The sequence below is a fragment of the Pithys albifrons genome, chromosome Z (genome assembly GCF_047495875.1).
Source record: "Pithys albifrons albifrons isolate INPA30051 chromosome Z, PitAlb_v1, whole genome shotgun sequence".
Classification (NCBI taxonomy): Eukaryota; Metazoa; Chordata; class Aves; order Passeriformes; family Thamnophilidae; genus Pithys; species Pithys albifrons.
The window spans coordinates 15,080,464-15,224,642 of NC_092497.1; the positions used below are offsets into that span (position 1 = coordinate 15,080,464).

General features: G+C 40.0%; 3 protein-coding genes across 4 annotated transcripts; 2 read left to right on the forward strand and 1 right to left on the reverse strand.

Annotated features, from left to right (window-relative positions):
• Positions 1-402: 402 nt before the first annotated feature.
• On the reverse strand, positions 403-86,368 carry OXCT1 (3-oxoacid CoA-transferase 1). The gene is made up of 17 exons (XM_071580397.1): positions 86,090-86,368; positions 81,910-82,018; positions 80,486-80,576; positions 69,186-69,321; positions 64,574-64,723; positions 63,439-63,545; positions 56,308-56,368; positions 38,985-39,092; positions 36,353-36,464; positions 35,793-35,887; positions 35,107-35,155; positions 31,760-31,832; positions 30,920-30,995; positions 16,752-16,841; positions 12,362-12,442; positions 10,558-10,659; positions 403-4,353 (listed from the first exon to the last, which is right to left on the reverse strand). Exons 1-17 carry the CDS (start codon positions 86,159-86,161, stop codon positions 4,318-4,320), a joined length of 1,548 nt encoding a protein of 515 aa, XP_071436498.1. The 5' UTR covers positions 86,162-86,368; the 3' UTR covers positions 403-4,317.
• Positions 86,369-107,096: 20,728 nt separating this feature from the next.
• Positions 107,097-110,331, forward strand: RIMOC1 (RAB7A interacting MON1-CCZ1 complex subunit 1). The gene is made up of 6 exons (XM_071580951.1): positions 107,097-107,172; positions 107,469-107,569; positions 107,964-108,110; positions 108,517-108,648; positions 108,833-108,947; positions 109,884-110,331. The coding sequence occupies exons 1-6, from the start codon at positions 107,103-107,105 to the stop codon at positions 110,171-110,173; spliced, it is 855 nt and encodes a 284-aa protein (XP_071437052.1). The 5' UTR covers positions 107,097-107,102; the 3' UTR covers positions 110,174-110,331.
• Positions 110,332-110,419: 88 nt separating this feature from the next.
• On the forward strand, positions 110,420-117,622 carry FBXO4 (F-box protein 4). 2 transcript variants are annotated; one of them, XM_071580949.1, is made up of 7 exons: positions 110,420-110,686; positions 110,787-111,022; positions 112,618-112,838; positions 113,831-113,906; positions 114,377-114,555; positions 115,445-115,620; positions 116,621-117,622. In XM_071580949.1, the coding sequence occupies exons 1-7, from the start codon at positions 110,498-110,500 to the stop codon at positions 116,708-116,710; spliced, it is 1,167 nt and encodes a 388-aa protein (XP_071437050.1). In that variant the 5' UTR covers positions 110,420-110,497; the 3' UTR covers positions 116,711-117,622. The 2 variants fall into 2 exon arrangements, with proteins under 2 accessions (XP_071437050.1, XP_071437051.1); XM_071580950.1 differs by lacking the exon at positions 115,445-115,620.
• Positions 117,623-144,179: the final 26,557 nt, after the last annotated feature.

Sequence of the window (144,179 nt, forward strand, 5' to 3'; positions counted from 1 at the left end):
CTCTGATGATACTGAAAATAATTCTATGACATACTTACACATAACCTTATGACAGGTATGGAAGGGTAACACCACTACCCACAGACAAGTATTTTCATCCCTTTGCAATTATCTACTTTATCATGCACTAGGTGGTTAATGGAATTTGTCTTCATGTGTCATCTAGTACTATTTTCAGAGTGCAGCCACATGCTAAGATCAATGATTAACATCTCAAATGTGATCAGTTCTACAGCAGTTTTAATCAAAACATAAAAAATCACTTCTCTAAGGACTACATATTCAGTCCATTATTTAACTTGATTGAAAAACAAGTAATTTTGAAAATGAATGTGATAATTATGTTTCAGTTTGACCCACCAGAGATACCACTGCGAACAGAGAACACGGAGGAGCCAGCTGTTAGCTGAGTTTCTAGCTTTATTATTTGTGTTTATCAAACTCATCCACACTGAGCCAAGACCTTGAGGTTTTGGTGTGTGCTGAGGTGTGACATGCTGGTGTGAACACAATCTAATCTCTTACTGCTCCTGATGACAGAACAGAACACCATGAAAAATGGTAACATTAGACAAAACCATTGATTGCTTTGCAAATACATAGAAGGACTTTAATGTTTAACTTGCAGAGTTTACAGTACAACTACATTTTCTATAATATTTTCTTTTTTTTTTCTTTTTTACTTTTTCAGGGACAAAAATCAATAAAATATAAAGTGAAATAAGTCCAATGTGATAATACAGTAGAATCATCATCTTCTTCAGGACAAAGAGTATCAGCTGTCCTTGTTTTGTGAAGTGCTGTCAAGCAGCAAATGGTTTCAATGATGTCCCAATAAACTTTCATCCCTGCAACAGCAATTATTGTAACTACTGCTCAGAGTATACCTTACCTATGAACCACACTTGTATCCACAGAGAGGGAAATACATAGGAGTGCTTTAAGTTCTAACCTGGCTTAACAAGTGAATTAAAAAAGTGGATGCAGAGCTTGTTGCAATTAGCTTGTGCGGACATGTGACATTTCCATAACAGTACAAATATTCTACCACATTCTATTGTCCTCAAGAAAAAAACATTCCTGTGTGACGTACATATCTTGTCTCCTGCTGCTACAGCATCACTGCTATGTATGGAGAGAGCCTGTTCTCCTTTTATCCCCAATTTTCAGCACCATATACTTTTTGCTGTCTTGCATTAACACTGATACAAATAAGACACAGAGCTCAAATGCACAGTCTTCAAGTACTCTTCCACACTCTTGATAAGTGTGATACCCAACCTGAAGAGCAAAAAATAATCTCTTGGACAGACTTTAGCTTCATATTCCTCACAACATCCCTGTGAGGTAGGCAGAAAAACATCCCCTTTTCCAGCAACAGGAGACAAGGCAGAGAACACAGCTGATATTCCACAAGGCAGTAAGTGGAGAACCAGAAAAGCAGAAAATCAGTTCTTGGCTCCTAATTCTTTGACTCAGAAACCAAGGTATTAAACTCCCAGATATTACCAGGTCATTAGTCTTTTTATAGCCATGTATTAATGACAATTATGGCTTCTGTGCGTGTGCCAGCAAAGCATAGTTCCATGGCAGAAGCAGAGTACAGCTGCACATGCCTTCAGACACTTCTCCTGTACTTTATAAATGTCAGTACATGTTCACTGTGATTAACTAATCAGTCCTACAACTAACATGGCATAGGTAGTTGCAGTAGATTAACATTTCATTTACATATTTCTTTAAGACTTGTCCATACTTTTAAATGTTTTGTTAATTGTTGTTTTTTTTGTTTTAGTTTCCCTGACCACCCCCCAACCCCCATCCCCCCGCTCTGGACAAGGAACTAACTCCCTTCCCCTGTATAACAGTTTTTATACACCTTCCCTAAAGCCAGAACCCAATTCTGAGTACTCTCTGCAAAAGCTTTGGGTGAAGATGAAAACACCTACAGGGATTACAACCATTCCTTCAGAGTAGCTCTTCACCCATCTCTAGCCTTGAAGGCAAGGATAGGCACCTTTCACTGTGTACAGCACAGCAAGGGTCAGAATTGCCATTGAAGTGTCTTCACAGATCAGGAAAGAGGCCTTTGAGCTGTCTATCCAGAAGCAAAACTGTTCCTACTGAGTCAAAATAGTCAGGTTTTGTTATATACAGATTTTTAATCTGCAGGACCTCTGTGAGAACTTCAGTCCACCTCCCAGGCAATAGAAATGGCCAAACATTTAAGAAAACAACTTGTTTGGAATAAGTGAGTAACACAGAGAATACACCTAAATAGAGAAAATGTGAAAATTAACATGATGGGTTAAGATATACTAAAGCATGCTGATAAATGTAGTTTCAAGTCTTCAATGCAAATTACCTATCAACCAAATCCCCTGTATGTATTAACCATGAAATTACCACTACTCTTTGTACACCACATTTCTTGCCCATGGGTTCACTATCAGGTCTTTCCTACAGGTTCAGGCCATGTAACAGCCTACCACCCAATAGCAGCCATGAGTTCAAGTCATACAGCTTTGTACTATGTGAGTACTTTTGTACTGGCATAACAAAAGCATTTTGTTTATTTCTTTCTGGGATGAAGGATAACCTGTTATGGTATTGATAAGAGATTATCCAAGAATTGTTTAGGGTAAGTGCAACTATATGAAATAGTATCTCCAATTGAAACAGTTTTACCACTATAAAACCTGTGTGTGGATCAAGACAAATTGTGTAACTGTTCCATGAAAAAGAAGCATATCTTATTTTAGAACGGAAAATGCAATACAAAGGCTAGTACAGGAGCTAAATATGCCAGGTTTTCCTATCTGGTTCCCAATAAATGTTTTACATTCCTTCCATAACAAGCATGGATTATAATGAATTAATTTCTCGTTCACCTAGTATTAGAATGCCCTTCCATACCATGTTCCAATACTGCTTATTACATATATGATAGACATTATGTACACTTTTTTTCCATGCATCTATCTTTTACAGGCTTTTAAATCACTTAATATGCTCCAGTTCTGATGCCAAACATTATGTCTGAAATTATTTTAACTGAAGCATTTTAAGCGCTCCTATTTATACGAATGACAGAAATGACAGAAACCATTATACTTGGAGAGAACACTGTATTTTAGTAAATGTTCATTTCCAGGCAGTTCATGCTCTGTATAGTAAGGACATATTGTGCTGATTTGGGATGTGAGATTCAATGCTGTCATATCACCTACTTGCAAAAATAACAAAATATAAAAATAATTTTGTAAATGACAACAGGGAGAAGAAGATCATAAAATAGCAGAACCAGTCTGAGATAATGTCTTTTGATTTGAGTTGTCGCATAGGGTTGTTCTTGTTATCATGAGTTTGGTCTCCAAACTCTTCAGGTTTTGCTGATGCCTTGATTGGGAAGTGGTGCAAAAATTTCTGCTTTTACTCTTAAGTACTTGTATTCCCTTCAGAAGAATCTTCCAAGGAGTCCACAACCTTCTCTCTGCCTGTTTCTCTATTTAACATTGGAAAAGAGACTCCACTCTAGAAACAATATTTCTTTACCTTTGACTGAGAGCAAGTGAGAAGGATTTTATCTGGAGTATAAAAGCAGTTCACGTGGGAAATTGTGCAGCTACCGGTTGTCTGCACTGGGACAGAGACTTTCTAATCTTCCTTCTTCATGAAACTACCCCCATTCTAATTCACATGATTGAAATATAAAGGGTCACAGTTGGACTTTGGGAAGTGTAGGCTTCTTAATACCAAGATTCATACATCATGGAAACAGCAGATACATTTAGGTCCCAGTTATTTCCACCAGTATAGTTTTGTCACAGACTGATTAAAAGGTTCAGGAAAAGAAAAGTCCACATTCCTAATGTTATAGACCACACCAGAAAAAACCCCAAACCATACCTCTACAGGAGAATGGACATAGTAAGTGCTGTAGTTCCAGAGTATTAGACATCACGAAATGCAGAGGCAATCATAAGTTTTGCATGGTTGTTTTCTAATTTTGTATAAAAACATTATATTGGCAGACAGACTACAAGGCTTTTTTTTTTTTTTTTACAATTATCATTAACATTTGAGTATAGTATCATAGGGAATATATTCACCCTTCCATTAAAACTGATAATGTTATGAAAGCAGAATACAATTTAGGCTTATAGTCAAAGCCTGAGCTTAACTATGTGGAAACTACTTACAAAGCCCTTAAAAAAAAAGAAAAGGAAAAAAAAAGTAAAACTGCAAAACAGTCATCAGTTTCTCCCATTTGGAAACAAGCCTTCTGGCAAGTTAGGCCCAGTCTGTATTTCACATTCAAATCTGCCTCATTGGTATTAGTTTCGGCGAAACCTGGCAAAAAGGAGGGAAAAAATACAACAGTTGTTATACAGATAAGACATAGCAGTACAACCCAGCTTTCCCTTCCACCTCTATCAGCTGTGAACCTCTGAAGACTAGAGACACTGTTATTTATTTAAATTGATGTATTTGCAATATTTCAGGAATAAACACTCCCACAACTAAATTTTCTGATGCAAGAATGCAACCTATGTGAGGTGCCAGCATCCAGCTTCCCAGTTTCATTTATTTTGAGATGGGTTACTGATGTAAGAATGCAAGCAGATTAAACCTGAGCAGCTGAACCTGCACTTGTCTTCTGCAGGATCTTCTCAGGTGGCTTCCAATGCCATTAACAGCAGCAGGAGAGTTCGCTGCAGATGAGCAATGGCTTCAGCCTTTCCCTTCTAACCCACCTGCATTCACACATCAATGCACAGAATGATCCAGAGGCAACAAAACAGATTGTATATGATTGCATTGCCACTGTGATATTAAAACACACAAGTAAAAGAACCCTAAACTGATTATTTCCCTTCTTTGCTCAATAGCCAAGTTCATTATGATTTTTCTTCCCACCTACCAGGAGACGGGATGCTGTCAGCCAATGCTGTGTCTGTGCGGGAGTAGTCAACTCAGTTTTGAGACAAGGATATCAGCAGAAGATTTACAATCAAAGGGACACATACATGATAAACCTACTGTAAGTATAGTAGATGTATACATCTGATGTGATTTGATGATGATATATTGCAATACTTCTAATTGTTCCTATTTTTTTTAATTTTCCTTCTTACATTCACATTCATTTTTGTGTGAGGACACATTTATGTATTGTACTGTTTTAATTCCATATCCTCAGAAAAGTCAATTAGTTATATTCTAAGATGTATGTCAAACCAAGAATAAAATACAGTAAACCTAACAGAAAGCTAGAGGGGGAAAGATAGTGTAAATACGAACAATACAGGGAAGACTTTGTAGACTAGCAGTGGTTAACATTTGGTTGAACTCTGACTGCAGGTCTGCAGAAATACCCTGAGAGATAGGTCTCTGCAGAATATACAAGCCCCTTTAATTATCTCCTGTTCCAAGCCCTATTTAAATAGGTGCTCCAAGGATGAAGATCAAAAATAACTCATGTGATCTCACTTGTTCAGGATAAAAAACAGTTCCACGGACAATCTGTCTCCTAGTTGATTAATGTGTCTCATGGAAATGTCACCTACTGCATCCTTCTGCTTCCTTAACCTACCTTTTCCATTTAAAAGTACTGAAGAAGCTAACTCATGAAAGGATGATATATAAGAGACTTTCCAAGCATTAAAGCCTCTTTCTTTTACAGGTACATGGCTGTATTTTCTGTACCAGTTAGATTTCTATGCTATCTTTCCTCCAGCCAGTATGTATCATCATTTATTACCTTTTGAGAATAGCCACTGAGGAAAGCTTAAAGCTTAGTTCATGAAGAATTTGTTTACTGTATCAAATGCTAATGAAATGTTTTCAGTGGATGGCAACCATTCATTGATTTTTTTCAAAGTTGTGTGTGAACTAGGATAATAAATAGATGTAATAGGCACAAGTGTAGAGGAGAAACTCCCTGAGTGCATCAGCATTCCTGGTTTAGTTCCAGAAATGTTTCAGCATTTCAGAGTGCAAGTTTGCAGGTGCCTTGCTTAATTTGGGCCTGAACAAGAGATAGTTCCATTGAGGTAAAGATAAAAGCCGGAGGATGAAGGTAGAACCATTAAGATCTGTATTCTGCAAATAATGATCAAAGGTATTGGAGGAGATTACTGTTTTTCTAATGTTGTAGATTTTGGTGCCATCATAATAACAAGTGTTTCACATTTGATGAGCATATTACATTAATTGTAATGTCTTCACATCTGACACTAACATTTGTGTGCACCACACTCTGCTTCAGAAAGGGTCTGATGCCCATGAGTGTGATGTACCACAACCCCTGCTGAAGATAACAGAAGTGGTGAGAGCCCACCAGCACTCAGAACTGAACCCAAATAAAACTGTTTGCTCTAAATAAAATGTGAATAAATAAGTAAAAATATACCAATATAACGAAAAGGAGTTTGTGCTTGGAAAAAAAGGAGTGATCAAGTCTAAAATGCAGAAAGCACCCTGAGTCCACTGCTTTAAATACAGGTACAGACAGTCAATTTGTTACTGCCCTGTGCTAAGAGCACAGCATTTGGTGAGGACTGAAGGTCCTCAGTGAAGGTATTTCACAGTGCACAGCCTCAGAGTCGCTACTTTCTCACAATACTTCCTAAGCAACTTAACTCTTAATATTATTTCACTTATGGGAAGAACATCTTATCTTGTAAGCTTCATGATACTTTGTTACTGTTTACTTTGTTACCAGGTGTACTGGGAGGAGTTTGTCTAGGCAGCTGAGTAGGTGTGGCCTTTGAACTGGTAAGAAGCAGCAGCCCCAGGGATTCCCTGCAATCTGATCCTGTTCACTCTCTGATTTCCAAACACAAAGCATTCTTTTCAGCTACACAAACAGCCCTATGTTTTTTCTGTTGTAATTCTATACAGCAGTGTTCTTTCAGGGCCTAAATATGAATAATGCTATGTCCTAATAAGTTGGTGACCTCAACTCATGTATAAAAGCAAGTTATTGTTCAAAATGTAAAAAGAGACCCTAAAAAAGAAGTCAGCATATTTGTTAAATTAATAAAAGTTGCTTCTCTTATTAACTCCTATGTATTTTTAAAAAAATTTCAGGTAAAAGCAAACAACAATTCCAACATCATACAAATATATATGTATATATGATATAAAAATCACAAAAAACAACATCCATTTAAAAAGCAACTCAGTCTTGCAACAGCCTCAAAGGACAAAATTTCTCAAAAGGAAATGTATATGCAGAAAATAAAACCAATATCCTGTATCATTTTGTACTCAATAGCTTGAACTTGGACAGTCAGCTTCTTTTTAAACATAAAGAGGTTATTTTCAAGAATTCTTTTTCAACATTTTTTTCAGCATCTTGCCTTTTCTATACTCCATGTTATCTTTTAAGAACATTTTGTAAAACTGAGCTTTTACATTAAGAGAAAAAAAAAAGGGGGGGGCAGATTTTACACTTTTCCTGATTATTTTTATAATGAAATACATCTGCAAATACATGTTCTGTCATGGTCTCATCAATGGTATGAGCTAGTACAAGCCCAAACAGATTGCCTGCCTGCCAAGATGATCAGTATGCTAGGCTACAGCAAATCTGATTTAAGCATGCAAGATAAACCAACATTTTGTCTCCACAGCACAGTAAAATCGAGGGCAAATTGTTTGTTTTATATGATGCCACTCTATAATGAAGATTGTTGACTCTCATTCATGCTTCCTTTGACATTTTGATGTTGCAAATGTTTTTTAGGAGATGTTTTTCCAAGTCATTAAGTAGGGTTTGAAAATAGGACTGTATAGTCAAATATGACTGAAATAAGGCCATATAGACTATGAGGTTCCCCTCTCCAAATGAGAGTAGTCTGTAATGGGTGAGATAGTTATATACAAAGCTCCAGCCATCCCTTAAAATCTAATTTCTAGAACCTACAGAGACATTTTTTTGGCTCAGATTATTCACTGCATCCACTGAAAAAAGCTGCTAGAAAAAGTGGTCCACTCCTCGTTTATCCCCAGTTAGTTCTGTTTCAAACTAGGAAAACATGATACTGCTTTTACTGTGGCAGTACAGTATCACTAAAGCTCCTGTCACCAATATAAACAAAATCAAGATGTCTCATTCAGTGAACATAAATAATCACAAGCACAACTGCTATTCTTGCAAGAAAGCCTGAGGCATAGTCTTGATGTGAAATAAAGGACCAATGATGCTACTTTCTGAATAAAAGCCTACCAAATCTCTCTTTTCTGAACTCCAAAACTAAGTGAAGGACATACAGTTGTTTGTTATATATGAAACTCAGGCCATCAAGTGTTCAATATTACACAACAGTAACCCAGTCTTGCTATCAAAGATTTCAAGAGATTTGTAAGGATTTCAGTGAGAGGAGGACTGGGAAAGAAGGGAAGGAGGCAGAAAGGAAGGAAAGCAGGGAGGAAGGCAGGCAGGGAGGTAGGAAGACAGGAAAGAAGGAAGGCAGACAGGCAGGAAGTAAGGCAGGAAGGAGGGGTGAGCTAGTGTACTTCCATGCCCCTGCTTTAATAAACAAATCATTGTGGTTCATGCTTTCCATCTGCAGTGCTGTATTGATATTGATTTCAAGCACTTTGCATTGCCCCATCAGTATGTCATAGACACACTTTGCAAACAAGCATTGCTTTGCAAGAAGTAAGCAAGCTGCTTGCTTTCAAGGTAACTACATGTAAATGAATAAGCAAAGCAGCACCTGCATTTTTCATGCCCACGGGCACTTTAGTGCAGCTCATGATTTCATGTGTGACTATGGCAACTGCACAGAGCAGAGTGTGCTCTCTGGTCAGCAAGGAAATGGTGCCTGGGGATTGTCCCTTCCTGATCCTAGCAAGACATATCCCAAGGACTGAGTGGATTGCTCCAACACCTCTCATCAGCTGTTAACTTCAGGCTATATTAAAGATTTGAAAATTATACCACCCCTTTGCAATATTTCCAGGAAATCAGCAAGGAACAGTGGGTGTTGTTACTCTTTTCTTTAGACCTAATAGTCTTGCCCTATCACATCTGCTGCAAAGCTTTATTTTAAGCTTATTTCTTCTCTCTCTCAATTTTCCAGTTGCTTCTGCTTTCGTTGCCTTGAGCACAAGCTGCTGGCCTTTACTCTGGGAAACACACACTTAATTGAATACATACATATTGGTCATCTGAACCAAAAAACTACCCCAAAACCTTCCAAACAAGCAGGTTTTGAACAACGATTGGTGTCTTCTGAAAATGGAAGTCTTTTCCTATAGTTTACATCTATTTAAATGCTTACTAAACGTTGCACCTTCAAATCCACTATGAAGTCACTTCCCAAATTAAATACAAAACAAAACAAAATGACTGACTGCAGTAGATACAAACCTACGAAGTTCATTTTTAGGTTTAGATGCCAGCTGTTTGACCAGCTGATCAGCCCAAGAAAAAGAAGTCCTGACACTATCAAATTTTTTTTAAAACAGTAATTTTTCCTAGGTCAAAGTCAGAAGCTGAATGAATAATTTCTTTGCACACACAATTGCTGAATATGGAAGTTTGCTTCCATTTTAAATTAAAAAATAATAATGACTTTCCTAAAATATTACTTGGAAACTTAGTAATTTACTAAAGTGATTCTGTAGCAGTCACTTGCCTTTAATAGAAAGCTTTAGTTACCACCAATAGTAAGCTCAAAGTCTTAATAACAAACCCTTTCACATACTAAATGCTCTGCAGTCTTTCAGTTATCTCCTATCGCCCTGCCACAAAACTCTGCTAAAAGGAAGAGTATTTTGGTTCACTACTAAATTTTCCTCAATTATTTTTACAGTACAATTTTTACACTGTCATACTTGCTGTTCCTTGCCAAAGTAGGGTTGAATTGCCACAAAAGACTTCACAACACAGAAGAAAAAATTTCATAATGTTCATGTAGGAGAAGGCCACGAAGAAACTATATTATCAACCATACATGTACTCAGTTACACTCTAGTGTGCTACAGCTTTCCATTAACAATTCAGTTTTGTGTTTGCAAGTGAGACTTAAGAATGAATGTGAATGTCAAAAGGCAGGGGCTTTCTGGATTAATGCAGACCATAAGTTCCTTTCATAAAAGGCAAAGGGAGAGACAAAGGAAAGATTCCAACAGTAGGACAATTCATTGATTGGCACTATTAACACTAAGTGAACACACATAGTCACTCCAACTCCATCTAAAGATGGCATGGAAACTTAGCAACAGAGGGTTAGGTAAACTAATTTACACAGTGGAAAAGTAAATAGAAATAAATCAGCTCCCCTCTTCAAAGCACAAAAGTGCTATTACTCTTAGGCATTTCTCTGCCTCTCCCGGTTTTACTAGCTTCTAATGCTTCTGATATAATCACACTAGATTAGCCTTAAATAACCTTTTCATTGTAAATCCCATAGGTAATCTGTTCACTCCCCACCTATAAAGACTAAACTTACTTCATCTCCAAGTCTTCATGTGATGAGCATTTGTGGAGAATACTTGTTCTGACTTCAGATAATGATATTTGTTTGTAAAATTACTTACTGCAAAGTCACAGCCAGTGCTTTTCTTGATATCATCCACTGTCAGTCCTTCCCAGATTTCTATCAGAGTTAATCCCTTCTTTTTGTCCACATCAAACACCGCCTGACAAGTTCAAAAAGCACAATTATTCTTTTATTATCAAGCAGAAAACAGAGATGTAAGCAGTAAACTGTACAAAATGGTGTGCTGAAGAAGGTTCTGTGCTGCAAGACAACACCCAGCAAAAGACTATGAAAGAAACGGAAAGAGAATGTCTCCTTCATTGTCTTATTTCATTTTAAGGCCAGTAGAGAGAGGTACAGATTATTTTTGTCTGATTGTAAGTTTCTTCAACACTTACTGCACATCCAGTGCAAATGCTAGTATTTCAGAAGCTAGCAATGAACAAGATTTCTTGCTATATTTTCAATAGAAAGCCTGGGAGGAAGTGGCTGAAGGAGCAAAGGTTGTTCTTTCTGATGTTTTCATAAGATATATACTCCACTTCTGAGACTCACAAGCACATCAAATAAAAACACCTGTAAAACAATGTGCCCTTTAATAGTGCCTAGCAGAGGGAGATACACAGGTTGCAAGCCAGTTACCAGGGAAACCATAGGGTTTAAAGTAATTTTCCTTAAAAATAAAAGTTCAGTAGCAAAAGACCAGTGAAGATTGAATTTGAAATGAAAGAGACGTCTTAAGCTCATCACAGAAGTGTACTGAAGTCTAGCTGTCCTCTGGGCAAATGAGACTGCTTTATGGGGCTAAAAAATGACAGCTCCTCTAAGTCTTAAAAGAGAAACTGGCCATAGGGAACATGCACATGAGGAATATGCACATAGACGAAGAATTCACAACACTATCTAAATGCTGTTGTACATTTTTGTCATATCCTAATAAAGCCACAAGATCTGGCAAGTGATTAATCTCAGAGAATTTTTGCTTAATGTTTATAAGTCTTTGTTCCCTCTCATTTTCTTGGTACCTTACATTTGCATGTGGCCAGTTAGTAGAAGACTGGAAAAACTTCCACATTTTAATTTCTTTTTCCTTACTTTGTGAAGAAAAAATGTCCAAATACACCCAGAGAAACCAAATTCTACATCAGAACATTTGAAGCATTCTCCCTGCTATAATAGATGGTTCACAGAGGGACTACTCTTAGTCTTTAAAAATGTAAAACACTGACAGGAAAAGGAGTACGATTACTGCAAAAACCTTAAGTCACTTATTCTTTGCCAAAAAGATCCACTAATATATTTTGAGCAGCAGCAGTATAAGATGCTCATATGTACTTGCACTGGAGAATAAATTACTTCACAAATGGAATCAAGTTAAGAACAAAAGAATTAAAGCTCTGCTACAGCTACAAGTATCTCTAAAACACTGTAGTATACATCAAGGAAGATGCCAATTGTCTAACTTGCATGTGCTCTGCTGGGGTTGAGGGTGGGGAGGGGGGCATGGGCAGGGAAGATAAAACAACCAAAAAACCCCAAGCTGTGATTACAGCTGTACTGGAAGATTTAGCATCTCACAGCAAATTGGAATATTTTGGGAAATATGAGGAGATACACACCTTTCATGCTGGTCATACACAGCACCTTTGTCTGAAAATGTCTAAGGGTACAGTTGAGTATGTTAGAAGTCAAAGCTTTAAATGGAAAAAATGTGAGTCTGAAGACCTCTGAACCTGAACTCCAGAAGAATATTTTCCCTTCAGTGGCAACTGATACCAAATACATTCCTCATTTTTACTAAGTTTTACTACTTTGGGATAGAGGAGAAAACTGTTAGCAAGGATTCAAGAAAAGTGTTTTACCTTCTCTGTAATGATGCGGTTAACACATTGTTTCCCAGTAAGTGGCAAGCTGCATTTTTCCAAGATTTTATGGACATTGCCCTGCATTTAAACAATAAACCAACAAACACAAATTTTTTAAAAAACAACACAACTTACTCAGAATTCAAATACATATATTAAAAACCAGCTGTAGTAATTAAGTGTTAATGAAGAATTCAATGTACTCAGAATATTCTTCAAATGCACTTCTATGGCAGATTACATCTCTGGAAATTTGGGACAGTTATTACTTAAATCCTACATATAGGAAGGTGACCAATAGGAATCTTACTGTACCACTGAGTGGACTCCTGAGTTTAGAAGTTCTGCATACTGCTGCTTAGTAATTTGCCCTTCCTGCTGCAATGTGAGGACACGAAATACATGGGACCTCACTGGTGACACATGAAAGACAAAAATGGGGGAACATTATGGGAAATATATTTCTCTGTATTAATCACAAACAATACGTGCAGAATCATCCATAGAGAGAGGCATTTCAAATCCCCAGGGCTCAACTGCACAGTCATGCTTTGAAAATAGTTTCTTTACCCACACTAAATTCCCATTCCCTCTATCTCTCCAGGGAAGTCCAAAAGCAGACTAAGAGAAGAGTGCAATATGCTCATCCTCAAGTGCTACACTGAAGTTGCATTATCTCTGTTTTGGACAGAACAAATTAGCATGTAGTAGAACAGAATGTACATACATAAAACACAATTTAAAGCACTTTCTTTTCAGGGGTGTCAAATGCCAGATAATCTAAATCGGGAAAAATATTACCTAATGAGAAGACGTAGCTTCTGACATGCAGCTAGGCAGGTAAAGTTTGAGTGGTGGGGTTTTAGGGGTGATTTCCTCATCCTGTGTTTTTTTTGTTTTTCTCTTCATTTTTTTAGTAAGAGTTCACAAATGGATTTAGATCCTACTAAATTAATGTAGGCTTCAAGAGCTCCGACTAGATATAAAAACAGATGGATTGCTGCATTTCTCATCAGTATTTGTGTTTTACAGAGGTAGCATTAAGTGCACATTTCTCCCATTATCCCATGCTTTTATTTTTTTCTCTAACTATCAATTTTCAGTTACACATTTCCAAAGTCCCAGAGTGTAACAAGTCTCATTTAACCATCTAAATGCAATACTTAAAAAATTTACCACCATCAGTTTGTCTTAAGGCTTAATATAAACTGAAGAACCATCTCATATCCAGTTTGACTCCCAAGTGAAAACAAAACGAGCAATCCATGTGCTTTTGAATACATCTTTCTTCTGTGAAGAACTGTTTCTTCATTCTAGTTACTTTCAGTTGATCTACTTATATCCTGTCCATTTGAGGACATTCTCATACACTTTGCCAAAGAGCCAAGATTAATCTGTGCTATTCGTAATACCTTCAGTAATGTACCAGATATCTTTTTCAGCCCTATGAAATGAAGTGTCTCTTTCTGGTACCTAATTGAGTTTAAAATGCATGGACTTGCAGAGGTGACAGTTTGAATAGCTCCTGTGTCCCTGAGAACTGATACATTTGATCTTTTTAAACTTGCGCTGAAGATTATTATATTACCAGTTGGCACTAAAGATGATATGCATTTCCTGATCTTTTCAAAGGCTAGACTCAATGATCTTTTCCAACCTAAATGATTCTGTGACTTTTGGAAGACATCCACCAGAGCATGGTAAGAAGAGCAATCTAAATGGAATGGTTTTTATCATCTGAATTTACACAGGATTTGTTTAGATGAAGGAAAAGACTGTATAAAGCTTTGAGGTGTTCCACTCTGCTTTAAGTGAAAATTTCTGTTGTTGAAGAACAAAAATGTTCTTTATCTTACATAATACATTAAAATCAGAACTATTCACAGTATAAAAAAGGATTTTTCAATTCAGAATTTCATGTTTCACTCATGTCCAAATCAAATGCTTAAAACCAGTTTCCATTCTATTTTTCTGAATAGTGTAGACAAGTCTTTTCACAACACGGATCAATTACCAGCCATTACTTTACTATGTTTTGCAAAACATGTCAATGATGGTATGGGGGTAAGAACTTGACTTTTAATTCTCTCAGGCAGTATTTAGCAGATTAGACACAGATGCACAGTGACGGTTTAGACATTAAACAACAACCTTCTATTTTCTTCATGGTTATAAACAAAGAGGTAATTTAGCAAAAAATAAATTTAAAAAAGAGGCTAATGAATTAAGAGTTCAAGTCCATTTCCCAAGTGTCTCACAGTGGCCTAAACATAAGGACCAAAATTTAAACAGCGTTCTACAGATATGCCCTCCTAGTTCCTTGTCTGCTGTGATGTACAGAGTTTCTGAGGCAGAGACTGCTTCTGGGCAATGTTATTTGTCATTGAAGAACTCAACCTCATAAAACTGTTTAGCCCCTTTCATATAGACTTAGTTGTTTGAGATCTTGTATCATTCTGCTGGTCTTCTACAACTCATTAGTTGGTTGTGGAAAGTGTTTCTTCTTGTTTCAACCATGCGAGTTGCTAATTTCAGTTAGGTATCCCCATTTCTTTTATAAGGCAGTGACAAGACCTTCTGCATCCACCTTCTCCATGCCCTCATTATTTTGTGCATTTCTTTGTTATCCTTCCTCAATAGCATTTATTAATCTAAGAGTCTTCTACAAAGCTCATTCATGTTCTCTCATCTATCTTTTGGTTTTCAATGCATGTAAAAATTTAGGTAATTAAAAATGTAATTAATTTGGAGCTGAGCATATTTATTTGTATTTGTAACATAATGCTTCTCAGAGTCTAAAAAGAGGAAAATTGTTTGAGGATTTGAGTGTTAAGACAGATACTAGTTCTATCCTCATAATTAACTGTAAATTATATTTTGTCTGTGCCTCAAGGACACAGCCTATTTCTGTGCTTAAAAACTGCAATATCTGTACTGAAAAGTGCAATTAAACTCTTGGAAAACTTTAATGTTTATAAGCCATTACGATTAAAAAAAAAATTGAAAAGGATTAAAACATCTTTCACAAGATCACAAATCAAACAAAACTGTGTGCAGCAACTACCTATTGCAGCAACTCTTGAACATGTCCATTGAAAATACTGCCTATATTCCATGTCTTCCACTGTATTTCCATCCATCAAATCTTGACTGCTGTCAGTATAGAGGAAATTTTCGCATCTCTTACTTATTTGGAGAATAAGATGACAAAATTGTCCCTTTACTCAAAAGCCAGTCAACAACAGACAGTCTCAGTACATGCAGACATTTCTTTCACTCAATCGCACATTGGTCTTAGAGCAGGATGAAAGACTGCTCCTCTGATGCATAGATTCTGATGCAGTAAGCTTGCAAGAAAATCTTTGCTGCAAAAGATTAAAAAGCAGTCACTCCCAACAAAAAGCTTTTGACTGTCTGAATGGGCCTCAGGGGTGCTGTATTTGTTTGACTATTAAAAGAAAAAAAGAACTTTTGATTTCTAAAAGATGGATGAGAGAAACAGCTACATTTTTCAAAATTGTTATTTTAAAGTGAAAATTCTTCAAATCCCATTAAAAAAGCACACAACTGCAAATATATTTACTTTCATATTTACATATTTACTATAGTTTACCATGCAAATTCCTTGTAATTGCCTATATGCTAAGAATATTATTTGGAACAATACAAAACTAATTCTTACTGCAGACATACAAAAATTTAGAATAACAGAAACACAGAAATTAAAAAGTAAATTTTCAAATATTCAGTACAGGTATTTTGGTCCTTCAGTACATTTTCCTCATATTTTGAACCGTTCTGTGTTAGAAGGTTCAAATGAACAGTTTCTTACGGTCTTTTGTGGTGAACTGCTTATACCTAAAGCACTGCAACCAAAAAAGAAATCCCTAGATTAACCACAAACATATAATGATGTAAGGCATCCTGCATCTCATCATGCCAAAATGTTCTATTCTTTTAAGTTGTCAGTACCAATTTGACTGGCAACTTCAAAGGTAAATATGTCTCCATCCTAACAAGTATTTAACTATGGGGAACCTCATGTTTCAAATTATTCGGAAACAAAAAGTAGGGTAGCACCTACTGTAGCTTTGGCAATTGACACTCCCATTAAATTTGCATGAAGTAGTTAAAAAAAATGTGTGCAGCTTTTAAACATCAAATTAATATTTCTTTTTCCCCGCCATCATGAATGATTCACTTACAAGAGGAACAGAACCACACTAACATAGCCCTCAACTGCACCACTATAATAACTAACAGAAAAACTATCAAATCATCACAAAGTAGCAGAACTAATATGTGGGGCTTTTCCCCTTTTATGTTGTTTTTTCCCTTTTTGGTACAGCACATACCACTCATTTAGAAAGAAGTGGCAGAGCCTTACCTTGGCTGAGTGTTCCATGGTGACAACCACTTTGGTCTGTGCGCTGGATACCAGGTCCATGGCACCCCCCATTCCTTTCACCATCTTACCCTGAAATTAAATTTTAATGGAAATGTAACGTTTTTATTATAAAAAAAAAAAAAGAATATTCTGGCTGCAGTGACAGCACAAGATAGTAAATTTTTCCTGCACTGAAAGCCCATCTATTTCATAACCACTGTATCCAAACACCAGCAGAGCTTCACCAGAGTGAAAACAGTTGTCTCTTTTTAGGGTCTACATGATGCAAACAGGAGAAGAATGATGAGTAGAATAAGGAGACCCATTGCCATGGCTGGTGTCCTGGGGTGTAACAAATATGAGTAGTACCACTGGCTTAATGGAAGCACTTACACTGAGAAGCAATTTAGTTCCAAAGGCTCTGTCCCTAGAAAAGCAAAGTGTTCATCCTCCTGTTGATAAAAATGTCATTACTTCCTCCAAAAAAACCTCTGCTTATGAAATGTAACAAGAACATCTGAGTACTATTCACCTGCCCGTTTAGAAAGCAATTTGCTAGTTTAAAAAGTCATGCCATGTATCACTGTATCAGCACAAACCAATCTTTTTTTTCTATTCCATGTGTCTGTGGAGGTCATTTCAGAACATGGGCAAACAAATAAATGTGGATCAGTAATGACTTCTGTCTGCGCCTCAAACCAAGTAGTGCTTCCCGTCTCTGGGCTCATTCTGGTCTTAGTGTCAGAACTGCATCTGTTACCACAGCAGCTGTCTTATGGCTTGATGTTCAACTACTTCTGTGCCACAGCATTTAACCACTGCCTGCTTCCATCACCTTAAATTAGATGCACCTGATCTTAGAAGAGGTCCAGACTTGGCACAATTCTGACAGGAAATGACCAAAAGTATGAAGTTCTACCAGTATGAGCAGGGCACCACTTTTTAACAATAACCACTAGACCCAAATAACCAAGACTGCAACAACCTCAGATCCAAATACAGAGTTGCTAAGGAGGGCACAAAGGGGAGTGGAACATCAAGACACCTGCATGATAAGAGATGTTAGTTGGAAACATGATGCAAAGAGGGCAACAAAGATGATGAAGAGCCTTGAAGGGAAGCCATATGAGAAGCAGATGAGGGCACTTGGTCTGTTCAGCCTAGGGAAGAAGAGACTGAGGGGAGACCTCACTGCAGTTACAACTTCCCTGTGAGGTGAAGTGGAGAGACAGGCACTGACCTCTTCTCCCTGGCAAGCAGTGACAGGACCTGTGGGAGGCAGTGATTTAGTCTGGATATTAGAAAAAGGTTCTTTGCCCAGACAGGGTGGGTGGGCACTGGAACAGGCTGCCCAGGGAAGTGGTCACAGCACCAAGCTTGAGAGAGTTCAAGAAGCATTTGGGCAATGATGTCAGGCATATGGTGTGATTTTTGGGGCTGTCCTGTGCTGAACTCAATGATCCTTGTGAGTTCCTTCCAACTCAAAACATTCTGTGATTCTGTGAATTTTATTGATTAAAATAAATTAATTTCTGTCTCAAATGTTTTGCATTTGCTCACTTTTTACTGGCTATATGTATAGTAATACAACGTATGCTCTTCTACATATAAAAATGAAAAGTTCATGATTCAATGACTGGAAAACTTCCTAGTACAAAGTATTTCTCTTATGCTTCCTTTTATCAGCTACGTGATTGAACACCTTACAAGTATCAGTGCCTACGGTACACCATAAAAAATTATATGGAAGAAATTTGTCTCATTAAACTGCCAAGCCAGTTACTAGTCTTTTGATCATTATGGTCTCTTGATTGTAATGAAGGGAATATTCACTACCGTTCTCCTTTAAAAAAAAAAAAAGGAAAACGAAGAAAAAAAGAAAAAATAAGAAAAAAATTGTAGTTTCCTACTGTTTGCAGAGCAAAGAATGAATCACACCTTTCTATAACTATAAACAATGCCTTTGGAATTACTTTGGTCAGACTAATACTTAATCACATTAATTATCATTACTACTAAATATTTCTTTGTAAATACAAATGTGAAAGACATTCATCTCTCTCCTTAACTTCCTGGTACTGCTCAGATCATTCTCTATCCTACCTGGCAGAAACTTCAGCGACCTCTCACCTGACAAGATAATGCAGAATATCTGAAGATGACATATTATCTCCCCAGTAATATAGAATATGTTTGCATCGAGGATTATGCTATCAATGCTCCTGTCCTGACAACACCATTAGTCCATTTTCTAGGCCTTTCAGTTCCATGAACTAATAAAGACCTACAGCAACAAGCAAATACCTGAAGAACTAAGTGCTGATGAAGGTCAATAACAAATCTACTGCTGGAGGAGTCATACAGGGCTCAGAAAAGGGACGTCATCCCTTTGCGTACACAGAAACAGAAAATGCAAGTCAGAGAGAAGCATTTAGGGATCTTTAAATTGCTTCATCTGCACCTCCTCTTTAGAAAAACATATTTATGACTATAGGATGGTGCCTGGTAAAGCAAATAAATTAAGCATTAAATGCAACTACCCAAGTAATTACGCACTTTTATTTTGAAGAATATCAACCTACAAGAGCCTTACATCACCCTCAGTGCATCTATCAAACTACCACAACTTCCACTTTTCTCCACACCATACTGGACAGCTGCATCCTATATTTGAATTACAATAATCGAGACTAAAAGGTGATTCCCAAAAGACACTTTGCTCCTTTTGTCCTGCCCTGCTCTCTCAATTTATTTATCTAAGATTATTATTGTTAGTTCTCAATTACATTGGTGCTGCTAGCCTAAGAAACCAAAAGCAAAGACCTAGTGCAGTGGTAGGGCACTAGTAATTTGAAACACAGTTATAAAACCCACTTCAATAGCAAGAGCTTCAAGTGGAACTAAAGGATTTTTGAATTAGTCATATAGTTCCTAGGAGGTCAAATTTTGGCAATATTTGTAAGAGGGTTAGGTATAGGACGGACACAAGCTAACAATTTCCTTGCACCTTCTCAATTACAATAAAAGGTGGAAATTCTGCTTTTCCCATTGTGCTTTCATGAGCACTTCTCATGACGTCTCAGCCCAAACAATACCGAAGTGCATGACGTGAAAATTTTGAACCTGATGGGTATTCTTTTAATTGAAATAATCAGCTCTTCTGCTTCTTCACTGTCATAAATCCACACAAAATTATTGCAATTTCTTATAATGCCTACTTATTGCAAATTAATTATTTTGTTATTGTAGTGATGGGGCATCTTTAGGAAAATACGAGAGAAGGGTACACACTTTCTCATGTAATGTCTTCATTTTTGAACATCCTTCGAGTGGTTGAAATACAACGTCGAAGAACCTGAGGAATTAATTTAGCCTAACAGTAATTCCTAAAAAGATACCTTCCTGTTTGTTTGGTCAGATGTGGCAGCGAAGACAACCAAGCATTCCAGAAGAAACTTGCAAGTACTCTAATGCGTGCAAGACAGTAACGATATTTTTCAAGAGAATGTGAAGTTTTCCCCAAAGGGCATTTCAAGCAAGATAGAAAGATGCTATAGCAAATAGGAAACAATTTATAAGAAAATCCAAACAGACTAAAAGGAGGTAGCTGAGAGAAAAGATGAAAACTCAGGAGCCTTTTAATACTGTTAAGGTCTTGAATCCATACTGGTGTCTTAAATCTTTACTCTATATTCCCTGGAGGAAGAACTTTTCTTCCATAACTGAATTTTACAGCTATTCCAAACATGCTAGGATAAAATGCAATGGAACTGTTCTGGTTAAGTTAAAATAATACACTCTTTTGAGACAAACACATATCACATCAACAGCACAGCAAAGCAGATGCGAATGATGTTTTCAAGAAACTGAAAATTTACCAGTAGTAAAAGCAGATTAGAATGCAGCTTGATTAATTCCACTTAAAATTGAGTATCAAAGGGCAGGCATGATGAAAATGTATACATGTTTGGAAAGGAACCAAGCCACTTCCCTGTTAAAGTCCTTGCCCGCGTTGGCAGCTGCCCTAATACTGTATTAAACAAATAGCATTTAACCTGAAATTTCTCTTTCCTTCTAGATAAAAGAATACACACGCCTCACACTATGCTCAAAGTTAGTGAATCTGCTATTTCAGAAAGTCTTAAAGAAGATAATGAGTGCTTCTAGTTCAAACTGCAGGCTACCCATTCAATCTCGATTTTCAAGCATCCCCTTGAAGACCATGAACAAGCTACATAGGATGAGAGAGTAATGAATTTAAAATTGTCAGCATTGTCTCTGACAGCCACGGACACAACTAGGTGGCAGGTACAGAATTCATTGCCAAACTCACTTTCCTTATGAAAGGAAATGATTGTTTTGCATCAGGGACAGACACTAAAATTCAGTATGAACTCCACAGAGAAAAGCAGAAATTAAGGTAATGCAGTGGATACAAGGTACTGCCATCATGACCACCAGTTGTGCTAATGCTGCAGTGAAAAGGATGAACTTAAGGCCCCTTCAGAGGTTCCTGCTCTGTCCCTCTCTACAGTGGTGTGCATGCACTGATAACACACATTAGTCTCACAGATCTCACTCTCTGTATAGGTACTGTCTGCCTTCACAGATGTGCCAGCATCAGAGGTCATCAGAGCCATAGATACCTATCTAACAAAAACATCTCATCACTTGTTGTGAGGTCCAGTGTGGTTGCTTTGGGGATTGTTTCTTTCTTGGGGGGGTGCATATTAGTTCAAACCTTCAGGTTGTACAAAAAAAAGATACCAATCAGAAGGCAATATTAAAAAATACATATGCTCAAATCTACTCTAACTTCATAAAAATGTAGATGACAATCTTTTGCCCATTGCTAATAGTCCTGCCCCATGTTTAAAGGAGAGATATGTTTGTAGTTAATACTGAAATGAAAGCCACAACTTTTCCACATTTCACTTTCCAATTTTCAGTGAAAAAGACTGGATGAAGATTGTATCAAAAAATATCGATAAAGTTCAAGTCTTCTGAACTATACTTCCTGTCCCATTTTCCATTGACTTTATGTCCTTATATGGCCCACTTACAGAATTATCGAAATTATACTGTCAACTAGGATGGCTAGATTAGATTTTACTCTGAGAAAAAAGCTACTGTGAAATCATTAATGGGATTTTTCAATCAGTAGAGAGGGTAATGCAACAACACAAGAAAAAGTTAATACTAGCCTAATGCAACAGAATTGAGCACACTGTATGTGCGCAATTGGGAGAAGGTGTTTTTTAAAAGAATCCGAAAAAAGGGATTAAGTTCTATTGCTGAGCCATACAGAAAATAGTCTGATTTTTAAGAATGGTAACCAAGTATCTCCTAAAACACACACAAAATGAAAAGCAAATATTTTAAGTCTACCTTTTGAAAGAATGAGCATAAGTTCTTGAATGGCTGCTTTTTCTTGGCAAAATGTATTAATAACTCTTGTCTAAAAAGTAACATACACAAATATGTGCATTAACTATATTTATATTTTTACTTTCCACAATCAGAAAATTAAGGCAACATGAAATATGTGTGAAGAAAGTTGGTCAAATTTTATTCCTTTATTCTCCCATAAACCTAATTTGAAATAACCATTGGCAAGAGATTTGAATGACAGAGTGAAATTCAAATGAATACACTAAGAAACTGCATCTCAGGAGCAATGCAAAACAGTCTGTGACATGCTTCATTGAAATGGATTTGTGTTACAGTGATGAGTGTATTTCAGTGTAATGGGACAATTAAGCTCTCCATTTACCTCTGCATACCACGTCCAAAACACATGGCATAGCATGCAATAATTAAATTTTACTGCCAACATAATACCAGTCTCACTTGAAAGTGATGGTTCCATACCGTAGTAACAATTCTTAGTACTAACCCACAGATCAGAAGTCCTTTGACATATGCTTGTATTTTTGAGACTGGCAGAATTTCTTGAGCTCCTTTCATTATACAGATGCCTAATGCAGAGCTGCCACTTCCTACATTGAAAATTTAAGAGAGTATGAGTAAAATACCAACAGGGAGCTCCTACATTCCTTCCATGCAGTCTGAAGAGAAATAAACAGGAAGAAAATTCAAAAAGAAAGCTCTCAAAAAGGTGGAAGAAGTAGAGCTAACACAGTGTGCTCCCTTTCTCCTTTGTGGCTCCAGGACCTTTCCAATGGTGATAATTATGTGTTGCAAGGGCTCTGCAGGGCTTTCTGGCACATGTATCTGGGGGAGAAGCAGTAAGCTGATACACTACTGCAGACTTCATTTCAAGATGTGAGTCGGCAAAAATCTAATATATCTTCATATTAAAACAATGTCCCATTGAAAAGTGTATTTCCAAGGAGACTCTAGGGAACTGCAGGTCATGTCCTCCTCCTTCAGTCAAACATTGATGTAGCCCTACTCATTTCCTAGACATCAGACTACTTGGTATTACTACTAGAGAAACCCGGTCACTGAGCATAATTAACACGCATATTTTCTATTCATACAGAATTTAGCCAATATGTAGTCCTTAATTTGTTTTTATGGTTAATAGCTAAAATACCTTTCTCAAAATTTCTGGCAACTTGAAACAAAACACTGAGAGTTTAATGCATTCAGTGTGCCAGAAATAGAAGGAGAAATATGAGTGTTACTTAGCACTGTGTTTAGATTCAAAATTAGAAAAAAAGCTTTGTGCAAAGACACTTCTGTTCTAGCAAACTGACAAACAGGCTGCAATAGGGCTCATCAGAGGAGACCTACAATGCTTTCAGGCATTTACGGGTGCTTTCAGGGATACTTATCCTTTCTTCCATCATTAAAAACGATAGTTTTGAGTCAGAAAAAAATCCTGCTATGGAGCCCTCAGTTAAAGGCAAAAATAAAACCAAAAAACCCTCATGCAGTCACAGACTCAACTTGTTGAACAGGCAATTCACTTCTTGGTCAAAACTGTGCAAGAAAAGATATACTTTGTAGCTCTGTAGAAAATTTACCAATAATGTATAAAATTATATTCCTAAATGCCTTAGGTTATACTCACCTCTACACATGATCAATGAGGAGATTTATTATTGAGCTGGAATTAGGTTTCCTCATTTCTTTTTTGCAGTTAAACTTTTTTGATAAAGCTTAGAAATATTATATGATTTTCTTTCAATTTATTTCATTATTAATGCTTTAATCTTTTAGGTTTGGCCAGTCCAATTCAGAGCACTGAAATCTGAGGCTGCTGCTTCTAAAATACAAGGATTATTTATTTATTTATTTTCCAAGAATGATCCAGATTTATGTATACAAACTGCATTTCCTGCACAAATTACACAACTCTCTCAGCTAACTGCATTACATTAGCAATCAAAACATTAATTTTAAACTCCAGCAGCAGAATATGCAAAGCTAATTTTCTTGCTCAAAATTGTATTTGGTTTGTATTGTTTGTAGAAAATAGAGATGCTAAATAGTGTCAGGCCCCAGTATCATCCCCGAGGCTGCTGCTTCTTTACTCCTGGCCACTCTTTAAGCCTGGTGGCCTACGAAATGGCCAGTTTCTTTGGCATCTTTGGATGTATCCTGGCTGCCTCTGTGAATTTACACACATCCAGTTTATTAATCAGTCTTCGGTACTCTTCTACGATGGGTAATAAGTGCAACATGTGCTACACATGTTTTAAATACCTCCAGGATTGCTCACTCTACCAGGGAGCCTGGCCCAGTGATTGACAGCCTTTTTGGTGAGGAAATTGTTTTCATATCTTATCCAAACCTCCCCTGAAAAAACCTGTGGCCATTTCCTGTTGGGAGAAGAGCCCAACTCCCACCTTTCTGCAACCTCCTCTCCAGCTGTTGTAAAGAGCAGGAAGGTCTCTCCCGAGTCTCCCTTTCTCCAGGCTGAACACCCCTTGCTGCTTCTCATAAGACTTGTGCTCCAGAAACTTCACCAGCTTTTGTTGCTCTTCTGTGGACATGCTCCAGCACCTCAGTGCCTTTCCATCACCAGGCAGCTTTCCAGCCACTCTTCTCCCAGATTGTGGCGCTGCATGGGGTTGTTGTTTTGAGGGCAGGACCCAGCACTTGGCCTTGCTGAGTCTCAGACCATTGGCCTCAGCCCATGGATTCAGCCTGTCCAGATCCTTCTGCAGAGCCTTCTTGCTCTGCAGTAGATCACACTCTCACCCAACTTGGCGTCATCTGCAAAATGACTCAGGGTGCAAATAATCCCCTCAGATCACTGATAGAGATACTAAACAGACTGGGCCCAACACTGATTTCTGGGGAATGCCACTGGTGACTGCCCCCAAGCTGGATGTAACTCCTTTCGCCATCACTCTCTGGGCTCGGTCACCCAGCCAGTTTTTAACCCAGCCAAGGGTTCACCCATCCAAGTCATGAGGAGCCAGCTTCTCCAGAACAACATTGTGGCAAATGGTGTCAAAAGCTTCTCTGAACTCAAGGCAGACTATATCCACAGCCTTTCCTTCATCCACTAAGCAAGTCACCTGTCATAGAAGGAGATCATCTTTCATAAACCTGTGCTGGCTGGGCCTGATCCCCTGGTCATCCTGTATGTGCTGCATGATGGCACTCAGGATGACTTGCTCCATGACCTTCCCTGGCACTGAGGTCAAGCTGATAGACCTGCAGTTCCTGGATTCTCCTTCTCGCCTTTCTGTCCACAGGCATCACATCTGCCAACCTCCAGTCACCTGGGACCTCCCAGGTTAACTAGGACTGCTGGTAACTCATGGAAAGTGGTGTAGAAGGTTGCTGACCATTTCCTTCTGAATTACAGGGCCTCCATTCTACTCCCTGTCCCTGGTTTCTTCAGGCAGCTCAGCACCTGGGGAACAGCTGGTCTTACTATAAAAAACAGAGGGAAAGAAGGCATTAAGTACCTCTACCTTTTCCATGTCCTTTGTCACTATGTTTCCACCAGTATCCAATAAAGGATGGAGAGTTTCCTGAGCCCATCTTTAGCTGTTAAGGTATTTATAGAAACACTTTTCATTGTGTCAATGGTATCACAGGGAACATGGCAGAAGCTCGGGTGCTTAGTTTTGACCTATGCCCACCCTTTGATACATGTCACAACAGCAATCAGTTATGTGCCTTCTATTAGGAAGGATAGAGAAAATAAAAGCAGTACTTTGTGCAAGTTGTAGCTCAAGTACTTTGTAGCAAGCTTCTACCCCTGCAGAGGGGCAGCAAAAACTGTTTCATAAATGCTTTTGTTCTGAAGGTGTCCAAAAGACACCAATAGAAAAGGAACTCCAAACAAAGTAAGTACACGCAGGGATATGTGCAATCCATCCTACAACTTCTAAATGCCCAAGTGAGACAATGAATTTAAACCGCCACAGGAGCCAGGACCGCTGTAACAGTGCATGGTCATACTGCTGCCCTGTACATGCTGTGGATTGCTCTGCTAGCTGGAATTTCTGACATTAACTGGAAACTCGCAAGTCAGATACTGTGTCCTGCACTCATGAACTGAAACGTGGCTCCACACAGTAGCACCCAGCAGCCATGGGCTATCTGTTCTGCCCTATTTGCCCTGGTCAGATCTCGTCAGATCTCGGAAGCTAAGCAGGGTCAGCCCCGGATTAGTACTTGGATGGGAGACCTCCTGGGAAATGCCGGGTGCTGTAGGTTCTAGTCCTGAGGACTTCACTGGCACCGTTCAAGCTCGCTTGGCCGTGGCAGATGAACCTCAGGACTTAAACAGTGGGGCCAGTCCTGTGCACGCTGAGCCTCACCTAAAATCCACTGCGCAGGCTGGAAGGGCACACCCACGTGGGGACAGTCCTTCCCAAATCTTCGTTCGCGAAGTTTGGCCATACATACATACATCTGCCGTGGTCCACGGCCCTGACCTCAGCATTTCTCTTCCACCTCTCTTGGCCAATTTTCCCAAGTGCACTCTGTTCCCAGGGGCTCCACTGAAATTTGGAACCTCCTTCTCCTTTCCCTCCTCAGAAACCCTGTTAGTTCGAGAAATACCAAAGTGAGGAAGACAAAAAGTCATTAAGTAGCAGTGTTTAATGGAATAAAATTACCAACAAATGCCAGTGTTTAGGAAGTAACTTCTGCCTAAGCAAACAGCATTGTTTACTGCATGTGCTTAAAATATTCACACCCTCTTCTTTCTTTACTCACGGGATTTTTCTCTCCATTAAGAATTAGCAGATAAGAGCAAAGAAAGGACTGTAATTATTGCAATGAGATTTCCTTAGCTCAGTTCCTAATAAGAAGTGCAAGTAAATACACACATGCACGCACTAGGGCTCAAGTGTTATCAAGCTCTTATGGGACAGAAGGGATTGCTTCATGATGGTACTTATTCAAAACACACAGAGCTATTACTTGCCTTTGAAATAATGGCAAATACCATCAATACAAGAATCCAAAAGCTACAGCGGATAAGAAATACTTAATCAAAGCTAAATGAAAAGTGAAGTGAAAAATGTTGCAACAAAATACAGTTTATAGTTTCCTTACGCTACGAGTTTTCAGCAAAGTCACGCTTTGTATCACCCCACTCAAATCTTGTGACAAAAAAAGGGATGCATCTCGCTCATTATTAAATTTAACTGACCATAATCTATCATCTTATTTACAGAAAAAACAGGAAGGTCTGAATGTCTACGAGCTGGTTAATCCTATTTTAAAAATCTGCACTGTAGAACTCAAGTATAACACATCAATAAAGCAGATTAAGAATCATCCATCCCACAGATCTCAATAAAAGTAACCAAGAAGAAATTATTGCTGATTGGAAAGGCTCCTGGCTGGATTTATGGAGTGTCACTGGGCATATTTACTCATAGTTAAATAAAAACATACTGCAGAAGGAATTTTTTAGCAAGTTGAAAATAACCATAAAAATAATTCTGATAGACTCTAATTGTTATATAAATTCAGAAACTGAAGCTAAGAGGAATCAAACATGCTCTGGACACTCAACTAATTATATTGGGAAAATATGTAGATTTTGAAGTTTATCTACATATAGCAAAAGTTGAATTTTCAGCTCCTTCTCAAAACATAATTGTATATATACCATGAGCAAAAATTAATTTTGATTCAATGCTTAAATAATAGCAAAACATACCTTGTGATACAAAATACAAATATAAATTAAGAAAATGATTGCTGGGCATGAATTTGCCAAACGTAGAAATGAGAGAACTAGGAAAAAATCCATTTTAACTAAAAGTTTTAATTTAAATCGAAAAAGTCTTGTAACTCTATTTACTGTAATGATACCAACTCTGAGCACTGCTTGCTAAAAAGCTTTGAAACATACAAGGAAAGTCCAAGGCAAAGCCAAGGGGATTGGAATTTGAAACTAAAATAACCCTCCCAAGCAGATTAAACCAAGCAAGAAAACAAGTGGTGAATTGCTCTAGCTCATGGTATTGCGTTTCAAGAATGATTGCTCTACTGAATAGCTCTTAAATTCAGAACAGATATGACTGTATGAAATTTTATATCCACAGATACCAACACGGTTGGCTGAAATAACTGGGATTTTTTGGCATTAAAAGGTATCTGTGGATTATTCAGGAGTACTTTTTTCTGAACACCTCAACTTCATGAGCTGTCACTGGAGATGCATTTTTGCTGGTTTAGTAAGAATATTTTAAAGCAGAAATCTTTATTTATTACTTATACACTTGGGTATTTAGAACACTTCTCTTGCCATTTCAATTTAGAAAAGCAATGAGAAAGCAAACAAATCACTTTGTCCTACCTAAAATTCAGTGCACAGATTGAGTAAACAGAAGGCTTTACCAGGTGCAGGAACATTCAACACTGCTTAAGCAGGACCAAAGGACTGTCAAAGAAGAAAATCTCAGGAATTAAGAAGTCTTGAATATAAAGTATAGTCTAAGGACACATTTATATAGTGACTTTCATTTTGCAAAATAATAAACAGAATGTCAGATAAGGCAATGCAGCTAAACAAACCCTAGAATTTATCTGACAATTGAAATAAAAAGATGCATAGCTTAAAATCAGCTAGAAATATGGCTACAAGAAAATTCCTAAATACCACTGAAAACAAAATAGTTTACACTATAACAATTTACCCTTAATTAATTTTTCTAGTATATCTTCAAAACTTTGACAGAGAATGGAAGAATTCAGAGTAACTTTTAAAAGCCACTATGTAAGCAAGTAATTTCTACCTATACAAGACATCATAGCAACCACAAAGTAACATAAAGGAAGTGCCTTCACTAAACCAGCTCTACTTCACTTCATGCAGTAAAAGAGTAGTTCTTAGCCTGATATGAAGGGCAAAATATCCCACTTAGCCTCTCAGTCACATATACCTGCAGTATTGGGCTGACAGTTTAGATTATTTACAATAGTTTACATCAAATATCTGGGAAAAAAACCAGTTTACAACATGGTTTTTTTGAAGTTAGTTATTTAAAATATGCAATTAGAGTTTCGGTGACATATCCTGCCTTTGAGAATCAGAGCCATGGATATATCAGATGAACTCCAGTTCTAGTCACCTAAGATTTCAACTCCTTGAAAACTTGCATTACCATACTTTTGTCTTGGCTCAAACAATAAATCTAGGTTTAAAAATGTGGTATGATTTATCCTCTACATTTCTAAGACATTCAGACTCTCCAGAGTCTGGTTTCATTAATTAGTTCTGGATTCTAGTGACAAGTCCTTGTTGCTCGAGACAAAAAAAGGGAATCAGAATTGGACAAGCAAAGTTAACCACTATTACCTTAATGCACATCATACTTGGACTCCAACACTATACCTGATCATCAGATTATGGTCAAAACACCAAGTTCCATCAAGAGACATAAAACAGCAGCAAAAGAGCCATAGACTGGTGGAATAATGGCAGCATTAATTTTCAGACTTCATTTTTTCACAAAACTAACTGAATGACACTTCAGTAGAAAAGGTTCTTGAAAAAAATAAGCACTTTTAGCAATGGGGTCTGAAATTATCTAGCCAGCACTAGTCCATCTGTTCTCAGATGTATGACCATAAATCCTGGCCATGCTATGAGAACACCTAATGAAGACTGCTTTCTTATGGATTTATCTCCTATGTGTCATATTTCAGCATAGCCACAACCCCTTTACATCCCCTACAATCACTCACGCAGACACATGGAATAGTCCTTCACATCACCCTTTCTCCCACATCTTCTTGTGTGTCTCCCACATCAGACTCTGTCCCTTCTCAATAAAAGCACCTCATGCTCCAGCCACTGCTCCACAACACCCATGTACGCAGGTCTGCTGGAGAAGTCACAGACTGCCGACTCAAATAATGCTTTCCAAGAGACAGGACATTCTTTTGGAGTTTTGTCCTTCTCTACTTAGCTTTCGGTTTTCAAAGACCTTCCCAAGACCTTTGGCATTTTCAGGCAAATAGAAATACGCCTCATTATCTGAAAGCAGGTTAATTAAAAAACTTGTTTCTGGACATCAGAGATGTCTAGGTGTCATACCAGAAAGTACCATATTGAAAGACAATGAAAATATCAAACTTGTCAAACAGCATGGAAGTTACATATGTTGTTTAATGCTAAAACACAAAGTTCAAGAATGGCTTAATGCCATCAGCTGCTTAAATTATACTAGAATTAGCTTACATTTCTGTGGTTCTAACCTATAGGTCTTCTTTGACTAAATACAGTAATATTGCTTCCTCCTTAATGTATTCAAAAGGGCAATGCTGTGATCCTTTGACAGGAACACTGAGAAATATAATGCAGACTGTTTAAATAATTTTATAATGCGCTACATGCTATTTTACATTTTCCTTCAAGTTAATGCTCTGGGTACAACCATACAGGAGTTGTCACCCTCAAGACAAAGCATCAGTCCCTAGCAAAAAGAAAACCGTGACATTTGAAAGGCAGGAGAGGAAGGAAGAAGGCTTTCATCAATCACGCTTTGCTTTTCACAAAGCTTAGTGCAAGTATAATTTTAGAGGGCTGCCTCCTAATAATGGATTACTTGGTGGCAACAATATGCAGGAAAAATGCACATATCCTCTATTTTAATGCTTTGAGCTTCACAACTCCCATTCTACTTCTGCCCTTTTCTCCTTTGCTTGATGCTCAGCTACGCTCACGTTATCCTAAATACAGTGCACTGACAGTAGTTCAAAAACCTACTTACAGGAATCATCCAGTTGGCCAGGTCACCGTACTTAGACACCTGCATAGCTCCAAGCATTGTCAAGTCAACATGGCCACTGGCAACAGAAAGTGTGTAATTAGCATAATCATGTTCAAATAACAGCTCACAAACCTTAACAAGCTTTTTTTCATTCTCATTACATCAATTTAAAAATGGTGGCATCCGACAGAGATAGCAACTATTATGTCATCCATGTAGTTGGGTTTTTTTCCCCTCTACATGTATTACTGATGCAGATTTCTCTTTATGCCTGTTGAGCCTCAAAACCTTTCCTACTTTTGCCTGGTTTAGGTTAATTGCATGCACAGTCAATCAGCTCTGAACCCATACTTTTAAGTGCACTCCTTCACATATTTACATGTTCTCATTATCTTTTCAGAGCCATTAGTATTTAGGATTTGTTTGCGTTCAACCCCCTTTCTGTAAAACAAACAAAAAACAGGTGCATACAGTGAATTTCCATTAAGGAGGCGGAATGAGTTTCACAGTTGCAAGCTGGGCAAAAAAAATTTACAGATTGCAAGTATTGATTAGATATTTGGAAATGATCAAAATGTAGTTGTTAAAATATAGTTATAAAATGTGTTTATATATTGTGGTGGTAGACACAAACCTCACTATGGTATCTACTAGTTACAGTGCTTTTTTATTTCCAATAGCTGACCTAATCCTCTGCAAACTACCACTGATTAAGTCCATGATAATTTTAAAGGTTTTTAAATGCTAACCACATTTGAAAGAAATACTACTAAGTTCAGTCATTGACTCAGTTTATTCTTTTTCTGTTTCAAAAAGATCAGAGTTTGGGTTGTTACATACCCTCTTATCATTGCAAATGATTCATCACTAGAGAAATACGAAGAACCTGGAAGAACAGTGACTGTTTCCTTACCTGTAAAAGAAATAAGCTGCAGTATGTATGCATTTTGTTTCTTTGACAAATCAAGTCATAGCTATTAACCAAGAAATAAAGGGTTTTTATCAAATTCCTCTGGAGTCAGTACAACTATGGCCCTGATTATCCTCGCTATGTCACAGGTTATCCTAATCAATCGTATTGAATTGTAAGGCAATTTGTTTACAGTCTTTAATGATAAGATTGCCTGTTCTTTGATCATCTGCAATTCCAAAAAAAACCACCACTAAAACCAGAGTGTAGAAAGTATCTGTGGCCTTTAGCTTTTCTGCACAATTCACAGGAAAAGTGAGAAGTAACTTTTGAAATAGAGTCTTCAGGAGATGGGGAGGCTGTAAGGAAGAGTGAGCAGATCAGATTGAACTGTTTATAGTGCTAATGATGTAGAATACAGAAAAATAAATGACAGGTCTGGTCTATTCTTGCTTTGTTAAAGTGCACAAGAAAATGTGCTTCTGAGTGCTGTACTGTTCTCTGAACAATGCTTGGGTCAAGCAATGGAGCACATCTGGAAGTGTCTTATTTTGACTCTGTCCAGGGCTCTTTCCTTCCTCTTCTGCCAGTTCTCCCAAACAGTCTAAGCAACTATATATACAGAGTGTCTCTGAAAAGGCCTAAGAAAGACAGACAAAGGTGCAATTATAAACTACGCATGGGAAACTTTAGAGAAAAAAAAACAAATCAAAATATTTCAGCACCAGACGACATTGTGAAGAAACACTGTAACAATCAATGGGAAGAGGAATAAAGCATTATTCAACAGTTTCCAGAAAACAGAGGAAAAAACCAGTAAGATTAACTAAGAGGATGGGAAAAGGAAATAAAACAGTGCAGAAAAGTGAAAATAGAGATCTAAGACACCTGCTTTAATTATTGAGTTCACCTGATGTATCATATATGCCAATTGCATAGAAATTAAATTTTGACACACAAAATAGTATAGAATTAAGGTCATATGAGTGGTCTTGCAGTCAAATCACAAGAATTCAGCCACACTAACACCCAGACCAGTTGAGGCTGCCTGAATTGTCTTTCTCTGCCAGTCTCCCACCCAAGTCAGTGGGAGGACCACATGGCCTGCAGGCAGTGACATAGTGTAATGGGTTTGATCTATGGCTTCCTCAGTAACTAGGTGTAACTAAGGAAGCAGACATCACAAGTATTCTACACGTGTTTTCCACATTACAGAGGAGGAGTATTTTAGCTTTCTTTCTTCCGGGGAGATGGGGGAGAGCAGGGAGAAGCTTGGACGGTCTGTTCTGGTTTTGTGGTGTTCCTGGCCCGGGAGGTGGGTGAGATCGTTTCATGCTTGTTCTCCTTTAATTGCATTTGTCTGTTTCATTTGGTTTGGTTTGGTTTTGTTTCTTCCTATTTTCTGGTTAACAAGTTTTTTTCCCTTTTTTCCCTTTTCCCTTTCCCCTGGGGGTGGGGCCTTACGTGGTGTGTACACATTGCATATGTGGTTGCAAATGTCAGAAAAATATAATTTCTTTTTAATTCAGTTCAGTTTCTTTTGAGTTCTTCTCTTTTCAGTTTTTTTTCAGGTTTTTTTTCCCTTTGCCGGAAAGACTCTGGGGGGAGGGAGAGGACAGTCCAGGGTTGGTAAAAAACTAGGCCAAACCTGAGACAAGAAGCCTGGGATAAAGTGACAGGGTAAGGCAGTGATAAGAAGAAAGAGACATAGGCTTAGGACTATAGAATAATGTAAAAAAAGCATCACATCACCCACTTCTTGCAAATGTTCTCCTCATGCACTTTTAAATATTTCTGCTGTAATACAGTAATCTTTCTTTCAATTGCAGTGAAGATAAACTTTCATGTGAGACATTCAGAAAATGGAACAGAAAAATCCATACATATTTCAGAGCAATACAATTACACTTGCAGATAAAGCTTTGCAAAAGCCCATAGCAGGTGTACCTTTGAAAATGTGGGCTTTGGGGCTGACACTGGATCATTCCAATTGATGAATGACAACAGAATTAATTTCTATTCCTCTATCATTTAACCTCTGTTTTCTTCACATGTGTTTATAAATTTGACTGGCAAAGCACCTAGAATGGTCTTAATATACCCATGTGATAGTGGGATTTATTTCAAACCCAAAGATGGCCTCAAGTAACTCCATATTTAAATATAATACTCAACAGGAGCAATTACATAGCACTATGATCACGGTATCAATTAGTTGAGCCAAGCAGTAATGTTTCAAGTCCGTGAATAATTGCTGGACTGCATCTTGAAATTAAATTGAAAGCTTATTTGATAATAGTGCTTTATCTCCTTTGACTTTTCAGAGTTTAATTGTACTTGCTAACAACCGCTGAGAAAGGTATTGTCTGTATAGATAAATATATAGACACTCTTACATGTATTTGTATGTATTTTTATGTATAGTTATACAGAAAAATATGAAAACTGTATGTTTTCCATAAGAAAAAAACTCTTAATATGTGTCAGGTCTATAAGCTGTACCATTAACATCAGTGAGAAGGTTCCAAGGCCTAATTCTGTTTGTCACAACACAATATATAAGCGGATTTTTACATGGAAACAGAGAATGTACATAGGCACAACTTATCAGGGAAAAAAAACCCAAACAGATGCACCAAATCATAAAAACTTCATGTTTTCACCTTCTGTGGTTGCTTCTGAGGTGAAATGCATCAAAACAGCTGGGCAATAAGTGCATGTGAGAACTGTCCATTCTCCACTACAGCGGCAAAATCAGCAGAGCCCGTCAGCGAGCTAGGCCCCATCTGGGCAGCTATTTTTCCACCATCCTGGCTGACACTCCCTCTCTGAATGCAAGTAAATGACACTGTGTGGCCAGGAATAAACCAGGCCATTACAGACAGGATGTTTTAAACACGTCCCAAGCATAAATCATTGAAACCCATTTTCTAGAAGACACAGGGTGAAAAGCAGCAGGAAAACAAACGCATATTCCTACACAGGCTGCATGAAACAATCTCACTTCTGAAACAGATGATTTGACCCTTGACTGACTGGCCTGGAAGAGAGTTTCCTTCCATAACTACTAAAATGCATCAAAGCATAGGCTCTCTAACTAGAATATTAAATATCTCCATTGATTAAAACCAGCCCTGACTTAAAAGAAGATAACTACATTAATATTTATAAGCAAATAAATCAGGAGTCTGGGTTCAAATACTCTGTCAAAAGAAAATTTTTAGGTTAACAATGAATAGTCATTTTCCTTTAATTAAATTTAATTAAACTATTTTACCTGCATTAATCAGGTCTGGATCTACTTCATTTTCAAGTGGATAAGGACCCTGACAACAATAAAGATGTATGTCAGCTTTATATTAAAATACTTTTGAAATACAATTCCTAACTGCTTTACTATTTCTAATGTTTATTACTGGAAACAGATCATCACAGACATGCATTTTTTATCTTTAGCAGAAAAAACATCCTCACAATACAAGCAACAGTTTACATCAGCTAACATATCAGGCCTGATGGACATATTGCTAATGCTATTAGAACTATTAATAACATGAAGTGGGGGATTTGTTTGATTTGAGTTTTTTTGTTCTTAACCAAAGTGATAGACATTGTTCAGAAAAAGTCAAGTAGTTGCAACTTCATAAAGCCGTATGACAGTGAAAATTATGGTATATTAAGATTTATTTAAAACTAAGTTTGATAAGGCTTACAATGCTTGGTCTTGCAAACTAGTGAAGGTTCTGACTTAAAACATCCTTAGCAAAGTAGCAATACAATAGTAAAATGAGCATTTCCTTAAAAACTTCCCTGCAGTATAATGAGAATTTTATGATGTAAATATGGCATATATTTGAATATGACTTTTTAGTAGAATTGTAATCAAATTGGTGGGGCGTGGGAATAAAACCCAGCCACTCCAAAATAAAAACACTGTAATAAGTGACCACATTATATTCTTACCAAACCCAGGACTCCATTTTCACTCTGTAAGTGCACAGTTATGTCTGGACTGATGAAGTTACTGGCTAACAGTGGGATTCCAATACCCAGATTAGCTGAAAAGAAGCAGTTAAGGCACAAACACTTACTGCAAACCAGTAAATCAAAACAAGTTATCACTGTAAAATGATTAGACTAGAACTGCTGTCTTTACATTTTCACTTTTACTTAGATGCCTCATATTTGTGATGAATTATTTTGCCATTTGGACAGTCTAATTGCATTCTGTCAAATCCTTCACATGACAAAAAAATGACAGCGCAAGTAAAGCTTCATTTCCAACCTTTTAAGAAATTCTTGCAAAACACTGAGCTGCTAACCCCCCAGATATGCCTGGATAAAAGCTTCAGGTACTCTAGGTTTTAGCATCCCTTTTATTTTGATTGGGTGTTAACAAAATGAGATAATCAAAGGGTCTGGGAAAGACAAGGAGCATGTTAATTAACCAGTCCTAATGTAGACAACTGCATTTGTTATTCTAGTCAGTCCTCACTCTAATCTATAGCACAGCTGAAGGATACCATACATGCCATCCTCAAACTCCAAAGCAGCCCGTTTGATGATCCTCTCCCTCACATTGTCTCCTTGCTTTTGTTTGGCTTTTGAGTCTTCAGGCTTTCGAATTGATAAGCGCTGCAAAATAAGAAGCAATTTTAAGTAGAGATTAGAATCCAGATTCTTGCTTCTCAAGATACAAAAGCCTGATTTGTGATTGCAGTGAGGTACTTGGCCTAAGAATATAGTTATTTATGCATCTTTTACACAAAAACAACCTTTTATTTTATCCATTCAAGCTTATCTAAACCAATGGAGTCATCAGATATTGCCAACAATGGCCATAGAGCAAAATGTTATTTTTTTTGTCTGTATTCCCAAGCCTGATACACAGACAAGTGGTGAAGAAGGCACCAAGTCCTAGTGCAAACACTAGCAAGTCTGAGATGCATTGCCCCACAGACACCTAAATAGATTTGTAAAACTGTCAGCCAAAAGTACCTTTCTGTATTCATTCAATTCAGTGAGCTATCCTAGATTTATAAGCACAAGACTGACAAATGCCATTCATCTAAAGACACTGGAAGCTAAGAAAAAAGTTTTCAAACCTAAATCTCTATATAATCTTCCATACATCTGCCTGAAGTTGTTTCCTGCAATTTTCTGGTCTTAAGTTGATGTTTTGTAAATCATATACAGGTGAAAATGCCGTGACATTAAAGAAGTTTGTAACATCATTTTTTATAAATTACTATCTACATAGATTATGTTCTTTGCACATCTCTCTCATGCATATCAAACTCCTCTGGCAACATCATGTCCTGCACCCCCACATGTCTTCAAATCCTCTCCTACTTCAGGTTAAAATTAGCAGATCAGGAAAAATTATTCTCCTCTGTTATTGTTTATCATCACAAAAAATTTTTTGCAGAGTCACTTTCCCCTTAGGCAGTCAGAAACCATCAGTATCGACACTCTTGAATTTTCCAGCAAATTTCTTTTTACACCTTGGCTATTTTCCCTAGAATTGCTTCACTTAGAGATTATGGGAAAAGTAAGAGGGTTTCTCTGCAGCAAAGGGAAGGCTGGATAAAAAGTATGACTTGCACTAGAGGGACCATTTCTGAGTGGTATCAGGCAAGAACTGCTATTTGAAGCCAGTAAGGATTATAAGAGACTAGTTTCCCTTTATTTTATTTCTCATGTTTCCTCACCACTTATCATACTTAACACTTTCCTATTACAGCCACTTCATATATAAAATGTAATGGAAGAGTAAATAAATTTGCCATTTCCTTCCTATACCTCTAGTAATCAGAGGTGCCACTGACAGAATTATGAAATTGCCACAACCAATGAATCTGTTACAACTTGGCAGTTTATAGTACTTTTCTTCCCACACCACCCCCTCCATCATTTTCTTCAGCATTTAGGGAAGAGGGTAGTTGACTAGGTAGGTGTATTTACCCAAAATGCCGTAAAAGCAACAGCTTAATAAATGCAAAAAATATTTCTGCCATGAAAGGTAAAAAGCTTTTCTATGAGACAATGCATCCATTCAGAAGAATGAAATAGGGCATTAATTGCAATCTAACCCAACATGACCAGAGGGGGGAAAAAAAAGGTTTGACACATCTGTTTGCAGTCAATTGCTCAACAACATGCAATATGCTTTTGTAGAATGAGCAGATGGAAGGGAAAAAAAAGCTTTTTATCTTTAACATTCACATGAGTTTACTCAGAGAAAAGGCCTTGTACGGCTTTCTAGGAGTTTGTGACTTGATTTTAACAACAGAAGTTTAATTATTACAATTCCTTTCTGCACCTTGTTTTTTCCCAGGTGGTTTTTCCTCTTGTGTCATTTATCTCCCCCTCCGCCAGCTCTTGTAACATTTTGAATAAGTCCCACCTCCCAGGTTTGGAGATACAGGAGAAATATAGAATTTTCAACTGCCTTGTCACATCACCAAAGTGAATATAGGGACATAGACTGAGTGTGGCAAAACAACAGAAACAACCAAGAATAATTACATCATAATTTTCTTGGATGTTTTCAGTGGTAGAATATTATTGCTGCAACTGTTAATAGCTATTGACATCTTTACTCAGACTAGAAAGACCATTGGTTAAAAAAGTTCCTGATTAAAAAAAAAAAAGAAAAGGGAACAAAGGTTTCCAAGACCTTTGCAACATAACGTAATTCAATACATGGCACAAAAGGGGCTAAGAGTGGCCCTATGTGCCCATGTCAAGAGCTCTCTAGTGGATAAGAAATTGTCTAATCACCAATGTCAGCTTCTAGTCTAGATGTACCCCTTGCTGGATCTACAGCAAGTGAACTCAGGGAAGGAAGGAGAAAGAAGTAGCATTTTCCAGCAAGTTTTCAACTGCAGTAAAGCCATCCAGGACTACAGGCAGCTGCTCTAAATTATTCAGGGACTGAACCACAGGGTCTGAGGTGTAAGAAACAAGGCTCATTCCCAGGCCGTCACCTACCTACATAAGTACCTACCTAAGCTTCAGCACTTAGCAAAAGTTGACTGGTCTTTCTCACACTGTCTTCTCAGTCCTAAAACTTGGTGGTCACAGTAAAAACCTTGTAAATTTTGGTTACACCCCAAACTGAAATATGTCATGATAAGAAGCTCAGCTACTTACTTCAATTCTCTTCTCAAACTTCTCTCCCTGTAACAGACGATCAACGTAGATTTTGGGAACATGAATGTCTTCTGGGGCAAATGCTCCTATATCAACAATTTCTTCCACCTACAGAGAAAAGGAACAGTGAAAGTATTTAGAAAATATTTAGATAAAAGTATTCAATGAGGGCTTTTATTAACAATAAAATTTCAAATATTAAATATATGGTGTATCAGATCAAGAAAACTAAAGAATGGGACAAAATAAATACAGCCTTTGAAACAGATTAATTGCAATGCTCATCTTTTCATAGGATACTTCTTCATACAAACTGAAAGCAGTTGATGTTCTAACAGCCTAATTTGTACGGCCAGCTTGAAGAAATATACCATGTACTGTTACATCAGAGTTGTTTGTACCTAAAAATAATTTCTGTCCAAACAGAAGAAAACAATATGCTAGTAACAAAATGTCATAATATAAAGCAGAATTATGAATTTTGAGGATACAAACTCAGAAGGTAGCTCAAGGATTTTCTGCAGTGTAGTCAAAAATAAAATAGAAATCATTTGAACTCTAATAATAGACTGCAAGAAAGAAGATGCAAGATGAAGACATGGAAGTCTCTACAGTTAGCAAAACAGATTCAGCACAAATAGATTTGAAATGTCACATATTTCGAGCACCACAGACAACAGGGTTTTCCTTCGATGTCTGATTTCAGGGTGGTCTAGCTAGAGACCCTGCTATAGACAGATTCCTGCAGCACAGACCATGTCTAGTGCTTTCCCGGACAAGTCTGAGATGCACAGATCACATCTCACTCTGCAACCAGACTCTAACTTTAGTGTGGCACCTCCATCCAACCACACAGAAAACACATAATATTAGAGCAAAAAGTCAAAGGAACCAGTCTATTTCATAGGACATAAGAATCCACTCAAAGATTGAAAGAAATGCATTAAGTTTCCAAACTACTTTATCACCAGGAATTAGTTAAACTTTCAGGAATGTCTACGGTGTAATAATCCCACAACAAGACCCAGAGTATGATACATCAGTAAGGATACATCACTTAACAGCTATCACCAGTGAAGCAACATCAAAGAGCTTAAAATTCAATTTGACATCCTACTATTGCTGCACAATGTGATCAATACTAAAATCTATTGTATATCTGATAGACAATCACCTTCCTACTGTGACAATAAACAAACAAGCATACAAACCAATCGATCCTAAAAGCAGCAGAGGAAGAAGAAAAATTAACAAACTAAAGACCACAGGACGAGGTTCAGATGATCCCTAAAAAACCCACTGGATTAAAGAGACAGAAAAGATGAGCAGTGAAATCTGTAAGATAAAGGTGCTGAGGAAGAGGCAATAACAGCCACAGCAACACCAAATTCAGTGTTCATGGGGAGCAGAGTCTCACATCCAGAAAGCCTCAACCCACAAGATAACAACAGACAATCAAATCAGTATTTGGAAAATTCTGACTTGCCTATTCATGACAAAATCCTGCAGTTGCATCCATCTCACTTGAAGTTTATTATTTTATATGTGAATTTCAAGATTAACATGGAGACAGTGTAAAATGAAAAATTCCTGAAGCACACAGCTGAAGCAAACTGCACTCTTGATACAGAGACTACTGTCAGAACATGCCCAAAAGGGAGGAGAAACAGGAGGCAAAACTTCTCAATGATGCCATGGGTGAGCGGGTGATCTGCTACCAGCAGAATTCCTAAATTCATCCTCTCTAATTAAATTTGCCTTCACTTATCAGGTGGAATACTAGGCCTGAGGAATACCAGTTGCTCCTGATTGGACCTTCTCACAAAAGAACTACTTTAATTTGCTGCAGGAGCAGAGATTATAAACCCAAAATCTTGGCACAATTCAAACAACTCCAACAGAATTACGCTGTCAGAAAACTCGACACACTGTCTCTCCCCCCCACCAATAAAATACACAGGATAAATAATTATTCCAACAATAAGTTGTTAGATTTTGTTATTAGTTACACCATTCCGCTAATTGCTTTGTATTTTGTCTTCCTGGACACAGCAATTAGCATGATAGCTTTTCTGCTAATGCGTCCAAACATTAACCTAAATGAATATAACACTGCAAACTGCTTGTTGTCCTAGATAAGTCTAACGCACACTGGAACACCTTTGTGTGCACAGGCAGCCCTTCACTCTTCTTACTGATGTTTTGCAATTTCCATGTTCTATTGTTGTGAGAAATAAGCAGCAAATGGAACTAAAATAAAGTAAGGTCAAATAGCCCACAGCAATGAAGTGGAATTTTGAAACGGGATTAAGAACTTGCACGTGATCTATGCAGAAATAACTATCTTCTAGTTCTGCAAATGAAAGTATTCAGCATGTTTTGAAGGAAAAGGAAGAATTCAGGCAGGGGAAGTACAAACGCCATCTGATTGCTCCAGCTCTCTCTCCCAGCTCCTCTCACAGGGTAGTAGATGATGCTCCATCGGAGGCTCTGTAGATGGGCTGCCCACCACCAGATTTGACAGAGATGAAGCTGTGCCAACAGAGCTGACACCAAGAAATCTGATGGCCGTGGGAATAAGCACCTTCACTTCCTGTGACCACTGCAAGGTATAACCCAAGTATCTTCCTAGACAGGAATGATAATGCAAAAATAAATAGTTCCATTACTGGGCATATTCGCTTCCCTTTTAGGTTTCATGTTTCTTTCCAAGTCTTCTCTGGAACACCTCTGTAGCCTAAAACCTCAAGGAGACAGGCAGGAGAGCTCCCACATGAGTAATTAAAAGGATGTGAGTTTTTGTCCTGTTTTGTCTCTCTCTTACTTATCCTTCTGTTCTTTCCTTTCTCTACTTGCCTTGCCTTGCCTCAGGCTTTATTTTGTCATGAATAGAAGAACCTCTGCAAACATCAAAAACTGTTACGTGACATTGACCCAAGAGACACAAACTCTGGGAAACCCTAGAGAGGGAACTAATCAGAGCAGACCACCCCATGCAATTCGTGTAAATCACATGTGTTCAGTTTAAATCTTAATTTCATCAATGTGCTATACCACAGAAAATGTTTACACTTTTGCTACACAGGCAGAGCTAAAAAGTAACTCCAGGAGACCATGTGGGTTGACTTCCACCTCCTGGGAAGGCTCTGATGTCAGATTTTAAAATCTTTTTATTGTTTCAAGAGTTTCACAGGATTGGTCTGTTTCCTGGATACTGTGGTTCTTGCAAATCTTCTCTGATTGGTGACGATGGAAATAGGATGAATAAATTCAGACTTATCTGAAAACTGGTTTATTTGCAAGTACACCCAGGACATAAAAGCTGTTCTCTGCTATGATTCACAAGAGGCTTCTGTCCTTCCTTTTGGCATGAGCACTCATAGAATCAATGGCCATTTGTTTTAGACTATCACTTCCTTCTGTAATTTACATCTACTTCTCCTTTTTAAAGTAGTTTGAATTCTTTTTGCTGATGAGAATTCAGCTAATCTAGTTTAATTTCAGAATTTCTGAAGGCTTCTAGCCTTCCATTCTGAAGGAACCAACTTCTAGTAAGAAAAATAAAGAACTTTGATTCTTGACCAAAATTTGGTAAGGAAATTACACTCATACAAACACTCATGGCAAAACACTTGATCAAAACAGAAAGGCCTGTGTTTTGAGTATGTACCTTTTACCTGTTTCTGCAGCCCAATTATGTACTTTGTGATACATGGTATGTTTTCAGCTGCTTTAGTTTTAAATCTCAGTATTCATAAAACCAAGCTATAACTAGAAATGGCAGTATAATTCCTTATCAAAGGAAAAGAATTAAAAACATATGTGTGAGAGAAAGAAGGAGATGGAGGGACCAAGAGAGTGTAAGAAAACCTACGCATTTGTGAGTAGCTTATTTTTGCACTGACTTTAATAAATCTATCACTATCTCAATTATTCTAGTTTACTTCAGTTCTTAAAACTGAAATAATGAAAATTCCTATCAGAACATAAGTAAAATAAAAGATTACTACCAGTTAAATGCCCAAAACAACACAGAAATGAAATAGATGCTCAAACTTATCAGATGCTCAAACTCATCAGAGCACTTCTTCAGTTCACTACTGGGAGAGTCAAGATAATGTCACTGCAAAATTCCTTATAACACTTACAAAATAATAAGAATTAAAAAAATACATAATAAGGACTACCACAATACATTTTATGTGTCTGGTTCATTCAAGATCACAGAAACTGTGATCAACCACTCCCCATGGCTAATGACAAACGAAATTAATTGTTTAGACTGAATTTCACAAACAGCTTTGATATTGCAAAACAGTGAAATATGCTCTGAAAAGAGTTCACTGGAAATTAAGAACACACTATACAAACTTATTGAGCTATGGGAAAGAGCAGAGCAGGCTAATATAACGCAGTTCTGATTGTACACAACGAGATAAAACAGAGGATCTTGTGAGTTCAAGTCTTTCCTTTTCTGACTCTGTGATCAGCCAGACCATGAAATTTCTACTTCTGTCAAAATTCTACATTAATGGAATGCCAGTCTGTCAACAGCCAACCTGAAAAGGAAACTTTAATAACTTTAACCTGAAGTAATTACCAAATAGCCTGATAAAGGCACATCATAATAATCACCACATTATGCTCACATCAGACTTCGAACAAATGTTTTTGCAAGGATACTGAGGGACAGGGGAACAGTAAAAACCTGTAAAGTTCTTATTTATTAGAGACTCTTTCACCTAATGTGAATGGTCTGGGTCACATTGATGGTCAGCTTAGACCAGCAGCCCTTCTTCTTGTCAACAGGAGCTTAAAAGACGGTGTGATACTTCTAGTTATATTCTCCCAGCTGCTACCAATGTGCAGTTTCAGGATGTCCTCCATAGGAGATTGGACATAGACCAACTTCATCATATCTTCTGATGAACCAGAAGCTAATAATTTTCTTAGAACCCAAAAGACTTTAATTTAACTAGTATGAAAAGCAGTTCTCATTACCTCTTTGCAATTTAACTGTGTGCTCCCATCTCTTTGCTGTACAGGAACAGCACACAGCAGTTCTTTATTTGTCTACTTCATGTTGATGAAGATCTTGCATATCTTTGTATGTTTTCCTGGTTCCTAACAGACTCTTATCCTCTGTAAACACTACAGAGAAAAACAGTGAGGTGTGTTCTCAGTATGTTCTACCTGATAATTAAGGAAGCAAAGTGGACATAAATCTCCTAGATTTGTCTCCAAGTTTTTCGTCATGTGGATATACATCTGCCTAAGTCAGGAGCCCCTGCTAAAATATACTCAATCCACCTTTGTTTTCTCTGTTCTAAATCTCCGCAATTACCACCTCCACTTCTAGTTGCCTCAGGCTTAATCTCTTCTCTCACAATTCTCTGCACCTGCTGCGTATTTCCTCCAACCAGCTCTTTCCGTTCCACTCATTTGACATCTTCTTCTGTGCTGTACTGCTGACAGCAGAGAAGAAAATAGACTGCACTAAATTACCTGCGCTAGGTACTCACACACAGCAGTTCTGTGATAAACACCACAAAGAAAAGAGGAAGCATACTTGATTATCTACAAAACCTATCTATATGTAAAGCTGTGTGCATGCTTGAAAGAATACAAAATATTTAACCACCAGTTTCTGAAGAGGTTCTCCCATGCACACAGAATTACACTTCTTCAGAAATTTTTAAGCTAGTCACATATTAGCACAGCCAGGATACACAACAGCCTTAAGTTTCAAGAAGATGTTTGAAGTCAGACAATACTAACATTTCTCAAAGGAAGTGCCTCCACTAAACTGACTTGCTTGTGTGATGACTTGCAGAAGAGTAGATCTATATAATTCTGTGTGCATCAAAAACTGAAAGGGATGATAGCTGTTTTCTTGCCTTCTTAAATTCATTCATTTGGATTTCACGCTATTTTTCTGTGGTAAAATTAAAAATGGTGAATTAAAAGCACGAGAGATTGCTTTAATATCCAGCAATCTGCAGTCTCAGTATTACCAACTGAACCAGCCTGCTACAGCAGGCACACCTCAGGAGTGATTCCTGCAGAAACGCTGTGGTTGCCATCAATGAACTCCTGCTGGCTGTGATCACATTTTGTGACCTGTGCTTTCTTGATGAAATGAGATGATTTTGTAGTGCTCAGTGCTTATTTTTACAATACTCAGCTGAATGACTTCAGTGAAAACAAAACCAGCAACATAATTACATTCTCACCTTTTAATTATGAAGTACCCAATTTGTATTCAATACCTAAGATCTTAAAAATAAAATGTAAACAACCATGTGGAATATTTACAGGATAGTCTTCTCAGACACAGAGATGGCAATTTTGGAAAGTATTTTTTTTAGATTACATTATGTAATTATTGTTCAATCGTTGTAAATAATGGGAGAAGAGACAGAAGAAAACAAACACACACACACACACACACACACACACACACACACACACACACACAATCAGTGAATATATTCTTCATTTTTAAGGGCTAGTTGATTGTAGAAGAACCTGTTTAACCTGTACTAGGTACCTCAGCTGAATAAGGTGACCAGTCACACCACAAACCCTTCCACTCCAGATCAGAATAGCTGATAATATTAACTCTACTGGAATGGTATGTTTAATTTTTTTTCAAATAAATCATATTTTGCTTTACATACATTATTCCTGTACTTTGTTTCTCATTTTCAAATTACATTAGATTGAAAGTCTTTGAATTTATTAGAAGGTAAAAATAAATAATTGATATTTTTATTGAAATTATTCACATGTTGTCAGTAATAATTGAAATCTCCCCCCGCCCTAAAAAAATCAAGAGGTGGAATAGAAAAATAAAAATTTTAAAAAATCAATCAGAGATTTAATTGCAATATCCAAGAAAGTAATTTCTGTACTTTACAGTCTATATAAGCCTAAATAAACCACCTGGAAATTCAAGGAATACCTCTAACTAAGGATCAGACCACAGCATGCTAAGGAGGAGACATAGCAAAGTAATCACAGTAAAAAATATATTAGCAGCTGTTCTGTAACAAATTATCTTGCTGGTTGACTCCGATCAGAAAAAGACGCCCTGCAGGTACTTCAAGAAAGGCAAGACATATAATCTCAAAATGACATATTCTGTGCACACATATATGAGTTTTCCTTGTTTCAAATGTTCATTACAGACAATGGTAGATTTCTGAAAACTGCTTTACATGCTACCATTTTCTTTCTCAATAAGGAATCAGTGTGGTACATTTCACCTTCAAAATCATAGCAGATACGCCAAATGCCTGAAATATCCGAGATAATAAAACTTATCCACAGTGGTGAGAAAGAAGGTAGACAGAGTTCTTCTCTATGAAAATGTCTGGAAATAAAAATAAGTGCTGGTAGTATGTCATGTGGCTGAGACACTTTAAATAGACCATAGGAAAGTTGGTATAGAGATTGTTAGCAATACATTTTAAGAAAAATTAAACATTTCTTGCACTTTACCATTATCCTTCCTGAAAGCTGTCTGCAAAGGAGAGCACTAAACATGCATGGAAATATAAAAATAAAATAACCAGAATTGCATTATGTGCTTCACAGAACCAAAATTATTATTTTATGCTGAAGCTGACAGAAACATGTTAAAACAGACCTTCAAATCATAAAAGTAGACTTTTTTGATTATCACATCCTAATGAGGATTTCACTAGAAAATGGAAAAATTGTCTTTAGAACATCTGATACTCACAGTTATAACAAGTACAACCTCTAATCTCCTGATCATACCAAATTTTCTATTCTGTCTCTGTATTTATAAATCAGGCAGAATAACTGCTGAAGCACATCAAGCCAATACCAATTGGCTAATATTTCCAGTAGAACTGTTACACAACTTATTTAAACTGATTTTTAGTAATCCTAAAGAGGATTTTGAATTTTTAACCTCTTCCTCTCCAGACCCCTCAAAACAGGAATATATTAATTTAATTATCAGTTTCTTTGCTGTCTCTGATGCTACTGGATTGATAAAAATCAGCAGTCTCAGAAACCTTTATACATTTCCCAAAAGCCTCCTGCCACACATTTAAATAGGATACATTCAATTAGCTTATGTTCATTCCTGATGGAATCTGATGGAATCCATCACAAACAGCAACTCACTGCTACTTGCATAAAGGTTCAATTTAGTCCCTTAAATCTGGAGTTTCTTAAAATCCCAAATTAGTTATAATTTTGAATGAATAAACTCATCTACCTGAAAAATTTAAGACCAAACCCACGTAAGAATAGCCCTTCTCAATGCACAAACACCAGCAGAAACTGAATGCATGATTAGCTCAGGATAATCAAGGGACAGTCTCCTTTGGGGGAAGACACAGGAGTCTTTTTTTAATTGCTGGTAGCAATGGCAAACACAAGCCGCATAACCCCTCCTAAGTGCTTTTCAGGAGGTGACCAGACACCACAGCATCAAGAGTGTGATGCTGTCCAAGCTAGGAAACCTGTTTCTCAGCTGGGCTTACCCTTAGATGCTACAAAAGCTACAATACATTTTAAAATACACAGTTTAGAAACCCAAAAGCAACAAAAAATCAACAAAATCCAGCAGCACAAAACAACAGAAACAAAAGTGCATAAGAACTTGCTTGATTCACTTAAAAGACAATGGAGAATCATGAGACATCAGCATAACTTCCATCAGCCTGGAATTCGAATAGGTAAATATCCTGGCATAACAATGCAACTCTCTGTTTGGAAGGTACTGCAGTTAAAAACCGGGACTTAAAACTATTTTTTGTTGAAAAATTTAGTTTACTTAGAAATCTAATAGATAGATGCTCTTGTAACATCATTTGCAGCTCCTGATGTTCAGTTTGAGCAATTCAGTACCTTGAGAGCCTGAGACATAAGTGCTCCTTATCCCATTGCTTACACAATCAATTGGCTAAGTATCTCCCCTGTTTTAATCAGGATTGTATCCCAGCTCTCCTCTTTGCCTTTCTCTGTTTCTTTCGACAATAAGAAGAAAACTGATAAAATACATTTCACCTATTCCAAAGGTTAACAAAAAAGAGGAACGTACTTGTTTCTCTTGTCCTAGTTCAGTGGGTGGGACCAGTTTATCACTGTGGGTGTGACCAAAGCTATGTATTCTACACCCTCTATTCATTTCCCAAGAACTGTTAACAATGGACCCTTTGCAGCAGCTGCCCAGGGCACACCCGGCCCCTCAGGGTATGAGTTGGGTGTGAAAGACACCTGTGAGATCAGAGCTGTGATAACTCCCTTCCACGAAGTCGTTAGCACCTTCACACCCAGCCTGAGGTGTCATGACTGCTAATGGGCCATCGATGATTCCAAAATACCCCATGACTCACGGAGTGAGATCACCCATTGTGTGACTCCCCGCCCTGGGGGAGGGAATGGGTGCTCCCACCTGGACCTGAGGGGATATAATCTTGGGGGGTTTGGGACTTGGGAACCCCACTCATCAGATCCAGAGGAGGACCTTGACAGGAGGAGACCACCACTCTTGACCAAACTGCAACCATCATCTGCACCAACAGGTTCCTCGCTTCCTTTTACTTTGGACTTGGGGGAACCAAGAGGGGCCAGCACAGGGGCTACAAACCCCTTTGTGTTTGTGCCTCAGGATGCTGGGTTATATTTCTGGGGTTTGTGGGTTAAAAGAAATTTCTTTTTGTGCCACTGCATTTATTATAATGTTGTTATTAAATTGTAACTCTGACTTACACTCTCTTTTGTGTTGGGTTTGTTCTTCCTGCTGGTTTACCTTTAAACCAGCACACTCTATAATAAAAAGCACAAAACACGAGTTTACACCAGAAGTTGTTTTAAGATTTGTTCAGTTACTGCTTTCTCCAGGTGAATTGGAAGTAGCAAACTAAGAATCTTAGCCTCTAATTCATGGGATTATCAACTGCACATTGGACATTGTGAGTGTGGGATATTTATAAAGAAATTCAGTAATGTATTTTTTGGGGAAAAAAAAGGACAGAAAGACTAGGCGACTGTTGGGTAGACAGAAACTGAAAATTACCCTGTTGTTCTTCTACCACTGTCTGCAGCCTGAAAAATTAGCATGATTTGAAGTCAAGACAGTCTTGATACCTCAATCCATTACTTCTCTTTAAATAGTTTTTAAACTGAGTAATTCTACAGCACTTGCAGGGGAGGGATGCTACAAAAGAAAACCAGAATCTGAGCTACTGATTCAATTACTCAAAAATTCTCACTGCAGCAATAGTTACAAGGCTGCAGCTTTTCAAATCTCAGTATTTTGACTACCTCAAAAAAATGCATTTCCTTCACATCAGAAGGCAATTTTGTTAAAGATTTTCAGGTGGAATGTCAAATCTTTCTCATTTTATAACAGAAATCTCCATTAGAGATGTTAAAAGCACAGAAAACAAACCATTGTTGAAGACATAGAAATTAAAGTATATATGCATGTAAATTCCTTGAATCATGCATAAAATTCTCTCTGCACCTTCTTTTCAGTGCTATAATAATGCGTGATTTCAAATGCAGACACAGATTAAGTCATTGATTGATTAACATATCTTACACACAGAGCAGGGCTGAAAAGTTAAATTTAGAGTGTTTTAAATAGTATTAATTTTCAAATTATTGTGATAGAGGACACAAGTACTGGTAGTGAAATATACTTCATATGCACAGTTTATCAGGCTTTCTACAAAATGCAACATAAACCTCTCTGAATTTAGCTTTAGGAGCAGAGGCTTTCCATCAGTTTCTCCAGCACACTGACTTCTTGGCAATGTTCAGTATCCACTGATCAACCACAGACTTGCTTTTTCTTGTTCTTTTTGAATGTCATCTTTGTTAACATATGTGACAAGGATAAAAGAATTTTTTTTCACTGAAGATTATATTCACATCTGCAATGAACTTCTAAAACTGAATGCTGAGAAAACTCATGATACTCATGAAAGAAAGCATCATTTAGAAAGGAACAAAATATAGGAGACAGAGAAAAGAAAAACAAATCTTCCAGCATTATACTGTGTGTAGGTAAAACTATCTAAACAGCAATCAGAAACAATTTGATCTGCTGTGAATTTTAACCACTTAAGATTCACTACCCTGGTAATGAAGTGCCAAATCTGAAGCCACATAATTAGAAGTTATATATAAAAGAAAAGCAACTGGAGAGGAAAAAAAAAACAACAACAAACCAGAAAAGGAAAAAAGAACAGTAACAGCAAAAAAAAACCCAATCAAACAAAAAAAATCAACAAAACCCACATAGAACTTTAACAGAACCATAGAATAGAATATGCTTAACTGGAAGGGATCCACCAGGATAGAGTCCAAGTCCTGGCCCTGTGCAAGACACCCCAAGAACTGCACGGTGAACCAGAAGCATGTTAACTACATATAAAAAGAACTACCACATGAACGACCTTCTAACCCAGTCTATTCCAGTACTTCTCAAAGCATTTTAAGATGGTCTGCACAACAGCTGCACAAATGTTTTGTTTTTCTGTTCTGCTATTAGTAAGCACATAAACACACAGAAGCAAGGAATCAAATAAAATGAAGGGAAATAAAACCAACTAAACACTATTTAAGCCTCAGGGTGGGATTCTTTTTGGCAAAATAAAATTACTGTGGCAATGGTGTGCAAATATTTCTAGGAGCTGCTTTTCCAAATTAATACTAGGAGTCCCTGAATTTCAATTCTAATCCTTCTCTGATTTGCTCTTTAACTTTCTATGACAGGTGTCATAACAGCCACCAAACTGCTTTATAACATTGCTGAATATTGAAGAAAAGGCAATAAACACTTCAGCCTCTGTTGTAATCTGCACTGATAATTTTATTTATGTCATTAAGCAGTGAAGTATCGACATCCTTGGTCTCACAGTCCCCTATGTATGTATTCTTAAAGCTACCTTCAAGTATTCCTTATTTCGTACTGGGCTGGATATTTCTTAAAAGCTTAAGCTTTTTGGTTTTTTTGTTGTTTGTAATGCTTAGCCTCTGACATCTGATGTCAGTCTCACTCTCTGCCATTTTTCTTTTCTGTGTTTGAAATTACAAGGATTGTGATCAAGGTCAAACTCCTACTGTTCTTCCAAGGCTTTCTCCATGATGGAAAATTTATTTTAAGCTCATTAACACCGTCTTTCTCTAATTTCACTTCTTCTTAGCTACACCTCCCAGAAGGCTTCATCAATCCACATCTCTGAGCTCATGAAATCAGTCATCTTAAAAGACATTCTTGATATTTTGCCATTTTCCCTTCTATGCTTTCTAAGGATCATGAGTTTGCACTTCAGAGTTACTCTCCCACAGTGTTCAATCAAATATTTCAACTAAGGTTCCTCTGAAAAGGATATTATAATGTCTATAGACTAGATTTGGGTTATCTAAATTCATATTCACAGGCATCTCCAATTCAGGACTTAGCCAAAGCCTAGGAATGTAAATATGATCATGAAGTCAAAACCCCTGACTACCTACTTAACATACATGTTTAAGATGCCAAGATTTCTGTACTTACAATATAGCTATTTATATATGTAATATATATATTTTGTGTTTATTATATCAGCATATTATGGCAACTAGAATACTACTGTCATTTGTGCCAAAAGCTGGTGCTAAGGGGCAGGACTAGGCAGCTCAGTGTCCATCCTCTGCCAAATGGGATTCTCAGACAAAGCATCTCCCTCATTGCAGATGCACAGGACACTGCCTCAGGAACCATCACCTCAGCACACACAGAGGCATCATTGAGCAAATAAACAACAACAAAAAAGAGTACAGCAACACAACAACTCAGTGGTTCCAGCATTTGCATGGGAGGACCTCAATTTTGTGTCCACCTTGGCCTCAAATCCTGATTTGTGGTTTTGCAGAAAGACTAACATATAGTCTGTGCCCATCACAAATCTAGAATCACATCTTGTACCAGGGTTCAGTTTTGAGTTCCACGGCTGGGGCATCCAGGTGATGAAAGAGACTATATTAGATTATTGTTTCACTTTAAAATAGTGTTTTACAGGTTTTTTACAGTAAACTGTCACTGTGAAAAATTTCTCAGAACAGAGCTATGAATCTGAGGAAAGTTTTGCCATTGTTCAAGCAGTTGGAGAAATAGACACACTCAAAGAAAGGTTCATTTCCAGTTTCCTCAATAAAGCCCAATGCCATGATTTAGCACAGATAACAGGATACAAATAGCTTATTTCACTCTGATTCTGTCTCTTAGTGCAGCACAGTTCATTGTACCTGAGAAAATGGTGCTCACTGATTTGGCTGTGCTGTTACTAGGCAACCAGAGATAAAATGTAGGGGTTAATGATTTTTATTTAAGGCATTTTTATGAGAAAGCACACTCTCTTTTTTCCCTCCCATGATATTATTTGAAGTGTAAATGCTATTTACACGGGGAGATATATTTAGCTATCCTACGGAATCTGAACTAGAAAATTATTTAAACTGGATATTCAAACAGCCAGTCAATAAATATTTCTAAATATGTTGACCATTACCACAACAAACACACTGTGGCAATGGCTGAGACCTCAAAGCACTTCACCATGCACAAATATTCAGTAGGTCTCACAGCAAAGAGTAAGAATGACAATAAACCAGGTAACAGTCCAGGGACGTTTGGGACACTTACAGATGCTTATGTTCTCCACCAAGAAAGAAAACACGAGCCTAAGCCTGTATCACCCTTCACCTTTGCTGTGCTATCATGACACCCATACCTGGCAAGGTCACATCATGTTTTCCCTTGTGGCTTTGAGTTGTCTCTCTTCCCTGGAAAAAACAGGTGTCATCACCAGAAGTTGTCCCTCCTGCTGCGGCTCTGCTCAAAGGAGCTTCTACAGGGAGATGCACATCTTAAGAAGCATCCTACTATCACAGCCTTTGCCCTAGTCGTCTAGGCACATGTCCTGGAGGCCTCCCTGTAACTCCAAGCTGCTTTGCAATTCATTGCCCACCACACAATTACATGGCTCAGGAGCAGGGCCTGACAGCAGTGACACCTTCATTCCACAGTGTTGAAAACGTTACCACATATGTAACATAACACAACCCTTCAAGTTTCCTCACATGCCAAGCTCTTCCTTTCAATCTTTGCAAGGCCCAGTGGCCTATATGTAACTCACAACTATTGAGTTCCTTTTATACCTGCTGCTTTCTCAGCTCTCCTGTCTTCGCAACAGGAGCAGAAAATTGTTTATAAATACGAAAATCATCTGGAAGCCTCAGGTGAGTGTGTACATGAGTGCTCAGGGTCAAACAAAACTACAGCTCTGACTGCATGCTTAACTTCTGCAAGTTCTGTAAAACGAAGTGAGAAGCAGATGAATGTCTGCATCATTTTGCATTTACATACTGATCAAGCCAAACTTAACTGATGCTGCCAACACTGGATTATTAAACATTTTTCTCTGCAAAGGTTAACAACCAAATAACAGGAATTATGGAATTCAGATGAAAAATTCTTTTTGACCCTTAATAAAGGTCATCTTCAAATAAAAGTAGAAATTCTACTGAACCCAGAAGGTATATTTTTAAAGTTACCTATGACTCATCATATCTCCTTATTATCATGATAGCAGGTTCTACTCCCTCTCACTTAGATAAACAAAAGAAGTACATGCAACAGTCCAAAATATTTGTGCAGATCTGTAACCACCTCTTGCATTTCATTAGAAGTTTACAAACAATGTATTTCTGATCACAAACCGAGTAGTCCCTGGCTTCTTCTTACCATTTGCCTATTCCAAACAGGTCAAATACTTTAACCTGAAATTTGTTCTAGGGGAATTTTAAAAGCCAGTAATTCTCTATGGTGTGTCCCAGAGATAACTGGGACACAACCTGACTTTCTTCTTCAGAAGCCTCTCTACACACAGCCAGTCTTGCTCCTCACAATAGAGGAGAGTTTTTAAGCAAGCAAAAGCTATCAGTTTATGAGTTTCAGAGCTGGGGGTTTTTACCTCCTAACTTTTTTTTTCTCTTACTCCCCACATCTGCAAATGCTGCCAAGTTCTCTCACCTCTGAATTGTTTCAAAAATTAAGTGTCTCTTCATATTTCAGCTAAGAGTACTTGAAACACCACACTGACTAAAATTAAAGAGCAGCTTTAAGTTAAGAAAAAAGTGTCTTTCACTGTGTATGCAAGCCAGGAGATTTCACAGCTTCTCAGGTTAACTTAGAAGGACAAGTTAACAATTGCAATTGATTTCCAGTGCAGTTCCCACTTTCACCACTTTCATAGATACATTGAGATAGGCATTCCAGTAGTTTCTATTTCATTGGTATGGATCTTAGTATGTGCAACACTATTCCATATTTTTATCAATGATCAGAAGCTAAAATAAATCTGATGAAAGCACCAGACTGAGAAACTGCAATCCTGAAAATCCCAATTAATCACCGCAGGACTCTGAAGACAAGCCTGACCTTTGGCTACTTTGATGGAAAGAAGAAAGGCTGGTTTCAAATCCCTACTTCTAGAGACTAGAATTGTCTGCTTAAGCTCAGTTAAATGTTCAGTCAGTGAAAAACAGAAATAAAGCCAGCAACAGCTAACGGAATTTAGAAATACTTCTTGCCAAGAGAGTATCTGAATTACTACCTATACAAACTTTTTTCTTCTGCCTGTCAATGGGATTGAGTCAGGCAAAATTCAAATTTTCAGTTGCCTTAGTTCCCTAATGGTAAGTTTAGACAGCTGACAATGCTCAGTACTGAGGATGTATTAGGCACCACTTTGAGGTATCACCTTGTGATTCCTGGGGTTTAACTTTTAAATCCAAATACAACACTCTGAATTCCACTTTGGAAGAATGACATTTAGAATGTAAGCCAATGATGTATTGCATTTGGCTCTAAATTTGTCCCAAATACGTGGTTATGCCTCTTCATCTAATTTGCCCATGAAAAATAGAATTGTAATGTAATACTAATATGCCAAAAAGCTTGACAATTTTTAAAACACAAGACTCGGAGTGGACACAGTTCACAGCAGATCTACAAATGACTGTTAAGTGGAATTACAGAAGGAAGGATGTCACAATACTTGCTCACTGACAAGAAAATTCTACCCTATCATAAGTGGATAGAAGAGCAGAAAGAGACAGTGACATGGAATGTAGGTGGAAGGCTTTGATCTACTTAAATTCTCTAAATGCCAGACTGAGCAAGATATGAAGGACAAGTGCCTAGAAGAAAAGATTCTGCATTTAATTTTTAAATAGAAAAAAACTTCAAACCTTTACTGAAAACAAAATGTGAAAATTCACTGTTGCTGCATTGTCACTAAAAGTCATGTGTCAAATACTATGGCCTTTTTGCCATTTTTCTGTAAGACACAAAGAGATAACTCAAGTTCCCAAATATATTATCCAGAGATGTTTATATAACTAATATGTTTTCTAGACAACACTTTACAAACAAACACAAAACCCAAACCAGCCCCCAAATAAACCAACACAAACCAAAAACCCTGAAGAAACACAATCCTCTTCCATACAGCATTTACTAGAAATAGTCTAGAAGAGTTTGTCTTGATCTTACTGCCAAACCATATTGACCTTTTATTAGGCATTAAAAAAAATTACCAGAAAGTGAAGAAAAAGCTAATAGAGCAGTCTGTCTTTTAGATAATGCTATGCCTTAGCAACTCTCTAGTCACCAATATTTTTCCAGTGTAAATTGCTCCATGTTTTTAAACATTATCATTTCAGACAAGGATAAAGGACAAAGATTGGAAAAACTTCTAGATCAGCTAGTTCATTCTCTTCCTCAAGACACAACCAAATGTCTGTATCTCATTCTGGAGTGATATTTATGTAATGTATTAAATTTTAGAAATCACAACCATGATATCGCCACAATTTGCCTCATCTATGTTGTCATGGACTTAACTTTATTTTCAGAAAGTTTTGCATAAAGTCTTACAAAAATCTTCTCAAGTACAGACTAAGCCTACTGTTTTCCTCTTTCATCCACATATTACTTTATTTAACAAATTTGAAGGCTGTTGCTGTGTTTCCCTTTCAAAGGCTGATCAAAGTGAACATGAAGCCCTGATCAGGATCAGGTGAACAGTAATAAATTTTGGAACTAATCCCTAAAGCAGAGAATAGTGTCAGGAGCAGGCAATCCAAGGAGACAGGTAAGTCCACTGTTCCTGTTATGAAATTCCCTCAATGATGTCAAACACCCCTCCTTTGTCCCAGAAAATCATGTAAAACAAAGGGCTATGTTGACTACAAGAGTATTTGGTTTACTGTTTCAATTCCCCACCTCTACCACAGTTGTCTTTGCAGCTTTGCACATTGGCTGGTTGAAGTTTCTTGCAGTTTTCCTGCAAAAGAAAAGAAAATAAAATTAACAAATATTAAAAGCTGTAATAGAATATTTAAAGACTTTTCAGAGATACATCTATAATATAAAAAAACCCACAAATCTTTTAGCCAAAAAGTAGGAGAGAGGAAAAAGTATTATGGAATCCTGTAAGATGCATCCGAAATTAAATCATATTTTGCTGGATTAGAAAATATTTATTACAGCTCATTTGAGTTTTAATCAGCACATTGTTGAATTGATACTGGGTATGCTACTTATGTTTTCATTTATTAGATCCAAAAGCAGCAGCAAACTGGACTTTCTACAATGTGCCTTCCCATTTTTTCACTACACGGAGAATGACATTCATCTCCCCAGGGGTGCCAGCACATGGCCTAACAATATCTCAAATCTTCCATATGCCTTGATAACTCAGACTGGGACTCGGGATAACACTTCTCATAGTAAATGTAACCAAATTCTTTTGATCAAAAAAACCCTGTGTGAGTTTCAGCACCCACTGCAAGACTCTGGCGTTGATATTAAGTATTTACACATAGCATTTCTGTACCAAGAAAAAGAACCTCTAGGGAATAAAAGTGATACATGACAGGAATAAGTTGGATTTGCACCAAGGTCATAGTAGGCACAAAGGAGAACAAGCAACCTGCGCCAGATGTTCTCTGTATTTTTCAGAAACCAAACAAAACTACAAAACCATTTGGTATACTTAATTATTATGAAAAATGATGTAAATTTTAGTGGTGTTGCAGTGCTAGCTTCTCAGCATTTTTCTCTTTTAAAAAGTAAAATTCATGACAGTATTTCATAAAAATTCATGAATCTGGGGTTAAAAACAAGACAAAACTTCCTTCCCCCATCCTTTTTTCACATAAGCATTTTTTCCCTAACCATACTTATTCATAGACTCACAGAACCACTTAAGTTGGAACAAAAGCCCTTAACAGGATTGAGCCCAACAGTTAACCTCCAATGTGTTTTCCTCCTTTCTCCTTCCCTTCCCACGAAGAACATGTCCAGTGCCACAACCACTCTGAACTTTGGGGGGCTGCTGCCACCTCGTGGCTTCGGGGGAAGGACAGAATAGAAACGGCCAAATCCTGAGACTAACAGGCACTTCTAACTGGATTTTTAGTGCAGACATTCGCACAGTCAAAGCTATACTCAAAAACACATATCTCGGGGACTATTTTGGGAAGTGCTAATTTACTGGCAATACACAGCAGCTGTGAAGACTCTAATAAAGGTCCAACCGTGTCCTGGGGGACACCAGGCACAGCATCGCCATCGACCGAGGGGATTGTCCCGCTCTGCTCTGCACTGGGGTGGCCTCACCTTTAATATTGTGTGCAGATTTCACAGAATCACAGAACATTCTGAGTTGGAAGGGACCCACAAGGATCATCGAGTCCAACTCAAGTCAATGGCCCACATGGGGGATTTGGGGCACCACAAAACAAAAAAGACATTAAGCTATTAGAGTGTCCAAAGGAGGGCCACAAGGATGATGAAAGATCTGGAGGGAAGTCATGTGAGAAGCAGCTGAGGGCACTTGGTCTGTTCAACCTGGAGAAGAGAACACTGAGTGGGGACCTCATTGCAGTTACAACTTCCTCGTGAGGGGAAGAGGAGGTGCAGGTGCCAATCTCTTTAACTCCTGTGGCCAGTGACTGGTTTCCTGGGAAAGGTATGACGCTGAGCTTGGGGATCTTTAGGCTCGATATCAGGAAAAATTTTTTCACCCCATGGGTGGTTGGACACTGGAAGAGGCTCCCCAGGGAAGTGGTCGCAGCACCAAGCCTGACAGAGTTCAAGAAGCATTTGGACAACACTCTCAGGCAAATGGTGTGACTCTTGAGTTGTCCTGTGCAGTGCCAGGAGCTGGACTTGATGATCCTGAAGAGTCCCTTCCAACTCAGCATATTCTGTGATCCTATGAACATCTTTTGTTCATGGGTCTTCTCAGTGTCTATGTAAACCCAAAAGGATGTAAGAATAGGAAACCATAAAACAAACTCAACCAACCACAACTTGCATTTATATCCTTCTCTGAGAGCATACTAGCTAGTAGTGATTTAGGAAAAACCACCCTAATCCAGGTAGAGTACCAAATGAGAAGAAAAATAGAATTAAAAATGCCAAATTAAAATAGCAAGGAAATGGATACAGATGGAGGAAGGCAGATGTGAAAACGAGGAATTCAGTCTTTCATCCTATGTAACTACTCTTCTGAGCCAAAGACATTATCAAGATTGTAGTGGCTGGTCTTCCAGCAAAAAACACTGATATAAAATTATTTTTACATAGGGGAAAAATTACAAGAAAACATTTCAATATTAATTTAACATTAAGAAGAATTATTGAGCTCTATTATGACAAAATTTATAAAAGCTTCTGCCATTTAGAATGTTCTTGGGTTAGGAAAGTTGTTTCAGAAGCAGAAGTCCTTTACAGGATCAAAGACCTTATTTCTACAGAACACACCATCCAGAAGTTTTACAGGATCAAAGGGTTTATTTCTGAAGAACACACCATCCCGAAGCTTTATGGGATCAAAGGCATTATTTCTAAAGAGCACATCATCGAGGTGGAGAAAAAACAGAAGCACTACACTTATTTTCCAAGACAGAATAATGTTAAGGGGTTAGGAATATGAAATTCAGAAACTAGCTAGAGGTGCCTTTTTTATTCCTGGACATCTAGACTCAGTCTACAAAGTCTGTTTTTCCAGTGATGGATTTCTAAGCTGGTCCAAAGGCATGACTTCTTCTCTGACATAGCAAAAGATAGGAAACTTCACAGCAGACTAAACCAACAAACTACATCTACTATGTACCTAATGAAACAGAGGTAAAAAGCTCAGGTATGAGCCAAATTTACATGTTGGAGAGGAGAACCACTTGAAGAATGAAGAGACAACCTGACATGACTGTGACAGCAGAGGCCCTGACTCTAGTTATCCCTTCAACATCTCTGTTCTTTTGCCAATATTTTCATCGGCACCAAGTCACACCTCTGCTAGTAAAGTGGAAGTATATTGAGCTAGAACAACTCCAAAACAGAACTGTACCAAATGAAACAGGAGGGCAACCAAAGCAGGTAGACAAGCCACTCTCCCTGAGAAGTGAAAATTCATGGCAGTCAAGTGAAGTCCTTGGCACTGGAAAAAAGGAAATATTGTGTCCATCTTCAAAAAAGGGTAGAAAGGAGCACCCTGGGAACTACAGACCTGTCACTCTTCCCTCTGAGTCTAGGAAGATCATGGAACAGATACTCCTGGAAGCTGTGCTAAGGCACATGGAGGACAGGGAGGTGATTAGAGACAATCATCACAGCTTCACCAAGGACCAACCCAGTGGCCTTCTGTGATGGAGTGACTACATCAGTGGACAAGGGAAGGGCTATAGGTTCATCTGCACTTCTGTAAAGCCTTTGACATGGTCCCCCGCATCCTTCTCTCTAATTTGGAAAGAGATGGATTGGATTGCATGGAAGGAGGAATTGGGTGGATGGTCACATCCAGAGGGCAGTGGTCAATGGCTCAGATTCCTGATGGATACAGGGGATGCATGGTATCTCTCAGGGGGATATACTGGGACCAGGACACTTTAATACCTTCATCAATGACAAAGAGGGACTGAGTGCACCCTCAGCAAATTTGCGATTTAGTGACACCAAGCCAAGAGGTGCAACTGACACCCCAAGGGACAGGATGCCATCCAAAAGGGCCTGGACAAGCTGAACAAGTTGGCCCATGGGAATCTTTAATTAGATTCCACAAGGCCAAGTACAAGGTGCTACACCTGGGTCGGGGAAATCCCAAGCAGGAGTAAAGACTGGGAGAAGAATGCATTGAGAGCAGCCCTGGCGAGAAGGACTTGGGAGTGCTGGTGAATGACAAGACTGGGCATGAGCTGGCAATGTGCGCTCACAGCCCAGAACTCTCAGTGTCCTGGGTTGCATCCAAAGCAGCGTGGCCAGAAGGTCAAGGAAGAGAATTTTACCTCTCTAGTCTGCTCTGGTGAGACCCTACCTGGAGTGCTGCATCCAGCTCTGTTGCTCCTAGCAAATGAAGGACATGGATCTGCTGGAGCAAGTCCAGAGGAGGACCAGCAAGAAGATTAGAGAGAGGGAGCACCTCTCCTACAAGAAAAAGCTGAAAAATTGGGATTGCCCAGCCTGGAAAAGGGAAGACTTCAGGGTAACTTAATTGTGGCAATCCAGTACCTGAAGGAAGGCTACAAAATGGAGAGAGACTTTTACAAGGGCAGGCAGTAACTAGACAAAGAGGAATGGCTTCAAACTGAAAGTGTGCAAGTTTAGATAGAATATTAGCAAGAAATTCTTTACTGTGAGAGTGGTATGGCACCACAACAAGTTGTAGAGAGAAATGGTGGATGCCCCATTCCTGGAAGTATTCAAGACTAGGCTGGATGGAGCTCTGAGCAAAATGACTTAATGAAAGGTGTCCCTGACCATAGCAAGGGGGTTGGAACTAGATCATCTTTAAGATCACTTCCAACCCAGGCCATTCTATGATTCTGTTATGACTACACAAAAAAAGCAGTGGCACTCCTCGATGTTGCCCCTAACACACAAAGCTCAAAGGGAGGGTAAGACCTGGAGACACTCTGTTCAGCTAACCAGAACTAGTACCCATATCAGTCCAACAAGGCAAAATGCCCATATATGCATTCTTTCAGTTATCATAGGAACAAGGTGAGACTATTTCATTATGTTTAAAGGGAGACTTGGATTATTTGTCTTGCTAATGGTGCACTATACCTGAAAGTTACTATCTACTAGGCCAGACACAGGCCTTCCTTGTCAGACAAAAGCTGTGGTGCAGAATAGTCTACTCAGCATGAAGATGCCTGGAATGAAAGTGGGCACAACATGCTGTATAAAAGAAAAGATATAGGGGATATCAAGAGCAGCATGAGTTGAGAATGAGAACAAGAAAGAAGAAAAACAGAAAGCCTGGGAATCATCTAACTAATCATATTCTATTTTATCGAAAGCTTTGATTTACTGACCAAGGATGGTGCCAGTCTCTTTTGACCATGCAGCCTTAAGAGAATGGAATGTGTGGGTGAGATAGGCACCTTGGAACACCAGGGCCTGTGTAAGTGCAGCCAAGGGTGTACATGGCTGTTTTTTACTCTGACCACTTAACTTCTCCTGGGTGTGACTATCCTATATAACCCTGGACAATTAGCATTAAAGTGATTCTCGTCACTTACAGCAGGAGTCCGTGCCTCATTCCGCCACAGGGGACATGAAGTCTCATGTTAAGAAAAAAAACCAAACAGCTTAAAAAACTGCTTTCTAAAGAAGTTGGTGCCATTCTGGATTCCCAAGAAAACAATATAGCTTCTTGTATGAGAACAAACAAAAAATTAATCCCAGCTTGTGGTCCAAGAAAGTTCATCTAAAGTACATCCTTTAGATTTAAAAAAGCTCTTAGCTTGAGGGTGGTTAACAGTTTGGCACTTACTCCATTGCTATTTGCTCCACAGATACCAGTCATGGGAAACAGTATAAATAGTACCACACTGCTGGGAAAGAGAAGGCAGATGGCAGCTCTAAGATGAGCTTATGCTTCTCTGTTCTAGGTCATCAGGTAACTCATGTCTCATCCAGAAACAGAATGGGACACTGCTTATCGTAAGCAAATTGTTTTAAAGTAGTAATATTCATAGGGAGTAAGACACCTGATTATGATGACACTTCCATCTTTGATCAGTTACACTTGAAAGGAGTAGTCAAGATCTCTAGGCCTTCAGAAGGACACAGTATTTGGTATTAACTATATTGTGTGAATGCAGGAAACATATGAAGAGTTCTGAAAAGAACATAAAGAAGGAATAGCATATAGACTAACAGGACATAAAGGAAGAGGGGTAAAAAGGGTGAACACAACCAGCCTGGTTTCTGTGTGCAGAATTACAGAATTTTTCAGAGTTAACTAACTGTGCATCAGTAGATACAGGATAAAAGCGCAGACAGTAGTGACTCAAGATCAAACAAAGACAAGTCTAAAAGGGAAGAGTGATTCTTATATTCCGTGTACCAGAGCCTAAGGAAAGCAGTTTAACAACCATGCAATTCATACACACACACAAGGAAGTTCAGCATTTAATCAAAAATCACATTGTCTTGCCAGTGGGCAAGCCAGGATGTCAAGAGTTGTGCAAAATAAAAACTTATTTATTAACATTCAATTTTAATTTAATATTATTATGAGATACATAGGTAAAAATAATATGAATACATGTGTATGTATACATATATGCATAAAACATTGTTTTATGTGTATTATTTTATACATATATTTTTCAGTTTGCTTTTTCACCTCCATAAAAAGACAGACTGTGTTATTCAGCATCTGCTTGTAGTAAACTGCAAATGATGGCAACACTTACCTTTTCATCTGATAGCCATAAGACAAACAAATAAAAACCAGACATTAACCATAATCAAACCTCTCCTGCTTCAGGTCAGGACAAACCAGAACATAAGCATAGCAACTCATATGAAAGATGTTATTCCCAGTGCAACACTCAAACTTTTCATTGCAAAGATGTTTAAATTCATATGATGCTTCTCCCTACACTACTGAGATCAAGTCAACTTTGAACATTCTTTTCTTCAATTTTCTTATCACTGACTGGCCAGGAGACTGATTCAGCTCCCTTCTCTTCTGTCATACAAGAGTGGATCAAATTTTAATTGCTCAAGGAATAGGACCCAAATTAATATGAAAATTGAAAGGAATAGAATGACACTAAATTTCTCAACAGTAATCATAATGACTTTGGTCCCCTGTGTCTCATTTTAAACTACCAATGTTTTATTTCACACCCATGTTTAAATTCTCAAAAATCATTAGAAAATGCAATTATATTTTGGTTTTTTATAGCAGTATAATTTGACAGTAGGGAAAGGCAATATGAAAGAAAGCATAATCAGTAAAACATTTTGCCCTCACACAGGAGAGAGAATTCTCCTTCTCTTTCATTATCTAAATTATAAAATAAACTTTCCCCACTGGTAAACAAGTTATACCTGAAAATTATGTTTCCTGCACGGTCAGCCTTCCATGCCTTCACAAGAGCAAAATCTCCTGTAATTGACTTCTCCAGAATAAAGTGACGGCCATCAAACTCTCGCACCTACAGAGAGAAGTAAAAAATTGAGACGTAGGTTTCTTCCAATAGATTTCTCATGCAATATTTATTTTATGGGGTTAATTTTACAGACTATTATATTTACTACAATACAGTTTTATCTGAAAAACTGCATAACCAAGAAGCACAGAAAGGATGCAAACCGCAGTTTTATTACAGTGTCTCTAGTGAAACAGCATGTGAATCCATATTCTTCCTGCTCCATCTACTGGAACTAGACATGGTTTTTCCTGCACATCTACCAGCTAACCAAAACTGAAGTGCTAAAGCAGAATTGTTGAAAACCTTCATAATCACTACCTAACACCAGAAACCCCAAACCTAAAATGAAGTCAATTTGAGACAGAGTATGCAAATCATGCCATCTGACAGAGTGTATTTAATTTGGTTTTCCTGTATTTATGATCAATATTTGCAATGAACGATACTGTTCCTGAAACAAAAATACGGACACACAGCTAATCTTTTAATCCTAAAGAGATGAAACAGCATTTCTCTTAACAATGGAGTAGGTTAGAGTATCCATAAATAGTACTTGAGAACTTTTTAAAATTTTTGAAAGGGGGAGGAAGAATGACAAAGGTCTATCAGAAGCCAGTTTGTCAGTCCCACAAAAGGAGATCTGAGCTTTTATAAAATAACACTTCCATGCCAAGTGGATGTGGAGAATTGAATTGAATAAGGCCTGCTAGTCCCCCCACCAGTTAGCAGACTGACTAGAGAGAGATTTTCACGCAAATGTCAAAAGAAAAACAAATTAAGAAAAATGCTATTACAATTATAAGCTATTTAATAAACAAAACATTCCTCCAAATGGTAAAATATCATATACTGATATATGCAGTAAAAAAATGAAGGGAATAAAAAAACTAAGTCAATGTCTAGGTACTGCAAATAGTTATGTATATAATACATGAAAATTATTGGTTAGGGTGGAACTACCTTTACCTCAGAGATGTGCTTGAAGTAAAATTTAATGTTTATGCAGCCTACTTGGAATAAAGACCTCTTACCTCTCTGGGCTGGCTGGCAATGGCAATGGTGCCATCTGTGTTGTACTTGATAGGTGCACCCCCTTCCTGCACCAGCGTCCCATAGCCAGTACTGGTGTAAAATGCTGGGATTCCTGCTCCTCCTGCTCTAATACGTTCAGCGAGTGTACCCTAAGGGAAAACACATTTAAGAACTCATCATTTCGGAACAACAAAGCAAACTTTGATAAATGGCTTGCATTAAAATTAATTTTATAACCTGTCATTTGGTGTTTTTCCTTCTGTACACAGCAGGTAGATGTGATCACCTATTTCTTCCTCCTATTTCAGATCTCCTTTGGGGGATTGGTACTGGATATGGCAAGAAATGCTTGACACATGACCATAAACTGCTCAAGACCACACTGTCACACAACTCTCTTCCAACTACCAAGTCCCAGCACTTGGCTGCGCCTCCTCTCCTTCAGCTTGTTTCCCAAACAATACTCTGAGAAGAGTAGAGAGTTCTTTTTCTCTTTCCCACCTTGCTACATATCTTATGTTTTACCTCTGTATATTGACGTTTTATTCTTTAACATCTTAATTAAAGTTTCAGAACTCACTCCTAGTTGAAACAGCCAAGCAGGGCAGATTGAGAAAGGACGAGGGAGTCCAGCCATGGGTTGCCCATGCCAAGAATGCCAAGAAGCTGAAATAGCAGTATTTATACTCTGTTTGATGACCTTGTCTGGCATTCTGCTCTATGTCCAGCTGTACTACAGATATTAACAGTACAAATTCCTCATCAGCCTTAATTATGGACATGTCTTCTTGCTTTTCATTAGTGTTATTTCCCAGATTTTTAAAAAATATTTTTCTGGATTCAAAGCAAGGCAAGACCATCATGGTCAGCTACCCAGCCTAACAGCCTCCATAACATAGGCTGCATTTTCTTCAGTCATCCTGCAAGAAGCACAATGACTTCGGGTTTGTTTTCAAAATCGTGGCAAGGGGCAGGTGCAAACCATGCAATGACACAAAGTCCTGTGTTCTAAGCAGTCTCTGAATTTCAAGACCTCACCATGACTTCTCCTTTACTGTATAACAATGAAACGGCAGTCTCCCATTTTGCCTAAACTTACATCTAACTTTCTTAAAAAAGGCTATTTTGTCTTGACACAAATATTTCAAATCCCCCCTTCTCCCACCAAGTCATTAATTCATCTTACTGTTTACCATTAGACACTGTAGTCCCATTATTTGTATCTACATAGCTTATCTGCACTCCACAGAGACAATTACATCTCTAAGGAGTCCAAAGTCTTCTAGATGAAATTACTGAACACTGCAAAGGAAGGAAAAAATGCTTTGTGAGATTTGTGACCTTTGAAACATAGGAAGTGACAAGTGTCTGTTTATCTTCATGTCTGCTGCCTGGGTATAAGAAGAGCTTTTCCAGTCATGTCAGAGATTCTAAGAGACACTCTTTCAGAGCATACAGGCAAACTCAGGCAGCGTGGACTGGATGAGTGGATGGATTGAGAACTGGCTGAATAGCTGATCCCAGAGGGTGATAATCAGTGACACAGGGTCTAGTTGAAGGCCTGTCACTAGTGGTGTCCCCCAGGATCCTGTACTGGGCCCAGTATTGTTTAACTTGTTCTTCAGTGACTTGGATGAAGGGGCAGGTGCCTCTTCAGCAAGTTTGCTGAGGATTCTGTAACATAAAGTTGGGAGGAGTGGCTGACACCCCAGAGTGTTGTGCAGCCCTTTAGAAGGACCACAAGAGGTTGGAAAGATGGGCCAAGAACTGTCTGAAATTCAACAAGGGCAAATGCAGGGCCCTGCATCCGGGGAGGAATAACTGCTGGCACCAGTACAGGCTAGAGGCCCACCTGCTGGAAAGCAACTCTGTGGAGAATGACCTGGGGGTCTTGGTGGACAACAAGCTGTCCATGAGCCAGCAGTGAGGCCTTGTGGCCAAGAATGTCAGTGGTGTCCTGGGGTGCATTAGGAAGAGCATGATCCTGCCCTTCTCTTCCCCCCTGTGAGGCTATGGCTGGAGTGCTGTGTCCAGTTCTGGGTTAATCAGGACAAGAGAGACATGGAGCTCCTGGAGCAGGTCCATCAGAGGGCAACAAAGATGATTATGGGACTGGAGCATCTCTCTTACAAGGAAAGACTGAGACAGCTGGGCCTGTTCAGCCTTGAGAAGAGACAACTGAGAGGGGACCTTATCCATGTCTGCAAGTATCTGAAAAAGAGGTGCCGAGGATGGATCAGGCTCTTCTCAGTGGTGCCAAACAATAGGACAAGTGGCAACAGGCAGAAACTGATGCAGAGGAAGTTCCACCTGAACATGAGGAAGAACTTCTTTACTCTGTGGGTGACCATGCACTGGAACAGGTTGCCCAGAGATGTTGTGGAGTCTCCTCCACTGGAGATATTCAAGAGATGTCTGGATGCAATTCTGTTCCATGTGCTCTGGGATGACCCTGCTTGAGCAGGGAGGTTGGACCAGATGACCCACTTGGTCCCTTTCAACCTGACCCATTCTATGATTCTGTAATTCCCAAGAGATGGAGCCCAAGACACTCTTCTCAATAAAAACTTAAGACTGGTGAGACTCTTCCAATTCAGACTATTCTGTGATTCTGTGACTGCTGTTTTCCCCAGGAACTTATAAAAATATCTGTTTAAAGCCCAAAGGCTGTGTGTCACCTCTTAAAATGCCCCACACTAACATGCTGTACGCTTTAAAGTTAGAGCACCAATTTCACAAAATTAGACCTCAACAGAACTGCTACTCATGATTTTAGGATCTCTTTGCATTCAGGCTATTTGAGTAGCTTGGCAGTGCTACAATAATTCAAACTATCATACTAAAAATTAAAGTTGTAAATTGATCATAACAGTATGCAGAACAGTATTTCTTAATTTGATTTCTGCCCACTAGATGGGAGACACTGCACACACGACATCCCCAAAAGATGTCACGAGGATGGGAAAAGAGCAGCTCCTCACTTCCTTCTCCATGTACAGGACACAGTAGTGAGTGTAATTCATGTCTTTTTCTGCAGCTGGGAAGGAACTGTCAAAAATCAAACAATGTTCAATAAAATATACGTGTGTGTTTTTGTGTGTATACACTTTAGATAGATAGATGTTAGATAGATAAGATAGACAGATAGATAGATATGTGTGTGCATATAGATATAGATATAGATAGATATAGATATACATAAAATACGTACTTCATATGAATGCAACATAACAAGCCATAAAAGGAGTTCACACAATACAGTCGGTCAGTGGTATATTGGGTTTGCAAGGTTTTGGGTTGCTACAGAAATTACTTCTGTGACAAGATGGCAGAAGCTTCCCCCATGTCTGACAGAGCCAGTGCCAGTCAGCTCAAAGGCTGAGCTGTAACCATGGTAGCACCTCTGGGATAACATATTGAAGAAAGAGGAAGAACTCATTACACAGACGCAAGTGCATGCACAAAAGAGGATTGAGAAGGTGTGGGAGGAACAGATATGCAGGCATCAAAATCAGTGAAAAAGGAGGGGGAGGAGGTGCTTCAGGTACCAGGCTTCATCCAGGCAGATTCCCCTGCAGCCTGTGACGCAGGCCATGGTGAGTCAGTTGTGTCCTTGAGGCCATGGAGGTCCACAGGGGACCAGAGATCCACCCGCAGTCCCTGAAGGACCCCACATAGGGGGAGGTGGATGCCCCTGGGAGGCTGTTACTCCATGGTAAGCCTCACTGGAGCAGGCTTCTGGGAGGACCTGTGGCTCCATGGAGAGAGTAGACTGCGTTAGAGCAGGTTTGCTGGCAGGACTTGTGACCCTGTGGGGGACCCACACTGGCGAAGTCTGTTCTGAAAGTATGCATCCACTGGAAGGCACACGTACTGGAGCAGTCTGTTCCTGAAGTACTGCATGCTGCAGAAGGGACCTGTGCCTGAGCTGTCTGTTCCTGTAGGACTGTACCCCATGAAAGAGACACATGCTAGACAACCACTTTGTGAAAAACTGTAGCCTGTGAGAAGGACTCACATTGGAGAAGTTTGTGCAGGACTTTCTCCCATGGGAGGGGCCCCATGCTGGAGCAGAGAAAGAGCGTGAGGAGCCACCTGAGGAGGAAGGAGTGGCAGAGACAATGTGGAATGAATTGACCACAACCCCTATTCCCTCCTCACGCTGCATTGCTGGCAGGAAGGAGGCAGATTAAACTGCCAATAAAGTTACAGCCAGGAAGAAGGGAGGGTTAGGGGAAGGGGAGTGGAAGGTTTTAGATTTGGGTTTATTTCTCATTATCCTACTCTGATTTGATTGGTAATAAACTAAATGGATTTCCCCAAGTCAAGTCTGTTGTGCCCATGACAGTAACTAGTGAGTCATCTCTCCCTGTTCTTCTGTCAACCCATAAGCCTTCTGCTATATTTTCTTTCCCCTGTCCAGCTGAGGGGAGTGACAGTGCGGCTTTGGTGGGCACCTGGAGTCCAGTCAGGGTCAACCCACCAGAGATGGCAAGTGCCACACAGGCCATATATTTGGATTGCAAAACAATTTTATAAGAGCACTGATACATTAGTCTACTTAGTATTTAAGATGAAAAGAAATCACCAGTCTCTTAAAAGCACTCTTACCTGTGGTGTAAGCTCAACTTCAAGCTCACCAGATAAATACTGGCGTTCAAATTCAGCGTTCTCTCCAACATAAGACGACACCATGCGTTTTATCTGCTTAGTCTGAAGCAGAAGACCAAGTCCAAAATTGTCAACACTGCATAGAAAAAAACAGACAATAGAGTTTTGTTGTAAACAAAGCATTTGGTAAGCTTTAATGACTTAGCAAGAAAGAACAAAGTTATCTCCCCACATTAGGCATAAGGAATTGAAAACAAAAATCAAATTCCAGCTTCCATGGGGGGCAAAATATCAAAGTAATTAAAATTTGAGATTCCAGTGTTCAGACCTCATCTATTCCAATGCATGGTATTCACCCAAAATTTCCTTTTGAAGTAATTTCACACGTTAACAGCTACAAATACCAGCTTGACAAGTGGTATTATTTTACATATCTGCTTTTTTAAAAAGTCTTATCAATTAATAAAAAGGCATACATGGCTTTGAGTGAACAAAGATGTACTTTTGTTTACACTCCTGCTCCCCAGAAGGAAAGGCAAGTGATGGCCCAGCAGTTCAAGGAGAAAGGCACATTCACATTTATAGTGTTAGTTTGTATATGAGGTAAGAGAATATTTGTATAAATTTTCTGACTATAGTAAATAATTTAATTTGTTACTAAGAAATTGCCTACCCCAACTAAGGATTTAAGCACTGCAGTCAAGATTTTCTTTTCTGTGTCAGCTTGAACTGAATGCCAAAGATGACATACAACACTTTTCTTGTGCCAGTTCTTCTAAAATTCTGATATCCTTTGTGATGCTTGTCATCCTATATTGTGTACTAATGGAATAGGAACATATTTGAAGAGTTTCTGCAAAAAAGGGGCTCTGTAAAAAAGTTACTTCAATTTGAGAAAATATGAGGTTAAAATATAAAAATGAAAATAAACATAGATGATATTATAAAGGCATGTTTCTATCATATTTCCAACACATCATGCAGGATGCTAACAGACTGATGTATCTGTACAAAGCTCCTTTACATTTATGTTGGTCTCTGTAACTCACAAGCAGAGAATTGGACCTTCCACTGCCCCTATGGGAAAGATACCATGATCCAGATGTACCTCACAAAAGGTGATGTGTATCTGCCACTGGTTGGCTCAATTCAATATAACTTAATTATCCACACACTGGCTTAAGATTTCAGGACAAAAACTATTGAAAAATATTAAAAGAATCCTTTAAGTTATCCAGTACTCAGTGTGCTGTAATAAACACACGTGTGCTTACAATACACACATCCTGTTGAAAACACCACTTCTGATAGAAAGCTCCAAAAGAATTAGATTCAAACATTTTACTAACATGCAGTATTCCTTTTCAAATATAACAGTGGCAATGCTTCCTAGCGCTGGTGTCCCACACACAGGCTGCAGTGCTCCAGGTGAAGGGAGAGAGGCTGAGTGAGCAGCACCAGCACCAGCTCTGCACCTCCAGCCACAATACTCACAACAGCTGCGTGGACACAAACACACATGCAGTCAGGAGAACTTTGCAACTGCATGTATAATGAGCACTATTTTAAGGTTAGGACTATTTTAAGAAGATGGCTTATTTCTATGCATACTCAGGCATTTTGGAAGCTGCATGAGAGGAAGTGAAACAAGCTTCTCTGATCTGGTTCACTGAATTTATTCTATGTTCTCTAGATATAAAAGAATGTAACATAGTGACTTGCTCCACTCTCCAACTGATCTATTAAAAAGAATTAAAAATCTAACTCTGATGCAACTTCAAAAATGTTGTGGGGCCAAAGCCTTGAGACTAAAATGTGTGTTGTCTGGAAACAACCTGTATTTTCTAACTTCCCCTAGGAAAAAATTCTAGCAGTATGAAACTGAAAGAGCTGGGAATAGAATAGAAAGAAGAGTCTTGTGGGCAAAAGGGATTAAAAAAAGAGAATAAAAATAAAACTGCTGAAATTTCCTGTATAGGTTCATTCAAAGCAGGACAACCACTCCCACAAGAAAACCAAAAAATGCTGACCTCTCATTATAAAAAGAAGTAAGCAAATGTAACAGACCACTCAACATCTGATGGCAGTTCAACGGGTTGGTATAACTACAGTACTGTCTAGCAAAAGTACAGAGAATTTATACAGAACTGTGTAGAGTGTTTTCTAGTGCAAGAACAAGGAGCAGCTTGAACTGCTTGCACACTGGAGTTTGCAATTTCTGAGTATCACTCAAGTGGTTAACACCACTCCTACCACTGTAAATCTTGGAAGTCACAAGTAGAAACAAGCAGACAGGAGAATTCTGCGACAATGAAATCCTGAGTGTGTGTTCACGTGAGAAAGGATGGCAACATGAGAGGGTCAGGAGCAGATCTGTAATAGTTGAAGAGATTTCTGCCTCATTTCACTAAGATCTATAATCCTTCCTCCCTAAATTCTTAGAAGTATCTACTAGAGCACATTGCCCTTAACAGGATTTTGCATATTGTCCTGCAAGATCCCACACAGGATTCTATATGGAAACACTTGATTCCCTAACCTACTACCATGAGGCATATGCTCTCAAATAAAACTCAGTAGTTACAAAGATATTAAGTAGAAAGCTGCCCAGAAGTTATTGTCTATAACACTCATGCCAAGTCATTCTTCACATCTTAAGTCACTCTTTCTCCTCCCCTCATGCAGCCAATTTGTTCAAAAATAAATTTAAATTTCTTTAAAGAAATACAGCATCATCCATCTTTTGTTAAGGATGCAACCTCCATTAGGGTTTCCAGCTAAAATAACCTTTCTGCTTTCTATATACATCAGTTTTCATCTCCCTCCAAAAACTCATTTTGATTACTTCATCCTATTTCATGTTTCCTGTGTTTTAATCTTACATTTGAATGTCCTAAGAAACTAACATTGGACACATAAAATGCTGTTTCACTCCTATTCTCCTTACCCTTTGCTCATCATTTCACATCTCCACCTGGGATTAAAAAAAAAAATCTGGTCTGAGAAAATTGCCTTCAGTATAACATGGTAATTGTAAGCTACTTGTTATCCCTTTCCATATCGTGCTCCTTTCTTGAATGTGTTGCTTCAAGCACAAAAGTTTTTTTGAACTTTTCAGCTTTAACTACGTTTATGCTGAAAATGTTACCCCTAAAATATCTGTCTTTCAGGCAATGCTCTTCCTATCAAACAGTAACAGAAAAAGAAAAATAGAACCTTTACTGAGTGAATGAAAATAATCCATGCTATATATCTATTTCAAAAGCTGGATTCAGTTCTTTAAAAATTTAAACAAAGGTGAATACAATAAAAATGTGTTGCTCTAGATAGGAAGGAAGAAGGCGTGGTGGAAGTTAACATAGTTGTTATGTGTGCTGTCAGAAAGGGGAAGGTACGCAGTAGTGCTAGACAGAGGATGCATTCTTTTGCCCTTGAAATTAAGATTTCTAGAAGTTTCCCCCTTCTCTATTAGGATGAAGTGTAAACCAACAGAATATATGAAATACATATAGGAAAAGAGATTTAACTAAGCACTCATCAAAGATATAGGTAACCCAAGTTCCTGATTCTAGTGATGCAGACAAGAAAAATTACAGAGGCCTCACTGTTTAGGAACATTCCTTCCTATTGTTTTGTCCCACTCAGACCTACAAAACCTTCCTGTTAAAAATTAATGTCTGCCCTTTGTAATCAAAAAAATTAGCCAAAGATGACTCCAAAGATCTAGTCCACATATCTCCAGTATCCCAGAAGTAGTCAAAGGCAACATGTTGATTTTCACTGTAGATACACAATGATATGCAACTCTCAGATCATTTTATTTAGTGGCTCAAAAAAAAAATACATTCCGCAGCATCACAGGGAAGAAGAGATTACCTAAGTTGCCAAACTGATAAAAACCTCACACACCCATCTGATGAAGCACAAAAAAGGGTACTTGGAATGCCACGCTCTCTGGCACAAGATATAATTGCTTATTGTTTCAGAGCAGAGGTTGAGTAAAAGAAGATAATTGCAACTGTCCTTTTTCTCTGCTTTGTAAAGACAGATATATATGTCTTTAAAAAAGTGAGGGTGGTCAGAACACACCAGCTCCCCTTACTGGATGGTAAGCAGCATCAATAAGCGTAAGGATTTCCCTCTGTATCTTTTAAAACAACATATTCCTCTACAATCATTTTTCAGATTCTCTAGAACCCAAGATGCATATTCCTGGGAGATCTCACAAGGCCAGAAGTCATTGGTTATTAAAGACTAACACAAATATCTTGAGTTTTAGAGAATTAAAACACATTCACCAATGAGGAGCTAAGATGATATCCTACCTGACCTTTCTCCTCTCACATTTGGGGACTGAAAAGATGGAAGGGTAACTACATCACCCCCGAAAACTACAAATTAAGAAATAAAAGCATGCAATATGAATCCTGGGGCCAGACTTCACCTCAGCCAGAAACCAGTGTTTCCTGCAACTACCTGTTGCCGCAGAGAAAAAGCATATTAATGATTGGTCCTACTCCTGGGGAATGCTTTATGTAAAGACATTAGTCAGCTTCTGGAGATACATGAGCAGTTTCTTTAGGCATTCAGCACATCCAAGTATTGCATAACGAAGCAACACTTGAAACTTGGTAACAGATGGACTTGTTCCAGAGCTAGAAATTTTCTTGGCAATAGACTAGGAAACAATTTCCTCTATCATTCTCCATGTAGAAGAGGCTGTTTTGCTTTGTAATCATCAGCTTTTCAGTATTCAAAAGGTCTCAAAGTTACATGCAATTATGTCTTCTGATAGATCCACAATTCCTAAGGAAGACCAGATATGCCTTGCAACTAAAAGGAATGCTTTAATCACTTCATGTTTGGCATTTCTTAGTAACACAGTCTTAAGCTTTTGGGATCACAGAGATGCCTGACTAAAGCATGAAATTTTACCAACATGAAAGAAGGTATGTGGATGAAAGTACCATCTGTGTTCTTAGGTCCACAAAAATAAAGTATAATTCTGTCAGTACTAGAGAGATTCTTTATAGTCTTTGTGCAGAAAATAAGTAGATGCCTACTAAATGCCTATCAGGAGACACTGAACAGAAGTGCAGGCATACCAAGGGTAAAATTAATGTGGACAATCAGTCACATAACAGTTCTTCATGCATTGCCTTCCCCAGTCTTAGAGCTGGCTCATAACAACGAGACTATGATGTCCCACAATAATCTCCCCATGTTTTACACTGTAAGGTTACTAAGGAGCCAGCTCAGATGACACTCTGTTTCTCCTTCTCCATTCCTCACTTCCAGATGAGTATACAGAAAGAGGGCAAGATGAGAAATACAACTTAACTAAGAGAGAGAGAAACAGAGTCAGCTCGTAGAATGGTAAATTATTCAGAGGTACAATATTTATTTGCCTTGTTGATTCTTGTCCTTAGCCAAAAGTCTTGACACTGTCTTCAACCACCTTCTTTTTTCTAGTACATTTTCCCAGCTGTCCAATTGAACATTGCATAATGAAAAGCAGAAAAGAGAGGCTGAAGCTCTCTCAGGGAAGGTGATGAGAAAAGAGGAGGAAAAGATAAGTTTGAGTGCTGCCATATGCTAAGGCAGTCCTCAGAAGAACGAGGCAAAAAAAAGGGCAGTGGGTCACAGCTCCCAGAAACCACAGGAACTGCCTCATCACCTTTTCAGTCCATAGCAAAGGACAAAATAAACAGTGCACTGAATCTCTCAGCTCAGCAGCTTGGGACTTCTTTCCCTTTGAGGGGAGGAAGAAAAGAAAAATAAGGGAGCTCATGGCTGTGGAGAATCATGAAGCCCAGCATGCAAACTGGCATTAATCTCCCTCTCCTTTACAGTGTCTGTGCTGAACCCTTGTCCCTCTGGCTACTTAAGTCTTCTCATGGGAACTCTGTCCTATCTGCTTCCGAAAGTTCATCTCAGCTTAAGTCTCACAGTAAAATTTCTCCACCATCCTCCCTCCAAAAACAATGCTCCACTCCTGTTAGAATGAGGGGTGCAGACACACAGGCCAAGTCCATCAAAAGGTTCAAAGTCATATAATTTCTGAAGAGGACAAATACTGTACATTGCATGGTTACATCAGCAGCAAGGTCTCCACTTTCCATATTCCTTTTTGCTATGAGATGTTATTAAAAGTAAAACAACTCTATTCAGAGCTTTTAAAATTCACCATATTTTCCCCTCATAGTGAAGTTCATTGTATAGAGTTAATCTGATCAATATTTGAATTTCTTCAGGAATGCATCATACTTCAAAAGTCACCTGGCTGAAAGACAGGATTAACTTCATCACTTTTCTATAATCAAGTTGACACAATTCCTCAACCATACTGAATTTCACTCCTATATTGTTGTTTGTGATCACAACTAGAAAGCTATATGCACAGCTGATTTCTCAATAGTTCCATGTAGTGCAAAGTTAGTACAATTTGACCTGCCAAACCCCTAAATAACCTCCACACTAAAATTAGCTAGATGACCTGGGCAGATTTTCAGGGATTTGCAGTTCACAGTGTCACCAACTTAACAGCTGTAATAAAGCATCTGATTAAATACTTTATAAAGAATGGAGATTTAAAAAAAGAAAGTAAACTGCTTCAAATAATGAACTTCACTGAAAATATATATCTTGCCTGCTGATTTTGGCAACTTGCCATGTGCAGGACTTTACATAATTCCACTCTTCTCTCTCCACCAAGAGAGGTAAGAGTCCCTGGTGACCTTGTATTTCACTCCTGAAAGTAAATTTAATTTGGAACAATTAAAGAATTTTTTATGCGTATACAAAAATGACACATACAATATAAGACATAGGAGCATCACCTTGATCCCATCTTTGTGTACATACAAGCCTCCTTCCTAGTCCCTTAGACTTTTTCAGTTACATTTTAATTTTCTGAATCAAGAGATTGTTAAATTTGTTCCATTAAAACCACTTGGTACCTAATACTGTGGTGAAAAACTTCGCATCTTCCTGCAAATTTGGAATTTAACTTCCGCCTGATGGTATTTTTTATATATGCACTGACATTTTAATTTATTTAAAATTAAATTCATCGGAGGGGGGGCAGTTAGGCCTTCTCCTGTTGTTTGTCTTCTGTTATCTTGCAAGTGTCTGCTCAAAACAGCTTGACCTTGACAAGGCCTGCCAGTTCATGAGAAAGGCACTTTAATATTCAGACTTAAGATCAGGGCAACTTAGCAGAGACTATATGATTCTAAAACCTTCTAAAATTACATTAAATCACATTCTTAGGCATCACAGGCATTATAACCAATAGTTCAAATTTTTATCTCAAAGCTATCTTCTCCTTCCTAATGCATAAAATTGTAACTTTTAAAGACCTTCAAAATGAGTATAGAGACCTAGGGTTCAAAAAGCTGGTAATGCCTTTTAAGAACACAGACTGAAACAGTAATAAGCTGACAGCATGCTGCCAATCTCCTTTTAGATGAGCACCCAGGTGATTAGTAATTAAGTTATTAATTGTGACTTCTCTATTTTTACTGTAAGTGAAAACCTTCTGGTCAACACTACTGTATTCAAAAATAATGCATGTTTAAGTCTCAAAAACAGATTAAGTCCAATTTTGATAAAACAGTCAGACCACATATGTAGCTGTTACAAATAATGGACTTCACTTATACCCAGCCCAAACTCAGCCTACTCAGGTAGTAGACACAAAATGGAAGTGTTGATGTCAGAATATGATTATATCCAAAATTAGTCATCTATTTAATTAAGCTCAATTGATTAAAAATTATAATTTCATTCAAGTGTTTAAACTTTCATTTCAATTATGTGGCTATGTTGACAAGAACATATTCTTTGTTGCAACACAGATCCTGAAACAACAGGTCCGATAACCTGCATTAGGGAAGTATTAGCATAGACTGAGCTGAAACATCCAAGTCCCAGATTCCAAGTAACCTGAAATTAGCATTCAATAAGATACCATGAAGTTACAAGCAGATGGAAAAACACCACATGCAAGAAGAACTAATCACAACTATGTTAGGAATTTACTGAATCAATGTTTAAAATAAGGACATACTGACATAGGTGGAACGAACCAAATTTAGATAGGAGTGCAGCAAAACTTTAATAAAATGGATTTTGGTAGCTTACTGAGACAGAATAAATTTAAAGGACTTACAAAAACACAGTGTAAAGGAAGTATTTAAAATATGAACTATATATAAGGAAAACAAGTTATAAGGAAAGATGTGAGAGGTTGTATTTTCAAAGCACACCCACCTATCATGGTTATCTTTCACTATTGCCCTGGTTCACAAGCTTCAGTTTCCCCTGCAGCAAGTTGTGTAAATACCAGAGGTACTGAATTATTTGTACTGCTTCCCTTTCAAACACTTTGTCTTGTTTGGCTTGGCAAAAGAGTAACTGCTCTGAAAGGAGCTGTTTCACTACCCAGCACACAGTGTGAGTGCTAGTGCAACGCGTAGCAGCTGGCAGTAAGTTTAACAGTATGATGTTTCTAACCAGGGTGCCAATAAAAAAGCCAAAACAAGGACTTTACCTGCCAGTAACTAGAACTGGCATGATTAGAACAAGTTCTTGCAGCAGGAACCTCCTCCCTATTACACTGCCACACAGAACAGCAAGTAAGACATGAACTTCCTACTCCTTTAAAGTTGCGTCCAGACTCTGCCAAGCATTTCCAGGCTTTGGTGAACCTTCTTTCCAGCTAGGAGAGTTGGCAAGAATACTTCAGGACTTCCTAATTACTGGTTTTCAGATGTAACCGAATCACTGTCTCCATTGCTGCTATTTTAGTTATAAACAGATAGCTCTGTGATACATTCCATGGTTCATGCATATTGAAAGGCATGTGACTTAATCCATGTAGCTGCATGGCTCTCCAGAATAGTTTATCTGTGTACGTAGCTGGCTCCTTCCCTACTCCAATTACAAGCTGCCTGCTAACCCCCCTGCAGGATGAGAAAACCTAGCCACAACCAATTACCTCCTGTTTGCTGGAAGAGCTGGAGAAAACAGCTGTAGTCAGGAAATCAAAACACAGCAGGGCATCAACTGCAACACAGTGTCACCACAGTAAAACACACTGAGTCATGTGGCATCCTGAAAGTGGCCAATTACTCAACTCACAAAGTGCCTGACACCTCAGTATTACAGGAACAACTCACCCTTTCAATACTATTGTTGCAGGGTATACGATTGCTGTGCTACTTCAGTAGTTAAAGACATTTATTAGCATCCCAGTACTTGATAATACCACTATGCTTTTGGACACGGTATTAGAAGATGCTAAGAGGATGCCTAGTACTGGAAAAGCATGCTTTTTGACCTGCTAATTGGAAGATTAGAAATGGTATCAACTGCTGTGATAAGAATTTTAACTTTGCTACTAACAACACTTGTGTTTTCACCTAGTTCCCAAACCCTACCAAACTATAACAGGCTTAGTTCCATATAATAATAATATAAAAAATAAAACCAACAGATGAAACAATTATTTTATTATTAATTAAATTTCAAAATAAATTATATTGTTCAACATGAGAGTAAAATTTGTATTTTTACAGACTGGACTTTTTGAAAACTCTAGATGTCTTTGGGCATTTTCACATTGTTACACTGTTCTGTGAAGAACTTCCCAGACTTTCAGGAATGTTCATGGAAAACTAGCTTCAAGAAAAAAAGGAATTAAATTTTGCTTTCCTGACAGCAACAAAAAGCTTTACAGAAATCACTTCGGCCTCAGAGTCCAAATAATTTTCAGGAAAGTTAACATTATTTCAATCAAAATGAATTCTAACCTATAACATCATAAACTATATGCAGAATACAATGCAAAATGTCGTCTTCTCCATTCTAGTCCACAATGCTCCTCTTTCCACTTTTCCTCAAATACTTTTACTTCCATCTCAGGAACATTTGTGTGATCTCTCTCGTGTACATATATGTGTGTCATTCAAAAATAAGACTATGAGGAAAGTTAATGATGTGTACTCTAGCAATTGATCTTTCCACTCAAAATTATTTCTATCTCTTTCTCTCTCCATTTTATCACCCAGCAGAAACTGTTTCTCACAAGATTCTAAGGATCTTAAGTTTTACTCTGTGTGTATGTAGTAGTTTAGGCCTCAATTTTAGTAGGCCTCAGTTTAGTAGGCCCTGAAAATGGTTTCCTCCTCTCTTGATGGCTGTTTCTCAGCTGGTGTGGTTGAATCTGTATTACTGGGTGGGCGACTTGGTGGTTGTTGTTGTTGCTGGGTTTTTCCCACATTTATATATATATGTGTTATATCATATTCTGTGTTAATTTTCTTTCTTCTATGCAAAATATAAAAAGCTTGCTATTTTTGGTTCTAGGGGGTTTTTACCTAAGTGTTGGGGGAGGGTCTCTCTCTGTGTTGGGCAGTTGCCGTTTTGCCAGCTCAAGCTAGCACAATGTACCAAATACCAACATAAATCATCTGTTAACTAATGAATGTGCAACTCATATTTTGCATATCAATATTTTCATTTAATTTCATTTCTATTTTATAAACACACTTCAACAGAAGTGGCAGTAGTTATTTCTCTATATGAAGATCGTTAGGTGTTCTGGAGTCTACTACAATGAACAGCTTGCGTAAAAATTAGCCTAACTGAGAAATGGAGAAATTATATGTAAAAGAAGTTTTCTCACCAGCAAACCCACATAAATTTTCTAATGTGCAACTATTTAAAAAAATTGATCAAAAAATTTCAAGACCCACTAAACAGGTTCTCCATTCTTTTGTCACAGATTAAATTTCCTGATGTGCAACTGTTTAAAAAAATTAATCAAAAAATTTCAAGACCCACTAAACAGGTTCTCCATTCTTTTGTAACAAATGTTCTCCACGGGTTTTGTGTTGCTTGGGTTTTTCAAAGTAGCAGAAATACAGTAGGAAGGCCAGGAAGCACTCAAATGGGTTTAAAAGTATCTGGAACTTCACACACTTGCACACAAAATCACTGATACTACATTTAAAGCCTCTAAGTCAGAATTTTCAGTTACAGTCAACCAGTTGAATACATATAAATATAAATAATTGCAACTCTCTACAATGACAGGTGGTCCCTGACAAAGCTGAGTATACGTACAGTACTGCACTCCATGGGGTCATTCCAAAAATGGCACTTTCAAACCAAGCTGTGTGGATAATATGAAAATTATGATGGTGAAAAGAAAGCAGTTTTCATACAGATCAGCATTTTCCTGTGAGTGGAATATTTACTCTGTACTTTTAGAACACAGACATAGGAACACCTACCCTGCATTGTTACTGACTGCAGTTATTCCCTTTACTCCAGTCTTCAGTAAACCCCCAATGAGGTTTTCAGGAATACCACACAATCCAAAACCTATATAAAATAAAGAAAATTGAATCTGTAACAAGTGTTTGAAAGAACACATATCATTCAGAAGTCTGGGAGTGAAAAATCTTTTCTGAACGGAACAAGCTGCTTAGCTGACTAAGTAACACTTCTGGAAAGAGTTGCCCCCTAGTACTGGAACCTCCTGGTCAGACTGCTTCCCACTTTGGACGACAGCCATTCACCCATCACAGGTCTGCTCGCACACAAATGGCTTTTGGGTAAGGTCTCCAGGGCCTTGACTCTCCTCATGTGTGTCCTAACCACTGCACTCCTTATTTCTCCTCTTTCTACTCACCTATCCTTCTGATCTTTGCTGCACATCCCACACAGCTTGGCCTATAATTAGGTGATAAAAGTATGGGAATCAGAGTACCCTTGGGAAAATGTGTAACTGGAAGCACAGTAATGCAGATCTGTACCCAGGCACAGGTGCCTCACACTCCCACCTGCTAATACAAGGACCCAGTATGCCTAAAACGAAATACCATGCCACACTACAAGTACTACCATTTCACAGAATCACAGAATCAGTGAGAGTGGAAAAGACCTCTGAGCTCATCGAGTCCAACCTATCTTGGCCTTAGATCTTTCCTGCAAATAACAAGAATAAAACAACAACAACAAAATCTTCCCAGAAGTAATTTTGCCTCATCATTATACATCTCAAGGTTTCTCATGTTTCACCATGTTACATTCATTGCTTCTTCAATATCAAAAAAACCCTACAAAATATAGAAATCACTTTTCTTTATGCAGATTCAACAGTAGGAAACTGTGGAAACAGAATATTCAGAGGCTCAAGTCACAATAAAAGTCAGTGTGACACAACTTCTTGACTCTTCTGGAAATGCTACATATAACCATTGAGAGTAACATAGATAAGTATTATCTTCACTTCTTACAACAAAAACAGGTTATAGGTCACAGAGACCCAGAGAAGGGGCTTATACAGGATATAGAGAATGTTATCATAAAAATAATCAAACCAAATTGTACTTCTTCACTGTATGATATAACAATACTATCTGGAAAAAGCCCAAGTTGATTTCCTAGATTCAAACTGAGACAAGTAGAGTCCAGTACTTCACGAGTGGGGAAGAAAAGTAATGACTTCTCTGAGCCTTTTCCCCTCCCCTAAGATACAACCTGGATTTTCTCACTGAAAGAGTATGCCACTCATAAGCACAGCAGGAACCCACAAAGCCATCCAATTCCACAGGTTGTCAAACTAGTTAATATTAAAAGAAACAGGGTAAACAAATAAAAAGTATCTCATTGATAGAACATGATTGCATCCATAAGGAATTTAATTATTTACCACCAACAAGTATAGTTGCCCCATTGGGTATATCTTTTACAGCTTCAACAGGATCAGTATAAAATTTGGTGTTGCGATGACAGGTGGTAGAAAAATAGCATCCACAAATCTGGAACAAAATTCAAGAAACAAGTGAATGAATAAAAGGCATCATACAGTAACTTTATAATGAAGACCATACCTCTGGCTACAGAAGGGGGAAATGCATTAAAAAAGATACTGTTACTGTGAATTCTAAACATGGAGAGTTGAGGGTAAAGAAGGACACAAGTTGCCAAAACAAGAGAATTCCATTCTGAATTGCTGACAAATTGTGATTTTATGCAAACAGATTTACAAATGCAATTCCTCTGCATGAATTAGAGCAATCCACAGACTCCTCAAACTTATATACTGATACATGGAGCTTCAAAGGTGTCCAGACAGTAAACAGAAACAGAAATTGCTGAAGCAGAGACACCATCACCACAACAAAATTTGAGGGAAAGACAAGGAGCAATATGAAGGACAGTGTTGTACTGGCAGTATAGTAAGCAGGGACACCCTTCAACAGAGTGAACCTTCCCCCAGCTTCCTGACACAGTTTTAATGCTTCATAATAAGAGTCTCAGAACATTTTGTGTTGTTGAAGAACAGCCCAGAATCAGGGAGACACCAACAAATGCATGAAATATGGAGGGCAAGAGGGAAATCAATACAAATTCCACCCCCAAACCTACACTTCAGAATGCAAAGCCATGACACAGTAGTCATAATAACTCATCTATTATGTTCTTATGTCACAGTTACCTTTTTTATTCTGTACTTCCCCCTAATTTCTCTGTAAATATTTCCCACTAATAATACGAATTAATACTAAGTACTTGTTCAGGCAACAGAAAAATGTCATTTAAGTCACTACACTGATAGAGTCTGAACCAATTGAGAAAATCTGGAAGCTACAGTAGTATCTAGTGGTGTTTCCACTTCTTATTTGATAGCAAAAGTGAAAATTTTTAAATTGTGAAAGATGGAGACAAATTAATAAATAAACAAGATAATCTACAAATGTTTTAAAGACAATAGCCCATTTCTTCTCCAAAAGTTACCTTTAGATACAGTTACAAGCAGGGCTACGATTTTTGGCTCAGTTTCAAGATTACACAAACTGTCCTCTTTCTAAAATTAAAGTTGCAAAAGTTTATACTGAACAATAAAAATAACTTTCTAAATGGAGGCTTGCTGTCTTCCCAGCGGAAACACTGATGTTCCTCTCTTTCATGGCTTTAATCAAAAAACAGTATGTGGGTCATTAGAAATAGTGCCAGGTGGGAAATGTTTTGCATGACAAATTATACCAGGACCACTTCTTCACTGATCCATGATATTTGAAGAGTCACAGAGTCAGGTAAAGTCCTTGAGACTTCCTGGAAGGAAACATTGTGCCCATCTTTAAAAAGGATAGAAAGGAGGACTCTGGGAACTACTATCTGTCAGCCTCACACTTGTGCCTGTGAAGATCATGGAACATACTCCTGGAAGCTGTGCTAAGGCACATGGAGGACAGGGAGGTGATTTGGGACAGCCTTAACAGCTTCACCAGGGGAAATCCTGCCTGACCAGCTTATGATGACTACCTAATGGATTGGAGAAGGGCTGTGGATTTACCTAGACTTCTGTAAAGCCTTTGACACAGTCCCCCACAACATCCTTCTCTCTAATTTGGAAAGAGATGGATTGGATTGCATGGAAGGAGGAATTGGGTGGATGGTCACATCCAGAGGGCAGTGGTCAATGGCTCAGATTCCTGATGGATACAGGGGATGCATGGTATCCCTCAGGGGGATACATTGGGACCAAAACACTTTAATACCTTCATCAGTGACAAAGAGGGACTGAGTGCACCCTTAGCAAATTTGCAGTTTGGTGACACCAAGCCAAGAGGTGCAACTGACACCCCAAGGGACAGGATGCCATCCAGAAGGGCCTGGACAAGCTGAACAAGTTGGCCCATGGGAATCTTTAATTAGATTCCACAAGGCCAAGTACAAGGTGCTACACCTGGGTCGGGGAAATCCCAAGCAGGTGTAAAGACTGGGAGAAGAACTCATTGAGAGTAGCCCTGGTGAGAAGGACTTGGGAGTGCTGATGAATGACAGCCTGGGTGTGAGCTGGCAATGTGCACTCACAGCCCAGAACTCTCAGTGTCCTGGGCTGCATCCAAAGCAGTGTGGCCAGAAAGGCAATTCTGATCCTCTGCTCCACTCTGGTGAGACCCCACCTTGACTTCTGCATCCAGTTCTTGGGTCTCCAGCACAGGAAAGGCATGAACCTGTTGGGGCAGGTCCAGGGGAGAGCCATTATCAGAGGAGTGGAGCATCTCTCCCTTGTGAGTACAGGCTGAGACAGTTGTAGTTGTTCAGCTTGGAGATGAGGAGGCTCCAAGCTGAGACCTTGTTGAGGCCTTTCAATATTTGGAGAAGGCTTATAAGAAAGAAGGGGACAGACCTATTAGTAGGTACTTCAGTGACAGGACAAGGTTAATGGTTTTAAGCCAGAGAAGGGTAAATCCAAACTATATACAAAGAAGAAATATTTTTACCATGGTGGTGATGAGACACTAGAACAAGTTGCCTGGAGAAGCTGTGGATGCCCCATCCCTTGGAAACATTCAAGGTCAGGTTGGATGGAGCTCTGAGCACCCGGGTCCAGTTGAAGATGTCCCAGCTGATAGTGGGAGGGTTGGACCAGAGGACCTAAATGTCCTTTCAACCCAAACTACTCTGATTTATTATTCTTTCGGAAACATTTTTTTCACAAGGACAGTAGGCTGCAAAGAGCACATTTCCTGGTCCCAATTGGTGTGCAATTTACAAAAGGAGTATTGAGTGCTAACAGACTTGTGAGCTGCAGTTCAACAGGGCTGCAAACGGGCTTGAGGACCAGGGCTGGAGGAAGGCCAGGCCTCTGCTGTGTCCTTGCACTCACACATAGGAAAATATTTTGAAGAAGCCACGTGGCACCTTTTCTTTAATCTTCCCAATAGCATGCAACAGTGAACAGAGCAGCACAAGTTACATAAGCATGCATTTGCACATTGGATGTCTCTTACAAAAAGTAATCATCCTTCCATACTAAATATGTTCCCTTCAGCCTCTTTCCCACCTACCCTGCTGACTGAAAACAAGGTGGGCATTCAGGGAGCTGAAGTGTCCCAGGGATCACCCATGCTCCCTGCACACTGGGGCTGCAAGCTAAGACCTCTGGAGCTGGCAGCAATTCTTAGAATAATTGACAAAATTGAAATCAGTTTTATGGAAAAGCAAAAATGTGACTTAGCAAAACAAAAACTGAAAGTGCTAAGATTTATCCATAAAGACATGAGGATTAGTAAACAGGGGCAATGAAAAGGTGAGCTGTTTCATATAAAATAAAATGGGAAGACTCCCAGAGACACTCCTGGCTGAAGAAAGAAAAAAAATAACTTGGCTATGGTTACATGTGGGCTGGAAACCACTAGAGTCGTGTCAGCAGCTTCCCGCAGGAAGGGCAAAGCAAGCGAGTGAAGGAGCTGCACGGCTGAAATCCGCCCGTCTGGGGACAGCAGGAGATGGCAGCAGATGGCAGGGCTGCCAGCCAGGTATGCACACCTGCAGCACCGCCGGGACAGCCGGGGCGGCCGCGGCAACGAGCGAACACACAGTGACACATTGTGCTGCCTTTTGAAATGATGGGGAAATGAATAAAACATAGTAAAAACAAACAAAAGAAACAAACAAAAGAAACAAACAAAAACCAGACAAACAAACAAACAAAAAAATAGCCAAACAAAACCTCCAAGCCAACAAACCCTCCAAGCCAGACCTCCGTGACACTCTCCCAAGGTCACCGCATCCCGCTCGGCGCCGGGGCCAGGCCTGCCGCGGGTCCGCGCTCTGCCCGCGCTCCCTCCCTCGCTCCCTCCCGCCGCCTGCGGGGCTCCCGCGGCGCAGACCCCTCGGAACAAAGCCCGACGCTGCCCCGCCGGGCGCGAAGCGCCTCCGCGGGCTGAGGGGCTGCCGCCCTGGCGCGGGGCCCCGACCACCCCCGCGGGACACGGCCGCGGGCTGCCCGCCAAGGTCCCCGGCGGGGCACGGGCAGGGGCAGGGGCAGGAGCGGGGTCTGGCCGGCTCGGCCCGGCCCCGTCGCCCCTCGCCCTTACCTGGGCCCTCCGCGCTGCCGGCAGCAGGATGCGGCGGCCGAGGGGCTGCAGGAGGGATTTGAACGCCGCCATCTTCGCGCTGCGCGGCTGTCGGGGAGCGGAGCGAGGGGCGGCGGGGCCGGGCCGGGGCGGCGAGTGCGGGTGTGGGTGCCCAGCGGCGGGCGAGGGCAGCAGGGGCGGCGGGACGGCGGATCCCGAAACGGAGGAGGGCGAGGGGCTCGGCCCTGACGCGCACTGACGTCGGTGTGACCGAGGCGGAGCCGGCGGCGGAGCGGCCCAGCGAGGCGGCTGCCGGAGCCCCCAGGTCCGCGGCCTCTCCGGTGCCCGCAGAGCTGTCCAGCCGCCCCGCGGCTGCCTCGCCCAGGGAGCCTGTCCCGGGCGCTGTCCCGCGTGGAGGAACAGCCCCCAATAATCCTGCGGCTTCCACTGGTACCGCCGGCCCATCAGTCAGCGGAGTTGTTCGTAAAAACCATCAGAAGGCAGGGAAAACACAGGTGAGCAAAGCCATCAGTGTTACATCACTATTACAGTCAAATCACGTCAAAAAACAACAGGTTCTCCTGTTTTCCCTTCCATGGCTTCTACAGATGGACAACTCCGATGCACCATCACAGTTATCTCCCTGCAAAGTTAAGGTGGCTTAAATTCCTGTGCTATCACTTTGTGACCGAGGACTACCATCACAAGAACCAGGAAAAGGGCAGAGGCTTTGAATAGTTAAGTTTCCAGTGCCACTGCCCTCGGAGTGATCCAGGCTCCAGTAAGCATATGGTTTCCACAGGGCGCTTGGATGCTATGTTTGGGTGGGAAAATATTACTAGAATAGATGTCTACTCGTTTAATCAGCAACCACGTGATGTGAACTGCTGGCCCTTCTGCTGCTGCTAGAAGGAAAATTCAAAGCATGCCTCTGCCATTATTTATGCCCTCTAAAAATACCCCGAATGATCAGTGCATGCCCAAACAACGCCCAATAGAACAGATGGATTCACAGAAAAAAATATGAGAAGCTGTTTAGATGCAGGAAAATAAATTCTCCTCACACACATGACAGGAGGTCACCCTTCTAGCAGGTCACGCTGCTCCTCGTCTCTTGTTCCCAGGCTGTTTCCAATGCAGCTGCCAACCTCCCTGTATACTTTGCCATTGTGCTAATCAACATGCAGAAGGATAACTTACAATGAAACCAAGGTTTTAAGAGCGTGCTGACAGTGTTTGTGCACACCCTGTCCATTTTATTCAGAGCACTGGTCCAGCCTTGACCTCCTGCTCCACGTCCTGTGGCATGCCACTCTCCTATGCATTTTAAAAGGTGCTGGTATCTGTAGTTACAGTTCATGTAACAGACAAAGCCTTGCAGATGCCTGTTAAGTGTGATAGTATGTCTTGACTATTGTGAAGGTTTTCAGTTGCAGGGTTTTGGGTGTTATTTTCTAGTTACCATTTTTAACTAGTCAGTTAAGTCTGGAATAGTTACAGGTGTAAAAAGCTACAAATTATAGAGGCTTAATGAATGGGAAACAAAGTAACAGCACAGCTTCTATTCTTCCAGGGCTATGCGTTACCAGAAAAGTTTAAAAGGGTTGGATTTCTGAACCTTGGTTCTACCTATATTTAATACAGACATGTAAATTCCTTAAGTCACATTTCCTTTCATGACAAAATTTCCCTAAGCACAGAAAAATTGGTCTAAAGTAAGTTTTTTCTCTTCTGTTAAATAAAGTAAGTTTATTCTTTTAATTTCAAAAAATTATCTTCTTTTAAAACAATAGTGTGCATTCTCGAACTTATTAAAGTGTTCAGTGTTCAGTATCTCCTACATACCCAGTTAGTATTTATTTTGCACAGAGTTTGCACTACTTGGATTCCAATAGCATTCCTCCTTGCAGACTGAAAGAAAGGGGCTAACTGCATGCAGTAGGTATGCTGCATGAGTATTGATATCTCCTTGGAACATCTATTATGCAAAGGTGGTTATTCTACTTACAGAAGTTACAATTTCTGAACTGACATTTCCATAGCAGGTGCTACAGATTATGTAAAACCAAAATCAGTTTTTTAAAAATTGCAAAGTCCTCATGCTTTGGACTGCAAGCATCTTATTTTGGCTTTGAAAAGCTTCAAATATGACTGAAAGAGGAAGTAAAATAATTTGTGCTGCAGGAGTTTATAAAGGACAGTAGACCGTCAACTTCATCTTTATTTTTAAGATATCTTAAAGCTCTTCATACAACAAGAACTACAACGTCCAGTGTGAAGGCTCTAAAATGATCAAGAATATTTTTATTATCTTATTTTTTCAGTGAAGTAAATCACATGGCAGTAAATGTGAGTCAAAACAGCATTTACAAATGAGGAAAGTTTTGAGCTCTTGGTGCCCAAAACAAGTCAGCAGGTAGGCATTCTAGAGCTGCCACAGGTTAATCATTATATACACCGTTATAATACCAGCTTAGTTACACTCCTATCAAGTATAACATGTCAAAGTCAGCACTCCAATACAGCAAAACAGCGATTCCCAAAGAAGCCACCAAGAGTTAGCAGATAGTTTACACGTTTGATTTACCTGCACAGGGGGAAGAACCCAAACTCTGAGGTGAAAAACTTTGTTTCTAGACACTTATTTTTTTAAATTTGTTTATACTTGATCCAGATTTAAGCTAACTAAAATTTAGTAATTTGCCTTTTTTAAGATCCATTGGAACTTGACAAGAACATTTAGTTAGTGAGGCATGAAAACCACATATTGAGTCAGACAGAAGAGAAAGCTCATTTAGCTATGCAGCAATGAGAACACACAGAAAACACTTAAACTTACCTCCAGCATGTTAATAGGTCCCAGTTCTGAAACAAGAGGTTAGTGTTTCAGTACTTTTGATTATTACTCAAAATACTAAAGTATTTTTAACATTGGTCATTTAAGAGCACTTGCAACTCAACTGTGGTAAAGTGCAATTAACCTGATTCCTTTTATATGGGATGGAAAGTCAAAGAAAATTGAAAAATTATTTCATAGCTTCCTCATATTCCTGTGAGAACAGAGTGCTACAGGGAAAATTAATAAAGGGATGATATAAAACTTATAATACTGACCTAAAGGCATTATATAATTATAAATACGATGACAACATAAAAATCATTACAAGCTCCTGTGCAATACATTCACCATTTTTAAGATCAACTCATAGCACTTAGAGGATATATAATTAACTAAGAGAAGGGGGCTGCCACCTGCATGACCAATGATTACACCACCTAGCAAACCATGTGAACTTAAATATTCAACTTATTAACAACATTTCAGTGAAAGGAAGGTCACTTCAAAGAAAAATGGATATTTGCAAGTCTAATGACAATTACAAGTTAGAAGTCAGCAGCTATTTGGCAAATGAAAGTTCAAACAAAACTAAATATAAATCACAAAAGAAAAAATTAAATTGAAAAACAAACAAAGAGCAACAGAAAAGTACAAATCCTAAAGCTATTTTCTAGATAGAAATGTAAAGCAAATGAGAGAACGAGAGAGCCAAGGTTTTTGAAGGAAACAACATGTGGAGTTGTTGAGGAATCTCTTTGCCCATTTGCCCTTCATAGTCCTAAACTTCAGATAAAGAAGAACACAAAACTATGAAAGGATTGTGATGCTACATAATAAGGAAGAATCAACAATCCTTTGTCAAGAGCAGTTCTTTATCCCTGAAGAACGTCTTTAGCAGATCATAGTAAGTAGTCAAATATTTTTCTTACAATGAATATCCTAGTAAAATACAGGAGCTAAGTGAATTAAGAAAATAATTTCAAAACACCACTAATTGGATTAGGTCCTTGCTGTGAAAAGCAGTCTTGGGGAATTTTTTTAAATGGTTTTCTTCTAGTCCAGCTTTCATTACAGCAGTCTCATATTTTAGGTAGAATGCCTGACTTTCATAAAAATGATACAGAAGCCTCTATATCTTGTCAGACTATCATATCATTATTACAAGCTAAGATAAGCAACTATGTGGAACTTCTTAGAAGCCACTGAATGTTTTATACCTGGGCAAAATTTGAGAATTAAAGTAACTGCAACAAATTATTAACTTTGACAGCACTTAGCCACTGAAATATTAGCAGTCAAATCAACAGTTAAGAAGTTACTTCAGTTTTGTTGCCTCAAAAAATGACAAGACTTCAAACTTTCTGAGCACTGCGAACACTGCACCTCAATTCAAAACCACAGTATTTACAAGGTCTAATTATACTAATTAAGGTGTCATTTTAGTTTTAATAAAACCACAAAGCCTGTTACTCAGCATGATCCTTGGCATTTCTATTCGTGTTCATATATTGTTCATTTAGTAACTGGCATTGTCTAAACAAGCTAAGGGCAATAACCTTTGACGGTGACAGTCAGTGTGCCTACTAGTTCTGGAGAAAGGATAAGTGACTTATCATTCCTTTACAGCAGGAGTGAGGAAAAACCAAAATGCCTATTCAACAGATACTTGCAGACAACAGCTGCACAAGTTCCATATGTTTGTGTATTGATATTTGTGGAGGATGATTTAAATTCCTATTCAGAAAACCCTACTAACCTCTCACTCTTCGCTTTTGCTAGCAATTTTTTTTCCTGCAAGAATGCATCAGAACAAGTAAGTCTTTCCCCCCACGCCCTATGGACAAGCTGAAAGAATGGAGTTATTCTACACTCCACGCCAATAGTGCTGTAAGAGTAAACATAGCAAAGGTGGCTACAGAAACAATAAACTGTAAACAGGAATCCTGAGCAGCTCTCACACTGCAAGTTAGTTCATGTTTGGTAGCACTACTGTAACAGGCTTTTCCAGATTCTGCAATGAAATGTTACATTAATAAGCTGCACAGGATTCTTTCAAACAAACCTCAATAGCAACAGAATGTACTGCAAACACAGAACCTTGGAAGACTTTGTAAAGCTACTAGTGAATAATTTTTATTCCTTGTGTTTGATAAACAATGTATAAAACCCCAAAAAAACCCAGAGCCCTAAGATGGTTATGCAGACCTTGTTTTATAAAGGTCTTACAAAGGTTACAGTCAGTTAACAGACCTCATGCACAGACACACCACCCCCCTCCCTCGCTAGTGCTGTACAGTAAAACTACAGGGCCAAGCTGCCAGGGTTGTAAATGAAGAAAGGCATCGCCTACCTGACTGGCAAGTTTCGCCTGTAAGTCTGGTTTCCTCTTTGAAACTTGGACTTCGCCATCTATTTCATGGGTGTGGAGCTTTATTGGAAGCACCGTTTCTTGTCTACAACAGTCTAGCACACAAACCCATGCTTGCAATCTAAGCCCTTCTAATTACTTTATCAGCTACTGACAAGTGAGACAATTCTCTACATGCACTGACAAAACCAAGTGCCAGTCCATTCTCCAACTGTTTTGAGTGCCGTTTTGCCTAATTCTTCTAGTCCACTCAGCTGCAGAAGGAAAGCTGTAAGAATGGCTTCCCTCCTACTGTGGGCAGGTCATTAATGGCTTGGTTAATATTCTTTATGGTCCAAAACTTACGTGTGCAAAAGCAGATAGTCCTATATTACAACATTTCATTTCTCAGTTGCAATCAAGGGAACAGAATTAGCAGGGAAGGTAGCAACTTTCACACAGGATATATGGCAAAATCTGAAACTTGTGTTCATTTCTTTTAGAAGGTGATTTAAAATGAACCCCTACCATTCACTCCTCCATCTTTTAAAAAGGCCTCTTAGAATCAATTAGTCTTAAAATATCATTTTTTTCCTTCAGCTCTCCCCTGGCTTTGCTAAAATGTGTCTGTCTGAGTTTAAACCTGGTTCTACAAATACTCAGAAGTAGCTTGGAAGTCTAAGCCTAAGCAGCAGATTCCCTGCATTTACAAGCACACAGTTGCTTGTCGCAGAGCTCTTAGGCCAATTGCTCTCTGTTTCACTGTTCCAAACACCTCATCAAAGATCATGATGGTTTGTTTCAGGAGTCTGTTTGAAGCCATATCCTAACTGTTCACTGAAGAATTTTATACTCCAGTTTTGGGGTTTGGCAGAGTTTCAGTAAACACAATCATTTCACATTGACATCACTTCCATGAAACTTCCCGGTTAAACATCCCGGACTATACTGAGTGCATTGGTGACACCCCATGGCATCCTCCTGAACTCTCAAGACACAAATGGCTTTGAAGTCTTTCATATTTCTCTTCTCAGCACCAATGTGTATCCTCACTGAAGATTTGCAGGCCTCAGTGAGGCGTTACTTCTGTAGCAAGTTTGGCATAGAGAACATTAAGTATCAATGGTAACCAGAAAGACTGGGTTGAAACTAATAACTGTGGGAATGGCAAAAAGGGTCTCAGATTCCCACATAATTTTAAAATGTATAATTCATATGACTAGAACGTTGCTCCAAGTGATAAACTTGGTGCTTTTTGCTTATAGTGCATTTACATTGTTAATTAATTCAAGCGAGCACTTCCAGAATTTCACTCAGCTTGCAAACTATCTGCAATAGGAATCACAGAATGTCAGCAATCTTAGATTTTCCATTTACTTCCCAGGGTAAAGTCATTATCATAATTTGCCACTTCAACAGTTGTGAATCATAGTAGACAAATTACCTGTGACAAGATTAGGTCTTCAAAATCTGTATGTGTATATTTAATTTCTTAGGAATTTGAAAGATTGGGTATATAACTGAACATAGACTCAAGAGGGTACTCTCAGCAGTCACACTCCCAGGTAGCAGATTTTCAGCAAGCCAACCACAACACCACAGATATTTCACATCCTCCTCCACACTTAACATTCAACAAACATGGATTTCTTGCTCTAGCAAGAGCAGTACATGGATTTGCATGGTTGAATATTCAATTGTAGTACTAGAAAAGGGGTGAAAAGGCTTTTAACAGAGAGGAGCTTCCCCAGTCATGTTCATCTGAAAGATACAATCACATGAGCACAACTCAAAAGGCGTTGTCATTAAGAGTGGGAAGAAGGGGCATGACAGCAGAACAGCTGTTTAAACTAGTATTCTTCCAAGAGTAATGCTTACCAGACTAAGGCATGACACCTATGTTCTATACACATCAGGTTCACGTTCCTTCTTATCCATTCCATAATCCTTTCAGGAATGTTGGTTGGTTGCGGTTTTCTCTTTGGATTTTCTTTTTCCTAAAGAAATACCCTAGAAGAAATGGAAAAACTTTAATGCTGAGTGTTAAAGAGATTAATACAATACCCCAATTAGTAGATTTAATTTTGCTATGATCCAAGGGAATTAACTGTATAAAACCTCTTACAGTGGCAAAAAAATTGATTAAAGGCCAAATAAAGTTTTTCTCATGGAACACTACACCTTGCAGTTTCAGGAGGAAGCTACAGTCTCATCTTACAGCCATTCAGATCAGTTTGGTGATCATAGAATCATAGAATGAACTGGGTTGGAAGAGACCTCTGAGATCAGCTCAAGTCCAACCCTTGATCCAGCACCACTGTGACTGATCCAACTGCAGGCTATGTCTGTGGAAAAAATGGGCAGCATTCAGTCAGATAAGCAAGCTGACCTCACACACCAAGCCATCACAGGACTCTAGAATTAATCCAATTAAAGATGGAAACATGCAGTTAGGGATATGAGTCTGTTTGATCAAAGGACATTCATTACTTCTGCATTTGCTAGAAGTCAACTGCAAAGTAATACCCTCAGTTATGTGCACATTTATCTGTAACAGCTGGAGACTGGGGTGAAGATTTCTGTAAGCAAGTTCTCCCAGGCCAACACTGACAGAAGCCTATAAGCAATATGTGGCAGGCACAGCATTCTTCTGGATGAACACATTGGCAGTACACACCATTCTTTGTTAGTTAACACATATAACAGAAAAACACAAGCTTCCTTGCCTGTTTCAAGTAATCTGTTCCATTTCATTATACAATATTGCACACTTTATGGTAGCTTTTTAAAAATAAGCTAGTTCAGCTATCCCTTAAACAGCAAGAAATTCCTATTTGTCAGCCTCTAATGCTCCCCCTCTTCCAGGAAGGTCACTTTAGAAGAAAGTGATTCCAACATTAAAGTCCAGTGCATGCCACACTAACGACCAAAAATCAAACGGCTAAATCAATTTCTATGTTCAGAACCTACTTCGAATCAGGTACCACTTTTTACCAGTAGCAGGCTGTAAGAAACCAGCTGGTTTCTGTTGTGTCAGGGCACCACCTGAACTATATACAAAGTAGAAAGCAGGTAGAACAAAGAAGTTATGCAAGGTTAGGTAAACAAAAATGTGACACACCTGCAATACTAATCGTTGGTACTCACATGCCTCTGCAGAATAAATATATTTCACATCTATTGACACAATGGTAAAATTCCATTACAGATCACCATTATTCCCTGATTTCACATTTAGCATTGACAGTGTATGAAGTGCTCTGAACTGGATATATTTCAGAAAAAATACACAGCCTCATTTTAAGAGGACTGACTGAATTTGATACTGCATTATATAACATCAGAGGTAATGAATATATGAATAATACCATGACATTATTCAATATGACACTGGATTCTGGAAAATATTTCATAGTCCTTCGTCCCACAAACTGGAAGGAAATCTTTGGTAGCTGCCCTCCACTTTCTTAGCATTATTCTGAATAAATTCCAGGTTTGCACTCCTTCCCTGGTAATTCCAAAGCCATGCAGTGAAAGAGAGGCAGAATGTGCATCTTCTTTTATGAATTTGAGGAACTGAAAGGCTACAGCATAGTATTGAGGATGTCTGAATTTGAGAATTCTGAAAGGTGAAACCATAGTATTGACCATCTTTCTTACAGGTATTATTAGTTACAACAAACTCATGAAGTTAATAACTAAAGACCTCTGTTTCATATTTTCTGTAAATAAAAATATTTATTTTGCTTGTTCTCCAGAGCAGAAATATTTACTTCAAGTAATACAGTGATGAAAGACATGTGGAGGACCAAATATTCCGTAACGCGTTTTAATAAAATCAATTTCCCTCATCATCATCATCTTGGCTAGGCTTCGCGAACAAAGATTTGAGAAGGGCACTACCCATGCTTGCTGCAAGCGTGCTGGTGGCTAAAAAGGCCGATACGGGATAGGCTGGCCCAGTCACAAAAGGCACAGCGAAACATCTCCCTAGGTGACATTGGCAAGGAATGGTTCTTTCTGCATTGTCTTTTCTCCTCAAGACTGACTCTCCATGCATTCTCAAAGGAAACAGCAATGTCGTGAATGGTGTGTCTCCATGAATCCCGATTGGAGGCCAGAGTGAACCATTGGTGGCAGTCAATATGGCCAAGGCTGAGGTGTTGTTTCAGGGAGTCCTTGTATCTCTTCTTCGGGCCTCCTCTCTTGCGGCAACCGGTGGTGAGTTCACCATAGAGCACAATCTTCGGAAGTCGGTGATCCTCCATCCTGGAGACGTGCCCTGCCCAGCGCAGCTGCGTTCTCATCAGCATGGCCTTGATACTGGTGACCCCTGCCTGTTCAAGAATGGACACATCGGTCACGTAATCAGACCAGTGGATGTTTAGGATTGAACGGAGGCAGCGCTGATGGAAGCGTTTGAGAAGCCGCAGGTGGTGGCAGTAGCTGACCCAGGATTCAGACCCATATAAAAGAGCAGACAGTACAATGGCTCTGTAGACACTAATCTTTGTACTTTTCTTCAGGTGTTTATTGGACCAGACTCTTTTATGGAGTTTTACGAAGGCTCTGTATGTCTTTGCTAGCCTGTTGTCTATCTCTTTATCAATCTTACCATCTGAGGAAATGATACTTCCCAGATAGGTGAACTGCTGGATTCACTTAAGCTCTGAATTGCCTGTGGTGACGTGAGGATGATGGAAGACTTCTTGAGGTGCAGGTTGGTAGAGAACTTCTGCCTTCTTCAGGCTGACTTCCAGCTCAAAAAGCTCAGCAGCCTGTGCAAAGCAGGATGTGAAGCACTGCAGAGCTGCTTCTGTGTGAGCATCGAGGGCGGCATCATCAGTAAAAAGCAGCTCACGGACAAGGTGATTCAGGGTCTTGGTGTGGGCCTTCAGTTGCCTTAGGTTGAATAGGCTTCCATCGGTACAATATCGGATGTAGATGCCGTTTTCTTCATCAAGGTCTGCTGTGGCTCTTTGGAGCATCATGCTGAAGAAGATTGTGAATAGAGTTGGTGCAAGAACACAACCTTGTTTCACACCATTGGTTATTGGAAAGGGCTCAGAGAGTGCATTGCCATATCTGACTTGTCCATGCTGATCCTCATGTAGCAGGATGATCATTTTGAGGAACCTAAGGGGAAATCCTAAATGTTCCAAGATCTGCCACAGGCCTTTTCTGCTCACAGTGTCAAAAGCTTTGGTGAGGTCAACGAAGGTTACATAGAGACCTTTGTTCTGTTCCCTACACTTCTCTTGTAGTTGTCTGAGAACAAACACCATGTCTGTGGTGTTCCTATTGGCTCTGAAACCACACTGGCTTTCAGGTAGAAGATCTGCAATAGTAGGTACTAATCTGTTCAGAAGTATTCTTGTAAGGATTTTACCAGCAATGGAGAGCAAAGTAATACCTCAGTAATTTGAGCAGTCTGATTTTTCCCCTTTCTTCTTGTACAGGGTGATGATGACTGCATCACGGAGATCTGGTTATAGTACCCCTTGTTCCCAGCAATGCACAACAAGCTTGTGGAATTTGGCATGGAGTGCTTGACCTCCATGCTTCCAGATTTCAGGTGGAATTCCATCAACCCCAGCTGCCTTGCCAGTTTTCACCTGTTGTATGGCCTTGAGTATCTCTCCCATAGTAGGGGCTGCATCCAATTCATGTTTCACCACTTGTTGTGTAATGTGCTGAATTGCTGAGCCTTGGACTACACGGTTGGCACTGAAGAGAATCTGAAAGTGCTAAGATCATCAGCTCAGGATGGAGGTTTTATCTGTTAGAAGCAGTTGACCACCTGCACTGCATAGGGGGCTTTGAACCTGGTGTGTGGGTCTGTACACTGCTTTCAGGGCCTCATAGAATCCTCTTTGGTCACCCATATCTGCGCATAGTTGTGTCCTTTCTGCTAGGTTGAGCCACCATTTGTTCTGGATGTCTCGAAGTTTCTATTGGAGCTTACTGCATGCAAGACGAAAGGCGACTTTTTTTTATATGGCAAGATGGCTGAGCAAGGTGTGCTTGGTAAGCAGTTCTTCTTCAACAATTCCTGGATCTCTTGACTGTTTTCATCAAATCAATCTTTGTTTTTCTTGGAGGAGAACCCTAGGGACTCTTCAGAGGACTGCAGGATGCAACTTTTAATATGTTGCCAAAGTGCTTCAGGAGAGGGATCTATGGGATTATCTTTAAGTCTAGTTTGAAGGTTTACCTGGAAACTGTCTCTCACTGTGGCTGTTTGAAGATTGCTGACTTGGAGTCTCCTCCTTGGAATGCCACCTCTCTTAGGTTTGGGCTTGAAGTGGAGGTTAAGTTTGCAACGCACAAGGCGATGGCCTGTTTGACATTCTGCACTCGACATCACTCGAGTATGACGGACATCACAAACATTTCTCTGTTGCACTAAGACATAATCAATGAGGTGCCACTGTTTGGATTGAGGATGCATCCAGGTTGTCTTCAGGCTGTCTTTCTGTTGAAAGATAGTGTTGGTGATGGTGAGCTGCCGTTCTGCACAAAACTCTAGCAGGAGGCGTCCGTTGTCGTTGCTGTTTCCAATGCCATGCTTGCCCAGGACTTCTTTCCAGGCTTCAGAATTCTTACCTACTCTGGCGTTGAAGTCACCAAGGATTATGATCTTATCATCTGCAGGAACATTTTGGGTGAGGTGGCACAGGTCGGTGTAGAATTTGTCTTTTTTCGCTGGGTCAGCTTGGAGAGTTGGGGCATATACGCTAAAAAGAACAACATGTTGCTTGTTGTGTAGTGGGAGACCTAAGGACATAATGCGATTGGAATGACCTGTTGGCAGATTTTCAAGTTTGGAGGCAATGGAGTTTTTAATCATGAAGCCAAATCCTGAAAGGTGTCTTTCGGTTTTGGGTTTGCCTGACCAGTAGAGTGTGTAGCCAACACCATGTTCTTTAAGGCTGCCTTCCTCATGAAGATGAACACTGAGAGTAGCAATGTCAATGTTAAGCCGTGACAGTTTGTGGGCAATTAGAGCAGAACGATGCTCAGGATGTCCACTCTCCCCAGTATCAAGCATGGTTCTGATATTCTAACATGCGAGTGTTAGTTTGAGCACACCTTTGCAGGCAGGTGTATGCCTTTGAAATCTCTTTGTTTTTGTTTGACCACATGGAAGATGCCGGTTGGCTATAGTTATCCAACCAGGTGTGGAGATGAGCTTTGTTTAGGCCACCATTGCTAGGCCCCTCTCCATGTGGAGCAAGCAGTGCTGTCCCTAGAAAAGGCTGCTTGGTCGTTCAGGATGCTGCCTCAAGAGACTGTCATCTCTGGGGTCAAGTCTCGAATGACCGATATCCTGAACCACCTGCATGCAGGGTTGGGTCTGCGGCTTCCAGCTGCTTCCTATCACCTGCTGTTTTTGACCCTTGCCTGGCGCTACAGGGCTTTGCAATGTGGGTGAACCCTTCAAGCCTCCACAATGAATTTTTTAGGTGAGGCACAGCGTGCGCAGAACTGGCCCCACCCTTTACTCCTAAGGTTCATCTGCCATGGCCTAGTGAGCTTGGACGATGACAGTGAATACCTCAGGATGCAGGTTTGGTTAGAGTATCCTTCTCTTAGATGGATGGCCTTACAGGGCTAAACGAGCTCCATCTGCTCAGGTTTGGGGTTGGAGTTGTCCTTCTCCTAGGATGGTTGCCAGACGGCTAGCGAGCCCATCCTGCCCATAGACACACTTTGTCTGACCCTTCAGCTGAGACCTGTTCGGCATGGGAGACCCTACCGGTGGCACAAACCACCTCCAGCATAGCTCTCAACCTCATGAGGGCACGCAAGCTTCTCTCCCGCGACAAGGGGGTGTCCCTGGAGAAGAGTTTTCCTCAAGTACTTTTATAAACAACATTTGTCATACTCCTCAACTCCTCATGTTTATGGTGCAAGTCTCACAGCTAAGACTGAGTGCAACAATCCAGTTGTTACAGAGGCAAAATTCTGATCAAATCCTGAATTTGTACTGACATATCAATAAAATGTAATTCGTCCATTTAGGCAGTTACACTTTTGTACACTATCAGTTTGCAATTTTCTTAAACAGAAAAACACCAAAGAAGGTAATCATTGTAATTTCTTTGCTCACAAAAATACATCATCACTTCTTAACATTTTATAAATATACCCCTAGTTTAAGTAATTTACCAGAGACCAAATATATTTGTGAAACCTTTTATACAGCTGAATAGGCCTATCTCATCTTTTCTAAGTTAATTCACATCTGTCTCAATTAACTGCTGTATAAAATTCAGAGACAGCTCTTTAACATTTAAATTATTTATAATTACGAGGGTCACTCATGATTCATGCTTGCAAAATACAGGCATACATTTCACAGAATCATAGAATCTCAGAATCACAGAATATACAGAGCTGCAAGAGACCCACAAGAATCACTGATTGCAAACCTTAGCTCTGCACAGGACCATTCCCAAGTCACACCACGTGCCTTGAAATCATAGTAATTCAGTTTCATTCTAAGATCCTGTACCAAAAATAGTATTATAATTTCTTCCAGGTTCTACAGGACTTGAAACATGCTATGCTTAGTTTATTTGCTATAAACTCAAACTAGCCAAATACATCTATGTTAATATCCACGATGTCTTCCCTGTTTGTTAAAAAAATTTTGACCACAGACTCTGAAACTGTTAGGAATCTGCTTAGATAGGAGATAGGGATGACGTCTGACATCTTTTGAGTCTTTTTTGATCTGCCCTGTTCTCTTTTTCTATCTCTCTAATTCCATTCTTTTTTTTTTCTTTTTTCTTTTTTTTTTCTTTTTTTTCTTTTGTTTTTAAAACATCAAGAGTCAGTTCATAACCAAAGCAAGCAGTAAGTAATCCAGTGATCATCATCAGGCTTAGTAACCTCTGGTCAGAAGACTAATTTGCTGAAAGTAAAGCATCTTTCTTTCAGCTTTCTTTCTAGAGATCAGAACAGCCAACAAGCACAAGGCAGGGAGTGGGCCCCAGGGCAGTATACATCTTCCTCACAAGATGTGGGGGAGGCAGATGAAGGGAAGGGGCTGATCTCCTTTCTCTGGTGACCAGCGACAGGACATGAGGAAATGGAATGAAGCTGCATCAGAGGAAGTTCAGGCTGGGCATTAGGGATTTGGACTCACTGCAATACGGGTCCCTTCCAACCTGAGGTATTCAGTGATTCTATGAGCATATACCCACTAAAATTCCTCTCTTGGCTACTTTCTCTAAGAGTTTGTATGAGTTCATTATCACCTATTTTAAGGGCCATAGTTCAAGAAAATTTGCACAACCTGCACAACGTAAAAGTTCTTGAAGCTACTAATAATGATAAAAATGTATCAGTCATTGCTGAGCAAATTTGCTTTCTTTAGACGATTCTGTATTTTTAATTAAAGCTAAAAACATTGCCCTAGTTTAAATAATATTAAATATACAGAGAAACAAACCCTTATGTTTTCAATTATGTGTCTTTAACTTCCAATACAAATAAAAGATGTGCCAGAACTACTAAAGCAGGGTAATTATGTATATCACGGCATTACTTGTTCTATTGTGTTTCAAGTTTTCAGGTATTCAGAGATGTCAGGCTAGCCCAGTTTCACAGTTACATGTATCAGAGCAGTTAGTAACTGTTGACAGAATATCATAGGACAAAATTAATTCCAAAGTGTATCATTACAACCAGTCTGTTCTTTAGCAGCATACATATTTACCCATGCATCCCAGGAGGTCAGGAAGAGTAAGTGGTTTGGAAGGAAAGAAGCATCAGAATCTACTGCAGCAATCTACAGAATCTACTTGACATTCACACCATATATACATATGCATATACATACAGAGATACTTACAGACCCAAAATAACCAAACAGTTATGGAAATGCGTCTAAAGGACAAAATCACAAGAGCTTTCCCTCTTCCATCAACCACCACTGTTGACACCACACTTTTTCTGTTGTTCTTCCACCAGTTTAGGAACACAGTCTGTCTCTAAACAACCAACACCTTACACCTTCCCGTGTTAGTAACAGCAACCTTAAAAACAGGTAGTGCTAGGCACTGAAAGATCACAAATTGAGCAAGAATCCCTTCACCTGAGATTATTTTACCACACCTGTAACTCTGTTCCCTAGAATATGTAGTGAAACATTTTTTTGCTGCAACATAATTTATGTTGTGTCACTCAGAAATAATGTTTCTTCTTTAACATGGAAAATTTCCATAAAAATATTGGAGGGAACTTTGTGTGAAGCTCCAAGAATTTGCACATTAAGATTCCCCAGCCCTGAAAAGAACAGTGAGAGGTAGCAAAGCCCAAACTGGGTCAACCTCTTTCCAATACTAGCAGGGAGCTTATTTGAACAGGTCCATAGCAAAAATAAAATAGAAGGCAAATTGAGGTCACTATTCCCTCAAACAATCAGACACCTTATCTTTCACCAGTCCTCATACCAAAGCCCTTTGGAAGGTGTGGGGAAAAGACTAGCACAGCAGCTCCACACATTATAAAATTCAGCTTGGGGGTTTAGTGTCAGAGGGAATACAGCTTGAGGAAAGGATGCTCAAAGACCACTCCAGCCAGGGAGGGGTGAAGGATTGCCCACTGCAGGGAGGAAGAAGCATCCCCAACCTAGTTCAGCCCAGCCCCTTGTCGCAGGTTTGGCATGGCGTTTTACCAACCCTGGACTGGCCCCCTTCCCCCACCTAAAACCTTCCCAGCAAAGGGAAGAAAAAAACTGAAAAGAAACGATCTCAAAAGAAACCAAACTGAATAAAAAGAAGAAATTATATTTTCTAACATTCACAATTACACTGTATACACAGTACGTAGGATCCCACCCCCAGGGAAAAGGGAAAAGGGGACTGGTTAACCAAAAATTGGGAAGATACAAAATCAAACCCAAAAAAACCAAATGAAAGGGACAAACACAATTAAAAACCTCAAGGAAGGGGAACAAGCATGAAAAAATCTCACCCAGGACAGGAGAACCACCTGGGATCAGACTCCAGCCCTTCCCACCAGCATCCTGGCCAAGGCAGGATCCACCCAACAAAAAACCACTCCTACCTTGCTACGTGGAAAACACGTGTGGAATACCTGTAACTTTCTTAGATACAATGGTTACTGAGGAAGCCATGGGTCAAACTATTACACATGCGGAGGTAGAGCTGTGAAAGTACAGTTAAATCATAATGAGACCATATACCTTTGGTTAGAGGAATGAGACACTTGCTCCAGCTTTTGTCCAGCTATGTCCAGCTTTAAATAGCACCCTTCATGAATTTCAGGGGTGATAAGAAGCTTCCATATATGATGGGAAAACGGTAAATTTTCCTTTTATTTTTAACAAAATCTTGCTATTACTTGACAGTAAATCATCCCGTATTTTGTGTTGTTTATTTATAAAAGTGCTGCATTTGACTAGATTGTTAGCCTAGGCTTCTCCATCTCTTTACCTGCCTGAAGAAGCTAATGCCTCTGTGTCTGTTGGAGTAACTCATACAAGATGCAAAGTTTTGTTAACTTGAATATTTAAAAAATGTAATTGACTAAAGATATTTTCCCCTTTTCAAGTCATACGCTGTTCATCCTGTTAGTGTCTGTGTTCCACCAAATTACTTAAGAAAAAAGCGGCATTTTCTTGGGTACTTTAAACTATGAAAAGGTGTCTGCTTGCAGGCACAGATGTTTTTGTGGTTTTCTGTCTTATGAAAGAGTTGCCAAACAGATTAAAAACAACAAAAAATGTGAAACGTAACAGGCAAAATTGTGTCTGCTTCCAAAAATGCTTTGATTTATAGAAGAAATCAGTGGATATGTATTGTTCATTCCAGCATAGTCAACAGGCAGATATAATTTTTCATCTAAAGAACAGCCAATACCAAAAGTATTCCGGTAGTTAACCATATCAAACCTGTGAGTCGAAGAGATGGTGCTACATGTCTTAGGTGAAATACAATGCTTCCATGTTGTCATTTTTGGTACTGAAGAATGCCTGCAACATTTACAAGTTCCCATCTTCAGATCATTTGCTTGCTTAGTCCTGCCCTTACTTCTCTATTTCAATAGCCAGCTATGATTTAAGTGTTGCTTTTTTTCATAACTAGTCAAGTGGGCAGGTACATTAGACCTTAACTGTGAATGAGATGTCATCCAGCTTTCAAGATGTATCCTGTAAAAGAAAAAAATAAAAAAAAAATTGAAAACACCCCAAGTAACCCAGCCAAAATAACACACCAAATGATTGTGTGCTGACTCATTTGATAAAGGAAGTGATATGTTTTCTTCCTGTGCCTCAGGCACTGCCACAGTTTACTTTAGTTATATCTGTTTTGAAAGCTAGATGTATAAGCAATGACTGCTTTTTCCAGAAATTTTTATCCCCCCTTTCTTTAAATAGACAGTGAAATCTGCTTTTGACTTTATCAGTGGCTGAGATGAAAGAGATATGTGTCTGTTAATACCAAGCTGGTAAAATAGAAGCTGCTAGAAATGTTAAAAAAGGCAGTGATGCACATTTCTCTTGGAAGTTTTGTACTTTTGTTTTTAATTTCCCCAAATGTGATTTTGCCATGAAATGTGTGAAGGAACAGAAGACATCTCTAGTGACATTTTTCTTGTATTATATCCTATATTCTCCTATTGGGAGCTGGGTTGTGAGGGTCAGAGGTGACAGGTCTTCTGGACAAATACCCAAAAGACTGCTGCAGAGGCTGGAAGAGGGGTGTCTAAGGGTTGAGCTGACAAAATGCCAGCTGTCCAAGACAGAGCAAAAAGGGTTCCTCCTCCCCCCAGCCAGCTAAGGGAAAAAGAAGAGGGAGAGGAAAAAAAAACCTTCAAAGCAGGTTTATGCTGAAACTAACTACATGTATTTATACAAAAAAGAGAAAAATAAGAGAAAACCACAATATAACACACACACAAGTTATGTATAACAAGAAATAATTTCCCACTTCCCAGTAAACACAAATTCTACCATTTTAACTACAAATCATTCTAGAGAAGTCAATTCTTCAGAGACAGACTTAAGCAGAGAGAAAAGCTAAGAACAAACATTTTACTTCCCTAAGATAACATGATGGTAAGCCAGTGCTCTGGGCTTGGGCTTTCCCATCCCTCCTGGAACGGCAGAATGTCTTGCTGGGACCACAGCTGTGAAGCAACTGACTAAGCCATACCCACACACCAGCTCTTACCCCTTTTGAGATGATGCAATATGGTATGGAATACAATATTACTGGCTGGAAGAAGTCAGCTGTTAGCTAGCTCAGCCCAGCTCAAGTCAGCTGACAATTTCAGGCCTAATCTGAACTTTAAAGCCTAACTTCTTGGCCTACTTGGCTAAACCCATAACATATTCCACCCCTTATTCCATACCGTATTACATCACTCATATCTTAAATCTATCTATTCCCGCACTTAAACAGTCTTTGTTCTTGCCAGGGCTGTCTTCCACCCCTTCATATTGTAGGCAATAGTCCATTAGGATGGGGTAGGTACTTCGGGCAGGAAAAAACAGTTCATCATTGGACACCAACACCAGTTCAGCTCAGGCCTTCTTCATCTGATGGTTTATGTCCTGCAACACAGAACTCAAAATGCAAGTTACCTTTTTTTCTCAAGGTTAAATGTCCTTGAGGCACACATTGGGATTATCCCGTCCCCTTTTTAGGGGTCACTATACCCTCATTAGGGTCACCATCCCCACATTGGGGTTACTATCCCCACAATGGGGTCTCCATCCCCTTCTCAGGGGTTTCTATCCCCACACTGGTGTCACTATCCCCTTCTCAGGGGTTTCACAATAGCGGATAACCTGGGAAATAATGTCCATGGTTAAATCCATCCCTCGGCCTCGTCCACCTACAGGTGGCCTGAAGCATTATGGGCCCATCGAGCCAGGAACAACTCTCCCTTATGCTAGTCCAGGTGTGATGTTCCTCAGCTCAGCCTTTGGGCACATGAGCATCCACATGATGAATCTCTACAGATTCTACTCAAGCAGCAGTGTCCTGCCACACACCAACAGCCCACATGGGCCTCTCTATGCTTCAATTAATCTTCTTTTATCGGTCCAGCCACCCTCAGAGGGGCACTGGCTGTCATCTACAAGTCAGTGTAGAGGTACAGTCTTGGCTAGTTTTCTGGTTCAGCAATGTCCAGTAGACTTGGTTGTTCTCCTCCTCCTCTTGGCTGGAGGCAGGGCGGCTTAATTGCTGTTCTTGGCTCTGTTCTGGGATCTCTGCTTCAACATATGGACAGATTTTTTTACCAGCTTTCTTACGTTTTGATTTCCATACCTGGACTTCAAGCACAGAAATAGATGCACTGTCCCACCTCCTCATGCTTTTCCCCTGGTCACACAGGAAGGACCACAGTTCACCATGTGAGTCACGCTTGGGGTTTGCTCTCTGTTGAGGTGAGGCAGGAGAGAAAGACAGCTTGCTTTGGCTGTAAGGCTTCTCCCTGCAGTGGCTGCATTCACAGCAGGTATGAGTTGAGCTGTCTGAACTCACAAAAACAGTCAGTACAAGGAATAAATCGAGTATTCAGTAGCAAGAGGACATTTTTATCTTATTTGTTCTAGATGTACCATAACAAAGCAGAAATCAAGGAATGTTTCTATAACAATGCTCCCGGGAACTCTGCCAACCTTCTGGGACACTTATCAGTGTCCTTCGTTTCCTGGCCAACGGGAAATTCGATACTAAAATGTAAGTTTAAAAAAACCCCACAACTTTTCTTGATAAAGAAGTGGTTTGATCCTTGTTGCCTTTGTTTCAGTTTGCTTATGGGCAACAACTATTTTGAAGTGAGGCTGGAAAGCATCACGTGATGGGGGCAACACCTCCATCAAGTTTTTCCAACAGAAAAGGACTTGGGTGTGCTGGTCACCAGCCTGCTGAACATGAGCCCAGCACTGTGCCCAGGTGGCCAAGAAGGCCAGTGCCATCCTGGCCTGTATCAGCCATGGTGTGGCTAGCAGGATCAAGGAAGTGATTCTCTTCCTATATTTGGCACTGATGAAGCCACATACCAAGTCCTGTGTCCAAGTTCTGGGTCCCTCAGTTCAGGAAGGACATTGAAGTGCTGGAGTGGGTCCAGAAAAGGACAACGGAGCTGGTGAAGGATCTGGAGCATAAGTCTATGGGGAGCGGCTCAGGGAGCTGGGGATGTTTAGCCTGGAGAAAAGGAGGCTCATGAAAGAGCTTCTACAACAACCTGAAAGGAGGGTGTAGCCAGATGGGGATCGGCCTCTTCTCCCAGGCAGCTAGAAACAAGAGGACATAGTCTTAAGCTGTGCCAGGAGAGGTTTAGGTTGGACATCAGGAAGAATTTCTTCATGGAAATAGTGATTAGATGTTGGAATGGACTGCCAAGGGTGGTGTCACTGTCCCCAGATGTGTTTAAGGAATGACTGTACATGGCACTCAGGTCTATTTGACATAGTGGGTTTGGTCATGGCTTGGGCTCGATGACCCCAGAGGTCTTTTCCAAGCTGTAAGTTGACTCCGTAAATTCTGTAAACACGGTCTCACGGGCAGGGGCTCTCCCCGGGGACCAGCATACGGATCCGCGCCGCCACAGACACCTGTTACCCAAGAGCTTTTACGCCCCTACAAAACACAAACTGCAGCCTCGGCCTTCTGCGCGCAGGGTTGGCCCGGGGCTGCGGCTGAGGTGCCCCGGACGCAGAGGACCCGACCCCGGCCGAGGCGCTCCCCTCGCCCCGCGGCCGGAGCGGAGGCTGCTCCGGCCCCTCCTGCCCCGCGGCCGCCGCTCCCGCCCGCCGGGCCAGCCCCGCCGCGGCCGCGCGTGCGCTGTGCCGGGCGGCCATGGCGCTGCCGGCGCTGCAGCCGCGGGTGGCCGCGCTGGGCCGGCGCGTCCGTGGCGCCGCCGCCGAGGGTGAGCGGCTCCGGGAGCGGCGCACGGAGCGGGGCGGGCGGCGGGCGGCCCTCGGCGCGGGGCTGTAGGGGCATCTCCCGCACCGAGCGTGCAGGGCGGCTTGGAGCATCGGAGCGTGCCTGCGGATGCCCTTTGTTTGTGACAGCGCGGTGTAGCCCCCAGCTGCCCGGCCTAAGCGCTGTGTTGCTCAGCTGCTGTTGTAGGTACCGCAAGTATGGAAGAAGCCGTGTGAAGACGGAGCAAGGCTGCTGCTGAGCGCCTTTCAGTGCTAAGAAAGCATTGTGTTCTTTCTTCAGATACCTTCCTGGCAAAAGGTTCTGCTGCGCTGGACAAGCTGAGGGACCTCTGTAACGAAGGGAAAGAGCATCCTTCCACGCTTTTTCAGCTCTATGCCCAGGTACTGTGTTTAAAACGTCAGACTGACTTTGAGGAAAATCTGTGTAGGGTGTCAAGAGAGTGGTGTAAAAGAGGAGGGTAGAGCAGAAAAGGATCTCTGTTACTTGATGCGTGTGGTGAACATCCATGAAGCACACAGCTGTGCTTGACTGGGATAACTGGGGACTCAGTTAAGTAAAGTACTGATACTTCAGGAACAAAAAGGGGTTTGACTTTACATTCACTGTCAGAAGTCTTTCAATACTTCTAACTTGCACCTTTTGTAAATTAAATTTTAAAAAATACCTTCAAACTGTAATGTTTTATAAACAAGTTTTCTATGTTACTACAACACACCACCACTTGATGATTTTGCTGGTAGCATTTTTCCTTTGTGTATCTGCTTGTTTCCATAGGCTGTCCTAGACATAACATATTTTGAGGAAAACCAGCTTGTGGATGAAGATTTTCCAGAGGAATCTTCCGTGCAAAAACTTAAAGAACTTATTTGTATTCTTTCAGAACCAGAAGACATAGTGAGTGAATCCAACATAAATGAAGAAGTGAGTACTAACACTGTTGAGCAAAAGGGTTAATGATTTCATTACTTAAAAAATCTGAAACAGGATAGTAGTATCTGTATTTTTGATGGGCGGAGCTGAAGACATTTTGAAACACTTTCAAGTCTTACTTTTATTTAAATAGTGATTGCTGAAGATACTGTTTCAAATAACTTGTTGCATGCTCAGAAATTCTCTTGCTAACATTTCATGATTGCCTGGGATGTTAATGATAATTCCATTTGGCAGTATGCAGTATTAGGTTAGTTTTGTGTCTCTTGAGTTGTTGCTGTCAAATACAGCCTCTAAAGTAAGAAACTTTATGCACTGTTTGCATGTGTGACTGTGTTTATGAGTAGTTGAGATGGTTTATTTTTGCCTTAGTCCAGTTTGTTGGATCTTATTTCAGCCAATTAACATCCTCGGTGCAGAACTCTTGGAATGTCTTTACTGGAGAAAAGGTGCCCTGCTTTACATGTACTGTCATACAGCAAAAGAAAGGAGTGAATGGCTACAAGAAAACATTGCCTCGTTTAAAAAGGTAAAGGAAATGAAAACGTTCTGTAAGCTTGTGAATCCAGCTTTAAAGTTTGAATCTTCACTTTTAAATATGGCTGCCTTTTTTTTTTAATAATAGGCTTTTGGGGAATTCATAATAAGAAGTATTCTGGCTATCACTAATTTTAACTGGAACTTATTTTTTCCTCGTTTTTAACTGTACTCAGTGCCTTAATGATGGAGTTCATTACTTGATGAAGATGCTTAGCTTTAGATGCCCTCTTCAGCTAAATGAAGATATCTCATTTCAAGATAAAGACACAGCTAGATTACTCAGTGAAGGTAAACAAACCCAGAAAAACCTCAAAAAACCCCATAACCCACTCCTCTTAATAACTGCTCCAATTTATGAGATGCTGTTTGTGTGTTTTCATTCTTGGACTTAAAATTTGTATTTAAAACTTGTCCCTTTTTAGAACAAAAGGATAATAATGAGGCAAATAAGCAGGCAGCAGTGCTCACCCTCTTCTTTTCTGACTTGAGGATTTTAGGAAGTGGCAGTGCTCATTTTCCCTGTGTTTTTGACTGCACTGGATGAAGGTGAACTGAGGCAATGGGTGTTTCATGCATAAAGTATATTTTCCAACATCCAGTGACCATTGACAGTTGTTTAAGGCACAAATACAACTGCAGAGGGTGCTGTATGTTCACATACTGGTCTGTCCGTTTAGCTCTAGAACAACACAGCTACAAAGAATTAAGGACTTCATAAAGGTTTTAAAAACTACATGCAGAATTGGTCAGATTTGGCAAATTGTCCCTCACCACTTTATGTAGCTTTATTTAAGTTGCATTACTATGGAGCAACCCATAATACTATCTTCTTTTAGGCTTGAATTATGGTAGGCACAGAAATACTCCAATGCAAATATGAAAATATGCATGGACATGCCTGAGCTTAATGGATTGTAAAGAAATATTGACATTCTCAAAGATAAATAGGCAAACGTTATCAGAATAATACTTCTATGGCAATCTGAAAGATTTTAGCATTATGGAGACCAAAATGGACAGAGGAATGAGCACAGTCTTGATCTAGGTTCTCTTCTGGGTATTGACAGTCATGCCATGGTTAAGATTTGGCGTTTTTAGTGTACCTGTTTTAACAGGCTTTTACTGTCATTTTGGATTTATCAGTGTTACTGAAAAAACCCTGAAGTTAACAAGGTGTGTACTTGCTTAGAACAATAAAGTGCTTCATCTAAATTGTTTTTGCAGGAATATTTAGTGACACTCACTTACTGGCACTGATGTACAGTGGAGAAATGTGCTACTGGGGACTGAAATACTGTGGAGAAGGGAAGCAGGAAAGCCTTGAGTCAGTAGATCCTTTGTCTAACAGTGACCCGGGCAGCAAATCACAGAGTACATCGCTGGACTTCCAAGAAACAGGGAAAAACATGTTAACAAAGTATGTGGCTATATGTGACGGACCTTTAAAAGGCCAAGGGTGGAACACAACGACTGCAAAACAAATGCTATGTGACCTTGTGAAATCCCACAGCTAAGACCCACTGCTTTGCCTGTGCTGGAAGAAAACCTGTGTCCTCAGAGCAGAGTTTTGTCTCTGCTTCAGCGTCTAACTTTAATTATTATTTTTTTTAAATCAAAATGTATACTTCTGTTGCAATTAAAAAAACCCCACACGTTCAGAGAGCTCCTGGAACACAGGCCCGAAGTCTTAACCAAGTATTTCCAGGGGGAAAGGAGGGGGAAGAGGAAAAATCCGCCCATCAAGCTGCGTACGCACCCTCGCGGGAGGATGACTGTGCTTCCCGCATGGAGCAAAAGTCCGCGGCGCCGGCGCGCTGAATACCGGGGGCGGTGGCACGATGGCAGCAGCGGGACCAGAGGAGCGGGGAGGAGGCTTGGAAGCCGCTGTGAGGGGTGGGCTACGTGTCCTCCGGGAGCGCTGGATGCGGGGGACCCGCGAACGCGCCGGTACCGCCGCGTTCGCGGGTCCCGCGCGTCCAGCTCTCCCGGGAGATGCGGAGGAGTCGAGCGCGCTGCAGATGCTGCCAGTGAGTGGGGACCGGTCGCGTGAGGGTTTGCATCCCACCTCTTCCCAGCCCAGCTGCTGAATTCTCGAGTCGTTAAACCGGCGCTCTCCGTGGCTTTCAGGTTGACGTGCAGCTGAACATCATGTCCTTCCTGTCGCCCCAAGATTTGTGCCACTTGGGAAGCACGAGTGGTTACTGGAGGGCGGCTGTGCGGGACCCGTTGTTGTGGAGGTATTTTCTCCTGCGGGATCTCCCCTTTTGGACATCTGTTGATTGGAAATCGCTCCCAGATGTGGAGGTTTTTAATAAGGCCTTTTCCGAGGTCAGTGATAATGCACTATATGACTACATGGCAGTGTAAGTATCTTCATGTTCTCTTACATGACTTAAAGTCTCTCTTCAGCAGTAACATTTTGCCCGCAGGCTTCATATTTACAGCACTAAAGCTGTAACCTGCTGTTTTAAATTCTGATCTGTATCAATTCCATTGTTTATTTTGGAAATACGTTTTCCTGTTGCTTGATGGCCTGGTTAGCTCTTTCTGTTTGGAACTCAACAGGAATGTAAAACATTGTATAAAAAGACAGAGCTAATGTTATAAAAAACTAAAGCTTTTTGTAAACTGCATGTCTGCTATGCCACAGAAATACAGTTATCTCAAAAGCTCTGCATACTGTGATAAAGTATTCTTTGCTCTCAGTACAATGGCAAATGATTTCTTCTTTAATAAAAGTAGTAAGACCTTTTCAAACTACAGCAAGTGGAATGAATTTTCATTTTTTTTATCTTACATGGAAGACCTAATAGTAAAGGTTTTTTGAATGTGCTCAGAAGAATAAGTAGTATTGCTTTAGCTCTGATTGTCAAAGGCTGTAAAAGACTGGTTTCAACTTGTATAGCTGAAAAGCATAGCAACACTTCACAATGTATTTGGATGATTGAGAAGAACTCTCACGCAGATTATTTAACTCTTCTTTTTAAACTTCATTCAATTCCTTGCAAGTACCTTGCAGCAGTGGTTTGTGGGTTTGCTTGTTTTGTTTTTTTATTAGGAAGGTGATGCTTAAAATGTTTTTTCATGTTAAAGTGCACTAACTTCTGCAAACTCTTGTGCCCTTCAGCCCCACTTTACAGACAGGAATGATGTACCCAGAAATTGAAGTGCAAGATATATACTGATTTTTATACTGGTCTGAGTGCATCAGGGTATTGAAACCACCTGTCACTGATTTCCATTGTGTCTGTATGCTCTGAGGGGTTCTGCTGATCTCAGCTGAAGTACCCCAGTGTATGTGTAGAGGAGCACACATCTCATGTTTGCTTGAAGAGGTTTGTCCAGCAGCAGCCTATCATGACTGCAGAAGCAGACTGAACCTGAACCTCCTGCTCTATGATGTCTATCTGACTGTTACTCTTTCCCCTTAGTCACTAAAGCTTTTTCATGCCTTCTGGCTTCTGCACCAAAGATCACAAAAGGCTGCAGACACGTGTCTCCTTTAACAGCTCTGTACTACCTACAGAGGACATGGTCCATTTCAGGTGGCAGTCTAATTAAGGTTTGAAATGCACTCATCAGTCTCATTTTTAAAAGTTATTCTTTTATGTGGCTCATCTCCTTTGATGTTATTTTACCTATATTGTGCTTAGTGAGGGTGGGGGAATGCGTAATTTTATTCCGTTTAATTTTTTTTCAAAATAAACTGAAAGATCTAGAGATAGAAGCATTCAGAGTTAAAAAAGTCAATATTTGGACCTCAAAAGAACGAATGCCTTCGCCTGCTTTGTACTGGTGTTTGAAATCATCAGTTTGGAAATCTTACCATTTTTGATCTATGCTTTTGAGTTGTACCAGCAGCAAAGCAGAAGTGTGGGAACTTAATCAATTTATGTTGGTGGATTAATACCTATTTTGTATTTTGTATTTAATTTCTAGTTGCGTCTATTTTACACAGATACAAAAAATCCTGTCCTCAGAGTAGAAGAAGTTTGAAATCAAGCCGACCCCGGCATGGGGCTGTGACTTCCTTTTTGCAATCACTGGTCACTCAGGCAGAACCTCGCTTTGCCATGTTTGGGCCAGGTTTGGAAGAGCTGGATGACTCCTTAGTGCAAAAAATGATGACCTGCCCAGAAATTCTGCAAGTAACTGGCCTACCTCATAGACAAATTCATGGTAATGATGGTTTTGGCCTTTTGGCCTTTATATTTTATAAACACATATAACAGAAAAAAAATGTGGGTAGAGAAGTGGAGAGAAGGAATGCTTTTTTTGTCCCCTTGGAACTGAGTAACATCTGGTAAAAAAACATTTTCTTTCTTCATATTCATTCAGAATAATAAATGAAGTGAATATTTGGGACAAACTAATAGCTGCAGTGAATTTATGACTCAATTTGCATAATGTCAGAAAGATCATTTTGCTCCTTATTTTCATCCAAAATTCCACATTACGGCTGCTACTCTAATGGATAAATGCAGACAGAACTTTGTTTAGGTACTGCCTGAAGTAAGTGTCTAAAAAACACACTTGTGTTTTTATGCAAGAATTCAAGATTGATTCTTTATAGGATTATGTCACATGCTATAAATTTCATTTAGAAGAGTTACAAGAGCAGGTGAAGGATTTTTTTATGTTTAAAAGAATAGCTTTGAATGTCTAATTTCACTTCAATCCAAACCAGAGACAGAAAAAAAATACTGCTTTTTAACTAGTGTTTATTTCAGCACATGAGAAAATAATGAAATTGTGTTTATAGGAAGTGTGAAAATTATTTTTAGTGGTTTTTAAAAAATTCTGTCATATACTTTTCAATGCAGCTTATCTTAAACAGATCAGAGCCTTTGTTGTGCCCATTTTAGCTAGTGAACACAAGTCTGGCTCTTTTCTGGTTTAGGTTTCTAGGTTCAAGTCTAATTATCAGAAATAGAGAAATGCATCATTATTTTCTTTTAATATAATTGAATTGATATCCATGGAATTAATAGTCTGACCAATTAGAGCATGTATGATATTTGATTGTAAAACAGTAAAGCTGCTACCTCTAACAGTAACATCTTGGCTTGAATATGTCCATTTTATAGCACCAATGGACTTTTCAGACCATCACTTAATTCTGTTCAGTAGCCAGATAATTGTAGTCTCATATATTCATTTTTCCCCTGTAGGAATTGGATCAGGAGTCAGTTTTCAGTTTAATAACAATCAAAAATTCAATATTTTGACATTGTATTCCACCACCAGGTAAGATAAGATTTGTTCTCTACCAAATAAAAAGTATAGTTTCTTATTTATTTCATAGTTTCCTCATACTTTTTTGTCATGTGGCTTTCATGGCACATTCACAGATATTCCCTATCAATTGAAGCTTCTGCATATTTTTGCTTTTCCTTTTTTGAACTCCTAAGTTTTCACATGGAAGAAAATAAACCTTTTTCAAGACTCTTACATAACAAATGCAGTACAACACAGATGATTTTACCCCCTTGAAATCTTAGTTGATTCCCTTTTGAAATACGATATAAATTCATCCTGCTAGCCATCTGCATATGTACACTGGGAAAGAGGGTGGGGTGGGAGGGAGCAGGGAAAAACAAAACTGTTTTGTGGCTCAGACCTTTTTCCTGTCCCTTTCCAATGCTACCTCAACTCTCAAGACTGAGTTTTTGCTTTGTCAATTAACCTGACTGCTGAAATGCTGAAATATCTTTCAGTGTGGAAAGAAGGAGAGCAAGAGCAGAGCAAGCTGTTGCTGTGAATAAGATGTTTTACCAAGAGAACAGCATAGAAGGCGATCAGCAAGCTGTGCACTACAGTGTCATAGCTCAAGTGAAGAAGGTGTGCGAAGTAGTTGATGGATTCATTTATGTTGCTAATGCAGAAGCTCATAGAAGTAAGGGGTTTCTCTTTATTTATTCATATTTTGGAAATAATTGAAATGTTATAAAAATTACAAAGAATACACAATACCTCATAATCCATGTTCTCATCCTGGCAAAATCTGCTTTATTAGTACTATTTCTTCATGACTTATCCTATTGTAAAAGCCTCCTATCCTAGACACTCTCTCCCCAAACTTTAAGGAGTTATAGCTTCTTCTTTTGTTTATGGATTATACTGATATGGTTGCCATCTGAATTATATGTTGGAAATCATCTGGATTAAAAAACAACGCAAACAAAAAACAGGACAAGCTTGAAATACATTGTTTGTGGTATAATAGTCTGGAAACAGAACCTTCACCAGGAAAACTTCAGTAAAATATGCAATTAGTTTAAATCAAAATAGTCCTGTAAGAGGATAATCCACATAACTGTTATTGTAATTGTCTTTATGTTCATTAGCTTTAACTGGAGAGAAAGGGCTGGTTCAGAAAAGAAGTGGGCTAAACAAAAAAAAAAAGAGGGGATATACCAAGGAGGAAAGTACATTCAGTAGGGAAGAGTTGCTGACTGTAAAGTATGTGAGTATTTCTGAGTTGCTTGTTGCAATTTTGATCTCATAAAACACTGATGTTAAGGACTGAAATAGGCTGCCTGTACAATCTTTAAATAACATTTTTAAATAGCATCTAAACATGACACCAATATCTGTGTGACTTGAGTGCAGGTGAATCAGTCTCTTGAGCAGAACTAGATTATTTGGCCCTTCCAGCCCTCTGTTTCATCACCCCTGAAGTAAAAAAATACACCAAACCAAACCCAACCAAAAAACCCAAACAACAAAACATGCCCATGGATTTGCATATATTTAAGACTCCTATGTTAAAAATTGTTTCTTAGAGCGTGATCGTCAGGAGGAAGTGGCTCGTATTTCAGCAATGATTGATCCAGTCCTCGGGCCTCCGAACAGACCTCTGCTAGTTTTGTCCTGTGTCTCTCACGTTGGTGTGAAAAGAATTCCATGTGTTTACATGGCACATCAGTTGCAGCTAAATCTGCTACGTCAGCCCTGGCTGGTACTTACTTTTAAACTTTTATTTTCTGGTTCTCTGTGGTTTAAATTTAATTTAGCTTTCATGTTCCTGAACCACACTTAGCTAAAGTGAGTGTGCAGCTTTCAACACTAGTACATGAGCTCTCCACCTAAGTGAGGGATTTAGTTTCTTTGGTTCTCCAAGCTGAATCGTTAGCCCATCTGAATACAGGCAGCTAAGTGGCTTGCCCAGGAACACACAAGACTTCAGAGGGAGCCAGAATGTAAGGAAAGACAAATGCTGGTCTTGAAGGGAGTAATGAAGCTTCAGTTAATGTAAATCTAAATTACTTGAGTCACAACCCAAGGCCTTGGACACAAAATAGATTTTTGGGCCATTTTTACGAGACTTTCCCTTGTTTGACACGTTGTCTTGAGTTTTTGACAGATCAGTTTTTCACCTAGCATGTGGGGTCCTGAACCTGTATTTTTTACTTTTCAAGCACAGTATATATCAGCATGGTTCAGCCACACATAATTCATTTTTGTTGATCTTATGTAGCTCAAGAATAATAAAACCAGAAAGAAACAAAATTCTGATCTAATTCTTTTTTTTCGTAAGGAAAATGTTCATGACTTTTTAAAAAACATACCATTTGTAATAGCCACTTGATAAAATGTTCCAAAATCTCAGTATTAATAATATGTGCAGAAGTCTAAAGCTACAAGCATTTTTGCTTTAAGAAAAGAATTTTCAAGTAGATTGTTGTCTGTAAAGTAAGTACAATGTTCTTGAATAGCTGATGATTGAGAAACAATGCACATTGGTACCAACAGCAAAAGATTTTTTGATGGGTCTTAATGCTGGGTTTTTGTATTCTTCCTCTTACGAAGGCTTTTTTGTCTAAGGGATCTTTACACCAATGATAAAAATTTAAATTTGTTACGAGTGTTTCTGACTTTATGGATGGACATGGAGTGATGTTAAAATACTGCTAGATCCTGTTACCTTTAATACAACAGCTTTTTTTTTATTTTCACAGGTGCAGGACACTGTAGCTGCAACTTTAGATGGATTGCTAAATGGAATTGAGTGGCTCTTGGAAGAAGCAAATTGTAAATATGCACAATAACGGAATTGTATATTGTTGTACTGTAAAACCCTTCGGTGTTTTGCATTTCAGTTGAAGTGAGTGTCTTGTCCTTCCTGCCACAGTACTGTCAGAAGGGAAATTTAAAAGACAAACCTGCATATACTGAAATAATTAATACTGCCCATACTGAAATAATTAATATTCTTCCAACTATAGTCATGAATCAGAAGTACAAGTAGGATTTGCCTGGATTCCAGCAGCTATGAAGAAGTGATTTGGGGGTGGGGTGTTTTAGTTGTATTCTTTGTTTCAACCAGGGGCCTTCAGAGTATACAATCTTCTCAGTAGATCTGATTGTCTAATCTTGTCTGTAATTATATGTAACACTGAGTTAGTTTATCAGCACAGTAGAGATCTTGACAGTGACAGTTCCCAACCAAAGAAAACATGCTGTAGCTTGTACCAAAATAGGTTGACAGAAAGGCAGTAAATTTCCCTGTACTTTTTTCCAGAAACAATGCCTAGGCCAAAATTCTTAAAAGCAAACAAAAAAACTGCAGTATGAATTGTTTCTTATTTGTGATCTTATTTATTAACCAGCCACAACAGACTTCAGCATCTTCTACTTTCTGTTGAAACTATTAGCTTGAACTGGCCATAACCACTGATGTCATGACCAAATAACAAATGTTAAATAGAATCATTAGTATTTCAGGACTCAATCAAATACATAAACTGTCGGTTACTGAAATAGTGTTGGCCATTTGTAGGTATGAATTGCACCTGTCTTGAAATTTTCTACACAGTTGCAAGTATTTTTATAAAAAGGGAAGCAACATTTTAAAGCTGGAATTGCATTGTCCATATAGATGAGTGTTTGGGATAGTCGTAGTCTTCCTCCTTTTTTATGTTTTTATTATTGGATTAATAAATGTTCAGAAGCTTCCTCTGGATTTTTTTTGCCTGTGCATTTATTTGATTTAGTCCATGCTTGTTTTCCTCTCTCCATGGAAATTCAACAGGCTCAGTTTTTCCTTGGAACCTAGACAGATGATTGCATGGTGCACATACAGCTGTAACTGCCCTTGTCCGGGATATGTGAGTGATGCTCAACACAGCTATGTCAGAAACATTCCATTTGAGAAAATGTTTGGGTTATTAAATGAACTAGAAAGTGGTTTTGTTTTTGTTTTAATGCTTATTCAGAATTAATGCAGCTTTCTAGAGATATTTTTGTATATCTCCTGATCAGGACATATGGGAGTTTCAAGTGAAAATCCACAGGAATATATACTGTGAAAATTCTGTGGTTTATCCCTATTTTTTTTAAATATCATTGTGTGTTTTTTGCCCTTTAAAATAGAGCAGACACTAGATTCAGGAGTATTTGAGGTAAAATTATGTGCTTTATAACAAGGTGTATGTGACTTTCCTGCTAAACTGTAATAATTTCATAGTGATCTCTGTGTAGAAAGTTGAATGCAGCAACCTGATGCTATGTTAGCTACAAATACGGGGAACTTTATTCAATATCCTCATTCTACTTTCTTTACAAGGAATAAATTATTTTTCAAAGAATGATATTTACAGTCTTTCAATGTGTGTTAAGCCCCCCACAGGTGTGCACATGTGTGTGCACACTGCATTCACACTGTCTAACAAATTATCATTGTCATCATAACGAGCAAAGTTATTTTATGTTGCCAGTTCAATTAACAGCTATCCACTCACTGTTGTTGCAAAAGGTCAGCATAGTGTAGGTTATACAGTTTTTCTTAATCTAAAGAACATCAGTTACATTAATTTAAACTCAGGATAACTTTAGGAATTACACGTTTTAACAATGCAGTCTAGAAAACAAACAGTAGGAATGGGAAGTCTGTGCAGTCACAAGAGCTTCATGATTGAGTGCTGTGGTGGATCAGTATAGGCAAGGAGGATGAGCATGTATACTGTCCAAAAGAGCAGCGTGTTGTGGAAGAGGCAGCTAGCCTGTTGAGCATATATACACCAAATAGTTGCATTTAATTGTATTTAATACTGTCTTGATTTGACCTAAGAAACTTCTATTATTTAAACTCCTGAGTCTTCTGAATTTAGAAGCATAGTATGTCAGTGAAGCTTGGGACTTAAATTGTTACAAATTCAAAAATATCTGGATATGGAATATCGGAATATGATTTAAATGTATTTTAAAACTTTTTAATGTAACCCCCCTTTTTTAATCTGATTGGTCTTATATTTATCACATTAGATGCAACTGTGATGGGTTTGTGAGAAATAAAATAATCAGGACCTGGATTCCAGAAATCTTGCTTTCCCTGTGAAGGATTCTAACTGTGCTAGAAAGAAAATTGCTTGCCTGCCCACTGACTCAGGATGTTTACATAAACAATGGTCACAAAATAAAAGGTTAAGATGACAATACACGTGATTTATAAGAAAACTCAGTTATTGAGGCTTCACCTGAGCAGCTTTCCCAAAAAGAAAGTGGCTCTGACAATGCTAATTTTCAAATCTTTGAAACTTTGAATAACAAAAATGCCTGCTGCCAGCTCCAGAGCAGTGTATAGGCACTCCTGCCAGGCTGACAGGACAGAGAAGTCCTGTCACTTGTGAGATGTCTTGTGGGTTATGATGATGGAGCAGCCCTGGGTGGTCACAGAGGCTCCAAGCAGGACCCTTCTCCTACCTGCAGCTTCATAGGGGAGCTGTGGCTTGCTATGTGTCCTGCAGCATGGCACTGCTGATCCACATCAGCCACTGTCTAGGCAGTGTCACTACACCCTTTGCCAGAATTGCTTCAAGTAATCCATTTCACTCCCTTCTCAGACAACACAGCACACAGATGCATTACAGAAACACCTATGGGAAAATCAACATGCTTTTCAAAGGCTTACAGACAGTGGACATGTTGCCTCTTTTCATCTAGTGGGTATTGCCAATATCAGTTTGTATGGTAGCACGAATATTACTTCTAAAGAGAACAGCTGGAGTCACTGTCCAGCAGATGTATGGAAATAATTGCTGGCATTATTGCAAGGTGGTTGATGCTTTAGTCTGTGATCTAGTGTGTCTTTCATGCCATTTTAGCACTAGCAGTTTTGGATAAATTATTTTCTGAAGTACAAGAGTAGGGAAATCACGTTCACTGGTTGGTTACAGAAGGCAATACTATAGCTAGAGCTTGTTACGTTTCAGGCCCAAAATGTGTTTGCACACAGGCTGCTCTCAGTTTCCTCACGAGGATGAAACTGCCAACCAAGAATGTAGACAGACATACAGTAGACACAGAGCAAACAACAAAACACAGTGGATCTGGAGTATATTTAAGAACCAGTAAGATTAGATTTTCTCCCACACTAGCTGACTCCCACTTCAGCGTAACATTCACTCTGTCTACCCTTCCCATCTGGACAATGGTCCAGCAGAGTCCTGTGTGTTTATGCTGTGCAGCTGCTCTCAGGTACCAGTCTGGGCATTGCTGGCCAAGGTCCCTGGGCAGATCCTCTGGCTTCTTAACTGTCTTCATGGCCCTTTGCTGGATTCTCTGTGCTTTGCATCTCATATTCTCCAGGCTTAAAACTGGAAACCCTGCTCCAGTCCTGGGCAGAGGGGAATGAGCACTTGTCCTCAATGTAGCCTTCATCTCTGCATGGGCACAATGCTGGATCCAGGCTCACTACTCTATCAGGAGCTCCAGTCTCCTTTGCAGAGCTGATCCCAAACCAGTCAGTCCCGTTCCTCTACTGCTACACAGTGTGTTCCCTCCTGGAGGCAGGACTTTTGACCTTGTATTTGCTTAATATCGGGAGGTGCCTGAATCACCTATTAGCCCATTAAATGGCCCTCTCTCACTTGCAATATTTCTGGCTGTCCTTGCACAGGGAACCTACTATGGTCTGAGAACACCAGCCCTGCAAGTGACAGCATGCAGAATCAGGCACCTGATAGGAGAGAAAAAACGCATTCAGTCCTTTCCTGAAGGCTGAAATCAATCAAGCCATTTGCTCCATCAGAGAAAAGTTGAACAATACTAGTCTTAGAACCTAAAATAAATTCCTCTATAGTAGGCAAACTAGTGGTACACAACAGCTGTAAATATGAAAGTCCAATACAGTCTGAGAAATACATTTCACTGAGCTCTAGAAAAGTGTTTCACTGTGAAATGATCTTGACCACCCAGAAACACCTACTGTATTCAAGAAACTTTCTAATACTACTCTCTGCATAGTGGTAACTATAAAACACACTCTCTGTTTGTTCTCTGGAGTAAGAAAAAAGGAACTGAGGTAGTTACATACTGACTGAGGGACCAAGGGCTGTATTTCTTAATCAGCAGTGTTCTGGTTGATAAAAGAATATTATTTTGGTGTGGCATCTTTCATGTCTTTCCCACAGGCTCAAATAATGAACATAGTCCACAGCCTGATGTCATGGGAGACGTGTTCCATAAATGCAAATATATAAGGGCTACTTATCAAGAATCAAACAAAGCCTTTTCCACTACTTAGAATCAAATTGTCTTTTACGAAGTTTTTATACAAGCTTCCTAAATGTATGTAGAAACAGAAGTTGCTTAGAACTTTCTTTCAAAAGACTGATACCATTCACAGCAAATTCCCTCTGAAATTCAGCTGGCTTCATCCTAAATTTTGTGAAGATTTAAAGCAATGTTCATACTTTTAGTTCTTGGAAAGCAAGCTTGGTTAAAGTGGGGTGAAAGCAAAAGGTTGAATTTGATATGCATATCTGCTGTACACAAAATTCTGTGGGATAAATTACTTGAAATTTTGTCTCAAATCTGAGTCATGAGGATTTAAGTAAATGAGCTACCTAGGATTCATCTTTTAAAAATATAATGTTTACTTATCACACATCCAGACCTTGGACAGTATAGCATAAGGATGCATTGATACAGCTGAACATTAAGTTTTTTTTTAAAAACACAAGCTATTTACAAGAATATATATGCAAATTACAAGTTTCACTAACAAAAAATATTAACATAATCTTACTTTTTTTTCAAAATTAGAGATGTAAATTCTGTAAAAATTTAAATTATCATGAGCAAGGAACACAGTTACTGATTACTGCTACGTTCATCTGAAACAAAGAGCGCAACTCTGAGTATAGTCAATATGTAATTGAATTGTGCACTTCAAGCATCTTTCAGTCTTCCACTGAAAAGAATTGCTGCTGAGCCAATATCAATATCCTTCTTTTCAGCAGATAGACTTGAATTGCTTTTGGACTCACTGAAACAAACCAGAAAAATTCTATTAAGTATTTATGTTTTTTAACTTGCTTTTCACCACAGGAACTGAGTTTGGTGTTACAGACACACTTCTTTTCCCCCCAGTATTCTCTGATCACTTGTTCCAGACACATTTACTTAATAAAACAGAAACAAACTGAAAAATACATGAGTTAAAGGATATATTGGTGTAAAGATTTTTAGGAGTGTCTTGGTATGCTTGAAGGGTGAAAAAGTTCAAGGGGTGCACCTCAAAAGGAGGCATTGGAAACTCCTGCCATAGTATTCATGGTAGGCAACCAAAATCACCAATCATGGAAAATTCTGGCTAACATTCAATAACCTGATATTTCCACAGTGCCTATTGTCCATGGGTGTCCCTGCTGTCACCTGAGTCATCCACTTAAGCCTCACAAACTGAGCCGGCTCCTGCTTTACTTTCCCCCAGTGGTACATTCCATGCATCTCTGGTCCGCAAGCATTCCAGCACAGCAGTTTCCTTCCTGCTCTGCAGTCTGTGCACTGAATTAATTTTATTTGCCTGACTTGTGATTTTCTGAGCAGATTATTCTAAAGTCAGGGGCAGAAGAGACTGCAGAGCTGTGCTTTAGCTGGACGCTGTGGGCCTGTAATGGTTTGACCCATGGCTTCCTCAGTAACCATTGTATCTAAGGAAGTTACAAGTATTCCACACGTGTCTTCCACGTAGCAGTGGGGGAGAGGTTTTGTTCCTCCCTTCCCTTCCTTGGCCGAGGAGCTGGTGGGGGTGGTTGGAGTCTGGTCCCTCCGGTTGTTGGTGGTTCTCCTGTCCTGGGTGAGATTGTTTCATTCTTGTTCCCCTTCCTTGAGGTTTTTAATTGTGTTTGTTTTGATTCATTCGGTTTCTTTAGGTTGGGTTGGTGTCTTCCCTATTTTCTGGCTAAACAATTCCCTTTTTTCCCTTCCCCTCTCCCCTGGGGGTGGGATCCTATGTACTGTGTATACAGTGTGGTTTGTAAATGTTAGAAAATATAATTTATTCTTTTTATTCAGTTCAGTTTCTTTAGAGTGCGTTTCTTTTCAGTTGTTTTTTTTTTCTTTCCCTTGCTGGGAAAGTTCTGGAAGTGGTATTTTCAAAACAATCACTGTGAAGGCAGCGAAGAGTACCTTGTTGATATAAACAACGTTTTTTGTTTGGGAACAGAGGACTCGGGCATAAGGTAAACAATAGAAAGAATGGTTTTTACCCTTTTTAGCAAATACCTGAGAGGTACCAGAGGAGGTCACTCCAACTATGCTGGCATGGTCTGGCAGTCTCTTGTAGTGAAAGGCCTCCTGTTAAGTGTCTTTCTATTCTTTTACATAGTGATGGTGCTAACGCTTACTCCCACTCTGACAGGTCTCCTAGGGACATACCTAGGTCTGCCTGATAATTGTCATCCATGTAAGGCCCTCCTGAATCTTGGCATTAAAGGCCTGTTGACGTGTGACATTAAAGGCCTGTTAAAATATGACATTAATGGCCTATTAAGAGAGATCCCTACTGTTACACTTGGTCCCAGTTATTACCTAAATTGTATTGTGACAGCACTAGTGTTTATGAAGGTAATGAAACTGTTGTATAAGATTGGAAGAATGCTGGCACTTCGGTGCTTCCCTTGTTTCAGACCTAAGAAAGGCTATGCCTCTGGGGGACTCGCTGGAACTTTGGAAGGGGCTTTGGACAGGCCAGTCCCGGGGTGGGATGGGGCGTGGTTGGATCTCGGTAAAGTGCTAGGGCGTATCTCACATCCCGTTTATTGGAAGTTCACATCAGAACAAGTGTGTGACTCTGTTGAGGTGGCCCGCTGTTTATCAGAAGGGAGTTTTTCCTACAAGGACCCATATATGCAAGTCTGCTTTGTGTTGGGGCCTGGCTAGTGCTTATCGCTCTGCCATGGACTACTGTCAATGGCTTGAGGACAGGATAGAAAATGGAAATATGCCGTCCGAGACCCGTGTAGTCCCTGTTCAGACTACGAAAGCGGAGTCCAAACACAGCATGAGGTCAATGCTGTTTCTGTAGAGACCCAAACTCAAGTAGCTGAAACTAATACAGCCTCCGTCCGCTCTGTAGAAACCCAAACTCAAGTTGCTGAAGATAATACAGCCTCTGTTTGCTCAGTAGAAACCCAAATTCAGACTGCAAATCTGGACAAGGCTATTTCTGCTGTACCTGCTACAACCACGGCGGAAACTCAGATGCAGGCTGAAGCTAATACAGTCTCTGTTTGCTCAGTAGAAACCCAAACTCAGGCTGCAAATCTGGACAAGGCCATTTCTGCTGTCCCTGCTACAACCACGGTTGAAACCCAGATGCAAGCTGAAGCTAATACAGCTTCCGTTTGCTCTGTAGAGATTCAGACTCAAGCCATAGATCTGTAGGTTGCCATCTCTATTAAGCCTGCTAAGACCACAGTCAAAGCTCAGACTCAGGCCGACGCTAATACAGCTCCCATTTGCTCTGTAGAAACTCAAACGCAAGCTGAAGATCTGGAAGTTGCCATCCCTACTAAGCCCACCAAGACCACAGTCGAAGTTCAGACTCAAGCCGACGCAGATACAGTTCCTATTCGCTCTGTGGGAACTCAAACTGAAGTTATGAACCGGAAGATTATCATTGCCCCCATAAAGAAGAAAACAACGAGGACGAAGGAGACTACGAAACCCATAGAGCAATTGCCACCTCCGCAATTGGAACAAGAAGAAGAAGAGGAAGATCCAAATTACTATGACATCTTGGTCCCAGAGAGGATGCCATGCACACAGCTAATGTGGGATAAGGTGATGGATGGGGCCCCTAAGTCTTATATGCCGTGTCTGATATCTGCATACCCTCTAAGTACGGACGAGAATGAGATACACGTTGACAGAATGTGTCACTGGATACGGAGAATATCGGAAACCATGAGGGTCCCCTCTAAATTCCGGCATTCTTCCCTCTACATTGGGGAAAGGGTAGAGAGGAATGCTAGACGTTCTGTGTATGAAGAAGAACCTAGAGGCAAAGGTTCTAGAGGTCGCAAAGAAAGGTCTCGTTCTCATTCTCGTTCAAGTTCCCCTTTCCATTCTCGGTCCTGTTCCCATTCTCGGTCCCATTCCCGTTCTCGGTCACCTCATGCAGCATGAGGGAAAACTAGAAGCCACCAGAGGAATACTAGACGCTCTGTGTATGAAGAAGAACCTAGACGCAGATGTTCTAGAGGTCGCAAAGGAAGGTCTCGTTCTTATTCTTGTTCCAGTTCTCTTTCTCATTCCTGTTCCCGTTCTCGGTCATCTCATGCAGCACGAGAGAAAACTGGAAGCCCCAGGAGTAAGACACAGAGTGAGCGTGGTTTCTTGTGGGCCCTTCTGCGCGAACTAGGGGAAAACATGAAAAAATGGCACGGTGAACCCACCTCTAAACTTAAAGCCCAAGTGCAAGAATTAAAATGGAAAGTAGCTGGCAAGAAAGCTGTCAACGTAGTTGAAGCAAAGAGCCCGGAAAAGAAACATCGATCTCCGAGACGCAAAAGAAGCAACTTCCCCAATTCTGATGAAGGAGCCTCTGACAGAACATTGCACACGTCAGATGGAGAGCACTCCGACCAGGAACAACAATAGAGGGGCCCTGCCTCCTGACAGGAGGAGGAGAGGGACGAGGATGATAATCGGGTTTACTGGGCTGTGTGGGTTCGATGGCCTGACACATCGGATCCTCAGAAATACCGAGCTTGGTAGATACTGATGCCCAATGTACATTAATGCCATCGGAACATGAGAGTACAGACTGTGTCTATTTCTGGAGTTACCGGAGGGTCTCAGGACCTGTCAGTGGTAGCGGTCGACATGAGCCTAACAGAAGACCAATGGGAAAAACATTCCATTGTGACAGGCCCAGAAGCCCCTAGCATCCTTGGTATGGACTATTTAAAAAGAGGACACTTCAAGGACCCGAAGGGGTACCGGTGGGCTTTTGGTGTAGTCACAGTGATTGAAGGAGAGTCCAAACAGTTGTCTACTCTTCCTGGTCTCTCAGAAGACCCTTCTGCTGTGGGATTACTCTGAGTCAAAGATCAAGAAGTACCGATGGCCACTGCAACTGTACATAGGTGACAGTATTGTACAAACCGAGGTGCTGTGATTCCCATCCATAAAATGATCAGGAAGCTGGAGAGCCAAGGGGTGGTCAGCAGAACACACTCACCCTTCAACAGCCCTATCTGGCCTGTACGTAAATCAGATGGAGAATGGAGACTGACTGTGGACTATCGTGGCTTGAATGAAGTTACGCCACCGCTGAGTGCGGCTGTGCCAGATATGTTGGAGCTCCAGTATGAGCTGGAGTCCAAAGCAGCAAAGGGGTATGCCACTATTGACATTGCTAATGCATTCTTCTCCATTCCTCTGGCACCAGAGTGCAGGCCACAGTTTGCTTTCACCTGAAGGGGCGTGCAGTACACCTGGAACCGATTGCCCCAGGGGTGGAAACACAGTCCAACCATTTGTCATGGGCTGATCCAGGCCACATTGGAGAAGGGTGAGGCCCCAGAACACATCCAGTATATTGATGATGTCATTGTATGGGGAGACACAGCAGAAGAAGTCTTTGAAAAAGGACAAAAGATTATTCAGATTCTCCTCAAAGCTGACTTTGCTATCAAAAAGAGCAAAGTCAAGGGACCTGCCAGAGAGATTCAGTTCCTTGGGGTGAAATGGCAAGATGGACGTCGCCGGATTCCAACCGACGTCATCAATAAGATTGTAGCAATGGCTCCACCGACTAACAAGAGAGAGACCCAAGCGTTTCTGGGAGCCATAGGCTTCTGGCGAATGCACATCCCAGAGTACAGCCAGATCGTGAGCCCTCTCTATTTTGTGACCCGTAAAAAGAACATTTTCCAATGGGGTCCTGAACAACAACAGGCTTTCAAGCAGATCAAGCAAGAAATCGCACATGCCGTGGCTCTTGGACCAGTCAGGACGGGACCAGATGTGAAGAAGGTACTTTATTCCACAGCTGGAGATAAAGGTCCCTCCTGGAGCCTCTGGCAAAAGGTGCCTGGTGAGACACGAGGGCGACCACTTGGTTTCTGGAGCTGAAGCTACAAAGGCTCTGAGGCCAATTACATCCCTATGGAGAAGGAAATCCTAGCAGCATATGAAGGCATACGAGCAGCCTCAGAGGTAATTGGTACTGAAGCCCAGCTTTTCCTGGCACCTCGACTACCAGGGTTAAGCTGGATGTTTAAGGAAAAAGTGCCCCCTACACACCATGCCACTGATACCTCGTGGAGCAAGTGGATTGCTTTGATTACACAACGTGTTCGAATTGGGAGCTCGAATCGCCCTGGAATTCTAGAAATTATAACCAATTGGCCTGAAGGTGGGAACTTCAGCCTGGCAGATGAAGAAGAGGAAGAGTCAGTGAGTCGAGCTGAAGAAGCTCCACCATATAATCAGCTGCCAGATGAAGAGACACGCTACGCCATTTTCACCGATGGTTCTTGCCATATCGTAGGGAGGAGCCGGAAGTGGAGAGCAGCTGTGTGGAATCCCACCCAACAGGTGGCAGAAGCCACTGAGGGGAAAGGCGAATCGAGTCAGTTCGCAGAACTCAAAGTTGTCCAATTGGCTCTAGACATTGCAGAAAGAGAAGGATGGCCAAGGCTCCACTTGTACACCGACTCATGGATGATAACAAATGCTCTCTGGGGACGGCTAGACCGGTGGGAGAAGATGAACTGGAGGCGTAGAGGAAAGCCCATCTGGGCTGCAGATCTGTGGCAAGACATTGCTGCCAGAGTAAAGAAATTGAACGTGAGAGTCCGCCATGTAGATGCCCATGTGCCCAAAGGTCGAGCTAACGAGGAACAAGATAATAACAGACAGGCAGACCGAGCTGCACAGATTGAGGTGTCACAAGTAGACCTCGATTGGCAGCAAAAGGGAGAATTGTTCCTAGCTCAATGGGCCCATGATGCTTCAGGCCATCAAGGCTGGGATGCAACCTATAAATGGGCATGAGACCGAGGGGTGGATTTAACTATGGACACTATCTCCCAGGTTATCCATGACTGTGAAACCTGTGCTGCCATTAAGCAGGCAAAAAGGTTGAAGCCCCTCTGGTATGGTGGACGCTGGGACAAGTATAAATACAGAGAGGCCTGGCAGGTTGACTACATCACATTGCCACAGACTAGCCAAGGTAAGCGCTATGTGCTTACCATGGTTGAAGTGACCACTGGATGGTTAGAGACATATTCAGTACCACATGCAACGGCCCGGAATACTATCTTGGGCCTTGAAAAACAGGTCTTGTGGAGGCATGGCACTCCAGATCGCATTGCATCAGATAATGGGACTCATTTCAAGACCAATCTAGTGGCCACTTGGGCACGGGAGCATGGTATTGAATGGGTATATCACATTCCATATCATGCACCTGCTGCTGGAAAGGTCGAAAGGTGCAATGGATTGTTAAAAACAACTCTGAAGGCACTAGGTGGAGGAACCTTCAAGAACTGGGATAAGCATTTAGCCAAGGCCACCTGGTTGCTTAACACCAGAGGCTCTGTCAATCGAGCTGGTCCTGACCAAGCAGAATCCCTCCACACGGTAGATGGAGACAAAGTTCCAGTGATTCACTTGAGAGGCATGCTGGGGAAATCTGTTTGGATTACTCCTCCCTCAGGCCAAGACAAACCCATTCGTGGGATTGTTTTTGCCCAAGGGTCTGGAAACACCTGGTGGGTAATGAGGAAAGATGGTGGGATCCAGTGTGTGCCCCAAGGCAATCTAGCCTTGGGGAAGAACTAATTATGTGCCTTGAGTTGTGTTTTGCAGGAAACCAGATACCAGATGAGAAAGACCCAAACAAAGCCGGTACTGGTATCCCATGATGTCCAACGATAAGGCAGCCCTAAACTGTGAACTAGGCCTGAACTTGCAACTGTGACTCTAACCAAAAGGCAAAGGACTAAAGCTGAACTGATGCTGGTATTGATCCTTGATGACAAGACATCTGCCTCAAAGGACCGCATATGGACTATATATATATATATATATATATATATATATATGTGTGTGTGTGTGTGTGTGGGATATAAGCAAATGCAGTAATACAAAGACTGTGTGGAAAGACCAGTGTGGAATAAGGGGTGGAGAATGTAATGGTTTGACCCATGGCTTCCTCAGTAACCACTGTATCTAAGGAAGTTACAAGTATTCCACACGTGTCCCACGTAGCAGTGGGGGAGCAGTTTTGTTCCTCCCTTCCCTTCCTTGGCCGAGGAGCTGGTGGGGGTGGTTGGAGTCTGGTCCCTCCGGTGCCTGGTGGTTCTCCTGTCCTGGGTGAGATTGTTTCATTCTTGTTCCCCTTCCTTGAGGTTTTTAATTGTGTTTGTTTTGATTCATTCGGTTTCTTTAGGTTGGGTTGGTGTCTTCCCTATTTTCTGGCTAAACAATTCCCTTTTTTCCCTTCCCCTCTCCCCTGGGGGTGGGATCCTATGTACTGTGTATACAGTGTGGTTTGTAAATGTTAGAAAACATAATTTATTCTTTTTATTCAGTTCAGTTTCTTTAGAGTGCGTTTCTTTTCAGTTGTTTTTTTTTCTTTCCCTTGCTGGGAAAGTTCTGGGAGGGGGAAGGGGGGCCAGTCCAGGGTTGGCAACAGCTAGGCCAAACCTGCGACAGGGCCCATGTGAGATTCTGCACTCAGAGGTGCAGCCATATGCCAGGAATCCTCTTCTCATCCACATGACATCCCGGGCATATAAATTTACCCCATACTTCAACACACAGAGTTGGATACGCTGGGAGAAAGGAATGTTTGGACCACATCCACAGAATTTCAATAGTTATGCCACAATATGCAGTGAAATTCTTGAAGCCTGAACCTCTGTGCTTGGTGAAAATGTTTCTTGGATATTTCTGTGCATTTAGATGTTGCTAGTTTGATTTTATTTTGTGCACATTGAAGTGGAATGAAGATACTTTGATATTGGAATATCACTATTGTCACAGCATTCCCTGTGATGGCAGAAAGGTCAGGTTGCTTCAGAGAAGAGCTTGCAACATACCCAGAGATTGTTAGGCTGCGTAGTTATCTGAATGCAGGTAGAACTTGGCACAATATGTAGGACACCACTCCTCAGAATGAATATGTTCTTCCTGACACCCCTGAAATATCTAAGCAGACTGTCTACATTTGAAAGTTGTCTCCAATTAGAGATTGAATTAAGAAAAAAAGAAAAAGCTGTTCTTGAACAACTGTAAGTAGGGACACCCTTATTCCAAAATAAGAGCACTTGTTCATTTGAAGTGGGTGAAACTATGCCAGAAGGACATACTCCTTTCCTGGGAAAGGAGCATCGGCATACCAGATTTATATTCTGGGATAAAATATCATAAAACAGTCCCAAAGTACATTCACAGAAGGTAAGCCTTAAATTACAATGTCCTGTAACATAAACAAATACAAGGACTAATGTGGGCTTATCTGCTCTGAAGTGCCAGTGCACTGGATCCCACTCAAGACCTGAAACTTACTCCCAGCCACACTGATAAAGAGCTGGAACCAGCTCCTGAATAGAGCGTAAGATGTAGGCTGAATCCACTAAAATCATGTTCCTGCTGTCTCAAGTCAAGAGAAGGCTGGAATCCTATAATTCACTTCTGTAGATCAAGAAACCACTAAATAGTCTCTCCTGTATTTGTCACCAAGCTTTCTAAAGATAAGTTTTCATCATATGACTATTCAGAGATACTTAAGTAGGATGTTGTTGAGGGCATTTAGAGACCCAAAGTCTCTACACAGACACAGAGAGATGGCCACAGAGCATTTTGGAGATTCTGTGGTACTTTACAGTGTTGCAACACCACTACTTCTAAACAATTTGATTTAGGATACTTAATTCTTTATTTATCTCTTTGAGACAGCCCAAAGTTCCTGGGTAAAAAAAGTACTCAGTTTATAATCCCAACTTATATTATTCCTTTGACTGGATGCTGGCAATACTGTGTCTTGCTTGCTGCTGTCAATCACACACAGAGGTCACAGTGCTGTGCCCTTGAGAAATTGCCCTATTCTTTGCAGAATAAGAGCTTCCTGTACAAACTGTTTATATTAAAGTCTTAGACATCAAACTGCATTTCTGCCATAAATGTAATAAGGTCAGTGTTATTAGTCCTTAAATATACTTAATGTGCTCTAGAATCTTTCTACAAATTCAGACAACTTAAATACCATGTATGTGGGAAGGGATCATCAAAGTCAGTAGTACTCACAAGCCTGAAAATTAGCATGTGAGCCATTGCAAAACAAGTGTCTTGCTCTTCCTTTAGAAATTACAAAGAATTTATATAAGTAGGTATAATAATTCACTAAACATGTTTCTTAGTTGAAATATTCTAATCAGACCAATTTTGAAGCTCAAGGTTTGTTTGATTGTATGGATATCTTGGCTGATTTTATTGTCAGAAACTGAGAATTGCAATTCATCTAGTTCTGTGCTCACCACTTCCCCTCTATACAGAAGAACGAATCACCTTTTGCTTACTTTGGGGTTGGTGCAGTAAATTTCCCTCTTCAGCAACTTGTTACAAGCCTGTAGTTCAGCAGCTGTTCGGCAAGGATAGAAAGAGGTGAATGTCCTCATCGTCCCCATATCCTCTTCGTATGTACTGTTCCAGCACTCAATGTCTGTGCACTGTATCTGGCCTCACAACTTCTCTGACATTCTCCTTTCTCCCACCAGAACTAATCCTGGCCTTCCAACCCTAGAGAGAATTTTGATTCTCCATTCTGGTTCTCCTCTGTCTCCACAGAGTCTACCTGACTTTTCAATACCAAAGTGAGTGAAATCCAGCAGGACCACAGTACCTCTTTCCTCTTACCTCAGATATCCTGGTTGTTTTCCAGTTCTGACAGTGGCATTTTAGCTTAAGGTCTCAGTTTCTACCATTACCTGTACTTCTCAAAATTGCCCCTTCCCTGGGTTTTCCACAATTTCCAGTCTTCTTCTCTTGACTGCTCATGTTCACCACATCTGTTTGTCAGTATCAGTCATTTATATAAGGTCATTGGAATGGCTATAGTGGGTTAGTCCACTATCTCTAGCAGATAGATACATCATTTACAGTGACTGGCTTCTCTCTCTTCTCTGCAAAACCAAAATCTTTAAACTTTCACTGCTGTTTCTTTCATTTCATTGTGTAGAATCAAAGATTATTTTTCCTGTTCACATCACTAAATCACACAGTGAAAAGCTGGAAAATCTGTCACCTAAAAATATAATCTTGCTTCAGTTTGGTAACTGAAAAATATATTTAGAATAGACCTTTCACAATTTCTAAGTCCCACTCTTTTGATGATCATCAGTTTCACACACTATGAAGAGAAACTTTTCATGTACTGCCCTTGGAAAGATTTTCTGAGTTTCTGGCTGATTCAACAGTCTGCTGCCTAATAGGAAATAATAAAAACTGAAGCTGAAACCTAAAGTGAAAACATGAACTGAAGGCAGGGAGAGAAACTGGACAGTCTAGATGTATTTTTCTGTGGTGCTTCCCTTGGATCCACTGAATTCTTAGAGTTTAAAAAGGCAAAAAGAAGAGACGTATTTCAATGCATGTCTTAGCAGATTCTTCCCTCTTAACTCAGAATCAGCTATCATAAAAATATCAGACTGACAGTCTCTGTATTTCTTTGGTCCACAGGCAAAAAGTCAGAAAATAAATTCTCATTTTCAGAAAATCTGAGTTATTTTAAGCAATTGTAACAAATGTGCTGTTTTCATATGAAATATGCAAATGCAGCTCCTCCTTGAATAAAAGTACTGTTAAAAATATCTGTGATACTCTTCATGAAAACTACTCAGTAAAGAAAATTACAAATTCCTTCTTATAAGCAAGCACACATTAATTTGTCCTGATTTTTTTTCCCAGTTATTTTGTTAAATCCAGAAAAAGACTGAATGAGTGGAGTTGATTTTGGTCATTTTCCCAAAAACTAACCAAACAGCAGAGAAGTAGACAAAACCTTGCAAAATTAGTTTTTGATAGGTGGTAATGATTTTTCCATTGTTTGCAGGCACTGAGATGGAAAGAATATGTGACTTATAAACTATCTATGGAAAAGCAGAGAATGGAAATTTTAAGGCACTCTGTGACAGGATCTGCTGGAGGGCAGGAAGGCTCTGCAGAGAATCTCAAAGCAAGAGTCAACAGCAGACACTCACAGGCTTAAAGTTCTATCTTTCTAACAGAATTCTACATAAAATCCTTGATGTTCCTTTCTTCATGACAAGGAGGGAGATTATCACTGCTGCCTAATTAGTTCTCTGTGTGCTGCAGAAATGACAAGAGATGTGTTTGTCACTGAAAAAGAGCAGAAAGCACTGAACTAAACAGCTGCCACTGTAGTGACACAAAGCCATAGAATCACAGAAAGGTTTGGGTTGGAAGGGGCCTTTAAAGGTCAGCTGGTCCAACCCGTTTGCAAAGGGAATACTAATAAGCTCAAATAGTGCACACTGGAGAATGTAAGACTCCATTTGTATTTCACACTGTACTGGAAAAAGCAGTCCCAGCACTTGAGAAGGATCACCAGCATTATGGTAAGAGGCCATTCAATACCCTCTCTGAAGTGCTTATACCAACTATTTTCACCCATTTGCCTTAACAGTTACCTAAAACTAAAAAGAAACTTAAACTGTTTGTAATTGGTTTATCTACTACTAAACTTATAAACAGCAGAGAGTGCAGCAAAGCTAGGAGCATTTCGCAATATTTTACCCAAGTACAGCTACTTTTATGTGACTAGTGGAAGAATTTACTACAAAAATAGATTTTACTACTTTATGAACAGTTATTATTACTGGTGGTTTAAGCCAAGAGTTGCATCTGTTCCAACAGACCAGTAAGTTATTAGAGCCTTTAATTAGCTTTGAGTAAAACTTATTACATTGTTCCAAACAAATAAAGACAAAAATGTTCCTTGCTCTTTTTTCTTTCCACACAGATAGATATCTTAGGCAGTGTGTTAATTCTGATTGTTATAATATTATTTGCGGTTTGGTAAGGATACAAATAAGATGAACTGGAAGACAGAAGAGAGAAAACAAATTAGTCAGGGGCGCCATTGGCAATGACTGTCCCCCTGCACTCAACACTGCTGAGGCTGCACCTGAAATCCTGTGTTCAGTTTTAGGTACTCCACTCCAGGAATGACATTGAGGTGCTGGACCAAGTCTGGTGAAGGTCAACAAAGCTGGCCAGTGGTCTAGAGACTAAGTCCTGTGAAAAGCAGCTGAGGGAGCTGGTAGAAAAAGAGGCTCAGGGGAGACCTTATTGCTCTCTACAACCACCTGAAATGAGGGTGTAGCCAGGTCGGAGTCAGCCTCTTCTCCCAAGCAACTGGAAACAGGACAAGAGGACACAGTCTCCAGCTGTGCCAGACTGGACATTAGGAAGAATTTCTTCACTGAAAGGGTTGTCAAGCATTAGTATGGGCTGCACAGTGAGGTTGTGGAGCCATCTTCCCTGGAAGTGTTCAGGAAATGACTGGACGTGACATTTAGTGCCGTGGTTCTGGTTGACGTGTGGTAATCCATCAAAGGCTGGAGTCAGTGTCTTAGAGGTCTTTTCCAACCTAAACGAATCTATGATTCTATGATTTTATAAGAATTGTTGATACTAATTTTATGTGCATCATTAAATATTGCCCTACATCTATCCATTCTAACTGTCACTAATGTGCCCATGTCCCTCAATAACTAAGGAACTGTGACGGATGACTGTGAAATCTAGTTACTTGTGAAGAACATTCATTGTTTCAGTACTGAGTCTTAACTGAATCACACCTGCTGTAAATTCAGCATATTATATAGGACCACTCCAGCAATAACCTGTAATTTAATACGAGCATTGTAAATAGGCTACTTCACGGCAGACAATTCTGTAAAGTCCATTCACACACAGGTTTCCTGAGGCACAAATACACCAAACAAACTTAATAATCTTAAAAAAATAAATTAACTAAATCACTAACTAAATTAACTAAATCACCTCAATCTATTTCTGGAGGTCTTCATTGCCAGTAGGATGAAAAAGAGAGGGATTAAATGGAAAACAGGGGGTTAGCTTTAAGCTAGGTAAGATGGTTAGTCCACAACATATTCTAGGTATAATGTATTTTCAGACTTATTTGAAAAATAAATTAATGCTATTGTTTCCTTTTTTTTCTTTGTTTTTCTTTTTTTTTAAAACCTTGGGCAAAGATCTGTTAGAAACTGTTGGATTCATGAAATGTGACTGCAGGGTATGACTCAATAGGATTATGTTGCCCTAAGAGAAAGACAGACTGAGGACTACTAAAGGTCTGCCAGTTGTACTGAGACATGGTATTTCATTTTAGGTATACTGGATTCTTGTATAGCAGGTGGGAGTGTGAGGCACCTGTGCCTGGGTGCAGATCTGTGTTACTGTGCTTCCAGTTGTACATCTTCCCAAGGGTGTTCAGCTTCCCAGGTTTTTATCATCTGATTATAGGCCAAGCTGTGTGGGATGTGCAGCAAAAATCTGTAGTTAGGTGGTGTGCTGATTTAAAGCTAAACCAGCAGGAGAAATGAATCCAGCTTAAACAGAGATTACAAGTCAGAGTTACAATTTAATAAAAAATTACAATAAGTACAATGATACAGCCAAAAAATTTGTTTTAACCCACAAAACCCAGATGTATAACCCAGCATCCTGGGGCATGAACAGAATAGTGTTTGCCAGCCCTTGTGCTGAGCACCATATGATCCCCCTGAAGGCAAAGTGAAAGGAAAGGAAACACCTCTTGATGAGGATGATGGCTGCTGTTTGGTCAAGAGTGGCAGTCACAGACCTGTTGAGGTTCTGGTCCTCCTCTAGATCCAATGAGTGGTACTCCAACTCCCAAACCCCAAGGATTATATATGCTTGGGTTCAAGTGCAAATGCCCTGTACCTCCTCCAGGGTGAGGAGTTTCACAATGAGTGGTTTAACTCTGTGAGTCATGGGATATTTTTGGAATCCTTGATGGCCCATTAGCAGACATGACCCCTCAGCCTGGCTAATGCCTCCTTAAGGGGAGAGGATGGGGGGAGGGGGGAGATATTATAGGTGAGTCAAGACAGGAACACCCTCCTATCTCACAGGATTCTTTAACACCCAACCTGTAGCCTGGGAGGCTGCTGCAAATGAACCATTATTAACAATTCATCAGAAATGACATACAGGGTGTAGAACACACAGCTTTGGTCACACTCACACAGCGATAAACTGGTCCTAGCCACTGTAACTAGCACAGGTGAGTAGAAAGAGGAGAAATAAGGAGTGCAGCGGTTAGGACACACATGAGGAGAGTCAAGGCCCTGGAGACCTTGCCCAAAAGCCATTTGTGTGCGAGCAGACCTGTGATGGGTGAATGGCTGTCGTCCAAAGTGGGAAGCAGTCTGACCAGGAGGTTCCAGTACTAGGGGGTAACTCTTTCCAGAAGTGTTGCTTTACTTAGTCAGCTAAGCAGCTTGCTCCATTCAGAAAAGATTTTTCACTTCCAGACTTCTGAATGATCTGTGTTCTTTCAAATACTTGCTACATATTCAATTTTCTTTATTTTATATAGGTTTTGGATTGTGTGGTATTCCTGAAAACCTCATTGGGGGTTTACTGAAGACCAGAGTAAATGGAATAACTGCAGTCAGTAACAATGCAGGGCAGATGTTCCTATGTCTGTGTTCTAATAGGTACAGAGTAAATATTTCACTCACAGGAAAATGCTGATCTGTATGAAAACTGCTTTCTTTTCACCATCATAATTTTCATATTATCCACACAGCTTGGTTTGAAAGTGCCATTTTTGGAATGACCCCATGGAGTGCAGTACTGTACGTATACTCAGCTTTGTCAGGGACCACCTGTCATTGTAGAGAGTTGCAATTATTTATATTTATATGTATTCAACTGGTTGACTGTAACTGAAAATTCTGACTTAGAGGCTTTAAATGTAGTATCAGTGATTTTTTGATCCACTGTTTTGACATGAATGTTTGTGTCAGTTTAATTTCCTTACCAAATTTTGGTCAAGAACCAGACTTTATAACCTTCAAGATTCCCTTTCTCTCTCTGAAAGCTTTCAGAAATTCTGAAATCAGACTAGAAGATTAGCTGATTTTCCATCAGCAAAAAGAATTCAAAATACTTTAAAAAGGAGAAGTAGATGTAAATAAAAGAAGGAAGTGATGTGAGAAAATGGATTGGAGAATTCATCCCAAGCCAGTGGCTGAGTTGTTGAATATTTAGGACAGTTTATATTCTATACAGTTCTTCCAATTTTACACAGTTAAAAGTTTTAACAGAGAATTAATAAAGGATAATAATAAAAGGGGGGTGTGGTTTCTAGAAAGGTTTGAGGTGTGGGGTGGTGTTCCTTAGCTAAGCGTGAAGGCGGGGAGGCTGTAAGGTAGCAGCTCCAATGAGGGACTGCTGCCAGGGACCAAGCGGCTGGGGATAGGGGTTGACAGGGCAACGGGAACCACAAATTACAATTAATGTTGCAGCAAAAACTGCCCAGGTATAGCTGTCCAACCTAAAGACTAGAAGACCCTAGGTAACATCCAATCCTTGAGGACAGCGACAGAAAAGGAGAAAGAAGGCTGGACCACCGCAGAGGTGGGAACGGGATGGGGAAATGACAGTATAAAAGCAACAGTTTCACTTTGGTTCAGGGGCTCCTGGAGCAACTCTACAGTGAGCTGGCTAAGCTGCTGCAGGTGTTTCCCAGAGAGTTCCCAGTGTGCATTGTTAAATAAATTTTCCTATTTCACTTCTGTTTGGATTCCCTCTCTGAATTTTTGGATCAGGGATTTTTCCCACAGTGATACTCTGAAACTAATGACCATGAGTGCTCATACCAAAAGAAAGGGCAGAAGCCTCTTGTGAATCACAGCTGAGAACACTTTTTACATTCTGGATGTACTTGCAGATAAACCAGTTTTCAGATAAGTCTGAATTTATTCATCCTATTTCCATCGTCACCAATCAGAGAAGATTTGCAAGAACCACAGTATCCAGGAAACAGACCAATCCTGTGAAACTCTTGAAACAATAAAAAGATTTTAAAATCTGACATCAGAGCCTTCCCAGGAGGTGGAAGTCAACCCACATGGTCTCCTGGAGTTACTTTTTAGCTCTGCCTGTGTAGCAAAAGTGTAAACATTTTCTGTGGTATAGCACATTGATGAAATTAAGATTTAAACTGAACACATGTGATTTACAAGAAGTGCATGGGGTGGTCTGCTCTGATTAGTTCCTTCTCTGGGCTTGCCCAGAGTTTGTGTCTCGTGGGTTGATGTCACATAACAGTTTTTGATGTTTGCAGAGGTTCTTCTATTCATGACAAAATAAAGCCTGAGGCAAGGCAAGTAGAGAAAGAACAGATAGATAAGAAGGAGAGCAGAAAAGGAGAAAAACTCACACACATCCTTTTAATTACTCACATGGGAGCTCTCCTGCCTGTCTCCTTGAGGTTTTAGGCTACAGAGGTGTTTCAGAGAAGCCTTGGAAAGAAACATGAATCCTGAAAGGAAGTGAATATGCCCAGTAATGGAACTATTTATTTTTGCATTATCATTCCTGTCTAGGAAGATACTTAGGTTATACCTTGCAGTGGTCACAGGAAGTGAAGGTGCTTATTCCCACAGCCATCAGATTTTCTGGTGTCAGCTCTTTTGGCACAGCTTCATCTCTGTCAAATCTGGTGGTGGGCAGCCCATCTACAGAGCCTCCGATGGAGCATCATCTACTTCCCTGTGAGAGGAGTTGGGAGAGAGAGCTGGAGCAATTGGATGGCGTTTGTACTTCCCCTGCCTGAATTCTTCCTTTTTCTTCAAAACATGCTGAATAATTTCATTTGCAGAACTAGAAGATAGTTATTTCTGCATAGATCACATGCAAGTTCTTAATCCCATTTCAAAATTCCACTTCATTGCTGTGGGCTATTTGACCTTACTTTATTTTTGTTCCATTTGCTGCTTATTTCTCACAACAATAGAACATGGAAATTGCAAAACATCAGTAAGAAGAGTGGAGGGCTGCCTGTGCACACAAAGGTGTTCCAGTGTGCGTTAGCCTTACCTGAAATCCTTAGGACAACATGCAGTTTGGATGATGTTTGGAAATATTAGCGGTAAAGCTATCATGCTGATTGCTGTGTCTAGAGAGATGAAATACAAAGCAATTAGCAGAATGACATGACTAATAACAAAATCTAACAACTTATTGTTGGAATAATTATTTATCCTGTGTATTTTATTGGTGGGGGGGAGAGACAGTGTGTCGAGTTTTCCGACAGCGTAATTCTGTTGGAGTTGTTTGAATTGTGCCAAGATTTTGGGTTTATAATCTCAGCTCCTGCAGCAAATAAAAGTAGTTCTTTTGTGAGAAGGTCCAATCAGGAGCAACTAGTATTCCCAGGCCTAGTATTCCACCTGATAAGTGAAGACAAATTTAATTAGAGAGGATGAATTTAGGAATTCTGCTGGTAGCAGATCACCTGCTCACCCATGACTTAATTGAAAAGTTTTGCCTTCTGTTTCTTCTCTCTTTTGGGCATGTTCTGACAATAGACTGTGTATCAAGAGTGCAGTGTGCTTCAGCTGTGTGCTTTTTTCATTTTACCCTGTGTTTGACTTGATCTCCGTGGTAATCTTGAAAATCACATATAAAATAAACTTCAAGTGAGATGGATGCAACCACAGCATTTTGTCATGAATAGCCAAGTCAGAATTTTCTAGATATTGATTTGATTGTCTCTCATCTTGTGGGTAAGGGCTTTCTGGATGTGAGACTCTGTTCGCCATGAACACTAAAGTTGGTGTTGCTGTGGCTCTTCCTCAGCACCTTTATCTTACAGATTTCATGCCTTGTCTTTCCTGTCTCAGGCATTTATTTCCGGATCATCTGAATCTGGTCCTGTGGTCATTAGTTTGTTAATTTTTCTTCTTCCTCTGCTGCTTTTAGTGTGGATTAGCTGGTTTGTTTACTGTCACAATACAAGGCGTAGAAAACAGACTGACAATCCTGTCTGACAATCCTGCCTGACAATCCCTGTCAGGCAATCCCTTCAGCATGGTTGGATCTTTTTCCACAATGTCATTTGCCTCACTCTCAGTTTCCAGAGCCTCATACCTATTGTATAATGTCACTTGAGAACATGAAGTAAGGCAGGAGCAGATTCACCTGCCACCCTGAGAGAAACCAGTTCCCATTCCCCCCTGTCTCTTAAGTCTCCTCCTTCTTCCTGATGGCAGAATGGAAGGGGAGACCTTCAGTCCTTATGTGAGAAGGAGCAGAAGTGGCTTTTTCCCCTTAACCTTTCTGTCCTGTAGACCTTCATGATTGGTTGAAGCAAATGTAAGTGATGTAGCAGAAACACCTGTCTAGGATGGTGAATGTGTATCCTGACACACAGCTCTCACTGGGCAAAGAAGCGAGGAGAAGGGCACATTGTGTCTGGGCAATTTGAGAGGTTGCTGAGATGTATTTCCCACCTTTATAGTGAGAGCTTTTATTGGCCTTCTCCTCTTGCTCTATACCGGGTAAATGTAGAGCAGCCTTGAGATACATCTTGCAGCAAATTTATCACTCAAAGTCTTTCAGTTAGTAAAAGATCTATGACATGTTCATGCTAATCCACCTCCACTAAGGGGTCCATGTACTTCTGTGTTACTAAAACAAGGGCTCTATAAATCCAGGCTCTATCTCTTAGTTCACAAAATGGGATTTTGCTGCTTGCCAGTTCACCTGTAGGACCAGTGTCCCCAAACTAGATGTGGTGCTCCAGAAGTGCCCTCCAAATGCGGCATGGGAGGGACATATCACTTCCCTCAATTTGCAGACCCCAGTCTCACACTGCAGCCCTTGCAGTGTGCAGGCAGCCTTCTTCAGTGCAAGGGTACACTGCTGATAAAGGAGAACCTATGCAGTTTGTTTTTCCAGCTTAGATCAACTTACTTTAGTTTGGTGCACAATAAACAGCTCCACAGCCTCTACTGCACAAAAGAGCAATGCCACCAGAGGCAAATCTTGCACAAACCTCACTGGTGGAGAAGACCAAATGGTGCAGCTGAGTCTTTCAGTTTTCTAATTACTTGCTGGTACAAAGAGCTGAGATTCACCTCCCTCCCTTCCATTCCCCTGTGCTCCCTCAGGTGCCATCTGAAGGCAACCAGGAAGGAGGACCAGGATAATTGGTTAGTGCAAGCCCAGGAGGTCTTCACATTGGCAGAGCTTCTTCACCTGGGGACCACCATGTCAGCTGTTGCTCCTGCCCAGAGCTGCCTCATGGGCTGGATGGGTCTGGCCACTGTTCACAGGCTTTCTGTGAAAATGCCTGCCAAAACACTTCCCAAAGCCAGCTGGAACCTTCACCACCAAGACTCAACATGTTTGGTCTGTAAGTCTGGCCTCTTCCCTCAGTGGCAGGGTCTTCCCTGCCTGACTGCACACTTCCTCAGCTGAGATTTCCACTTCCTGAGAAGGCAGCCTAAGCTCTTACTAAAAGAGAGGTTTGTCTCAACCTTTTAATCACATCCCATAAGGTGTTGTCATACAGCCACCCCCAACTGTAGTCCTGCAGATGCACATGTGACCACAGAACTGTGGGAGGGGTTGAAAGAGGCTGTTTTTTGAGAGTAACATATACCTGTAGCATACCTATCTGTGCATGGTGAAGGTTTCCCACTTGAAATATGATTGAGCTGGGCTGTGAGGCTTTATTCAAGTAGAAGCTTTAGGAACTAGACTCTTGGAAGGTAATGAAGCTACAGCAGGACTCACAGGAAAAACTAGTTTTTCCCTAGAATGCTGCCTGACACAGATAGTGGCAAACAAATGCACTTCCAGTTGGCTTTTTTTATGCAGCTCAAACAAAGCTTTTGAGACAGATTTATGGGAAGACAGACCTGAGTGCCTGTGCTTCAAGACTCACAACTGCAAGACAAATAATTTATTTCACTAAGACAAGCCTTCACACCGCATATCTCAACAGCATGTCCCCATTCTGGTGAATGAAACTCCAGGTGGTAAACCAGGCTGATGCTGGGACAAAGGTGTCACACACTGGAGTGCAAATCCCTCCCAGCTTCTCTCCAGATCCAGTCCTGCTTACAGGTCTGTGCAAAAAAACAGGTGGAATATGCACGAACTCACTGCTTTTAAAAGTATATTAATCTACTGTCCATAACACAAAACATCATCTTCTGAAGCACAGTACCCCTGCTTGTACTGGTTGCAGGGACATCAAGTTGGTGTGGGCTGAAGTGAGTCCAGGGAAACCCAGTTCCACTGTGAAGAGGCACTGTCAGCCAGAGAACAGCTGTGACAAGCAGGCAAAGGTGAGGGGTCTCTACCCATGTTGTTGAACTCTATGTTTGCTTGGGCTCTCTGGCCCTTCCTGCTCCTTCTCCTGATTCTCCTTCAAATTTCTGTCTGGTTTTATCCTTGCTTTCTAAGGTAGAGTAAGTATCAGCTCGTACTGGGGCTTCTTCATCTCCCTTTGTATGAAGAGACTTCACAGCAGTCTGCTCTTGGATATGGATTAAGAGCACAGTTAAAGGACCATACTGTAGAGGTTTCAGCAGAGTGCTGCCAGTAGCTGTCTTGGCACTCCAGCACAGTGCCAACATTCCCTTGCATCCAGTAGCAATAAAAAAAGTAGACAAAAACCAACTCATGTATCTCTCCTCATCAGCAGGGAAATGACTAGGAAACCGACCATTATGCCAAGCAGGAGCAGACTGAAGACTACTGCAGTTCCTAGGACACAGTTCTTCCCAAACTCCTGATAACCAGCAGTCTCAGCGCGTTCCCCAGAGGCTGACCCTAGCAGGAGAAAGGACAATACAAAAGAAAATGTTTGTGCTCTGCGTGATGGATAATCTCAGATTCAGGACACTTCAGATGCCCAAGGATTTTTGTTTTCAGAAACCAGTGCCTCTGGCTCTGGTGTCTTAGCACCAGGGAACAAGAAGGATCCCTTAAAGCTCTCCTAGAAAAGAGCCCATGTACCAGCAAGTAGCTGTACCAGCACTGCCCCTGTCTGTTCCTCTGGGCTGCAGCCAGGGCTGTGTGCTGGGGCCCTGCAGTTCATCCATGGAGAGCTCCGCAGGGGTACAGCAGAAACACTTCTCTTCACAAGCAGCAGCATCTCCTGAGTACTCACTTTTGGGACGATCCTCAGGATGAGAGGGTGTTCTGGTGCCTTGTATTGCCTCTCTTTCTTCATCTGAGTCTGGTACTCTGTCACTTTCTCCCACCTGGAAGGTTTCCTCCTGCATAGTCTCGGGTTCCATCTCTTTAGAAAGAATACAGGATGTGTTATTAGAAGTCACTGTCCCTCATCAGGAACATGGTACCATGTTCTGGGCACCCTGGCAACAAGCAGTGAGGAGCCCACTGTCCCCAGAAACAGCTGGAAAACCACAGCCAAGAATTCTGTGAGGAAAACTGAAATGCAGAGGCAAACCACCGAAGACTGAATTAACCAAATGAACCACTCAAGGAACCCCTTCAAGTGAGATGTCTGGCCTCCTGCTGGGTGTCCAGCTGCAACCAACCCTTGATTCTGAGGTCTGGAAAGGCCAGCCAAGATTTCCTGGGATGTCATTTCTGCTTTGATGCTCAGCTATGCCTGAGCTGAACACAGGACCATCTCTGTGGCCCAGCAGCCCAAGGATGGTGTGAAACTGAGTGTTTATGCAGTGACTGATCCCTCTGACTGATCCCTTCCTGCTGCGTAGGCTACAGCACATTCCTAGAGGAAGCTAAAACTCAGCTTCCCACTTCCAATGCTTAATAGAGAGGGATATACAAACTAGATGCAGCTTACTCCAAGGGTATTTGGAGCTCCTTCAGAACTTCTGGTATCTTCTCAGAATCTGACCCTATTTTACATTTATAAAAGGATATTAAATAGGAATGTACATTTGAAATTATTAACACACTGAAAAGCAGTGTTTATTCTGTGGAATCAGTAGAGACTGACTGAAGGGGAGGTTTGACCTCAGCCCTGCATTGCCCGATCCCACCTTAGGAGCTGGCAGGCTGGCAAGGTCAAGGTGACCTTGAAGCAGCATGAAAGAGAAGTAAACTACTCCTGCCACCAGGTAAACAGCGTCAGGTTGGCACCGGGGATGGGCTGCTTGGCTCGTGAACACCTTGTGCAAGCTG

What these genes read in the sequence shown, in the direction of transcription:
- OXCT1 (XM_071580397.1), bottom strand. Translation starts at nt 86,161, where the DNA reads ATGGCGGCGTTCAAATCCCTCCTGCAGCCCCTCGGCCGCCGCATCCTG. An exon ending in GCAGTCAGTAACAATGCAGG is followed by an intron (nt 69,322 to 80,485) that starts GTAGGTGTTCCT and finishes TTTTCTATGCAG; the next exon opens with TGTTGACAATTTTGGACTTG. An exon ending in TCCAGACCTGATTAATGCAG is followed by an intron (nt 31,833 to 35,106) that starts GTAAAATAGTTT and finishes TTTCTTTTACAG; the next exon opens with GTAAGGAAACAGTCACTGTT.
- RIMOC1 (XM_071580951.1), top strand. Translation starts at nt 107,103, where the DNA reads ATGGCGCTGCCGGCGCTGCAGCCGCGGGTGGCCGCGCTGGGCCGGCGC. An exon ending in TTTTTCAGCTCTATGCCCAG is followed by an intron (nt 107,570 to 107,963) that starts GTACTGTGTTTA and finishes TTGTTTCCATAG; the next exon opens with GCTGTCCTAGACATAACATA. An exon ending in ACATTGCCTCGTTTAAAAAG is followed by an intron (nt 108,649 to 108,832) that starts GTAAAGGAAATG and finishes AACTGTACTCAG; the next exon opens with TGCCTTAATGATGGAGTTCA.
- FBXO4 (XM_071580949.1), top strand. Translation starts at nt 110,498, where the DNA reads ATGGCAGCAGCGGGACCAGAGGAGCGGGGAGGAGGCTTGGAAGCCGCT. An exon ending in GCGCGCTGCAGATGCTGCCA is followed by an intron (nt 110,687 to 110,786) that starts GTGAGTGGGGAC and finishes CGTGGCTTTCAG; the next exon opens with GTTGACGTGCAGCTGAACAT. An exon ending in CTATATGACTACATGGCAGT is followed by an intron (nt 111,023 to 112,617) that starts GTAAGTATCTTC and finishes TATTTTACACAG; the next exon opens with ATACAAAAAATCCTGTCCTC.